Source organism: Salvia hispanica, chromosome 1 (assembly GCF_029641045.1).
Source record: "Salvia hispanica isolate PSC_SH4W2 chromosome 1, Shi_PSC_v1, whole genome shotgun sequence".
In the NCBI taxonomy this organism is placed as follows: domain Eukaryota; kingdom Viridiplantae; phylum Streptophyta; class Magnoliopsida; order Lamiales; family Lamiaceae; genus Salvia; species Salvia hispanica.
Genome location: NC_142692.1, coordinates 6,816,332 through 6,951,499, shown reverse-complemented (window position 1 = coordinate 6,951,499; position 135,168 = coordinate 6,816,332). Strand labels below are relative to the sequence as shown.

General features: G+C 37.1%; 16 protein-coding genes, 3 long non-coding RNA genes, 3 other non-coding genes and 2 pseudogenes across 26 annotated transcripts; 15 read left to right on the top strand and 9 right to left on the bottom strand.

The window, feature by feature from the left end:
- Positions 1 to 846: 846 nt before the first annotated feature.
- Positions 847 to 2,172, top strand: LOC125219015 (gamma-interferon-responsive lysosomal thiol protein). Its single transcript, XM_048120853.2, has 5 exons — positions 847 to 1,291; positions 1,368 to 1,433; positions 1,519 to 1,659; positions 1,759 to 1,851; positions 1,926 to 2,172. The coding sequence occupies exons 1-5, from the start codon at positions 1,019 to 1,021 to the stop codon at positions 1,998 to 2,000; spliced, it is 648 nt and encodes a 215-aa protein (XP_047976810.1). The 5' UTR covers positions 847 to 1,018; the 3' UTR covers positions 2,001 to 2,172.
- LOC125219016 (kinetochore protein SPC24 homolog) lies at positions 2,150 to 4,261 on the bottom strand. Its single transcript, XM_048120855.2, has 5 exons — positions 3,868 to 4,261; positions 3,296 to 3,437; positions 3,112 to 3,213; positions 2,565 to 2,638; positions 2,150 to 2,419 (listed from the first exon to the last, which is right to left on the bottom strand). Exons 1-5 carry the CDS (start codon positions 4,043 to 4,045, stop codon positions 2,310 to 2,312), a joined length of 606 nt encoding a protein of 201 aa, XP_047976812.1. The 5' UTR covers positions 4,046 to 4,261; the 3' UTR covers positions 2,150 to 2,309.
- An 84-nt stretch (positions 4,262 to 4,345) lies between these two features.
- TRNAS-CGA (transfer RNA serine (anticodon CGA)) lies at positions 4,346 to 4,427 on the top strand. The gene has a single exon. It is a non-coding gene; the product is annotated as a tRNA-Ser (tRNA).
- A 2,004-nt stretch (positions 4,428 to 6,431) lies between these two features.
- On the top strand, positions 6,432 to 6,513 carry TRNAS-CGA (transfer RNA serine (anticodon CGA)). The gene has a single exon. It is a non-coding gene; the product is annotated as a tRNA-Ser (tRNA).
- Positions 6,514 to 7,006: 493 nt separating this feature from the next.
- On the bottom strand, positions 7,007 to 8,497 carry LOC125221374 (protein NODULATION SIGNALING PATHWAY 2-like). The gene has a single exon (XM_048123493.2). It carries the CDS (start codon positions 8,495 to 8,497, stop codon positions 7,007 to 7,009), a length of 1,491 nt encoding a protein of 496 aa, XP_047979450.2.
- A 4,433-nt stretch (positions 8,498 to 12,930) lies between these two features.
- LOC125219847 (putative L-type lectin-domain containing receptor kinase VI.1) lies at positions 12,931 to 15,660 on the top strand. The gene is made up of 2 exons (XM_048121924.2): positions 12,931 to 14,428; positions 14,885 to 15,660. Exons 1-2 carry the CDS (start codon positions 13,052 to 13,054, stop codon positions 15,515 to 15,517), a joined length of 2,010 nt encoding a protein of 669 aa, XP_047977881.2. The 5' UTR covers positions 12,931 to 13,051; the 3' UTR covers positions 15,518 to 15,660.
- Positions 15,661 to 20,071: 4,411 nt separating this feature from the next.
- On the top strand, positions 20,072 to 22,276 carry LOC125219217 (putative L-type lectin-domain containing receptor kinase VI.1). Its single transcript, XM_048121129.2, has one exon. The coding sequence runs from the start codon at positions 20,107 to 20,109 to the stop codon at positions 22,162 to 22,164; it is 2,058 nt and encodes a 685-aa protein (XP_047977086.2). The 5' UTR covers positions 20,072 to 20,106; the 3' UTR covers positions 22,165 to 22,276.
- Positions 22,277 to 22,786: 510 nt separating this feature from the next.
- On the bottom strand, positions 22,787 to 26,691 carry LOC125219216 (importin subunit beta-1-like). The gene is made up of 3 exons (XM_048121128.2): positions 26,474 to 26,691; positions 23,432 to 25,856; positions 22,787 to 23,334 (listed from the first exon to the last, which is right to left on the bottom strand). The coding sequence occupies exons 2-3, from the start codon at positions 25,849 to 25,851 to the stop codon at positions 23,130 to 23,132; spliced, it is 2,625 nt and encodes an 874-aa protein (XP_047977085.2). The 5' UTR covers positions 25,852 to 25,856; positions 26,474 to 26,691; the 3' UTR covers positions 22,787 to 23,129.
- A 1,089-nt stretch (positions 26,692 to 27,780) lies between these two features.
- Positions 27,781 to 28,560, bottom strand: LOC148933182 (uncharacterized). The gene has a single exon (XM_089059382.1). It carries the CDS (start codon positions 28,558 to 28,560, stop codon positions 27,781 to 27,783), a length of 780 nt encoding a protein of 259 aa, XP_088915508.1.
- Positions 28,561 to 28,827: 267 nt separating this feature from the next.
- ETO1 (tetratricopeptide repeat (TPR)-containing protein) lies at positions 28,828 to 33,249 on the bottom strand. Of its 2 annotated transcripts, XM_048123931.2 has the most exons (5): positions 32,749 to 33,248; positions 30,602 to 32,637; positions 30,104 to 30,395; positions 29,719 to 30,028; positions 28,828 to 29,279 (listed from the first exon to the last, which is right to left on the bottom strand). In XM_048123931.2, exons 2-5 carry the CDS (start codon positions 32,617 to 32,619, stop codon positions 29,047 to 29,049), a joined length of 2,853 nt encoding a protein of 950 aa, XP_047979888.1. In that variant the 5' UTR covers positions 32,620 to 32,637; positions 32,749 to 33,248; the 3' UTR covers positions 28,828 to 29,046. The 2 variants fall into 2 exon arrangements, with proteins under 2 accessions (XP_047979888.1, XP_088918685.1); XM_089062559.1 differs by having other exon boundaries at positions 30,602 to 33,249.
- A 2,598-nt stretch (positions 33,250 to 35,847) lies between these two features.
- Positions 35,848 to 37,437, top strand: LOC125224476 (uncharacterized). Its single transcript, XM_048127879.2, has 5 exons — positions 35,848 to 36,204; positions 36,371 to 36,447; positions 36,527 to 36,566; positions 36,680 to 36,788; positions 36,881 to 37,437. Exons 1-5 carry the CDS (start codon positions 35,994 to 35,996, stop codon positions 37,188 to 37,190), a joined length of 747 nt encoding a protein of 248 aa, XP_047983836.1. The 5' UTR covers positions 35,848 to 35,993; the 3' UTR covers positions 37,191 to 37,437.
- A 5,035-nt stretch (positions 37,438 to 42,472) lies between these two features.
- Positions 42,473 to 44,840, top strand: AMT2 (ammonium transporter 2). The gene is made up of 5 exons (XM_048123862.2): positions 42,473 to 42,762; positions 42,844 to 43,189; positions 43,338 to 43,623; positions 44,066 to 44,169; positions 44,258 to 44,840. Exons 1-5 carry the CDS (start codon positions 42,473 to 42,475, stop codon positions 44,687 to 44,689), a joined length of 1,458 nt encoding a protein of 485 aa, XP_047979819.1. The 3' UTR covers positions 44,690 to 44,840.
- Positions 44,811 to 47,779, bottom strand: LOC125221670 (uncharacterized). The gene is made up of 4 exons (XM_048123863.2): positions 47,488 to 47,779; positions 46,349 to 46,602; positions 46,105 to 46,251; positions 44,811 to 45,732 (listed from the first exon to the last, which is right to left on the bottom strand). The coding sequence occupies exons 1-4, from the start codon at positions 47,639 to 47,641 to the stop codon at positions 44,974 to 44,976; spliced, it is 1,314 nt and encodes a 437-aa protein (XP_047979820.1). The 5' UTR covers positions 47,642 to 47,779; the 3' UTR covers positions 44,811 to 44,973.
- Positions 47,780 to 56,802: 9,023 nt separating this feature from the next.
- Positions 56,803 to 57,435, top strand: LOC125218445 (transcription factor LAX PANICLE 1). Its single transcript, XM_048120113.2, has one exon. It carries the CDS (start codon positions 56,821 to 56,823, stop codon positions 57,283 to 57,285), a length of 465 nt encoding a protein of 154 aa, XP_047976070.1. The 5' UTR covers positions 56,803 to 56,820; the 3' UTR covers positions 57,286 to 57,435.
- Positions 57,436 to 58,300: 865 nt separating this feature from the next.
- Positions 58,301 to 58,374, top strand: TRNAI-UAU (transfer RNA isoleucine (anticodon UAU)). The gene has a single exon. It is a non-coding gene; the product is annotated as a tRNA-Ile (tRNA).
- A 306-nt stretch (positions 58,375 to 58,680) lies between these two features.
- Positions 58,681 to 59,468, top strand: LOC125185673 (RING-H2 finger protein ATL66-like). The gene has a single exon (XM_048082250.2). The coding sequence runs from the start codon at positions 58,800 to 58,802 to the stop codon at positions 59,253 to 59,255; it is 456 nt and encodes a 151-aa protein (XP_047938207.1). The 5' UTR covers positions 58,681 to 58,799; the 3' UTR covers positions 59,256 to 59,468.
- Positions 59,469 to 61,188: 1,720 nt separating this feature from the next.
- On the bottom strand, positions 61,189 to 65,003 carry LOC125223163 (receptor-like protein 7). 2 transcript variants are annotated; one of them, XM_048126175.2, is made up of 2 exons: positions 64,029 to 65,003; positions 61,189 to 63,941 (listed from the first exon to the last, which is right to left on the bottom strand). In XM_048126175.2, the coding sequence occupies exons 1-2, from the start codon at positions 64,747 to 64,749 to the stop codon at positions 61,348 to 61,350; spliced, it is 3,315 nt and encodes a 1,104-aa protein (XP_047982132.2). In that variant the 5' UTR covers positions 64,750 to 65,003; the 3' UTR covers positions 61,189 to 61,347. The 2 variants fall into 2 exon arrangements, with proteins under 2 accessions (XP_047982132.2, XP_047982131.2); XM_048126174.2 differs by having other exon boundaries at positions 61,189 to 65,003.
- Positions 65,004 to 72,282: 7,279 nt separating this feature from the next.
- LOC125221375 (protein NLP6-like) lies at positions 72,283 to 76,544 on the top strand (annotated as a pseudogene). Its single transcript, XR_016130613.1, has 6 exons — positions 72,283 to 72,967; positions 73,255 to 73,314; positions 73,396 to 74,598; positions 74,675 to 74,740; positions 74,830 to 75,761; positions 75,848 to 76,544. The product of XR_016130613.1 is annotated as a protein NLP6-like (transcript).
- Positions 76,545 to 88,547: 12,003 nt separating this feature from the next.
- Positions 88,548 to 89,289, top strand: LOC148933181 (uncharacterized). Its single transcript, XR_016136713.1, has 2 exons — positions 88,548 to 88,752; positions 89,089 to 89,289. It is a non-coding gene; the product is annotated as an uncharacterized LOC148933181 (long non-coding RNA).
- Positions 89,290 to 95,358: 6,069 nt separating this feature from the next.
- On the top strand, positions 95,359 to 96,178 carry LOC125221376 (uncharacterized). Its single transcript, XR_016135566.1, has 3 exons — positions 95,359 to 95,646; positions 95,824 to 95,883; positions 95,967 to 96,178. It is a non-coding gene; the product is annotated as an uncharacterized LOC125221376 (long non-coding RNA).
- Positions 96,179 to 96,913: 735 nt separating this feature from the next.
- Positions 96,914 to 99,070, top strand: LOC148933180 (protein NLP6-like; annotated as a pseudogene). The gene is made up of 4 exons (XR_016135564.1): positions 96,914 to 97,432; positions 97,506 to 97,571; positions 97,647 to 98,550; positions 98,637 to 99,070. The product of XR_016135564.1 is annotated as a protein NLP6-like (transcript).
- On the bottom strand, positions 98,739 to 100,237 carry LOC125218480 (uncharacterized). Its single transcript, XR_016135565.1, has 3 exons — positions 100,099 to 100,237; positions 98,988 to 100,013; positions 98,739 to 98,793 (listed from the first exon to the last, which is right to left on the bottom strand). It is a non-coding gene; the product is annotated as an uncharacterized LOC125218480 (long non-coding RNA).
- A 5,781-nt stretch (positions 100,238 to 106,018) lies between these two features.
- On the bottom strand, positions 106,019 to 106,471 carry LOC148933179 (uncharacterized). Its single transcript, XM_089059377.1, has one exon. The coding sequence runs from the start codon at positions 106,469 to 106,471 to the stop codon at positions 106,019 to 106,021; it is 453 nt and encodes a 150-aa protein (XP_088915503.1).
- A 4,613-nt stretch (positions 106,472 to 111,084) lies between these two features.
- On the top strand, positions 111,085 to 114,689 carry LOC125224119 (receptor-like protein 39). Its single transcript, XM_048127470.2, has 2 exons — positions 111,085 to 114,290; positions 114,364 to 114,689. Exons 1-2 carry the CDS (start codon positions 111,157 to 111,159, stop codon positions 114,413 to 114,415), a joined length of 3,186 nt encoding a protein of 1,061 aa, XP_047983427.2. The 5' UTR covers positions 111,085 to 111,156; the 3' UTR covers positions 114,416 to 114,689.
- The last annotated feature ends 20,479 nt before the right edge of the window (positions 114,690 to 135,168 follow it).

Below are 135,168 nucleotides of genomic sequence, written 5' to 3'. Positions count from 1 at the left end.
TAATAGTAGTATATTACATGATAATTAAAATTGATAAGCATTTTAACCTATGAATTTAACTAAACTTTAAAGTATTTGAAATTTTTAAATAATAAAAAAATATTACATAATATATATATATAAACTTATTAAACAAGAAAAATAAAAAATTTAATTGGATGTGCATATTAATCTAATATAAATAACATATAGATTTAAAATAAATTCTCTGTATATTATAAATACTAAAATACGTCAGATAATAAAACCATGCTTATAGAGATAGAATAAAAGGTAAGCTTAATTAAAGATTTGATAAGTAAACGTATCATATAAAAATATAAAAGGACACGCAATATTTAATTTAGTTGAATCCTAAAATATAGGTGGATATGGAAAGTTTTTGAGGTAATCAAGGAAATGGAGTAGCAAAATGGGAGGGAAAAACTGAAAAACAAGCGTAATTTTGGGTGGAGAACAAAATTAGGCGGCAGTTTTAATTAGGGATAAAAAAGTAAATATAGTTTCTATTGAACCGGAAATTTGAAGTAAACCGGTTTTTTTTACTATTAAACCAGTTTATGGCTGGCCATAATGTGGCCACATAGCATTATTGTTTACAATAATATAATGCCCTGCAATAATTTTAAAGACCAATACAGCATCTTTACTATGAATTTATGGATTAGTTAGGATCCAAAATACTAGGAGTAAAATACTGACATTTATATTTGGCATTAAAAGGCACTTGAGATAATCATAATTATCAGCAATGAATTCTTTGCCATTCTGATAGGTTCGATTTTGACCCACAGCCATTAATGTCCATTATATTACTTACCTACTCAACAGGCCCTCGTAATTATAGTAATCAAGAGAGAGAGAGAGAGGATCTGGAAAAGAAAAAAGTGACAAAGTAGAGTTCATAGGAACAAGCAATTCTTGTTTGATGCATTCTTGGTGATGAAGGAAGAATCATAACTGCATAATAACCCACTTCTCAGCAGCTCATTGTTTCAGTTACTGAGACGAAGGCAAAATGGGTTGTGAGAAACTATTAGTTCTCACATTTTTGGTAGCAGTAGCTCATGCAGCAGCAGACAGCATGCAAATGCAACCAGTAATGGCTTCTTCATCAGACAACAAAGTGAACTTGTCTGTCTACTACGAATCACTGTGCCCCTACTGTGCCAATTTCATGGTCAATCATCTCCTCAAGATTTTTCAGACAGATCTCATCAACATAGTCAATCTCAGACTCATCCCTTGGGGCAACACTCAGATTCAATCCAATGATACTTGGATTTGCCAGGTCCCTCTCTCTCTCTCTCTCTCTCTCTCTCTCTATGGAGAACTGGTTTTCTAACCTCGGTGTTATTGCTCTGCAGCATGGTGTAGACGAATGTCGGTTGGATGTGATAGAGGCTTGCGCCATCAATTCCTGGCCTAAAGTGGTACTATAACATTGACATTGACATTGATCTATGCACTGTAAATATTTATGTAGATTGTTGCTCTACAACGATTAATCTATTGCAGGAGAAGCATTTCAAGTTTATATACTGTGTGGAGCGACTGCATTTGATGGACAAACACACACAGTGGCAATCATGCTATGGTGCAAATAATTTGGATCAAACACCCGTAAACAATTGCTATAATAATGGCCTTGGTTTTCAGGTTAGTTTACATGCTTCACTATTGTGGGAAACTAAGTTATACAGTATTTTTTATCCCAACAACGGTAGCATAATGCTTCTTGTTTTCTACACTATCCAGCTTGAGATGGCATATGCTGATGAAACGACTAAGCTCAATCCTCGTCACAGATTCGTGCCATGGGTTGTTGTCAACAATATTCCTCTTCAAGAAGTAAGTCTCTCTCACTCTCTCTATACTTAGATATAAGTACAAGAATGAGCCATACCTTGTTTTCATGGATGCAGGATTTTGAGAACTTCATAGGATATGTTTGCAGAGCTTACAGAGGAAACAAGGTGCCCAAAGCTTGTGCTCGTTAACAGAAAGTTTAAAAGAATCTGAAGTAATCTGAAGATTCAAGAAAACTTTAAAATAACTTCAGTTTTCCATATGTAATAGTTTCTGTATCTCGACAGCTTCGCTGTAGAAACATGTTGTAATAATAGGTACCTGTTTTGAACCTCAAATGTACAAGTAAATTTTGCTGCTTAATTTTCAATAAGCAATCTCCAAGTCATCCTCAGTTAAGAACAAACAAGTTATCACCATAAATCGTTGCGATTCCTGCTTAGCAAAAGACTAAATAATTGCATATATGCACTACAAGCAAATACATTGCATACTCAGTATCATGCCAAGTTTATCATCTTCCAGATACTATTGCAAGTATCGAAGGTTGTGGCCGTTGATGGATCAAACTCGAACTTCTCAACCACTTTTCTGTCTCTCTCCACGATATCTACAATATTTGAGGTGAAGGAAAAATCCATGGAATGATAAGGGATGTTGAGCACATAAACAAATGTGTAAAATAAATCAAAATGCTTAAGAACTATCAATAGTGGTTATTCTAGAAATTGCACTACTCAAAGTAAGAAGGATACGGCCTGATATTCTGGAGGGATTGTCCAGGTATGGTATAGTATTTGTGACAGAAGCATACATTGAAAGCTTCATCCTGTATGATCAAAGGAAATTGTATAGGTTGTCAAATCAGAGCATCCATGATTAGCTCTTCCTCCAATATAAAACCAAGAAAGATTTGAAACCAACAGCACAAAACAAATAAATAGAAGAAATGCATTCACAAAATACGTAGTTGCTCAATTCATCAAGTTGCAGTAAAGTTCTCTATGAAGTTTTCAGAATATAAGCAACGGAAACAAGGTGCCCAAAGTTTGTTCAGGAGATGCGTCTGTTTTTGGATCTATGAGATCCGCTGTTTTCTTTGGATGTGAATATTATCGTGTTTCTTCGATGAATAAAACAATTTTGTAAGTTCAGAATATGAGCAATGAATACAAATGTCGATCAAAACGACCCACTGATCTCCAGCACCCAAACCAAGGTTAAACACACATCAATCTTAATAGCATGAGATAGACACCAATTATGGCACATATGCAAAATGCTCAGGTGTTTGTGACTTACTGATCTCTCACTTGATCTTGATCAAGCTTCTTTATGGTTTGTCTTTGTTCTTCCACAGTCTCCCTCTTATGCTCTAAATCATCAATTTCATTAACTATTTCTGTGTATATTGAATAGGAATTGTTAGCCAATGCAATATGAGAGTAAGTATAGATTTGAATGTATAAATTTATAAAATACATATCTAAGCTCCTCTCTGAGCTGGCGTTCTAGATCTTGCTCCTCTTCCAACTCTTTCTGGAGTGAGTCAAGTTCCGCATCAGCAATGCTCTCAGCTGCTGCTGCTGCTGCTTTCTGCTTGCAAGTATGAATCTTCTGTTCATAATCTAAAGAACAAGAACCAAATATCAGAGGCAGGCTTGACAAGTTCCAAAATAATTTTGACGGAAACACTATGCATTTGAAGCAAGGTCACATAATTTTGCATCTCAGGATCACATTGAGAGGCAAGCATAATGAAATTTAAAAGAGATTAGTGTACAAAATAACAGAGGCATCCGGTCTCAATCCAAAATAACAACCTTTAAAGTCATACACCAATGTTTCTAATTGTAAAAAAATAAAAACATCAATGATTTTTTTCACTTATGAAGCTAATCAACCGAAAATACTGCAAACATCCATATGGAAGAGCGACAGACTGAACAAAGTTCGTAATTATTAAATGAGACATTGCATATCCCAATAAAACCATCGATTAAAGGATTAAATCGAATGTAAAAATATGTGTATCATCGCGAGCGACAGAATTTAAACCTTCGATGGTTTTCTGAACTTCATTGAAGTCTTTGTCACATTGGGATTGAAGGGCACTGGCTTGGCGGAGAAATTGCCTGAGATTTGCAACGTCCTTCTCTTCTTTCAGCACTTCTATCAAGTTGTTGCTGTAGTTCATCAAGTCCTCCATTTTCATTGTTGTTGATACCTCCCCCATTGTCGGAGAACTAGGGTTCCAGATTATCAATTGTTGGTGACACCAGAACGTTTGATATAAATTGAGCGAATTTACTAAGATCTGGGCAAGTTATCGTGAAGTGAATCGAGATCTGGTTGGGGAAGTATTTGAGAATTAGATTGACAGAGGAGGAGCGGGAAAATTCTTCAAGGATTTCGAAATTAGGGCCAGACAGAAAATTTTCTAGATTTGTGATTTGAATTCCAGTGATTCATACGCTCCATACAATCATCAAATATGTATATATTTTTATATTTACATTGCAGGTATAAGCAGTCAGTCAATATGTCCGAGTGGTTAAGGAGACAGACTCGAAATCTGTTGGGCTTTGCCTACGCAGGTTCGAATCCTGCTGTTGACGATTATTTTTTTTAATAAAACATTTAATACTTATAATGTTCATAAGTAATCTTTTTATTGCTAGTATATCGTAAAAAATTAAGACTATAATATTTGTCATGAATTAAGAGAAAATAGCTTATCCTTACAAGAAACTTTTTCCAAGAAAATGATTCACTATCAGGTAAAATTAGAGTGGAAAGTAGTGAAAAAAATATATAGTATGCGTTTTTGTAATATACTACTATGCAAAACTTATTACTAGTGCCGAACTGTCAAACTAACAAATACTAGTTTATTATTAGATCGTTACGAGATCTCCATATAAATGAATTCAAATGGACTAAAAATATTCTGAAATGAACTAAAAATGAAGGGTTCGTAAATTAGTTTGACATTGATCATAAAATCATAAACCTTCCACACCGATTAACCATAAAATGCATTATTTTAAGACCATCGCCAAGGGTACACTAAAACTTAAAATGGGACAGGTATTTAGCTCCAATAGTCCTCAAAAACCAATCCCATTTTTAGTTTTTGAGAAAAAAATACTCCGTACCTATCTTTAGGTTTACATTAAACTCAAAACCATTTTTTTTTGAAATTTTGTGAATAAAAAAAGTATAATAGAGTAAATATTATTTTAAGTTTGAGTTTAGTGTAAATGGTTGGAGTAAAATTATATTTGATGTGACATTTACGCTAAAATATGTTTGAGTTTAGTGTAAATGGTCGGAGATGCTCTGAGGAGAAATATTCTAATAGGGTTACCATTTAATACAGGTTTGGGAGTAAGGTCGGAAATTTACTTTAGTCTAATTTTCATTTGCATTCTTTTATGATTGTTCATAAGTTCTAGATCCAAATAAAAACATTAGTTGAATCTTGAGAGAAATTAGACTCAGAAGAAATTAAATTATGCATTAAAATATCTCATAATTATAATTATCATCATATATACAAAACTAATGCTCTTAATAGAAGATAAAAGATGGATATATTAGCACACTTACCTGCAAAGTTTGGGAGCGAAGTCATGCAAATAAGTTCAACATAGACAACCAATGTGATGCTAGCAACCCTTTTCGACTCCATATTCTAAAATATTTTTATTTTGAACCTGATTGATAAAATTTGTCATTGGGTTTGCTTTTTATAGCACATTTTTTGGGTATAATTATAAATGTTGGAAATGATTATTGGCATAAATGCAATTTGTTGTTATATTCGTTTGGTATTTTGATAATATTTGCTGTTTAGTTTTGATGGGTTCAAGTAGTATGCCCGATCTATTCGATTGATTTGCACACCTAATATTAGCAACCAAACTTACAAAAGATTGCACTTTAAATGAGATATAAAGAAAATAGTTATAATTAATAGGCAAAAATTTCCATTGACGCGCGCTGCCATAACTAGTACTCCTTCCGTCCCAACTAAGTTGAATTGTATTCCCTTTTGAGATGTCCCAACAAAGTTGAGTCATTTCTTCTTTTTTTTAATTTTTGCCAAAAACCAAAACATCAATCACTTTTACTCCCTCCGTCCCAAGGAAGATGACCCCTTTCTTGGGCGGCACGAGATTTTATACAAATTTATTTTTGTGTGTTGAGAGGAGAGAGTAAAGTAAGAGAGAGGGAATAAAGTAGAAATAAATGTGTTTCCATTTTAAGTAATGAGTCATCTTAGTTGGGACAAACTAAAAAGGAAAGTGGGTCATCTTCAATGGGACGGAGGGAACACTTTATTTCATCATTTATTTTGCTCTCTCTTTATCTCTCCTACTTTTTATCTTGCCTACTTTATTATACTTTCATTTAATGTATTCAACAAAATTTCTTAATTTTCATACTCAAAAGTTTTGTATCAACTTAGTTGAGACGGGGGAAGTACTAGTATTAAACTTATGGATTAGTAAATGAATTATAATAATTAAGCTTTAATTAAGGTAAGTAAATGTTAATTAGTGTGATTAACAGTGTTAACTATAACAATATATATAAACTGGATAGAAACAACAAATGTCAATATGTCCGAGTGGTTAAGGAGACAGACTCGAAATCTGTTGGGCTTTGCCTGCGCAGGTTCGAATCCTGCTGTTGACGATAATATTTTTTAATAAATCCTCTTTTGCATTTCCTTGGTCTCTGTTTGATTATGAGCTGTTATTTTATTTTTCAACAGTTAGCAGTTGTATTGGGTGGGAAGGGATGGAAAGACAAAAAGTCAAAAACATAAATTTCCATTTATCCACTAAATAATCACGATAATTTTTATTAATAAATCCTCTTTTGCATTTCCTTGGTTGGTTTGATTTTGAGTGGTTATTTTATTTTTCAACAGTTAGCGGTTGTATTGGGTGGGAAGTGAAGGAAAGACAAAAAGTCAAAAACATAAATTTCCATTTATCCACTAAATAATCTAGAATATCAAACGATTCACTTATTTTTTCATCTTGTGCTATATTATGATCCTTACCGAATTAGACTAGTACATATTTCTCTCTTATACTGAAATAAATATTTACCGCATAGCTTGCAATAGTACTCTTTTATGTCCAACATCTACACCCTTTACATGATCAACCAACACAATTCTTCACCTCTTACTACAAAACGTCGATACTCTCACAAGCACTGTCTCCTTCCATCTCAACACCATCTCATTCTCTCTCAAACCCTCAATCCTCACACTATACCAACTCTCTCTCTCCCCCACCATCACCCGAGCTTCGCCCAAGCTCTCCCCGCTCGCCCTCCGCCCCTCCAAACCACACTCGAACTCGAGACCTCTGGCCTTCTCCTTCCACTCGTCAAACCACGCAAACGGGCACATAAAAGGCGCCAAAAATAGACACTCCACCGCCGCTCTCCCCTCTCCCAAATAAGGCAATTTACACTCCAACGCCTCGAACAGAGCCTCATAGTGCTCAACAAGTTTCCCATAATAACACTCAAAACTAACTTGATTTCCCAATTTTACCCCTGCCTCCCCATCTCCAACCGTCAGAATTCCATCAAATTTCGCCAACAACTCCTCCGCCGCCTTAACGAACTCCGCCACGCCGCTCCTCCGCCCCATATGCGGCAGGGCCGCCATGCAATTGAACACTAGCCAATCTCTACCGCCGCCGTCCTTCCTTCCCTTCATCTCATCCTTGAAATCTTGAATGGATTTTTCCTCAATCTGCAGCTCTACGCCAAACTGCCTCGCCTGATTAATCAACAGTTTCTTAGTCTCCTCGAACTCCCAGCATGAAGGCGAAGACATCATGTCTTCGCCTTCATGCTTTATGGCCGTGAGCCTCACCGGCTTCCGGCAACGGCTCAGGGCCTCGATCAATGCAGGCCACTGGATCCCTTCCCCGATGTCAAAATCGACGATGTGCAGCGTCTCCGCGTCAACGGGTATGGATTCGAGAATAGCCGCGTTGACCGCGTTGTGAGCGAACCTCCCGCTGATAAGGGTTTGGTACAACACATTGAACGCCGCTGCAAAGTTTTTGATTGATTCTTGCCTTAAATATTCGTCGTATTTGGATTCGAACATGTTGTACGCCACCCGTTCGACAGAAGTCCCCTGAGGGTTGCTCTTCTCATTTATGGACTCAATTATCACTTGAGCTAGTGATCCATTGTTTCCATCATGCATGGCTTCACCAAAAGCTTTAATGAGATGAGTTAGCCTCAACTCGTTTTCTAGCTTTGTATCCTCCATTGGCATGTTTAGAGGCACCTCTGGGACTGGGAGGATCTGTGCGTTCTGGCTCGACTCCAAGGAAGGGGCAGGACTCCATACGTCTGCTGCAAAGGCAGCAGACAGAGAAGTCATGTCTTCACTGTGACTGGATTCACTAGAATGAATCCAGTCACAGATGTCATCAATGTCGCTTCTCGAGATCTCCACAAGACTTTCGCCATGACCAAAAAGGTCATTGGGAAACGTATCTAGGAAGAATGAGTCTGAAGAAACCATAGAAGAATCTTCAGACGAGGCGAATGATGGAGAAAAGAACACTCCATCTATGATCATATCTTGATCATCATGAGAGGTGGGGAAGGTGGGAAAAAATAGCTCTGATTGCATCATTTTGAGGGGGGTGATTTGCAAAGAAGAGGGGAGTTTTGAACTTGGGAGATGGGTGCAATTTATACAAAAAAAAAATGTTGTGGATGTTGAAAGAAAATAAATTTAAAATGCTAGAGAAAGACCACACCATTGTCCATATACCAATAATTTTTTAATGTTGAATGTTCCCTTAAAATTCATCTTTCCTTCACTTGTATTTACTGAAGAAAAATTCTTGATCCAGCTAGCATATCATCAAAAGATTATTAAATAAATATAGGTAGGTATTAGCAGTCCAAATGTCTTCTTCATATTGAATGAGAATCATGGAATTTATATCATAAGCTTATTTCTTCTTTGTGAAAGATTATTTAAGAAGACAAACACATCAATTTAACTTTCAACTGTTTGTTTTTCATATAGGTCCCTTGGAATATGACACCATGAATAGGTACAATTTTGTTAGCAACTTTTGCAACTTTTGGTGCTTTTACAAATTTTATTGTACTTTAGGAAGTGGAATCTTTGGTGTAAAAGTTTTCTAAGTACATGGTTGGATATAGTTGCCGATACTCCATATTTCCTATGATACTTGAGTTATAGATATTCAATTTTGAATTATTTCATAGAGTAAAGGTCGAAACTGTTCATGAATATATGTCCATTTTATGATTTTGGTCATATACTTTATTTTTTGAATTTTTGCATCCTGAACATTTCAACTCGGATCACAATTAGTCCTACACTAACAATTACGTCAATTTTTAAACGGTTTAAACCCGATTTTGATGGTTTTAATAGTCCCATTCGAGTTATAACCGTTTAAAAATCGGTCAAAATCGGATTAAAACCGTTTAAAATTGACGGAATTGTTAGTGTAGGACCGATTGTGATCCGAGTTGAAATGTTCAGGATGCAAAAATTAAAAAAAATAAAGTATAGGACCAAAATCATAAAATGGTCGTATGTTCAAGACCAGTTTTGGCCTTAACTCTATTTCATATTACTTGAATCTTATGAGAATATGTATGAATTGTGGATGATCTTATGGCAAAAAACAAATATTTAAATTCTCCTACTTATTTTTTTCATCCATTTAACTTATTAAATATAACTCGTAAATTTTGTGTTAAAAGAAATTATTTTAAGGAACATGGAATAGAGGGAGTATAATTATATGATAAAATTGTGTTATACCAAAACATTTCCGAAATTTATGTACATACGAGAAGAGACAAAGGAAGTAAATTAAGGGGGAAAAGTACTCCATTAGAGTCCAAACATTGATGCAACAAATGAAGGAAAATATAACAAAAGAAGTAAATTAAGGGGGAAAAGTACTCCATTAGAGTCCAAAAATAGATGTAACAAATGAAGGAAATCATAGTTTTGTTCCATCTCATCCACATCTGCAAATTGTCTTAGCTAGTAAATTCAAAAGAAGCGACAGTGTATGCTCTTTAATTATCTTTTAATTGATTGTTAATATTGTCTCTTCCTCACTGATTCCTTTCTTAAACGCCAGCACAGAGCATCTCCCTAATATCAGGTAATATTATTCAGCAATCAAGTAATATAATTACTGCAATAACAGTCTTCAAATCTTTCTTAGCCACTAGAGAAGAGTTCAATATGCTAAAAATTGACCGATTTATAATTTACGACGTTCAATATCCTAATATATTAGACATAATTATGTTCGTGGATGAGATTAATTTGGCTCTTAACCTAAAGTCAATTTCCTGATTAATTTGCTAACGAAAAATTATGCTTTTGAACACCTTTTACGTCAATCTTGTCCTAGATGCATGTGGTTTCAGTATAATTTGTGGCTTGTTCTATTTCGTTGTAAATTTATCATAAGAAAATGAGAGATAAAAAGATGGAAATAATTTCTATACTATTTTTTTTTTATCATGCGTTCTCTAGAATAGAAAATATAGGACAATATCACAAGAAAATGAGAGATAAAAAGACAGTAGAAATTTTTTTTATCGATACCACATGATGATATTTTAATAAATCGGAGTGACAAAGAGGCGAATGATGTTGTCCGAATTTTTTTCGATGTTGCATAGTGAGAATTATGAACCTTACAATACATGTGAAAAAGAAAAAAGATATATACTCCATCCGTCCCGTAAGAGTATACACTTTTGATTGAGCACAAATTTAAATGCACAATTGGTAAACTAAGATAGATGTAGAAAACAAAAGTAATTAAAGTATTATTAGTGGAGAATGAGTCCTGTCCCATTAGAAATAAATGAGTTTCTAAAATTAAAAATTGCATATTCTTGTAAGACGGACTAAAAAGAAAGAGTGCATACTCTTGTGGGACGGATGGAGTACATTTTTTTCAATATTTTTTAACAAAAAGAGCAAACATTTGCTATTTACATTGCACAAGAAAGATTTTCTCATCACTAATTTATCCTTAACCAAAGGTCGAAGAATTGCATAAATAATTGGGTTAACTACTAATCTATGAGGTACGAAGTACTATAACTTTTCGATGGGAGGTGGATACTCTCTTCTTGAACTTAAAAATGTGAAGAATTGGACAGCTTGGTCAATTTCTAGTAAAAATGTTGTCAATTTTTTCAATTATCTCATTGCCAAAAAAATCCAGCATTCATTTTTTGATGAATGGTATTTAACAAAAATTTTTTACCTTGTAAGTCTACTTTTAGGTACTGTGGTAGAAAAATTATCCAAATACAGTATATCTCAAAAAATGAAGATATATAGGATCCTAGATTTTTGGCTATGAGATAATTGAGGAAACTATGAAAGTTATGGTATAATTGACTATTTTAAAATTACATAACTGACCAAAAATAGACTAAATTTAATGATTTTTCAGGGAACTTTGGAAAAAAAATAAATTACTACTACCAACGGACTTAGCTAGTATAGGGAGAGTCAATTTTGCTCTCTTTTCTTATGCAGTATTTATAGAGTCAAGCTGTCCAGGCACAAATTTTCAGCCCAGCCCATACCTAAACTTGCGTCACAAAAAGCCCATATATTGGGGGTTGACTCAAAAGTCCTACTAAGAATTTTTATTTAAATCATTCCATTTGAAATTTCTACGTAATTAACTTAAACAGATCGCTAATATTCTATTTAGTTAAATCCCTATCAGTTAATCATTTCCTAGCTTTACGCTATATTTTAATAATTTTTTGAAACATCGCGTTGAAATAGCAATGATTGATATTTTGATGCATTCGAAGACTTCATTTCTTTAGCTATATAGGAGTAGTATTTTTTTCTTGAGTAAGAATACATTGTGGTTGTAATTGAGTAGGTCAAACGGGACCACTTATAGAAATTAAACTAATTCAGAAAACTTGTTCAACACAAAAACTGATATTCAACACGTATCTATCTCCATTATTTTGTCACGAAATTAAATTTCATTTGACTAATTATTCAATAGGAGTAATATTTTCTCAAACAAAAAAATTGCACGGGTGAAATCTATCCTAGTAATTAGATTTAGCTCATAAAATTCAACATTTTCACTTAATTCATGAATTTCACACATGACACATCAACTTGTACATTCACATGATGCTTGTGAATGGATGGTGGGTTACATCGGGCAAGTGGGTGCACGACAATTGTGGGCAATTTATGATCGCTCTAAATTAATAATTCCTCCGTCCGCCATTAAATATCCCAAATTTAAGCGGCACGTGTTTTAAGAAATTATTTGACTTATGAAGTAAAGTGGGTAGAAAAGTCGGTGGAATATGGAATATACTTTTTATATATTGATTTTATAATAAAATGTGACTGAGTTAGTGAAATGTATGGTCCATTCACCTAATATGGTAAAGTGAAATGAGATATTTATTGACAGACGAACGAAAAAGAAAAAATGAGACATTTAATAGCGGACGGAGTAAGTATGATAACTAGAGTTTCGAGTTTATTTGTTGAGAATGCTAATTTAGTTTATTTGAGTTACTGTATGTTGTAATTTTAGTGGATTTTGGCAACTTCTTTGCAAGGTATAGTGCACAATCGATGTTTAGCAGTCTAGGATAATATTTATGGATGAGCGGTGAGCCTCTAATAAGGGAGTAAGAAGGGAGTTTTCAATCGCGTTTATTATTCTTTTTTTTTTTAATTGCGATTGGTCGAATCACCGCGCAATAGTTCCATTGTATTACTAATAATTTACTTCCAATGAATATCGTTTATATATTATTGTATAACCAACTAGAGGATACTTATGGCCGGATGTGCGAAGCTGAGTTTGAACCCAGAGGGCGTTACCAACTTTTCTTATATGTCAAAATAAAACACTATTGGTATATACTTATCATAATACAAAATAACACGTTGCAATTAATTAAAATTTCTTTTTCTCTAGAATCCCAAACTATTCAAACTTGAGGCATGAAATTGCACCTCACAAGTATTTTCTCGTTAGAAATTTGTGCACTAACGACTGTGACACAAACAAGTTCCCACTACTTATGTCCAAAAAATTGTCATCTTAAAATCACGACAACACCTTCATCAATCCCATTTCTCACTTTTCACTATCATCCCTCCAAAATGGCTCGTTCCAGCCTCTTCTCAATTCAAACAATCACCCTCCTCCTCTCCACATTTTTCTTCACACCAGAATCCATCAATTTCACCTTCCATGGATTCAACCAAGATGACCTTTACATCGATGAAGCAACCGTGATAAACCCTTCTAACAACAGCCCGGCAATGCTAACCGACAGCGATCCCAATGCCATCGGCCACGCATTCTTCCCCCATCCAATCCCCATCTTCAACTCCACCCTCACTCGCTTCAACTCATTCAGCACACAATTCGTCTTCCAGATCAACCCCTCCAACGAAGGCGGCTACGGCCTCGCCTTCACCCTCTCCGCCTCCCGGGGCTTCCCTGGCGCCCGCCCCGGCCACCTCATGGGAGTATTCAACGACTCCAACAGGAACACCTCCTCCACAAACCACATCTTCATGGTCGAATTCGACACCGTGAAAGGCTTCGACGAGGACATCGATTCCGACGGAAATCACGTCGGAATCAACCTCAACGGAATGAATTCCAGTTATTACAAAGTAACCGAGATTTATTTGCAGAAGGCTAAGCCTATTAGAGCGTGGATCGACTATGAAGCAATCAGCAAACAAATTAATGTCACCATTGCTCGTGTCAATGATCCCAAACCAGAGCCGTTGATGTCTGTAACTCATGATCTGTCAGATGTTTTGTCGGAGAATATGTATGCCGGATTCTCCGCTGCAACGGGTGGAGACAAATGGAGCTCTCATTACATCCTAGGATGGAGCTTCCGCCTCAACGGCCCCGCCGATCATCTCGATTCGTCTCGGCTCCCCACCGTCGCTGCAAATTCCGGCAGCAGTAGCGAACTGAGGAACGCGCTCCTCGCTGCAATTTCTGCTGTTTTGATAATCTCTGTAGCGTCGTTGATCGGCATAGTAATGTACCGGAGATCGAGCCGGTTCGAGGATTTGGAGAAATGGGAGCTGGATTGCCCCCATAGATTCCGGTACCGGGAGCTCCACGCGGCGACGAAAGGGTTTAGAGAGAGTGAGATGATCGGAAGGGGAGGGTTTGGAGCAGTTTACAGAGGGGTTTTGGCGAGCAGCGGCGTTGAGGTTGCGGTGAAGAGGATCACAACCAATAATCCGCTGCAAGGGATGAGGGAATTTGCGGCGGAGATTGAGAGTTTGGGGAAGTTGAGGCACAAGAACTTAGTCCATCTTCAAGGTTGGTGCAAGCGCAAAAATGATCTACTTTTGGTATACGACTATCTCCCCAATGGAAGCCTCGATTCTCTGCTCTACAATCCTGACCCCGGTTTCCCGGTCGTGTTGAGCTGGGAGCAGAGGTTCAGCATCGTCAAAGGCATCGCGTCCGGCCTGCTATACCTACATGAGGACTGGGACCAGGTATGTTAGGAATTCATGTCTATCATCTAATGATACGAATGTATGTACATATCTAGATTCACGAACATGTCATGTCATTAGTTTCCTTGATTTGATTGAATACATGCATATGCACTACTTCTTGCAAATCCCCATACAGTTCAACAGTGCACCCTTCATTCCCAAAAAATATTCTTGTTTACTTATTTTGGACTGTTCATCAAATTTAGTCCACTTCTAATTAATTTTGAAAACATTTGCACTACTAGTGATGTGTCTTAGTATTCACTGACACTGCTTGAATTTTTTTTTTTTTTTTTTTTCTCTTTTTCTTTCATATAGTGTTTTATTTTATCAATCAAAACTCATATAGTACTATATACCAGCAGTATTAACGACATAGTAGGAACTTGTAACCTTTTGCATTGATTAATTAAAGCTGAATATCCTAATCTAATTATCCATGTATCTTTCAAGGTTGTCATACACCGCGACGTGAAGTCGAGCAACGTGTTGCTAGACGCCGACATGAGCCCCCGGCTCGGCGACTTCGGGCTCGCGAGGCTATACGACCACGGGAAGAATTCACACACGACGCACGTGGTGGGCACGATAGGCTACATTGCCCCCGAGCTGACCCACACGGGAAAGGCCTCAACAAGCACGGACGTCTTCGCGTATGGGATCCTCCTCCTCGAGATCGCCTGCGGCCGGGCAGCGGTGGCCTACGAGGCCCACCGCAACGCGATCTTGGTGGACTGGGTGGTGGAGTGCATGCAGATGGGGAACGTGTTCGACGCCGTGGACGCGAGGATGGAGTATGTGGTGGAGGAGATGGAGATGGTGCTGGGATTAGGGCTCCTGTGCTCGCACCCGAGGAAGGAGATGAGGCCGACGATGAGGCAGGTGGTGAGGTATTTGAATGGGGATGAGGTTATGCCGTTGCTTGAGAGCTTGAGCTTGGAAGGTTCTAGAAGAGTTGATGAGATTACGGCGAGGCTGCTGCAGTTGGGATTGGTGGATAGGGTTTTGAGGTATAGTTCGGATTCCGTTAATTTGGGGGTTTCTGTAGGGGTTATGTCTACTACTTCTTTTGATGGAGGGAGATGATATTTAGTTTTATTTTATTTTATTTTTTTTATGATAGATTCTTTACGATTCACACAACGTAACTATAATACTCAGTTAGGAGGAATTGATAGAGTGTAATTATATATAATAGAAAATTAAATACTAGAATGTTATTCTTGTCATAGTATGTATACTTCAATTTGAGTTTTGATGATTATCATCACGCAAATGATTCAAGATCATGAGTACTAATTAAATTAATGATTGTACTTAAGTTTTCCATAAATGAATCTAACTGATTGTAATTAAGTTTCCAATAATATATATAGTCTTTTCTTCCGCTAATTAATAAAATTTTCATTTTGTCATTTTATTATTTTCGCTCATCGAAATCTTATTTACTAATTTTACTTTAAGTGGTAAATAGGTCACACATTTCATTTATGCATTTCGCTCATATTTTACTAATTTTTTTAACTCATATTATTTCATACTCGTATTTCTTTACAATTTTCTTGCTAAATGGAGAAAATATTTATTATACATAGGAATATATTGTTCAATAACTCGTCGTAAGATGTGATTATATTGTTTTGGTCGACATCAATACGACAATACCCACTACTCGCGCGTAAAGCTTAGTTTGGATTTTTCAATATTGAATAACCTTTTTAATGATTATTCTTCCCTTTCTCGAAGGCAAAAATCAATAGGGTTTGACATACAATGAATAGGGACTATAATCAAATGTATATCTGGACTTTTGTAAAGTAATTTTGAAAGGGATATTTGCATGTAAATTCCTAAACTTTCATAAAATTCAATTTTTTAATATTAATTTCGAAATCTGCTTATAAATTAATGAACTATTGATTTGGTTTAATTTTTAAACTAATCAAGATTTTGCACATAAGATGGTTTAGTATAAATCATAATTTAATAAGTAAAATTATTTAATTTACTAATGTTGTTTGCCTGCCTAAAACGTGACGTCATTTTAATTGACATGTGATAGTGTCATATAAGTCATCAAACTATGTTTCCATTGATCGTAAAATCAAAACAAATCAACAATTTAAAATTGATATGTACAATCAGAATTTGGCAAAAATTTAGAAACTTGCAGGTAAATTATCCATTTTTAAATTTAAAATTGATATATACAGTCACAATTTGACAAAAATTTAGAAACTTGCAGGTAAATTATCCCTTTTTTAAATTTAAAATTGATATGTACAGCCAGAATTTGACAAGAATTTAGAAACTTGGAGGTAGATTATCCATTTTCAAAATGCATGTTAGGAATCATTATGATATTTCATAATTAAAAGTACAACTTGCAATTAAAATAATCTATATATATTTTATCTATCCAAGTTCAAAGGCATAATATATGGATCAGAAATTTGATTTCAAATTATCTTTATTGTATATAATTAATTAGGTGATCCATAGTTTAATTATATATCTATAAAATCATGTGTGCACGTCAAGATTATTTATTTAGTTTTTCAAATTTAGCAAAATATGGAGAATTTAACTAGTGGAGTTTTTGGGTTGACTAGAACGCGTGGGCGCTCAATTTCGACTTTTCGACGCTTCAAATTATAAACACATATATAAGTCATAATCACATAAAAAGAAATTTAAGTTACATACATCAATTTACGCCACTAAATATTCTTATGTGGTCCATACTTAACGTGACCGACCCAATCTTCTATTCGTTTGAAGAAAAAAAATGCGGACTTATTATTAGTTTTGTATACTGAGATGAGAACTAATAAATTGTACTCCATGTGAACCAAGACACGTAAGTACTTCATAATATATAATACTCCTAGTAATCTTTTTTTAGCAAGTCAACGTTAGTTTGACTAAGCTTGATCATAACAGAAGTAATAAAAAGTCATAAATCAATTTGGATGGATATAAGTATTAAGTACTATTACTATATATGCCAATGAAGTAAGATTGCAAAAGCTCAATTGGGTGGCTAGTTTACTTGATTTAGATTAATCCTTAGATTGAGTTATTAATTAAGTTATTATATTCACAATTTTGTGTGAGTATTAATCCAGTTTATAGCATCATGTTCCAAATTGAGCCAAAAATATGGACCATATAGTCATTGAATTAAATATAATTATAACATAGTATAACAAAGTTTAAGAATTGAATTGAGTCAATTATTACTACATATTGTGAATTAACGTATGTACTAACATGGAAAATACAAAATCCAACATCATGGAAAATGTGTACATGCTTTTTGTGAGCTTCATTTATAGCACTATTCATGTTAAGTCCACATTAGCATTTTTTATTTTATATTGCTTTGATCCTATTACTTTCAGTAGTGACTATTAATTAATGTATTAAGTTTATCAATTTCATATAATAAAAGTTCAATTTTCTCTTTAATATATTCATTTATGTGATGATAGTAAAAACAAACCAATCGAGCTACAACGTACTTTTATGTAATTTGTAAAATCAGTAATGCCAATATTAAATTTTATGGTATAAATTTTTATCTTAAATAAAGATGTACAGTACAACATATTTACACTCATATATGCACCAACTGCATATATGCACTTCGGTAATTTTAAGTTGTACTCCCTCCGTTACATAATAATAGAGTCATTTTGCCATTTTGGTACGTTCCATAGTAATAGAGTCATTAATCTTTTTAGTAAAAGTCAACACATTTTTCCACACCTATTTTACTCTCTTTTACTTTTTTCTCTCTTCATCTCTCTAGCTTTTTCATTTTCTAATTTATTCTCTCTTTACTTAACTCACCTAACACAATTTTTCTTAATTTTCGTGTCGAAAAGAAACGCCTTCATTACTATGGAACGGAGAGAGTAGTATAGTATTAATGTTGTACAGGAGTAGTACTTATTTTCACATTACATTCACTTTGTAGTTTGTACACGTCTACATGTAAATACTCCTATATTTCATACGCGTTCTCACAATAAACATATTTTTTTTTATCATAATCAATGTACATATATACATACACTACAAATATAATTTTCTTACAATTGACTAGGTTATGGGGTGCATGGATGCAGAATGAATGATTGGATAGTGCACAGAAACTTCTTCATTGGGAAGTTGGGATCTCTTCTTGACCTAGAACTTTTGCCCTCAAAATTTCCGAATAAAGAAATAATCAAATAACACTTGAAAATAAGTTTCAAAGATACACGAAATTAAAATGGTTTTCATTTTTTTAATGAAGTTATGGAAAATGTCTATGGTTGACTTACTCGACCAAAATCAGACGATTTAGTCTTGTTCGTTTGTTTTTTCATTAAATAACGAATTCGTGAGTAATTAGACTACGCAGGAAATATTGGCGGCTGCTGGTTTTTCTAATTTATTGAACTATTAATTTGTTTAATTTTTTACTAGTAACATATTTTAATTTTGCAATCAATTATTGTTCATTCTAATTTTGCAATTAATAAAACTTAACGCTAATATAATTTGGTACGTACTTATGTGATACTATTGGACGTCAATGATAACAGGACACATTTTAGATAGCAAAACGTCGTTGTATTATACTCTCTCTTTCCCATAAAATAAAAATATTTTCCATTTTGGAATGTCCCATAAAAATATCCTCTTATATTTTTGATAACTTCCTTCTCTCTAATAAGGTGAGTCTCATTCTCTACTAACAATACTATAATTACTTTTTCTTTTTATCTCTCTAACTTTACTAATTATGCATTAATTATCGTGCCGTCCTAAATGTCCATATTTTTATGGGACGAAAAAAGTACTAAATTAATTTATTCAATAATTTGTTAAATTAAAGTTTATAGAAGAAAGAATGAAATGCTCGAGAGAAAATGATAAACGAAAAATGAGAAACGGGACGGAAAAGCAGCACACCAAATGAAATTATTAATTTACAATAGTAAAACGTGGTTACAGTACAGTGTATACAATGTAATGTCATTTTGATCGACGAACAACGGAATAGTTAATTAACTCCAAATATTAAATGTCCAATAGAGAATCTTAAAAATAAAATTTGTAAAATCAGTTATACTGAATGCTTTAAAACACTCCCTCCATCCCATAGAAATAGGTCAAATTTTCATTTTTCGTTTGTCTCATAGAAATAGTCTATATCCATTTATAGTAACTTTTTTCTCCTTTTCTTTTACTTTATCATTTATAAGGTCCACCATCCATTACACAAATTTCAATTACTTTTTCGCATTCTCTCTTACTTTACCAATTATAGGAATATACACTAAAACTTGTGTCAAGCACAAATGACTTCTTTCCTTTCTGTGAGATCAAACGAAAGTGAAAAATGAACTCCAGTTTCAAAGAGTCGAGACAGAACTCCTGCATCGTGGGGTGGGGACGAGACAACTACCCCCAAATCACAACCTTACCCGAGTCTGCCCTTGGAGATGCCCTAATACTTGCGCTACTACCCGCGTTGACCTTCAACCTTGACTTTTCCACATTTGGTTTACATCCACTCATTACTCAACTCACCCACTTCTTAGGAAGAACCTTTATATATAGATATAGACATATACTAGTATTAAGTTTTGCAGCTCATTTTTATATTCATTCTCATCGAAATGTCCACACTCAATTCTCTAATTCAAATCCTCATCTTCTCCAGCATCTTCTCCTTATCTCACTCCACAGGCCTCAACTTCACCTACCATGGATTCAACGACACCATTCTCAGTCGCGAAGGAGCCACCGTCACCAAACCAAACGGCGCATTACGTCTCACCAACACCTCAAAATCCGTCATAGGCCACGCCTTCTATCCATCTCCAATCCGCATCGCCAACTCCTCCTTCACCACGCATTTCGTCTTCCAAATCAACCCCGCCGCCGGCGCCGGCCGCGGCGGCTACGGCCTCGCCTTCACTCTCTCGCCGGCGCCGGCCTTCCCCGGCGCGGCGGCAGGGCACTACATGGGCGTTTTCAGCGATTCAAACAACGGAAAAGCCTCAAACCATGTTTTAATGGTCGAATTCGACACCGTCAACGGCTACAACGAGAAGACGGATGCCGAGGGGAATCACGTCTCAATCAACGTTAACGGGATGGATTCCGAACTCGAAGTTTCGAAACCCGCCGCCTTCCTCCCAGAAGGTTCTAGAGGGAAGGAGGAGGAGGTTTACTTGGAGAATCAGGGTCCTGTTCAAGCATGGATTGACTACGATGGAACTGGAATCAGCAAACGTTTTAATGTAACAGTAGCTCCTTTTGGAGTTAGCAAACCGATTCGGCCTTTGATGAATTTGGATTTGGATGAGAAAAATTCGGATGTTTTGTTGGAAGACATGTATATAGGATTCTCTGCTGCAACGGGGGAGAAATCGAGCTCTCATTACATCTTAGGATGGAGTTTTTGTCTCAATGGGATTGCTTCTCAGCTCAATCAATCTCTGCTTCCGGTAGTTGAGGTTGCGGAAGCATCATCTTCGAGTGGTGGTAGTAGAGTCAGGACTATACTTATTGCTACGTTTAGTGTGGCGTTGTTCGTGTTGGTAGTGTTCTTGATCGCCATGGTGTTCTACCGGAGAGTGATGAGGTTCGAGGTTTTGGAGGATTGGGAGGTCGATGCACCTCATAGGTTCCGGTATAGGGAGCTTTACGTCGCGACTAAAGGGTTTCGAGGGAGTGAGAAGATCGGAGAAGGGGGTTTTGGTGCTGTTTATAGAGGTGTTTTGCCAACTACGGGAGGTGAGGTTGCGGTGAAGAAGATCATGGCGAATAACTCGTTGCAAGGCATGAGAGAATTCGCAGCAGAAATCGAGAGTTTGGGGAAGTTAAGGCATAAGAACTTGGTCAATCTTCAAGGCTGGTGCAAGCACAAGAATGAGCTTGTTATAGTCTATGACTATGTACCAAATGGAAGCCTTGATTCTCTCCTTTACAATAGTAGCTCTGTTTTGAGCTGGGAGCAGAGGTTCAACATCATCAAAGGCGTCGCGTCCGGGCTGCTCTACCTGCACGAGGAGTGGGAGCAGGTCGTGATCCATCGTGATGTGAAGTCGAGCAACGTGTTGATAGACCGCGATATGAATCCAAGATTAGGTGACTTTGGGCTTGCGAGGCTGTATGATCATGGGAAGAACTCACACAGGACGACGAACGTTGTGGGCACCATAGGCTACATTGCTCCCGAGCTGACCAGGACGGGGCAGGCCTCGACGAGCACGGATGTGTTTGCTTATGGGATTCTGCTACTTGAGGTCGCGTGTGGGCGGGCTGCGGTCGTGTGTGAGGCTCACCGGAACGTGATCTTGGTGGACTGGGTGGTGGAGTGTATGCAGAAGGGGAACATGTTTGAGGCAGTTGATGGTAAGCTTAATTCAGCTTATGTGGTTCAGGAGATGGAGTTGGTGTTGGGGTTAGGGCTTCTCTGCTCACACCCGAAGGCAGAGTCGCGGCCGACGATGAGGCAGGTGGTGAAGTACTTGAATGGAGATGAGCTTCTGCCATTGTTTGAGAGATTGAGCTCAGCTGGTTCAAGAAGAGCCGATGAAGTTACAGCAAGATTGTTGGAATTAGGGTTGAGTGATAGGATTGGTTTTACTGGTACAACATCTTATTACTCCTATTATTCAAGTTCCATAGGGGCTATGTCTACCACTTCTTTTGGCTCTGGTAGATGAAGACACAATTTCTCAAGTATAGGTTGTCATATCTGATCATATTGGTGTATTTTTTCCAAGTGTAATTTATATTCTTGACCATTATAGAATGATGCATTGATTTGATTCGCTACTTTGTACTTCTTGCTTACTTCAGTGAGAAAGAAATTAATAACGGCAGAATTTGAATCCCACTCACCAATGAAGTCAACCACTCAACCCCAGAAAATATGTGCCAATCTGAGTTTTACTTGGGTTAATTTTTTAAAAAGAAAAACAAAAAAAAAAAAAAAAAAAAAAACAAATACACCACACAAGATCTCAAAGACTTGAGGATATCAAGTTTGCTTTTACCCAAATATGAGGAATTTTAAAGATAAATTACCAAGAAAATACATGGGAAATACAGCTCCAATCTTCTGACTATAAGAAATCATTATCAATATCAATCTCTCCAATCTCACAGCATGTGAATGAACAATTTTATACGCATTATATAAAGTCATATTAGCAAAACTAGAAAATGAAATCTAGTCGCTCTTGGAAAATGTTGCAGCATGATTTCAAGCCACATGCACAGAGAGAGGGAGAGAGAGAGAGAGTTGTGATTTATATGGCACTAATCAAAGTCAAGACAAGAACATGAAAGATGCACAACACATTTCCTTGAAAGTTTATAAGGAAAACTTAAAATTACAAACTTATAATCCACTCCATGCACAGGATAGCAAAATACGAACTCTTAAAATGACCTTTGACCTTTCATAAAAATAGTAACTGGAATACAAAATGCATATCAGACTCAAAAATTTGTCATAACCAGCCGATGAATGTAAGAATTTCAATGTTTTAGTCCCTTCATCCACCATAGACAAGACTCGATTAAACATGACTCAATCTTATGAGGACACTGAAAATATGGCCTTGCCAAAACAGACAAAAAGAGAGCACATTTGCATGAGAAACAGTGCAGTGGAGGAAAAGGCTTAGCTACTATCTGAAAATGCTCGCCTTATCATCTCCTGGGCCCATATAGCTGTTGATTTCAGTTGTTCGTCATCCGTCTCGAGGCACTCAGATAACAGATTTGAGCAAAATTTGGTATCTTTGAACAGCATTTTTATGTTCGAACCAAGTGCATCTGCTAGATCACCCTGAACTGCCACTGCTGCCTTAGTCACATTTGTATCCCTGAGCAGAAGAGTCACAGAAGAACACATCATAAGAATATATAGAATGGGAGAATAAGCAGACAATTAACAAAGTGTATGTAAACTGATCAAAATACCTCTGTTCATCTTGTGCAACCAATTCAATAAACTGCAGGAGATGAGGGGCATGAGGGAGCATGAGTTCAGCTTTGGCATTTTTGAATCCTTGAAGAATTCCAGAATAAGCCTCGAAAATACTGCGCCTAAGCTGGTTGCCATAGTCTATCATCTCCTCATCGTTATAGTCCATCTGCGCACATACTTCTGATGCACTTTGCATCATGGGCAAAGCAAAATTGATATACTTCTCAAAGTGTTCACCAATTGCAAGAGCAATGTCACCAAAGCAGGAGAATATGGGAGGTTTAACCGAACGGTTGAGTTCAGCGCTAGACAAATCCTTGAGGAGGTGTGTCATGATCCCATCACAATATGGTAAGATCTTGTCATCCAAAGCACGACAAATGTCACCAACCACCCCAACTGAAATAGCACACACCTGATGCTCCTCAAAATTTTGTAAACCCATCTCTAGGTACTTGTAGAATTCTTTCATATACACTTCAAAACGTGGTCCAGTGGCATAGGCAAGAGCACCAATAGCCAACATTGCTTCTTCATGCACAGTAGTACTACGACAAGCAAAAACACTTAGGAAAAGTACCATGATCTGGTCAGCTGCCTGCATAATTATAGGCTTAGTTTCCTCAGCACTGCTTAGTGTTTGAATAATAACCTGAAGAACACCACAAAGAGAGGCTTGTAAATCTCCTTGCTGTTCTCTGTCATCAGATGACACAATCTGAAGACGTAAAGTTTGTTCCAACTTTGTCATGATAGCAGGGAGAAGTTTGACAATTATCTCAGATGTCTCTGAAAGGTTTGAACACCGAACAACCTCATTCAAGGTTTCATAAGCAGAAGATCTGAGTTTAGAGTCACTGCCATCTGTTCGCTCAGCAGTGGCAATTAAACTGCTCAAGATATCTGGAAGGAAAGGTGTGAGCATTGAAGAGCTTGGCCCTGCATCCTCGTATCCCTGAGCAAGGAAATAGAGAGCTCCACAAACCTTTTCTGAGACATGAGGAGCATCTTTTAAACTAGCCAATAAGACTGCCAAAATCTTCTGGAGGTTTGCCGGAGTAATGACAGAGAAACCAGTAGCTGGTGAATGTAGCAATTCAAAGATACGACCAAGGGTCCATGCAGTGGTATCTTTTACATGGCTATTCTCATCATTCATTGAATTGAGCAGAAAATCCAAACCAGCATTAACCATTGGAGATAGCTTCTCAATGCTTGGCCCTTCAAGGATTGAGCCAAATGCATATGTAGCTGCCTCACGGGACCGCCAATCAGGCTTGGATATGTTGGCCTCTACGAAAGGCATCACCAGAGTAACAACAGCATCCCCAACAGTCTTAGCAACAAGACCAAGACATGTGCCACCAGCCATAGCTAGATTCCAAGTTCCATCTTCCTGATCTTGGTCCTCATCCTGCTTAAGTAGGGTTTCAAGCAGCAGAGGAACTAAAGTCTGAAGAGCCTTTTCAATAAAGCGTGAGTGCTCCACACTTGAATCCCCAATTTCAGGGACCTCATAGTCTTGAAGCTCCATTTCTTCATCACAAATAGAGCTCCAAAACTCAACTGCTTGAAGGGCAATGGCCTCCTCATCTCCTTTGACTGCATTAGATGTAAGCTCAAAGATCCTTTGCATGTAAGGTTCAAGCACCTCGTAGTATGTAGACGCAATGGAAACAAGACACTCAAAAGCAGCCTGTCGGATCTCTGCCTCTTTAGCCAAGGCAGCATCACAGATAACCTTCATTATATAGTTCCTCTCCATTTCATTGTTAAAATTTGTGCGAGCAAATTCAAGGGCATTATACAGAGCTTTAGTGGCAGCCAGTCGAACTTCAGGGTTCGGCTCAGTTGTATTCATTCCTTGAACAACGGCTGTCAGAATAGCATTCACTTCATCTTGCACAAGATTTTCATCAGAAATAACCTCACATACATAACCAAGTGTTTCGAGAGTAGCTTGTCTCAAAGATGGGGATCCATCTTGTCTAGTCATGTTGGCAAGTAGTGAACCAACAAGTTCGGGCCACTCCTTTCGGGGTATTTCAATTGAAGCCACCTCAGCAACAACCTGCGCAGCAGTATGACTGGCCTCACGAAAAGTGGACCCGAGGGTGCTCAAGAGAGAGTTCTTTATCTGGGCTCTAAAAGAAATATCAATCTGAACCCATAGTTGCACAGGCTGTTCCTTTGTTGAAGAATCTTTAGCACCCAAGTCGTTCTTAAGGACAATACCAGCAAGTCTACGAGACTCGATAGGCTTTCCCTCATTAGAGAGCTCAACGGACAATGACAATAGATATTGTGGCAAGTTTTCCTCCCGAAACTTACAGAGTATAGCCTCTGCATCCTTCCGCACTTTGGCATCTGGCGATTGTGCAGCCAAGAGATACTGGGTAATATCAAATGACATTTTTCCTAGGAAAGAAAAGAAATATTCTGGGTAAACATTCAATAATTTTGTGAATAAATGTGAGAATCAATATCCTACAGTGTAGAAGACACAAGTATGCACATTTTAAATGAACAGATCATAACAAACAAAGTTAGAGATCATTAAGATGATATAGAGTAAAAAAAGGCCATCACTACACAATAAGCATATAATATTTCCAGACTCAACAGACCGCCTCAGCAACTCTATTTACCCAAAATCAAATTAATCAACGATTTTAACTATTTAACTACTAACATCACACACCAAAAATCACCAAACAACGATGTCTCATTCAATAATCAGAAAATACACTGTAGCTTTCTGAATTTTTGCTAACAATTCATATGTTCAACCACAGCTTAAAACCTTTCACCATAACTTCAAACACATCAACAAACAGATCCTAAGCCTAGATTCCACTGGAAAACCTCTAAAGCATAAAACCACAATTTAAATCGAAAAAAATAACAAAATGACAGAGAAACAAACTACGAAGATACATTCTTCAGATCCTACAGCCTATTACCTAAGCGACAAATCAACTCAACGGGAAAAATATAAATTAAAATAAAAGGAAACAAAGGAGAAGATAAATTACCTTAATTATAATATGAGTTGCAGTGGCAGCAGCTAGGTTTTTCCCTTCTGAACTGAAATCCGCGGAGTTTATCTCTATACTTCTTCCCTTACGCTTCCACAGTTGTATTGATGGAAACAAGTATACAGATTACAGTGAGGGAAACACCAAAGGTATGTAATTGAGTATGAGAGAGAAAGAGGGAGCTGATTTCGAATGGAATATATAAGCGGGAGCAAGGGTTAGGGAGGGGAATAGGAGTTGAATATAAGTGAGTTAACGGGCAGCAACTCGGAGCTGCCCGTGCTGCCCGCACGGCTCACATCCAAAACCCTAAAATCTTTTTTTTTTTCTTTCTACTTTTCTTTATCGATTTAAAATATCCCATTAGTTTTTTTTGGGGACTTTAATAAAGCTAATTGGTGTCAGGAAATGGCTTGCAGAGTCGCACATAGTTATTGTGTAAATAATTGAATCTATTTTTTTTATATGTGTATCCAAATTTATTATGTACAGTATAACAAATTTTACTGGTTGGGCCAATCTTAAATTATTAATAGAATAAAGGCGGGCGTATTTATTTGTTTGCTGGCCCATTGGGCCCATTAAATTTTATATTTTATATATGAGATCATCTTTTTATTAGATACAGTTGAGAAGAGATTGAGAATATTAGATAGAGTTGAGAAGAGATTATTATAATTTTCTTAAGTATAATAGTCAATAAAGTATGAATTTGGTTTAAATTCGAGCCAGTTTCACGAATTTTGGAAATATAATACTATTAAATTATAGTAACCTTTTATATTTTTTATATTGTTCAATTCATGTACAAGACGACGTATGTGGTGAGCATCATCAAAATACATTGTTTTGTATTATGATTGGACAATTGAAAATATCAAATTTCGTGATTTAATGTTCTATTTCCAAATTTATGAGATTTGACTAAATTTTGATTAAATTTCGTAATTCAATTAACTATATTTTCTATGTGCATTTTATCGAGTCTATTGACTATCATCCTTGTTTTCTAGTTGGTGTATTTTCTCCATCTAATATCTCACGTTACGAATTGACTGTGGAAAACATCATTTTTTGTTTCATGATGAGGCCTAGCTTGTAAATATCATTAGAATGCAAAGTTACAGTTCAAAAATAGATAGTAAAATAATAGAGTACTACGAAACAAATGATCTCTTATGCCAATTTACAAATCATCTTTGTACCTCATTGTACATACGAATTTATATACAACGTACTTCTTTTATACAAAAACAGTCTTCATAGCTAAAATAAACAAACAGAAGAGGAGTAATCTGATATGATCACGACCGTTTATGCTTCAAATTAGCGCCAATTATAGTGTCACAAACCGGACTTTTAATTTTGCAAGATTTTGGTTGCATTTTCCACGGCAAGAAACTAGCTAAGCCACACCCCTTCATCGACTGGTGCGATCTCCCTATGCTAACGGCTCGAGAAAACGACGAATCCGAGTACGGAGACCCCGAAAACGGAAGTTTCTTGTCCATAACGGATTCCTCGGCTAGGGCTTGCGCGTCCGGCAAAAATCTCTCTATGATAAAATTCGGCGAACACCAATCGTCTCCTTCTGCCAACAGCAACGACGAGCTTCTGTCCTCGGTCGCTTTGCAGTACCCTTCCACGTCATCCACCGACTCCGCTAACGAAAATATGTCGATAGCATCGTTGTTTTCTTCACCATCACCACCGCCGCCACTCCCATCAAGATCGAGATCATCAACCCTAACCGAGGGCCGCCACCGGGCGGGCGGTGGTTTCGGGGGCGGCGGCACGTCATCGCCGCTCGAGTTCCCCCAGTCCTTGGGCTCGCCCGGGATCCGTTCCCACGAGAAGGGCACCATGTTGGCCGGGTCAAGCCTCGAACCGTAGATAGCGGTGGAACCGGAGACGCGCCTGGTCAGCAGAGGCGGCACGTTCAAGTTCAGCTTCCCGTGCACGATCTGATTCTTGGCTTCCTTCATGAATGCAGGAGAACCCAATTTGTGCACCAAATGCTTTAAAAGATGCTGTAAAAGCCATAAATACTTGGGCAGTTGGAGCTGCGGGTGTCTCGTGTGCATCTAATAAAAGTTTTCACTTTAGATAGAAACAAGGGGAGAAACGACAGCCATCGACGCCGTTTTGTTGGTGCTGTTAGAATCCCACAATTCATAAATGTACACAAATTTGACACTAGGCATGTAATATTAGAGATTCTATAAAGTAAACAACTTTTTTTTTCTTTCAGCCAATTTCATTGAGACAGAAACTTGGTAAGTAATAAAGTAGGAACAGTTCTGCTGAATCCTACAAAAAATGGATGAAAAGAAAACAGAAGAGGAAAAAGATGAAAACAACTTCTTTTTCTATTTCCTTCTCTTCTGTGGCTTTTTCTGCTTTTCAATATACAATTTGCTCCTATTTTTGGCAAGATTAAGTCATGACGATACAAGCATAATCACTCTACCGAAAAAAAGGCTCAAAGGAGAGAGAACAAACAGATTCCCCCAAGAGTTTAGAGTTGTGATATGGAAACCATATTGGCATAGTTGCTGTCTTTCCATCTTTTACTCTTTTTGCTCCTCAGCCCGTTTTTGTGCTTTCCGATACAGCTCAAGTGTGTCTGAATGGTTGGGGTCGAGACAGAGGGCGGCCTCACAGTCTCGGATTGTGGAGACATAATCGCCAATTGAGTCGAGGAATGCTGAACGGAGATGAAGCAGCTGAAGGTCGGGCTTAAAAGCTAGGGCTCTCGTGAGCTCGTTTATGGCCTCAGCTTCCTTGTGGTCATCCATCAAAACTGGAGGCATATAATTAAAAGATCGATAATATAAGTCCCTATGAAATCATTATAGTCAAAAGTTCAGCATAGAGAATTTCTATACTCCTATTTAGAGAGCCTCAATCAAGAAACTACATCACATTCCAGTTTCAATCTAAAAAGTTTTGCTTAATCATAATCCTCACGTGAGTCCTACAAACATAGGATCCGGCATCAAGTAGTGAAAACGAGTAACGTTCAAAATTAAACCACAGTACCACACCTTCGGAAATTGTTTGAAAAAAGTGGCAAAACGAACACCTTCTATTTAGAACAGTCAATTCTGTCAATCTAATCATGGTTGTTCAAATTTTCATGATCATAATAACAATAACATGATATCAACAGGACTATATAGTTTCCAATCAAAAACAGTTATTGCAGGAATAATAAAAGTTGATGGGAAGCTAAAACTCACCAGCAGCCCGATATCGATATGGATATGTCCTCAGAGGGTCCAGTCGGGTTGCCATGCTCAGATCACTTTTGGCCATTTCACGGTCACAGTATTCTGAGCGTTTCTCGTAAGCTGATGCATTATCTCTAGCCTTCTCAATCAACTTCGTCATCTCATCATATGCAGTTTTCCGAAGATTTTTTAGATGATATACGCGGGCCAGGCCCTGATGTGCTCTTGTATGCTTAATGGTCAGGGCATTCGTGTAGTTGTCAACTGCATGGTCTAGTTTATCCACGTCTACATAGATACTTGCTAGATTACTCAAGGCCTGCATAACAACAAGGTCAGACCTATTTTTCAGGATGCAAATGGGAAATAACATCTAGTAGAAGAATTGACTCACCTGTCCTTTCCTAAGGCCATCGGAAGGGCACCTGAGAGCTTCCTCAAGAAGCTTGATAACATAGAACGAAGATTCATGATCTGTTGTTGTTTCAGAAAGAACATAGGCTTTCAGAAAAAAGGCTTCGAATGATCTCTGAAGTGAAATGGATTTTTCAGCTTTGGCTATAGCAGCTTCACGATAGCCAGTATCATATAAAATCCAGCCCTCGTAGATAAGCCTTTCATGATCAGAGGCAGCATGGTTTCGAGCCATTCTCAGGCTTCTCATCGCAGCCTTGTGGCAATTTAATCTGCAATAATGAAAATAGTTGAGACTCCTGGAAAAGCATTAAATCCCAAATACAGAACACTAAGAGAACATATATAATACAAACAGCAAATTTCACATTCCCCTCGACCGAAAATATATAAAAAACATAAGAACATATTAGCATGATCATATACACTCTGCAAAATACGTGTCTATAGTCAGGGACATAGGTATTTGCCTACTTACCGCAGTAGGAGGAGAGACTGCCTAAACCGTAACAGGCTTTTCCCGGGATCAATAGCCAGCATATGGTGTACAACAGCTAGAGAGCCAATATCATCTACTGAGGACCACCTATCATAGAGTTGCATCCAGCAATCCGCTTGATCACGCTGTTCGACAAGATTACATAGAAGCTCTACCAACTGCTCCCCGGGCATCTGGCCATGAAACATCATATAATGAGGGTCTAAAGTTAGGAGTGCACGGACATCTGTTAGGGCTCCTTCATAGTCCCCCAGGGAAATCAAGAACCAAGCACGGAGCTCAAGACAGTCGGGGGAAACCTTGAAACCAATTATCTTGTTGACTTCAGATATGGCAACACCAATTTTGTCCTCCTCCATCATGGAGACAGCTCTGTACTTGTACGGATAGGAAAGAGTTGGGTCCATTTCAGTAGCTGTATTCAAATCCATCATTTTTTCTCTACCACTGCTATATAGAGCTCGTTCTTGATACATCCAACCACAGGGATTGTAGTCAGAAAAGAGGGAGTTTGTCAACTTGAATGCCTTATACTTGTGCCCACGCTTGTCTTTTCCTCTTGCAACACCAATTAAGGAATACACATGACCAGCTTCAAAAGCTGCCTCGAACCATTTCTGAGCATCCTTATATTCTCTTCTTTCAAGCATCACACAACCCAACTGGTGGAATGCTAGCTGCTTCTGCCAGCTCTTGGTAGCACAATCTCCCATTCTCTCCAAAAGCATTACTGTTGCATTTGATTTCATGTTTTGTTCCATGGCTATCAGGCTCAAAAAATTGTAAAGCAAAAAGGACGCATGCCCAACTGCTGCTAGCCGTTGCAAAGCTTCTGAAGTACAGAAGTGTCTCAACACGTTTGGCTGCACTGAACACGACGGTTCCCTCAGAATCACCTGCAAGCAAGCCGCCACCAGCAGGTGTGCAGTCTCCTCTAACCCATAATCAATGAGTTGAAGAGCCATTTCAATATCACCAACAAGAGATGCTAGAAATACATCGCAAGCAGATTTTAGTTCATCACAGCAGAACCTATTAGCAAATGACAAGAGTTCAAGAACAACATTTGGATCAAAAGAATCCACACTCTTTATCCTACTGAAAACCTCAGCAGCTTTGATTGCCTTGGCAGAGATCCCATTCTGAGCGAAATATATTCTCTCCTTCTTCGCCTCAACAAAGTTACCATACAACATTGATTTAAACGGTCTAGAGAGCGAAGCAATCTTAAACCTATTGCATCTGACCTCATCCCCCCCAACGCAAAACCACATATCATAATCATCGTCATCAACAACATCATCAACCTCACCACCATAGCTAAGTGAGGTGGAGCACTCCTCATCGGATTCCAGATCTCCCTCCTCATCTCCGCCACGAAAACACAAACAATTATCATTTACAGACTCAGGGTTGTACCCTGATACCAAAGAACCCTTTGGGCACTCCATACTCCGACCACTACAATCCATTGCAGAAACCCCCAACAGCTCATCCTCCCGCCTCTCGTATCTCAACCAAGCCGAGAGTACAACCTTCGAATGCACATCCACAGCATGCTGCCTAGCAGAACGAAGACTTCTCCTAAACAATTTTGGATCAGGCAAACCCCTGAAGATCGCACATTGCTCCATATACATCTCTGATCTCTCTAATTCAGGGCAATTCTCAAGTCTCCTATACACATCAGCTAAAACCCCCACAAAATCAACAAATTTGAGAAACGGATCGATTTGGGGCTCGATCAGATCCGCCTTCGGAAGCCCATAGGCTGCAAGAGCCTCGGCCACAGTAGTAGAATTCCCATTGCTACTCTGAGAAACGTTCTGACAACGCTGATGAGGTCTGGACCTCACTGAATTAACCCTCAGATGTTCTTGCAATTGCTGCAGGAAACCCTCTTTTCCGCCGCCGCCGGCCGCTCCACCGCCGGCCATCTGATTAAGGGAATAAACCTGGGCACTTTTGCACCCATCAATCATATTCAAACCACGCATTGCGTTGAATATGTGTTGCTGCATCTTCCCTCAATCAAATTACCATCCTATAAATTATTGAAAAATAAAAATGCAACGGGCTTCACCTATATTTTTTTTTTTTGCAAGAAAAGGAGATCAAATCATTACCTGCAAACACCACCGTTGACCGAGAAAGCCGAAAACTTTCCGAATCAAGCAACGTTGCCGCCAGGAATCCCTCTCTTTCCCGGCGAAATAATTTAAGAATTAAAGCAATCAACAAGCCCCTTCCACAGTCTTGGCTTCGGAAAATCTTAAAATTTGGTTGAGGTAGGAAGTGAGAGGTGGTGGCCGTTAATCCGCACGGCCACTCTCTCTCTATATCTCTCTCTCTCTCTCTCTCTGTTTCTCTCTAAATATAGATTATATATCTACAATCTTCCATACGCAGATCAACCGATTCATTTCTGTAATTGCCTTTATTTTTTTATTTGGTATTTTTCTGACATACAAAATGTGCCCAGAATTTTTTTTAATCAAAAATGGGGGAAAAAGGAAAAAACTGCAATACCCGTTAGAAATGGATAGCCGCAGAAATTAATAAAAATAAAAGAAAATTATGGAAATCGAGCTCTAGGTTCTGCAATTCCACGGAGAAGAGACTGAAGTCACGCGCTACAATATGCGCGTGCGCGTGATCCGCTTCATGGATAATGTTGATTGGTGACTATGTGGGGTTTTGTTTTATGAAAAAAGCAACCTCAAATGATGAAATGGATAACTACTTGTCAATGGGCTTCTTTTACTATTAGCATTATTAATTGTGGATCAGGCTTTAGTAATGGGCCTGAGCCCATTTTTGGTTTCTCCCAATTGTTGATATTTTAATAAGCAAAAGTAATCAAAACCAACAAAGAAATCGAAAATTTTAAACCAAATGTCGGTTGGAATGATTGTTCATAGAACTTCAAAATTAATAGAATGAGTAATGAATCAATTAATTTCAAACTTCTTTTTATCTAAGTGTAAAATTTACATTAAAAATGAGATAATTACCTTTTAAATTACTACATAATTTTTCGTTGATTTATGATCAATCCTATAGCTTTTAAAATTGGAATGCACACCTTTTAATTTTTAAAATTTTCCACAATAATTAAAATTATAATTTGTAGATAAATTGTGATTAAAAATATTAGAATTTGTATTACAAAACGACAGACATACTTATTCTAAAATGATGCTATAGAATCTAGATCCGGATTAATAGGCAGGCAGTGCACGTATAACTATGGATCCTTGATTGAATCACAGCTGACTAATTAATTCAGACGATGGTCGTTTATTTAATTCATCTTAAATTAAGACAAATATCATAACGGTGCATGGGCTCACTCTTATTGTTGTTTGTTCTTATTCATCATTATCGATTAACTTTAGGAAAAAAATAAAGTTAAAAAATTCTTCATAGTACATAGTAATACTCTTAAATTTTTAATCAGACTAATCCGGTTTTATTTAAACCAATTTTATTACTTACTAAGTTACCCCTATTATATTTTAAATCCTAAACGAAAATTTAATCTTGATATATAAATATCTCATTAATAAATTTACACAACTTCAGTAGTATATATATGAATCAAATCACAGATTTACTAAATTGTGAAATCTATATATCGTGATTTAGTAAATCAGTAATTATAATCTTGTAAGAAAATCTTGAAGCAATGGAATTACAGTAAGGGACATATCCTCTAATTAATAAAATATAAAAATCTTTAGTTATGTATAGTGCATGTGCATTAAAAAAGACTCATCCTACATTTAGCCAAAAAAAGAAGTATAGCTAGAGTTTAAGGGATGAATGTAAATAATGGGATATGGAGGTACATATAGAGGGTTTAAAAATATTTTTGTAAAAAAAATTAAATATCCCGATAAGGCAGATGATGGGCCCTATCGCCGCAATGATGGGCCAATCATGGCCCATGAAGATCGACCATGGCCGTTGGAACGGCCATTTGGGGGAGGCGAAAGAGGGCCTTTCATAGGCTCATTCTCCACAGTGGAGGCCAATCGTGGCCCCGGGAGATCGGCCACCCATTGCTAATGCTCTAAAGACTATTTTTAGTAGAAGATCGGCCACCCATTGCTAATGCTCTAAAGACTATTTTTAGTAGAATGAGGTAGTAGTGCAATTTAGCTACATTCATTCACATTTGAGCCATTTGACAGTCATCCGCATCCTAGATCCAACGCTCCAAATCTAGTTGATGTTAGTATATACTGTATACACGGAGACGGTTCAATAATGTCTTTTGATTGTATATGTATAGCAATTATGGCATGCATAATTTTTTAACAAATTTTATTATTAAAATATAGTACGTATCAAAATTATTACAAATCTATAAGTGGAATCATTATCGAAACATCTTAAAATTTCAGTTGGAATTGTAAACATGCGTCCAATACTTTTTCAATAGGTCCAGTTTTTTTTAACTGCTTCAATTCTTTCATTAGTGCCAGTGTATGCAATCCGAAAAAAGGACTAAACATATATAAATTAAAATAAAAATACGAACTTAAATCTTGATCATAGTTTCTGAAGTAAAAGAATCTCTCTCGGTATTGAAGGGATTCCATTTCATAAACTGTGCAAAATTTGGATGGTCCAAAAAAACTGGGCTAGTTCGAGTAACAAAGAGACAAGAACATATAGATTTCAAAAGTTTAACTTCAAACGCATTTCAACTTCGATTTCTGAGCTTAATTTGCCCTTATCTAATTCAAAACAAAACATTTCTGAATACATTTTGGAGTCTGTGAAAACTGCAAATTTGAAGGTATAATTTCCACACATATATTATTAAGAACAACCACGAGCCAGTGTCTTGTTAGGGGCCACATGCTGCATGAGAGGGTTCGATTTTTGTTTCAGTATAGATTGAAAATATTTGATTTCATGCACAATATACCTATAAAGTATAAACAATGAATTTTTATCCACCTAAATATTTTATGATATATCTCCACATAAGTTTACGGTGTAACAGTCAAGAATGACTATTATAAACATGTAAATGGAAGAAATTTTTTTGACCTTTTTGGCAAGTGGGACATTGTGATCTGGATTCACATGAGTGCTAGTCACAATTATAAATTTATAATTGTCAAAACTTGATTAATACATGCAATATATACATATATAATATTATGAGGCCTAATGATTTCCATTAAAATATGAGAGAGAGAATACTTCATCTCCCTCTTAGGGTTTCATTCTATGTAGAAACATACACAAAAATTTTCAACTCTAAGAGACCTACAACTTTTCACTCTTGTGCTTCTAGGGTTTGTTTGATGATCATCCCATCTTCCTTTGCAATTTTAATCAGGTGATTAACACTATGGAAGGAAGTGGTGTGACAGAATGTTCTAGAACAAGCCCTTCTTCCGAGGAAAACGCCGACGAAGAGGAGGTGGAGACTCATGAAGAGACAGAGAAGAAGCCGCCGATTATTAGGCCTTACAACCGATCAAAGACGCCACGGCTGCGCTGGACTCCCGATCTTCATCGCCGCTTTGTTCAAGCTGTTGAAAGACTTGGAGGACTAGAGAGTGAGATTCAGATTTTTTTTTTTCTTGCAAGAAATTAAATCCTCATTTTTAAAACTTTATTTTTAGATTTTGGAATAAATTAAAGATTTTGATAAGGGGGTTTGAGTTTTTTGAGACTTTATTTTTGCTTTATAAAATAATTAAATTAAAAAGGTTGTGTTTGCAGGAGCTACACCAAAATTAGTGCTTCAATTGATGAATATGAGAGGGCTAAATATTGCTCATGTCAAGAGCCATTTACAGGTTAGACAAAGATCAATATCAATCATATAATTATTTACTCTTTTATAAATTGGAGTTTTGTTTTCTGGTGGTTTCACAGATGTACAGAAGCAAGCAGATTGATGAGCACAATTATCAAGGTCTAGATATAATTATTTCTAACAATAAAAAAAAATTGACTATAAATTTATAGGGTTACAAATATGGTGATCAATTTTTATTTTTTTTAAAGTAATTATTTTCTCCATTACAGGGATGTCTGGTAATGGCTTCTTTATAGGAGCAGTGGAACACCAGAATCTGTTCAATCTAAGACAGCTCCCACTTCTTCCTAGTTTTCACCAAAGACATTCCCACTTTAGGTACTATATTGTTTCAAATCCAAATCTTTATAACTTGGATTGTTCATTTTGAACATCTTATGCATAAATCTATCTTCTTTCTTGGGATGCAGCCAAAACCAAAGGTCACCAATTAATCAAGTTTTTCGCCCTATGCGAAAAGAAGCCGATATGATGAAAAATGAATTTGGGTTATTGCATAAGCAAAACTATAGTAATTATGATGATCATGTTTATTTCATGACATCTTCAAAAGGAGAGGGTGGTGGGATCAAAAGGAAGGCCTCAATGGTGGAGCTAGATTTGAGTCTATCCCTTGGCCAAGAATCAAGAATTGATGTGAAGAAAAATAGTGTTTCATCTGTGTTGATTTATAAGAAGATGAATGCAAGAGGAGAGAGTACTCTTGATCTGACTCTATGAATTGGATTTTGGCAATTCTAAGTGAGATTTTGAGGTACTTATTTCTATGTATTCACAGTGTAATTTGTCATTGTCATGTACCACACTAAGATAAGGCAAATAAGAGTTTTTTGTGGCTTCATTAATTTGGATGGCCTTGTTGTACTCTTCTTTTTTTGGGATGCTGAAAAGATATAGATATGTCGTTGGCTTAATCGTGCTATGATTCATTTTAAATTTTCAATAGTATATGTCACATTTATTTACTGTGACACCGACAGCATTCGCTTGGTTAGCTAAATGTATATTTCTATATTTTGGAAAACATGAATACCCTACCTTCCTGCCCCTTGCTCTGAATCTTTTGTGTTTATAAGTACTCCATATTTTAGAGGAGTACCATTCAATTTTTATACTTTGTAGGATCTATGGACATTCACTACCATTTCAAAAAACGAGATTTACAGACAGATTTTTTCGTGGGTAAACCCCGAAAATCAGTCGGTAATTATGATTACAAACGGATCAACAGCGTTGGTAAAAAGCATGTCGGTAAAAAATATAGACAAAAATGTTCGTTGATAAATTTTACCAACAAATGGCTTTCTTCAGAAAATTTACGACGTCCGGTGCATGAAAATTAATGACGGAATTTCCCGTCTTGGTAAACTTCATCCCTTTATTCAAGTTAGATCCAATTGCATAAATTAAAACTCAAAGTTGCAAAATATCCAATTCATCCCTGTATTCCATTTTTTTTCCTTCTTCTACTTTGACGATATTAATGAACAAATTTGGTTCGATAATTTATATATGAATGCTATCAGAAGTTCAGAACTCAGATTACTGCATGAAGATATATGATAAGCTCAATGGAAAAAAGAGAAAAAAGAAAGAACGAAAAAAAGAGTTAAATGTGTAATTTAACCTGCATATATAAGTTATTGAGATTTTAAGATTCGAGAAGGAGTTAATTGGTTAAAAAAATAATAACTGAAATCTTTGTAGGGAGTCAATTAGCTCTAAATTGTAAGTTACACTAATTACTATGTGCCATGTTAATAATGTTATAGTGATTTTTCAAAAAAATACAATAATTTTCGAAAACAATAATATCTGTCCCATAAAAATATGGGCATTTCCATTTATGGAATGTTAACCCAAATTTTTACTAATATATATCAAGTTATTTACAATTCTACTATCATTAAAAAACTAATAATAATGAGAGTCTCATTATCCATTAACACTACTTTACCAATTTTGTCTTAATTCTTGTGTAATATCATATGCTCGTATTTTTTATGGGCAGAGAGAGTAGTATTTACTTTCCGTAATATTGAAAACTTCATTTCGTTGGGTAGATCCAATACATCCTTTTCGTTGTTTTTTTTTTATGTATAATAAATTCCCGTATAGTACAAATATAATAAAAATGGGCAGACAGAGAGTATTGACAGTTGTTGTCATATATCTTGGTAAAATATCAAATCAGCATAAGGTATTAATTCTAAATAAACCTGAACTTAATAATAACCACAATAAATCAAATAGTAATCAATATAGAAACGACGCAATATCGTCTCTAGATTATCTTAATCTTACCCAAAATACAGCAATTAATAAACGGGCACATTTTTTTCCCATTTCCTTTCTTCTACTTCCAGCTTAGTTAATTTGTATACTATTTCGAAACAGCAAAAACCACTCTAAATAAAAAATAAGAAATTCGAATAATGAAGATTCTTTCACTGGTAAAACAACAGTTGTTATGAATATTGTACCAATTGTGAAATAAGGAATATTTAGCGACAAATGAACTAAACAAACATACGCTTCTCCGGCGGCGGCGCTTCTTGCTTGGGCGAGCAGAAACGACGGCGTATGCACTGAAAGAAGAGGGCGACGACGAGAAAGGCGGCCAAAAGCGTGATTAGCACAAACATCGTAATTTTACCACCCGCTGCAAAGTCGCTCCTTTCCTTTGCCGACAACAACGGTATTTCCGGCGACAGCGACGGCGCCTCCGACAACGAAACACTCATGCTAGTAAATTAACGGCAAGAGACCTCTCTCTCACTCTCCGTCGTATTTATGGGACATTTTTAACTATGCATATCAACTTGCACCGCATCGGTACAATAGTGTTTGTCTATATATATAAGTGTATAATTATTTGATTTAAATGCCCCACGAATCCTATTTTTACACGTGAAAATATGTATTCAATAGAAAATGATAAATACTCTCATTTTCTATAATACTTATTCAGGAAAAAGCTAAAATTTCATTAATATAATCTTGTTACATTAATCGAATTCTTTCGTTATAAAATTATATAATTTCCTTAATTATATTCGAAGTCCCCTATTATAAAAAGAATGATAGTGCTATATTGGATATAGTTGCACGCTGGTTCATGCCTTGGTTTTATTTTAAGTGAAGATTTATTAATCATTGTTTGTGAAGAAACAGAGCCACAAATACAAGACCAAGTGAACCCAATGAACACGGCACCTAACTTGGAGTAGGAGAGATACAGACGGGTTAAATTAGGTGAAGATAAAAATGGAATATTGGCCCATAAATATGTTGTTTGTATTCGTGTTTTGCTTTATCGAAATTAGGGACATCAAAAATTGATATCTAGCGTGTATGTCACAACAAAAATATTCTACTAGTACATTATATACTTCGGAAAAATGGTTTGAATTTTAATATATACGTACTATTTTTTTTTATAGCATATAACTGAAACATAATTATATGGAGTACGTAATTAGATCTAAGTTTATTTATTCATAGTTGTACAAACATTTTCTTGATTCAAATTTAAATACTCCTATATTTTAGCTGAGCTAGGCGATTTATGGGCCGGCCCATTTATATTGGGCACAGTGTTTGCGGTAACCTAATGAAGTCAATTTTCACTGTAATATCCAGCAATTATTGAAAATCGATCTCTTCATTTCTTTCTAAGTTCATGTTGTTTATAAAATTGAGACAATTTGGTTTTAAATACAACTTATTTCCGAATTTAATTATATTTCATCACGAGTTGATAGATTGATTAAAAAAATATTAAACTCACAAAATTAATATTACCTCCGTCCAAAAAAAAATGTTTTATTATTTTGGACCGTCCTCCAAAATTAGACCAATTTCTAAATATAGCAAGTTTTAAACATTTAAAATATGGAGTATTAATAATGTGGACCCAAAATCCACTAACACTATTTCTCTTTTAATTTATCAGTTACACATTAAAACTCATATTATAATACTATATAATTATGTCTATTTTTAATGGACAGTAGTAATATTATAAATAAATAGTTCAAGCAAAGTGGCTTGTTTGACTAAAAGAGATGGAATTAGAGAATTATTATTAACGACAAAAGAAGCTTCATAGTTGTCTTGAATGACTTAATTTAGACGTAGAAAGAAATTATGGGTGGCTATTTTGATAGTATAATAACCTAGTAACCTATCATTTTATAGATAAAATATATTATTTTTGCTAAAATATTATTTTATATAAGCTTAATCTCATTTATATTGATACATGGAGTACAAAATATTATTTTATAGAACATAATCATTTTATACAAACATAATATCATTTTATTGATTACAAACATAATTTTATTCTGAAAAAATATTACTTTATTGAATATAAACATCATTTGTAACAAAAATAATATATTTCATCTATAAAATAATAAATTATTAGGTTATCATCAAAAATAGTAGTATGTGTTATCATATGATTACATCCTTTAATGGTGAATTATATTTAGAGACAGGATTGTCAAATAAACTGTATAGAAACTGTCATAACTCCTATATCAAAAATACTCCCTCCGTCCACGATTAAGAGTCCCATTTCTAAATGGCACGGGTTTTAAGAAATGTTAAGAAAAGTGGATGAAAGAAAGTTAGTGGAATAGAGGTCTCACTTGTATATATTAGTTTTAAATGATGTGTGAGTGGAATGAGTTAGTGGAATGTGGGGTCTCTTTACCATTTATGGTAATTATGAACCGGGACTCTTATTCGTGGACGGACCAAAATGGAAAAACGGGACTCTTATTCGTAGACGGAGGGAGTATTTAAGTAGTAAATAAATCACACATCTATATCTTATCGATATTTTCATTAGTACTACTAAGATTAATATTAATACCCTGCCGAAAATTACAGCATACCAAAAATTGAATATTTTTTCTACTTGTCCATATTTATATTACCTTCTCAAAAAAATCATAGTACTAATTTGTAACTTGTGAATTTGATACAACAAGCGATAAAGGGCCGTATGCTTCTAGATGACATGTAGCAGTTGAATGAAAAAAAAACGAAAAGGTTGTTATTACAACTAATATAAGAATTTACCTTTCTTCCTCGAACATTCCATATATTTTCGTCCGACATTATCTTAGCCTTTTTTAATTAATATCTAGTACACATCACATTATAGTACGAACAAAATTCTAAGAATAATTTTTCTAAGTTCTAATAATGTCTAGTAGTTGTTTTCAGTTACGTACATATCGAATTATCCACGGTTTTTTTTTATTTATACGTAATATTTTTTGTCTTTGTAGATTTCTAAGAATATTAATTGGTCAAGACAATAAATCATGACCAGCAGCCACAAATCATAAGATTCCACGCGAAGCTTCATCCAATGTTCGAAACATTACAAAAAGACTTTGACTCTTACTTCCTTACCAAACTTTCTTCAGAGTTGGAATAATTTTCTCAATTATAATTAAGAACTTCATGGGTTTTTTCGGTTTGGATTAAATTGGTCTTGATAGCAAAAAGTATCATGATAAAGTTAGCTGTAATTAATAGTAGTACTCATACCATCTAATTTCACTATTTCAGATTATGAATTGATCAATTCTAACAATAAAATCATTAATAGAGGACCCCAAGTGATTTTGAAGAGTTGATGACCTTCATAGTAAACTTATACTCATAGTCATATTATGATTTTAATATGTTAAAGCATTAATCATCACTATAAAAAAACAATAATTAATTATTAGATGCTAATCAAGATTTGCCACCTCATCTTTTAATGTTGAACTTCTATTAGTATTCAAACTCCACCATCATTATTATTACTAACACCTACACTTCGTTTATTTTTCTTACTCAGTCAAAATAACGACCTTCTTTTCTTCTCTCCACACATTTCCCCCTAGCTCAATAAATAAATAATCAAAAGCAATAGAGAGATCCGATCACAAAAAAAAAACCGCAATTTCATTCAATCCAACACGACAATAACCATGACCGAAGCCTACCGGACCGTCAGCACGGCCGTGCCGGATTGGCTGAACAAAGGCGACAACGCGTGGCAGATGACGGCCGCGACGCTGGTGGGCCTCCAGTCGATGCCGGGCCTCGTGGTCCTCTACGCCAGCATCGTGAAGAAGAAGTGGGCCGTCAACTCCGCGTTCATGGCCCTCTACGCCTTCGCCGCCGTCCTAATCTGCTGGGTCGTCGTGGCCTTCCGCCTCGCCTTCGGTAAAGAGCTCCTCCCCTTCTGGGGTAAAGGCGGCCCTGCCCTCGACCAACAGTAATTACTCCTCCAACATATATCTCTTAGCTCACCACTAAAAAAACACTTTTAATTCTCACACTTTTGATATCGGCGCAGGTTCCTAACCGGACGCGCTGCCGTGCGTGAGAGCGAGCACTACTACGCTGACGGAAGCGTGGAGACGGTGATGAACCAGCCCCTTTTCCCGATGGCGGCGCTGGTTTACTTCCAGTTCACGTTTGCGGCGATCACGACGATCTTGCTGGCCGGATCGGTGCTGGGGCGGATGAACATCAAGGCGTGGATGGCGTTCGTGCCGCTCTGGCTCGTCTTCTGCTACACCGTCGGCGCCTACAGCCTCTGGGGCGGCGGCTTCCTCTTCCACTGGGGCGTCATCGACTACTCCGGCGGCTACGTCATCCACCTCGCCTCCGGCATCTCCGGCTTCACCGCTGCTTATTGGGTACTCCATAAATATCTTAATATACAAATTCATTTTATCTTAAAATTAGTTGATGATAAAAGGAGTGGACCCATGATAATGAGACTTTAGTAATTCCAATGATAAATGTGAAATATTTGTTTAATTTTTATTTGTCAATAATATATAGGTAGGGCCGCGATTGAAGGCGGACCGGGAGAGGTACGTGCCGAATAACATACTGCTGATGATCGCCGGAGCAGGGCTGGTGTGGATGGGGTGGTCGGGGTTCAACGGCGGCGCTCCATACGCGGCTAATATAGTGTCGTCGGTGGCGATTTTGAATACGAATATATCGGCGGCAACGAGCCTCCTAGTATGGACATCCCTTGATGTTCTCTATTTCGGGAAACCTTCGGTCATCGGAGCTGTGCAGGGAATGATCACCGGCCTTGCCTGCATTACACCTGGTGCAGGTAATTTTTTCCCACCACTCATTTGTTTTCGTACATTAATATATTATGGAGTAATTATGTGTGGGAACTATTGGGTTGGGATTAGACTTCAGTTACATAGATATTATGGGAAATTTTTAATTCTGTAGTCTTTTGTTTTAGGGTTAATTGTCCAAAAAAAATCATCAAGTTTAATTACTGGTTGTTAGATCAAGCGGGATTAGTTAGATCAAGCCGGATTAGTTAGATTCCACCAATTGCGGGTTCAGTACACCTGTAATCAAATAAAAAAAAAAAGTAATAAAACAAACTTGGTCAGATATATGCGCCCACTTAGCGTCACATTTCTTTATAATGTTATAAGCAATTGATCCTTTTTCTGTAATTCGTGTAACATGAGATGGTAAAATTATGTTCATTGGTGTGTAACGTTGAAAAGTAAGAAGAATTTTGTAATGAACAGGAGTTGTGCAATCGTGGGCGGCTATTGTTTATGGAATGCTTTCTGGTAGCATACCATGGTTTTCAATGATGATTCTTCACAAAAAGTCCACTTTGCTACAAAAGGTTCGATTTTTAAATGTATATGTCACTCAATTTTCAAAGCTACTTGGCCTCTGAGAATATTAATTTAAATAAATACCATGTGATACAGGTGGATGACACACTAGCCGTGTTCTACACCCATGCGGTGGCCGGAATCCTCGGTGGCCTGCTGACAGGGCTGTTTGCGCACCCGACCCTCTGCGGCATGATTTTGCCGGTGAAGGGCACGAAAGGCGCCTTCTACGGCGGTGGAGCCTTATTTGGGAAGCAATTGGTGGCAGCACTGTTTATCATAGGGTGGAACTTCGTGGCGACGACCGTGATTCTTCTACTGATCCGACTGGTGATTCCGCTGCGGATGCCGGAGGAGCATCTCATGATCGGAGATGATGCCGTGCACGGTGAGGAAGCCTATGCTCTGTGGGGCGATGGGGAGAAATACGACTCCGCAAAACACGGCTGGCACCACCCGGGCCATCCGGAGGAGATGGCTCAAACTGGGCACTTTAGTGGAGCCAGGGGAGTTACTATAGAGTTATGAGTGATTTTCATTCTTTTTTCTCAGCATACTTGTAGATATGATTTGCTTTGTACACATTAGATTTGTGTGGTACATACATATCTTGATTGTATCGATATCCTACAACTGCATACAAGTCATATTCATAGAAAGCAATTTTTATTGTTCTAAATGGCATTGATCAGGAAGCTAGATCAAGAATTTTGGTACAAGGATAAACCTATGGGGTTAATTCAAGAATGTAGCTCAAATATCACTACACCAAATGATGAATGCACATGATGTAATTAAAATCCAACCATGGCTTAGCCGAAGCGTTCCCAGTTCTCAGTTACCCTGGTAGAAGATGGCATGGAGAAAGGATTAGTAGGTGGCGCATTGGGCTGGGCATGATAGGGAGCAGGGGCAGCCGCAGACGGGGCAGAAGGGGGTAAATATGTCATTTGAGAAGGGTCATAATATTGGGAAGGATCATAATATTGGGAAGGGCCATAATGTTGGGAAGGGTCATAATGTTGATAAGGGTAAGGTTGAGGGTGAGGGTAAGGGTAATGATAAGGTGCAGCATATGGCATGGTGGAAGGGGCTGAATATTGCATTGGAGAAGGGACGGCATAAGGATTGCCCGAATAGTTGTGGGATGGAAAAGTAGAAGGGGTCAAATGTGGGCCGATGGCAAAGTTAGGAGACGCCATGTTGGAAGGTGTAGGATATGGCTCTGGGTACATGGAAGGACTTGGCATAGGGGAAGGGGGATATGGTTGCATGACGGGAAGGGCAGAAGACAGGGTGGGGGTGGGGGTGGGGGTAGGGGAAGTTGATGGCACAACGGATGGGGCCAGAGATGCTGAAGGAGTGGGGGACGAGGAAGTTGCCACAACAGGTGGAGCTGAAGGGGTGGGGGAAGAGGAAGTTGCCACAACAGGTGGGGCTGAAGATGACGAAGAATCAAAGGCTGTCCACTCAGTGGACACGGTCACATTTTCTTGAGTATGGTTAGAGGAATTCGAGTTTCTTGACTTCAAGGCATCTAGTGTCTCTACGATGTTCTGGACCCGACGTACCTGAAGATTAACACGTTCAAGTCAACAAAACAACAAAAACCTAGGGCTGAGAAATGAAAATTATAAATTATAAATTTAGTGAAAGCTACACTCTTTCTTAGGACTGTAGGAGTAAATAGGGAAGAACAACAAGAAACAATCATTGAGCGCATAAGGTCCCTAAGTTTTCAGTAGAGAGTGATGCTAGTTATAGTCATAATTAAATCTTCGAGAGAAGAGATATGCATGTGCAGAATAACACGAGCATGAGCAGCCAAGCCAGATAACTGGAGGTTTGTGCATTTTCATCATTTAAAATGCCAAGATTGAAGGTTGGGATCAATTATAACCTAACTTACTTTTTCGAAGTAAAACCTAACAAAGAAAACTGACCTCGGCCTTCCTCTGGACTCTTCCTTCCCCTTCAGCATCGATGCCATCCAGTTTAAGCAACTGCCTCATGAGCATCTCAGTCAAATACGTAATCTCCTTATCATCAACCTCCTTCCCACTGTCAATAACAGCTTGCAATGCAGAAACCTAGATTCAGACGATGAAAAGCCACTTCATATAGCCAAGGATGAATAAAAAGAATAAAGCAGACATGTGAAATAGTACAGAAGTAGATCAAATCAACCTGCTGCTCAAGATTGTTGATCTCTTTCCTGGCTTCGGCAACAGCTTCCTCCCCTTTTGAAGCCACCGGGGTCTCTTGAACTTCTTCGGAGACTGGCTGCGCACATACCGATTCCACAAGCAGCACTTCAGAGTTGTCCTTCAAACCAGCTTGTTGAAGACTCTCTCCATCTTGTTTTTCTATATCTCCAAAATATAGTTTGCAAGTCTCGGGATTCAAACCGAGGCTTTGAGAAATGACACTTTTGAGATAACCTGAATACCGAAAAAAAAAAAATAACCAAAACAACCTTCAGTATGTACATTGAATTTTTAGAAAACACTGTATAGTCATCTCCACAAAATCAGATGATTCAACATCCCACGCCATTTCTATTTCACGACATGCAGATACTAGCAAACATCGCAATATTTCTTCCTGTAAACACGACAAAACCAAGATCAGGGGAAGTTTCATCAAGTTCAGTTTTTAGAACACATCACAATCAAATTCAACTGTTCAAAAAACTTAAAATCCTCAACGACTAATGGTAAACACATAATCACATCCAATAGTGAGAAATGCACGGACAAGATATACTAAGACAGTAAGGCTCATTTTTACTTTCATAGCATCAGTAAGCCTGGGCATACTAAACTAATCCCACTTGATCCAACATATATATGTAAAATGAGACTATCCTCAAAATTAGTAACCCAAAGTAATAAAATCTTCTAATCCTACTATAAAAAAGGACACGCATAGGGGGTGTTTGGTTTGCAAGATTGTATCTCGAGATTAAATGTGTGGTGGGTTACTATTTTATCTAGAAAACCGAACACTATATACAGTACATGATTTCACCAAATCTAAAAATATAGCAAAAAACAAACTTTATTCAATCAAATAAATTAGTCACGCAATACTGCAGCTTAGAACCATTTCCACCCAAATTTCCAATAGCTGAAAAATACTTTGAAGTCTGAACTCAACAAATTAAAAACAAAACTTCTAAATAACACAACAAAGAAAATAACAGCTCCACCGATAAAGCAATCAAAAACGGATTCACAAACAAAATTGAAACTAAATTGTTAGGCACAGCGTAAGAACTAAACAAATCCAATTGATCACAGAGTGCAAAATAAAAAATTGAGTACCAAAATTGGAGTTTGACGGCACGGCAACTTCATATTGGTTGTGCCCATGAGAGACCTTTAAGCTGGTAACAGCGGACCCATGCCCTGGGATCAAACCCAGCCCGATTACTCCACTCCTCCTGGAGTTTTCCGGGCTTGGATTCAAACTCTTCATCGGCGAAATCAGCGGAGAATTTCGCGACAAAATTGTTTCTGACTTTCTCCACCGGTTGCAAAATCTTCAGACAATAAGATCCCGACCAGCGCTCTCTCCCGTTACAATCACGCAATTTCCTACGGTTCTTGCGTAAAATCGTGGGGTCCCTCTTTGGTTTTTATGAAATCGACAGTCCGCCCGCTTTTCAACCCAAATTAAAAGGCTATTTGGGCCTTGTGCTGGGCTGAAGCCCAATGAAAATTTGAAGTTTAAAATGCGTAATTGCTTGAGCTGGATCCAGAGGACTTACTAGATTTACCCTAAATCATAATTCGAGTATCATCAATAGTACCTCTGTTCATAATAAATGTCACGCTTTTCTTTTTAGCTATTCCAAAAAGATGTCACATTTTCTTTTTTAGAAAAAGTTTTATCTCACATTAATATAAATATATTTTCTCTTTCCACTTAATACACAAAACAACACCTCCTAAAATCTCATGTCATCCCCAAATGTGACAGCAACTATGGAACGAAGGTAGTACTTTATAAATCGAGTTGTGTACATGTTTACGAGTAGAGGATATGATTGGAGATCGTCTACTCTACTATAGTAAGTAGTTGCCTAAATACTCCTTCCGACCCATTTTAGGAGTTCCGGTTGATCATTTTTTTGATGTCCCACTTTAGAGTCCCGATTGAAATATTCCATAAATGGTAATAGGCACATATTCTACTGATCTTTTTCCACTTACATTTTTATTATAAAACTACTCTGTAATATATAAAATTAGGACTCACATTCCACTATTTTTTTCATCAATTTTCCTTTATATTTCTTAAAATTCGTGTCGAACTCAAACGAAACTTTCAAAGTGGGACAAAGGGGATAATATGCAAGAACAATAGTATTAGTAGTTGTTATTCGGAGGATTTGTAAGACATGAATATGTGATACGCTCGGATTTTGCACTATTTTAAGGCCATTATTTGGTCCGTTTTTGATGTCAAAGTCACTCTACACGTCCATTATTTGCATATTTTTTCTGTTTTGGTATTTTGACGTGTTTTGTGAGAAACGTGCATAATTGAGCCGAAAAAGGGAGCCAAAACGCAAAGTCTGGAAATCTGGAATCAGACGGCGACCGCGGGTGCCCGGCGGGCAGATCAATGCAGCGGTCCGCCTCGGAAATATACGCTTGGAAGAGAAGTCTCGTCCGGCGACCGCCGGAAGTCGTGCGGCGGTCCTCCGCCGAGGAAACAGACTCTTTGGACTCCAACGCGGCGACCGCCGGCCAAGGTGCAGCGGTCTGCCGAAGAAAGGCGGTGAATCCGAGATGCCCTAGATTTGCTCCAAGATTGACCATATTTTGGAGATCGTTTCCTTCTACAACAAGGATTGGCTTTCCCCTATAAATAAGACCTCAAGCTTCATCAAATTAGAGAGCTGCTACTTGCAAAATAATTCATAGAGATCAAGAGTTAGAGTACTTCATTTGTGCAAGGAGTTGGAGAAGGATTTCAAGAACATCAAGAACGACAAGGATTCAACCTACGGGTTTTATTTGCTTTAGTTTTATGTTCAAATTGTCTTCCCTTCAATCTATGTGTTTAGCTTATTTCATTATGTGTAACTAAACTCATAGGATTCTAGGGATGTGTTAGTAACGACTTTGGTTATACAATTCCAATTTTCTATTTAATATTCGTTTTGTTTTTACTTTGTTTCTTCCCTAAGTTAATCTTGATGCTGCATGATTGAGTGACACAATTGTGTATGATTTAATATAACTTGCTTCATAACTGTGACAGAGTTCTAGCGAGTTAGATCCACTTAGTAGACGCTACAGTTAGCTTCCCTTAAAACGGCATTGTTAATTGAGAGTGAGGATTTTTCAAGGGTCTTAGGAGCTTTTTGGAGTTACGTGTTAGGATTGACAACCCTAATTTTGTAATCAACGTTTGTATCGCATGAGCATAAGCTAGGTGACTCGTTCTATCAAAGTAATAATTGTGCTAGGGTATTGTAGTTTGGAACTTGTATAACCATAACTGTGAACGCACATCCCTGGATTCCCTTATCTCTATCGATTATCTTCGTGTTTTATTTGCATTTAGTTGTTATATGCTTTTTATTGTTTTTAGTTTTCAAAAGTTTTCCAAAACCTACTGCTTTTCCAGATAGTAATTGAGTCATAGTAGAGGATAGACACTTTGTGTTTACCTTCCCCGTGTTCGATATCTGGTACTGACCTTTGGCTATACTATATATACTTTGTATACTTGCAGGTTTATTTAGTGCTAAAAAATAATGCATCATTATGCATGAGTAAGTATTAAGATATGTACAAATTCAAATGATATTTAATTGCAAAAAATTAATATTTAAAATTCCCTCCGCTTCATAATAGATGTCACACTTTTCTTTTTAGTTTGTCCCAGAAAAGATGTCATATTTCTTTTTTGGAAAAAACTTTCTCACGTTAATATAAATATACTGGGAGAATTTTTTTCTCTCCACCTAACACACAAAACAACATCTCATAAAATCTCGTGTAATTTCCAAGTATGTCATTAATTATGGGACAGAGGGAGTACTCTATCTTTATATATTCTACATTTATGTGATTTCAAATTTCATACTCTATCAGTCCACGAAATAATGTTCACATTTGCCACTTTGATTCGTTCTAGAAAATAATGTCCACATTTACTTTTCATATTTTTGGTAAGTAGACTCCACTTTTCACTAACTCATAACACTGACATTGTAATATAAAATAATATATAAAGTGAAACTTGCATTTCACTAATTTTTCAATCAATTTTTCTTTCACATTTATTAAAACTCGCATCAGATCGAAATCATACTTTAAATTATGGACGGAGGTAGTACTTTTTATGGAGTATACATGTGTTTATAGAGATTTTTACAATGTCTATAAGAATCTAAAGTCATAATATTTATTAAGTACTCCACCTTTTTTATTTTACCCCATATTAACCTTTGTTTTTCCAGAACAAACCATAGTCACGTTATATTTATACTGTTTTTTTCAAGTAGTTGAGTAATGGTCAATTTTTTAAGTATTTAAATGTTTCATTTAAATTCAACAAAAACAAACTAAATTAATACTCCTTCTGACTTTTTTTAGTAGAGACATTTCTGTTGGACATAAGATTTGAGAAAAATTGTTTTAAATGAGTTAAGTAAAAGAAGAATAAAGTTGAAAGGATTAAGGTACAAAAATAAAGAGAGAGTAAAAATACTTTTAGCCAAAAAAGGAAATAACTCATGAGGTATAATGAAACAATACAAAAAGAACATGATTCAACTATAAAGAGACGGAAGGAAGGAGTATTCAATTAAGCGGGATTTATGAGAAACTGAATAATCATAATCAAAATCAGGTCCATCAATGCCAACCAACTTCTTTCACCGTCAAGCAAAATGAAATGATTTATGTGAACGCAGATATCAAGAACTCTGTGAATCACTGTTTGTTTGTCATAGTTTTATCTTCTTTTGATATGTGTTTAATTAAACTGTCTAATCATACAAATTAATTCACACAAACATCATCATCATGTTTTTCCAACTATCCATCCAATCGCATGTTATAAATTTCACGTATTTACAGAATTACAGTCACAGGAGAACAACAACTCCATTCAAATAAGATAAAACAAAATTAAAAAAAAAAAACAGTTTTTGTTTCATTTATTAATTTTGCTGCCATAAGGGAATTATACCTTTTATTATAAAATAAATCGATTAATTTAATTAGCTCCTTTGATATTTTTCATGCATAAATTATGCAGTTCAAAAGAAAAGAATAATGAAAGACCTAGTGTGTGAATTGATTGGATGGTAATTTTCGGAGTTAGGATTGGTGATTGGACAGTTAAATTAAAGCAGGTAAAGAAATTGCATAGAACAAGTTACAATAATTAGGGTTTCACCAACTCCCTCAACTACTCATTATGCTGCTATTTCACTCCCACATCTTTTTTCCAATTTTTAATTCTCAAATTATGTTGAATTCTTTTGTTTTCTAATCGTGTATACAAATATTTGAATGCATTATGTGACATACTTTGTATATTTAGTGGAAAAATAGAATCACAAATACAAAAAATAGACCAATCACTCAACTCAATGAACTGGAAATAAACTAATTATAGTAAAGTGAGTATTATTTTTCGCACACGATGAGATTCAAGTTAAGAGATGCATCCATTTTTTTTTCATTGTATTGTTGTTATAGAGATTGATACACTCCAAAAATTGCTTTTCTGAAAGTAGGTTAGAAATTTATAATTCATGATGTAAAAACGATTTGACAGCCTAAGATGTCGAACTTTAAAAGGGGATATACTATTAAAATAAGTACTATAATGACTAAAATATTTTTACATTATTTGACTGCATCCACTGTTTCTGATGTTGTTTGATGCTGCGAATTTATAAATTAATTAATTTCATTTGGTAAGAGATCATTTAACAAGTCGAGATTTTTTACTATAAAGCTACTACGTACAATAGGCATTCATTGACGTGGGGTCGATATATTTTTATATATATAAGCAAGCATAGTCCCGTTATATGCAAATTCACTCCTTATTGTCGAACCACAGAATTAGACCATATTAGGGTTTTTAGATTTAATAATTTATGGATGAGATGTGCAAATGTATAAATTATTTTCCGCCTTCATCACGAGCCTCTTTTACTTCAGCCCAGGGCAAATAAGTCATAAAATATTATGAGGATTTAACTTCATTCCAGAATATATTAAATACTTCATTTCAGTAGGTTTTTACTTCATTAAAATATGATTATTACTTCATTCCAATACATACATGCTGTTTCGCGGTCTGAGACATCAAGACTCTCTCGTCGATGTTGTGATAATCCCGAAATTCCAGTTATGACAACAAAATGAAGTAATAGCCTAATTGAATGGTGTAATAAGCACATTGAATTATATAATAAACTATTTGAATGAAGTGTGTGTAGAAACATTTGAAGTATGAAGTAAATACTTGTCCAATGAAGTAATAACGTTTTTGAATGAAATAATAAACCTATTGGAATGAATTGTATTTTTTAAAGTGAAAAAAAGTAAAAACTCAGTTCAATGAATTCGAATGAAGCATGCATTGAGTCATTTCAAAACCTACTGGAAGTAAGTAAAAACATACTGTAATTTTTAGGTATTACGTACCAGAATGAAGTAATAAACATGCTAGAATGAAGTAAATTGGGCTTGTAATGAAGACCGAAATAATTTTTACATCAGCGAATTTCATCAAAAAAAAACAAAATCTAATGGCTCTAATTTGGTCTCTAGTTCGATCTTCAAAATTAGTTCAACATTTATCACAACTCTAAACGCTTATATACATTCATATAAATCCGAGTTAATTAATTACAGTAATTAATTTTAGTCGAGTAGTGTGATATAAAAATCACATTCGAGTTTTCACATGTATATAGTTAGTAAATAAAGTACTAATAATTTAAAATTTAAGTGACTACTGACTAGTAGATTTAATTTCTTCCATGACTATGCACAGATAGTATAGAAATGTAAGTATTTATTTACATAAATTTATATTTTCGTTGAAGTGGGACATTTCTACATTAATTACATAATAGAGATCTATCTGCGTCTGCAGATGCCGGGAGGCGGAGCTATAAATGCACAATAACAAACTCTAGATGAAACGACAAGATTTTTTTTTTTTGAAAATGAAAAAGAAAATACCGGGTCCAACAATAATCAAGATGGAAAAATGTTAAAAATTAATAGTAATTTTTTTAAAACTCTATTGATTTAGTATTTTAAAACTCGATGATTAAGTTGAACTTCATACTATGATCATATTCATATGATTCATAGTATTTTTTTAGTATATGAATTGAATTGGATCTTAGTTATTCGACTTTTATATAAGGGAAACAAATGAATAATTAATGAAGAAAACTATAGTTAATGCTAGTCCATAAATGAGCACATTTGTTTTACGAGAGAGTCATCGACTATGATGTAACGGTAACATGCATTGGACCCAAATTTCAACCTTATAAGTACAAAACACATGGGAGTGTTGGAAATTATTAACTATATCTATGTGAATATGTGTGTGTGTATAAGATGCTTGTTTGTTTGTTAATTAGATGACGCGTTATAGATTACATTTTCATAAATATTTTATGGTCCAATAAAAAATAGTGAATAACCAATTTGTGAGTTTATCACATTTTGGTTAAGTGTTTGTCTTATTACTTTAGCATTATATAGTGTGACAAGAGCCGTGTTAAAAATACAAAATACAGTGTTATAAATTTATATTTTCATTAACATTTGAGAGCAATAATTTTACATTGGCCTATTTATCTTTTACTTGATTCATTTTATTCTCTATGTCAAAATCGAAATGTTTCACTCTTTTTTGAGTGGTTTTATTTGAAGAGATCCATTTTATTTTAGAAAATTTTAAGAACTTCTAGTCATATAGTTAGTTTTGTAGTAATTCTCTTTATATAACTTCTTTTAAAAATATATACACATGAGTGATGAGTCCATACTCCTTATGCTCTGATCTCATTTTCCTTATAGTGTCTATCCAAAAGGAGAGATATTTCGAATGAAACGTAGAGAGTGTTTTATAATTTACTTATGTAGTTATATACTTGTCCAAAGCCTACAAGTACTTGTTTTTTTTGGCAAAACCGACAAGCTATTAAACTAATTTTTTGCTCAACTTTCTTTCCTATTATCCTTTGCTCAATAGCATCGAAAAATATAATTGAAGGCGATAATAAATCTTTGTTTCTACCTTTTACAAAAAACTGTAGTAAAAAAATTTACTAAAAGGACATAACCTAACCTAATACTACTATATAGTAGGTTTAAATTAACAAATAAAACAATACTTCTATAATTAGACACGACAACCTTGTATTAACATTAATTACAGCCGCAAAACCACTCAATTTAAGGATAAACAGTTCCAAGATATCGAAATCTCCCAAAAGTTTGAAAAGGAAAGACAAAAAAATTCAAAGTTCTTTAAAAGAAGCGATATTCGGGTTTCACTTTCCTCTTTAGTCTTTAGCGAGAAAGCAACTAATTATTTATTAAGTGAGAATGAAGAAAAAGGCTCTTAATCACTCCAATGTTACTATATGACTATTTCCTTAGAAACGCAATTGAAATTTTATACTTAGAAGAATCAAACCGATCAAATCTATCATTAAAATCAAAATGTTTTGTTGTTTTCGTTCTATTTAGCTTTTTGGCAATTTTCGAAAATTATAGTTTGATATTTAACCATTAATATTACCATGAACCATAACTATAGTGTATGTAGTTCATGACCAAATGCACCCATCGTCCCCTTTCGTCGTTACCATTTGATTTTGCTCAAAATTACATTCAAATTACGACAAATCAATCCAATCTCAAAAATTGATCCCTCAAAATGTGTACATTAAAATTTAAAAAGAGGAGAGAGAGGGACAGCATGGATCCTAGGGATCTAAAGACAAAGACGAAACAATATGGCGATCGTCAAATGTCCTATTTTGAAAGCACAAGATGTCTCGAGGCCCCCCTCTCTTTTCTCTTTGTGATCATTATAATTTCATTGGGATTTGATCCTTTTCTATTCTAATCAAACACTGAAGTAGTACACCAGCAATCCTCCTAATCTTTCCCTTCTGCTCAGCTACAATCTACTTGCAAATAAATATATAGACAAAGAGTGTACTTATAGATATAACTATAATCCAAATTGAAAAATAACATCATACATTTAATTTGACATTTCACTTGCATCAAGTACGTTTTGTCAAATAGCCACTCCCACACACACAACTTGACTTCAACAATGATTGCTAAAAAACCACTTGTACTCGTGTACCACTCACTACTAAAAAGTTTTTTTTTTTTTTTTTGTTTAAAATTAAACTGTGGAGTATATAACTCATAAGAAGTGAATTCTAGCTAGTTAATCAATAAAATTGTCAGCCGCATCACTTTTTTTAGCACAACAAACTATTAGAAATAACTTTTTATTTCCCTTTTAATTTTGTTTAGAATATTATTTGATAGTACTTCATTTAGAACAAAATGTGGAGCACTCTTGGTATAAAATATACATATATAGGGCTTTGACTACTTTTACTGTCTTAGGCCCTAGCTAGATATAGGTGATCACACAAATCCGAGCCACAGATTGGTTGCCTTTCAATGAAATGTGTCACTGTGCACATATATGAATATACAGTGCCACTTATTAATTAATTGTAATTTTTTTTTACTAATACTAAGTTTATTTTTTGTTATAAATATAATAGTTACAAAAAAATATAATTAAATATTTTAGTTATATATATCTATGTATTTATTCTGTTTGAAAATAAAAAATCTCTTATGGAGTAATAAATATTGCATTATTTTTGAATATGTCATGAGGTATAAAAAGATACAGTTGTGTTACTAAATCAACAACTAAAGCAAACACGCCACAAAAATTAACGAACTGTAAAGATATCAGAAAAACTATGGTTTCATGAAATTGAAATATATAAACAATATTAAAAAAATGACTTCAGAACAATGACACTTTTCATAAGTACTCCCTCTGTCCACGAGTAGGAGTCCCATTTCTATACGGCACAGATTTTAAGAAATGTTAAGAAAAGTGGGTGGAAGAAAGTGAGTGGAATAGAGGTCCCACTTGTATATATTAGTTTTAAATGATATGCGAGTGGAATGAGTTAGTGGAATGTGGGGTTTCTTTACCATTTATGGTAATTATGACCGGGACTCTTATTCGTAGACGGACCAAAATGGAAAAACGAGACTCCTATTCGTGGACGGAAGGAGTAGTTTGGAAACTCTATGTAGTTACTGTAATTATAATAAAACCCTAAACACAATAAACTGATGCTTTCGCCATATTTTGCAAGAGCAGTGCAAATTTAAAGTTTTAAAGTAATTCCAACACCATTAACATTTTAGTGCATCAACCATAGTCGAGCACGTGAGGGTCATTCAATAGATATATATACCCTAAACCCTACTCTGCGGTGTATACTATATATATGATGACAATCACATTTTCAAACATTCACAACATCATAAATCCCAACTTTCCATCCATCAAACACTCTAGCAACATACATGGATCACTCCTCCTTTTCAAACCCTAGTTCGTGCGGCTCCACTTCCGCGGCGAAGAATAAGAAGAAGAGGGCCGCCCCCGCCGCCGCCGTGAAGCTCTCGACCGACCCCCAGAGCGTGGCAGCGAGGCAGCGGCGGCACCGCATCAGCGACAGGTTCAAGATTCTGCAGAGCCTTGTCCCGGGCGGGTCGAGGATGGACACGGTGTCGATGCTTGAGCAAGCGATCCAGTATGTCAAGTTTCTCAAGAATCAGATTTGGCTGCACCAGGCCATGATCGACTTGGTTGATGCTGCTCCCGCTGTTTCCGCCTTTCAACCGAATCATTCCGCGCTTAATTATGATGGTGGGGCGTGCGATGATTGCTACGCCGTGGATCGGATGCTTGCGGAGGGCGGGGAGTTGCCGGAGTCTTGGTTTTCCGGTGAACATATTTGGGGTTCTGATGCCTCTATGCAGAACTGATTTCCTCTCTATCTCTCTCTAGCTAGGTTAATTGGAAACAAGATTTGCTGAATATGTGCTTTTAAGTTATATGCTAGCTATATGGATATGTGCTTGATTTTTGTAGTGTTTCCTATGCTTGTAAAAATTATGATGTGAAGGGAAATGCAATGATTATTATGATTGTGATTATAGTTCATTTATTAGTACTACTAGCTTAAATATAGTCATGATTAAAAAAAAAAAAGTAGAGATTGTTGAGCTTAATATAGTCAAAATGAAGTATTGGTTGTGGCATTGATCAAATTCATTGATAAAAAAAAGTGGGAGTAGTTGAAAGCCATAATTATATAAAGAAATTAAGATAAACTAGACCATGCATATTATATATATTCACAAATTACAACTCATGTATTTAGCTAGGTAGATGGATCGAACCATGACCAGCTCGTCATTAAATCATTAAGAAGTGTCTCTTTTTCCATTTTAATTAGGCTAGGCATCATCGACAAATTGAATAAATTAAGTCTCTGTGAAGTGATTAATGGGGTACATAACATCAGCAGGTGTGGAAATTAGTACAATTATTTCAAAAGTATACATCATTTTTTTATATAACATAAGCTCTTACATTATCTCCTTAATTAATTAATGCTACTTTCAGCACTCTCGGACCTCCCCCCCCTGAACTTGTCAATCCCAATATAATCCTGCACTAGCAAAATATAACTAATTAACTAAACAAGTATAAACACACCAGTATAAAAGTAAAAATATAGGACCTCTTGTTGAAAGGGGAGGATTAATTAAAATCGAATAACTAAAGTTAACCTTTTAACATGCAATTAATGAGGTGCAACCGTGAAAGAACTTAATTATCAAATCAAGTCAATTTTCTCTTCAGTTGTTGAGCTATATTATAATCCTGTTGATGTATTCTCCATAAGGAACACGATTTTTGACGAATGTTTCTGAAAGGAATTGTTGATATCTAACTATTCTTTATATAAATAAATAGATTTATCAAATTATCATCGGTCCCGTAGCTCAGTTGGTTAGAGCGTTGGTCTTATGAGCCGAAGGTCGCGGGTTCGAGCCCCGCCGGGACCAATTGAAACGGTTGCTAAATAGTTGTTGTTTTTTGCTTAATTTGAAGTGTTTTCCAATAATTGTTCATTGTTTTATTAATAGTATTGTTTAAATTTTAAACGGCTTCGTTAAATATCATCTGGTCCAGAGTTTGAATATGACATATGAATGTTTTTTGATGTGTGGAAAAGAGAGTATTTATTTGTGGATACTGAGGGTGTAACTTTACACGATGATGACTTTATTTGATGTTGTATACTAAATCTAAACTATATAAAACGTTTCCTTAAACTTGACATATATCAACAACAAACTACATAAAATGCAAAAGTACTATGCCAAGTAGTAAAGTAGGATATCTAACACCCATATTTACACTCATCTTTACATAGATTTTCCACCTCCACTTTACACAACACACACACTACACTAGTTGATCTTGATGCATGGCTTCCCAAAACTTCGAGCCGATCCATTTCCCCGACTTCAAAGACAACAACAAGATCAACGCCAAAAACCCCCTCCTCGGCTCCCTCTGCCTCTTCTTCGTCTTCTTCACCACCTTCCTCTTCCTCTACTTCATCTACGCCTGCGCCCGCCGCCGCCACCACGCCGCCTCCACCGCGCTGCCGGAGGCGGGGCTCGACCCCGCCTCCATCAGCTCCCTCCCCGTCTCCTCCTTCGCCATGAAGCCCAGCCACGGCGGCGCCGAGTGCGCCATTTGCCTGAGCATTTTCCAGGAGGGGGAGAGGGTGAAGGTCCTGCCGCTCTGCCGCCACGGCTTCCACTCGGACTGCGTCGACGAGTGGCTCAGGACTCGCTCGAGTTGCCCGCTATGCAGAGGCTGCGTGCACCGGGTTGACTCGCTCGAGGCGGGGATGTGGGTGGTGCCTTTGCCTTGAATTGATGTGGCTGTTTGCGCCAGCGCGGAATAGCACTATTCTTCTTTTCATATAAAGCAATCAGGCTTTGCTGAATTTTAATTTTGGTGAATTATTATTAGTTTAGTCGCACAATTATTGGAGCTTTTGCATCCGTGTGAATTTTTAAGTGTGTGGTGTAATCGATATCGAACACATATTGATATAAATTATTTGGTTTTGGCAATTATTTAATCGATCGAATCATTCACTTCTAAAGTGTCTTCATTGATTTGATAATTTTAAAACTTTAAAGATCAATCTGGGGATTGCAATGAGTTTTGTAATAAGTGGTGATTCGACTAAATAGTAGTCCTAGTAAGCGCTACAAATGAGAATAAAACTGACATATGACATTCAAAATTTTCAAACATTTTAAGATCTAACTAGCAAGCGCTATAATAACACATATAAAGCTGACATTCAAGATTAATATTATCGATCTATAAAAATTATTACTCATTTTACTAGAGAAAATACTTTGAATTTAGTTTATCTATGTTGACATTAATCAATCTTTTAGATTTGCATAATACACTCACCGACTCAGACACATACTTTTTAGGTGATTCAAATTATTGACTTCTAAATAAAAAAACATTACTAATCAAAATTTATATTAAAAAATTGTAATAGAAAGTGACCTAAAAAAATAGTAAATTATATAGTATTAATTTTATAATAAAATGTGAGTGATAATAGATTAGTAGAATATGGGTCCACTGAAAAAAAAAAAATGTAAAACTAAAAGATAACAATTTTTTCGGTCGGAGGAAAATGAAAATAGGCAACAAATTTTAGGGATGGGGGAATATATTTTTCGGTAATAATGTATATAGTAGTAGTAATAGTATATTTATTGAAATAATGTACTCTATCACATTAAAGTAGGGGTGGGTAGGTAAGGTATACCTTACCGAAACTACCATACCGTATACTTTACCGTAAATACAGTATGCGAAAAAGTCATACCTTTATCTTACCAAAGTTTTCGGTATACCGAACTTCGGTATACCTTATTTTCGCTATGACAAATTTCCATACCGATACCGTACCTTATTTTCGGTATACCGTACCGAAGTTCGGTATATCTTACTTTTGCGGTATACCTGACTTTCAACATCAATTAAAATAGAAAATTAGAGTTTTTATAATATTATTTATAATTTATAATTTTAAAAATAAAATAAATATAATTTATTCATAATTATATTTATATTTCACAATAGATTTTATAATTTAAAAATATATAAAATATATTTTATATATAATTTTGTTTATATTTTTGTGGTATATACCTTAATTTACAGTACATACCTTAATTACGATATATACCGAATTTCGGTATGCAGCGGTATACCGCGGTATTTGAAAATTCATACCGTTACCTTACCGGAATCTTTCGGTAAGGTATCATACCATACCGAAAGTCACGGTATACCGAAAATTCGGTATTTTCGATATTTTTTCGGTACAATAAGACCGGTATTTCGGTATTTCAGTATTTTTCCCAAGCCCTACATTAGAGAATACGGATTGGGGATGGTGGGCTGGAAAATGGACCGTAACAGACCCAATAAAAGAGCAAATTTATATGCCCAAAATTATATGCAAGTAAAATGGTGTAAGCCCCAAAGTAAATTGTGTTATGCATCTACGGATCACTCCCTCCTTTATTTGGACAGTTAAGAAATTTCCTGCTCATATAACGTTCGAAAACAAAATTCCACCTCGTGCGCTATCAATTCAGTTGTGCCTGCTGGATAATGTCTCCAACGAGGTTCACTTCTTCACTTTGTTCTGCCAAATTTATGTTCATGTTATGTTCATGTTTATATACTTCGAAATCTCAATATTTTTCTTTTGTAAATTGGGGTTAAGCACATAATATATTCGACGAAATTACTCTGTGATGTCAAATAAACTGACAAAAGGTTTCTTTTCTTCTGAATGACAGAGTGAGTAACAATTGCTTCATAAACAAATTCTCCAAAAATTGCTGAGAAAATGCACCTACCTATCTATGTATCTATACAGAATGAAGAACCAAGCAAAAAAAGGAAGAAGAGAAGATTCAAAAGCTTGAGCGATATATGACTAGTAAGCTAGATGATGATGATGATGTGGGTGTGGAAGAGATTCTGGGAGGCGAGAAATGACATGTACAATTGGGATTATGCATCACTATTTTGATCTGAGTGTCGAGTTTCGTGCAAAAAATGCAGAATCTTCCGCTTTGTATTATGCTTCCCGCGTCTTCATCATCTTCATCATCATCGTCTTCATCATCATCTGTCATCTCATGATCTTCATACTTTTTTATCACCTCAACCTTGTCATCATATCTGATGTAACTGAATCCATATCTCGGATAGAGCAGCTTCAAAAATTGATCCATTTGCTCTTCACACTTTTCCCTCCACTCCTTGGAGAATGCAAGAGGTGCAAGAATCAATGACACTCCAACTCCATATCCCAAGCCGATAAATATGAATTGCCAGTTGAAATCTATGTTTTTCCATCTCGGTGTTGGCAATGCTTTAACAGATGAACAACTTTTGTCCAAAGGAAATCCGCACAGCCCAGAATTTCCTTCGAAGTTTTCTGCTGAAAAGGTTTGAAATTGGCTACCTGTTGGGATCATTCCATACAAGTTATTGTAAGATAAGTTCAGGAACGAGAGAAAGTTCAGTTTTGCAAGCTCTTGTGGTATTTTCCCTGTCAGCTGATTGTCTGAGAGATCCAGTGATCCAAGCTGACTCAGATTTCCAATGGAGCTTGGAATTGCACCTGAGAATGAATTGTGTGATAAGTTGAGAACATAAAGTGAGCTGAGATCTCCAACTGTATGGGGTATGTCCCCGCTGAAATTATTGCAAGAGACATCGATAGCAGTGAAGACTGTCAAAATCTTGACAAGCTCCAGCTCTAGGCCTTTGATAGTAACTGTTACTGCATCCTGGTAGTACAAGTTAATCAGAAAATCAAAGCGTATGTGGCGTCCCCTCAACTCTGTGCCATTCTCTAGCATCATTCCTTTCCAACTTTTTATATACTTCGGATTTATTGGACCACTGAAGTTATTGGAAGCTATATCAATGATTTGAAGATTTGGCCAGCTCCCGTTGACCTCAGAACAACTGATATTCCCATAAAATTTGTTGTTGCGCAGAACAAGAACGCGCAAGCCAGAAGAATCTTTCAGCTTGCATGGGAATGTATCTTCAATCTTGTTGCTTCCAACATTCAAGACTTCTAAAGATGTGCAGTTGGCCATGGACAGTGGGAGTTTTCCTCCTAGGTTATTTCCACTGAGGTCCAATGTTTTTAAACCACAGGTGGAAGAAAACAAATCTGGTATCTCACCACTGATTTTATTTCTCCTCAGATTCAGCACTCCAAGAGTAGAACTCTTTACTAGGCAATTTGGTATATGACCCCTCAAGTTGTTGTCAGACAAATCTAGAACTTGAAGGTAAGATGCATTGCAAAGATATTCAGGAATTGTTCCACTAAGGCTATTGTTTGCTAGAGAGAAGAACAGTGCAAACAAAGTAAAGCCACTTATGTTAACGGGAATGGCCTGCTGAAAGTTATTGGTCGAGTAGTCTACATAGGTAGCTGATGCTGGCGGCAGTGGGAACTCACCTCTAAGTTTGTTTGAGTGTAAGTCTAGAACTGCAAGAAAAAGAGGGATTTCGAAAGGCCTTTGGAGATCTACCAGGAAATTACTAGAAAGATTCAAATGAATGAGAGATCCATTTCCAAGGTTCCAAATCCAACTAGGTACTTCTCCCTTGATATTATTCTTTGAGAGGTCCAGAAATATAAGTTTGGATTGATTTCTGAGATCAGGGAAGTTGGACAAGTTGCAGGAAGCTAGATTTAACCGGCTTAGCTGGGGATACTCGGATGAACTTGAATTGCTGCTGCTTGTATCAACAGACAAGTTGTTGTATCCAAGCTCCAGTCTTGTGAGGTTTGGAAACCTTTGAACCTTTTCCAGCTTTAAGGTGCCATTGAAGAGGTTTGAAGAAAGTGATAGTACACTCAACCCCTCAAGTTTGAAGAAGGACTCTGGAATGGACCCTTCAAGCTGGTTCCCACTTAAATCTACTGTATCCAGATTAGAGGGATTCGGAATTTGAAATTCCTCAATCTGGCCATTAAATGTGTTGTTGGAAAGAAGAAGCCTCTGAAGTGAAGGGAGACCAAACAGAGAAGAAGGAATGCTCCCATTCAAAGAATTGGAACCTAAGTTTATATACTCAAGACTTGAGAGGCCTTCAAAATGGTTGGAAGAAAGTGAACCGGTTAGAGAATTGCGACTGAGATCTAGGTATGCCAATTTACTGGACATCCTAAAAGGGGGTATTGAACCAATGAAAGAGTTGAGAGAAAAATCCACATTGACTAGCTCTGTTAGATTGGAGATGGCAGTCGGAATCGACCCAGTGAAGTTGCAACTAGAAATCTCTATCTTAGATAACATTTTCAGATTGCCAATGGAGTCCGGCAACCGACCTGACATATTAGTGTAGCTAAGCACCATAGTCCTTAAAGAACTGTTCGCTGGAAGATTCGAAATGGTTCCACTGATATTCTCATTGGTGGAAAAATCAAGAATCTGTAGAGTGGGTACCTGAAAGATGGCGTTTGGAAAGATACCTTGCAGAAAGCAATTTCCCAGAGTCAAGATTGTCAAATTTGAAAATTTTGCAATGAACTCCGGTACAGTTGTTGATAGATTGTTACCATCAAGGCGTAGAACTGACAGAGAATGAAGCCCTGCAAGTGAAGGATCAAGAGGGCCTGATAGACCACAGCTGCGTAAGCTCAGCGTCATTAAGTTGGGTAGAGAAGAAGACAATGCTTGGCACCAGTCACTTTTCTGAGCAGAAATGTTGACATTGTCAAGATAAAGTTCTCTCAGCCTTGGAAGATTCTGAACAAGCCCCCGCAGATTTGGATTCTCAAGTACTAGAGCTCCTCCAAACAAGGTGGACAGATCAAGAGTAACAAGGCTTCTCATCTCTGCAAGTTCAATCGGAACCTGTCCGCCAAAACCAGCATTTGACAAATTAAGGTATGACAAATTGGTCAGATTTTGAAGCCCCTTTGGAATCTGCGCACGCTTGAACATGTTGAAAGCCAGATTTAGGCTTTCAAGAGATTGAAGACTGAAAAGAGCAGTCGAATTGTCGATCCCTCCAGAAATGGCCTCGTTCTCCAAGTTCAAGCTGATCACACGGCCTGCACGATCACAGCCTACTCCTCCCCATATGCAGCAGTCATCACTTTGGTTCCATGTCACCAACTTGGTGGAATAAGTGGAATTATACTCAAGGGTGCTCCTTAGCTGCAGCAACGTCGATCTTTGATCGTCGCTGCATTGGCCGGAAACAAGAAGTGGAATTAAGATTTGGATGAGGGATAAGAAAAGAAGGCATGGAAGAAAGTGTGGAGTTCTCATCATTGGTTTGAGTAGGAAGAAGCTCCCATAAACATGTCTAGTGATGGAGTTGTATGGATATAGTCCATCGGCTACACCTTTCAATGAAATCAAAGCAAATAACTTTCGGTTTTGGCGTGGCGAAGACTTGTTTGAGAGAGAAGCAAAGGAGAAAAGGGTTGGCAGAAATGTTTGAGGAAGGGATAGATTGATTGAATGGTCAGCGATGGAGTTTCCATTTTTTCAAGGTAAAAAATGGTTAACTACGTGTTTTCTGTTTTGTGTGTGTTTTGTGTTTGATTGTACATCTTTTATTCAACGCGTTTAATGTCGGCCCCTCCATTAGTTTATTGGTTTGGTCTGACTTTGGATCCTTCTTATTAAGTGAGGTTTTACCAAAACGAAGACTTAGCCATAGTCACAAGTGGAATATTATTTACGAGGAATGCTATTCTATACATTTAGGACTAGTAGTATTCTTATTATTTGCTCATGACTAGACGCAATGTTTATTTTTATATTTTGTTCTATTGCCCTTTCTATAAAAAACTTAGCCTGTTACGTGGCCCCCAAGCCTTGACAAAGTTTATTTTGGCTTATTTCATAGGGTTAATAGCCAAAAAATCATCGAACTCTTGGCCGATTCAGATTTTTATCACGAACTTTAAATGTGATTAAAATATACACATGTGAATAAAAGTTTGTGTTTTTATAAGTTCGTCCTACAAACTACGTCTTTTACAAAATCGGCGGTCCGATGACGTGAACATCCTGGTGCGCCACATAGGATTAAATTTGGGCGAAAGTGAATTTTATGGGAAATTTACTATACTACAAATTAAAAATAATGTATTTTTTCACTTTATTTCACTTTTTTGGAGTATATCTTAGTATTACCTCGTGTAAAATATCTAAAGCCGTCTTAAGAAAACAAGTTCTTTTTTTGTTCGATAGTGCTAAGTGGGTTTGGCCCATTTTCTCTTACTCTTCAATCCCATCGACCAAACTGTCCATGGTTTCGTTTAAAAGATTAAAAGGAGACGAAAGTTCAACGTTTCCAATTGTGTTTTTTGAATTCATTTATTTGTCTTATTGATTGATATGATATGTTCTTTGTTTAAATAAAGGTAAGGTTTGTAGTGGTCAAGCTTTCCATGGAGATTCCAATTAAATCAAGAGAACACTTGTAGTGATTAATTAACTGATTAAAATAAACATGACAGCTCCGTCCGCATTGTATTGGGTGGCTAATAACTTAATACAATTATGTAGATTTGATCAAATTACCTAACATAGAGGTTGACTTCATGTATAAGTATTATTTAATCATAGCTCAGAGCAATTATATATGCAGTACTCACGTTTAGAAGCATAAGGAAACTTCATTTACTTTTAATTGAGACAAATTATTGTCTCGAATTATGACAAATTTAATTCGCGATTCATGTGTAATATATGCATTTTTATCGTATTTAATTCGCTTTGTTTTATTAGCTTCAGAGTTCAGACTAAATACATAGGCTGAAAGTTGAAACAACTTTAGGTTCATAATCTTCTAATATACACTAACATTAAAAATAGTTAGTGCTATTCATTTACAATATATTCTATGTCAATAGTCATCTGTGGTGGTGGGATTTGAATTTAAAATTTTTAATGGCAAATAAAATAGTGAATACAAATAGGAAACAAATTATTTGAGTAGAAAGAAAGTGACGAGAGTGAATAAAAACGAGTTGGTAGCTCAACATTTTAGACTTTTAAGATTCTTTTTCTATTGACAGTGAATTTATACCCACCAGTCTTAATTTCCTACTTAACCTTTGCAAATTTCCCTTAGTTTTGTACTCCATCCGCCGTAATAGATGTCACACTTTCTTTTTTTAGTTTGTTTCATAAAAGATGTTACATTTTCTCTTTTGAAAAAAGTTCACTTTCACATTAATTATAAAATTTATATTTTCTCCCACTACTTAACCCACAAAATAATACTCCCTCCATCCCAGAAAGATTGTCTCAGTTCATTTTTTTACACTTATTTTATAAAAATAATAATAAATAGGTAAAGTTGATAGAAAGTAAAATAAGAGAAAGAATAATGTAGTACTCTACATTATTCTCTCTTTTACTTTACTTTCTCTCTACTTTAACTATTTATTATTATTTTTGCAAAATGAGTGCAAAAAATAAACTGAGACAATCTTTATGGGACGGAGGGAGTACTTATCTCCTAAAATCTTGTACCACCTCCCAAGTATGACATATATCTACCTTGGGACGGAGGGAGTAATTTATTTGGCATATTGATGTTATCTTTGTTGAGTGATTTAATGAGGTGCAAAAGTAGGGGTTGTTTGGTTGCTATAATTACTTGTGATTGAAGGGCGTGTCTAGTTTTATTTATTGTTATGTTGTTTTTTTAATGTATCTTAATTCATTCATAAAATATTAAGATTACATTGTATCTCATGATTATCCATTTTACATTCATTCATATATATGACTAATTTAAGTTAGACATGTCTTATTTTGGATTATCTCATATTGTATTTCACAATATATTATCTTGTCTAACGAACTGAACGAAATCGTAATAGTATATTAATATATTAAATTTTACATATTAAGAAATTTTAATAATGATAAAAGAAGTTTATTAGTTAAATAATCAAATCACGGGGTATATATAACGTATTCTCAGTTTTATTTTAGTAGTACTATGTTTTCACACCAACATACTACACGAGCAACAAATCCAAAAAAAATACTACATCGGCAATTTAACTAATTCCATTTGTACATAACTAGTGGAATTAGATGAGAGGAAATGCCAGAGTAATTAACTTAAATGTATATATTCGACGAGGTTAAAAGAAGACAATTCAAATCATAAAAATCTACTTGTATCTTTAAATAACCTAATTTCTGCTGCTCAGCAAATAATAGTAACCCAAAGTCGCATGCCCTGTTTTGTGACTTTTGACCTGACCGTACATTGATATTTTGTGGAAATTTACCAATTCTCACCAATCTTTTTCTCCTTTTTACCAGTTATTTCCATTCTAATTAAAGCGTTTTATCCCCTATGCATGAGGTGATTGGAGTTTGTTTTTTTAGCATGCTTTCTCCTTGGAGGCTTGGACACTGAGTTATCACATGACCATGAGCATCCGCAATGGTCGGCTAGCGACCGGCTAGCCGAACCATTGCAGTCGGCGAGAGAGAAATTGGTTAGCGCTTCGGCGTGGGTTGGCCGATCGCTCGTCGCTGGCCGATCGGCTAGCCGCCATTGTGGCGGCCCGATCGGCCAGCGCCGATTTTTGATTTTTTTTTTAAAAAACCTATATAAACGCGATTTTCCTTTCATTTTCATTTGCACCACTTGTTTTAACGAGTTTTCTCTCTCTCTAACTTTCTGTACAAGAGCATCATCGAGCGATGGATCACAACAACGAGTCCAGTCCAGCGACGAGTGGATCTCAGACTCCCACGGTACCTGTGGGATTTGGATGATGGCCGGTGCGCCGGGGGGGGGGGGGGGCGCAGGGGGGTATGCCGTGGGGGATGCCGGGCGGCGGGCAGTCAGCGCCCGGGTGGGGGGGTATGCCCCAGACGCAGTAGCAGATGATGCTGCAGCAGATGATGGGGATGATGTGGCAGGGCGGGATGCAGGGGGGGATGCAGCACGGTATGCATCCCGGGATGCAGGGGGGGGGGGGTGCAGGGGTCACCGGGAGGGGACACGGTATATCGGCCCTCGCTTGATTTTTTGACGGCTTCGTCTCACACGTCGACCCCAGTGGAGACGCAGTTCACTGGCGATGACCTTCTGTCATTGCATGATATGAGGATCGATCTCGGGGAAGATGATACTCCCGTTCCAGCGACGCGGGCCGCGCCGAAGAAGAAGACGAGGGGGAAGGGGAAGGGCAAGGCGGTCGGCGAGTCATCGCAGCCCGCTGCCCCTGGCCGGAGGAAGTGGACGGAGGATGAGTACGCCGGGGTGGCCAAGGGGTGGTTGGAGGTGTGCGACGATCCGCTGGTTGCGAACAACCAGCGGGTCGTCAACATGTGGTCGAAGATCAGAGCTGCCTATAGGAGGCACTGTCCGCACGGGAAGGATTTCAGCAACGAGGAGGTCCGGAAGGGGTGGGAGCGCACCAGGGCCGCGGTGGGCCGTTTTGCGAATTTGTACGCCAACGCCCTCCGTCAGCTTAGAAGTGGGCAGAATGAGGACGACGCCCGGAGGATAGCCGCGAGTCAGTTTCCCTTGGAGGGGAAGTATAAGGAGTTCACCTTCTGGGAGTGCTTCTTGTTGTTGAAGGACTCCGAGAAGTTCCGGGCGGGGTGCGACGCTGGGTGGCCGAAGAAGCAGCGACTGAACTATAGCGGCGACTACAGCGGCAGCAGCGGCGGATCCCACGACCTCCCCCCGGATGCTGAGGAGTTTCCATCCCCTCCTTCATTTACTGGTCGCCCCTGCCCGGTTGGACAGAAGCGGGCGCAGCGGGCTGCGAGGGGCGGATCCCCCCTATCGCCCCGCGAGGTCCAGTCCTCCGCCCTCCCACCCGCCCCACTCGAGTACACTCTCCATTCGCATAACCATACGCGGGATCAGATGTACAAGGTCTTCCAAGAGTGGAAGAACGCCACGGACCCTACGGAGAAGATGTTTCTTCACGAGATGCTCGAGAGCATGCGTGTTGATTTGGAGATCGCGAGGGCACGGCTAGCGAGTTCCGACGTGGGCTCAGATACCACGGGCGGCGGCGGCGACGGCGATGGCGACGGCGAGGACGACGGCGACGACGATGAGGAGTAGAGAGTGGCGGGGCTCGTGTGTTGAAGCTCTTTTTTTTTTTAAAAAAAATCATGTACTTTTTTTTAAAAATCTTTTTACTTTTTTTAATGGAATGGATTAATTTTCCTGTATATGTGTCGTAAATTTAATTCCGTATTTTAATCGTAATTTTAATTCCTTAAATGTAGTATATTTTGAATTATTTTTATTGCGGCTGGCCTATGGCTGGCCTAAATCTGATGTGGCAGGTGGATTTTTTAGTGTTGCTGACGTGGCAGGGGAGAGAATGGCTGACCTATTGCTGGCCTATGACTAGTTTAAGCACCATTGCGGATGCTCTAAGCTAAATAAAGAATAATTTTTTATCATCATTTTTAACGAAAGCTATACATAAGAGCAATCGCCTAAAAAATGTTGTTTTACAAAATTTTGAATTTTTTGAATAATTATTGAATTGCGTGAAAATGGTTTATTTATAGATCAATAAACCTATAAAAACATAGAGTTCTGAAAAAAATTCATCACTTTTCTTCTCTACTCTATTATTTTAATCCCCTGTTTTCTATTTTTCTTTATTATATTTTATCAGTTCTATAGTATTATTTAAAATTCATGTCTTCCACAAATAAGACTATATTTTCGTGAAGATGGTATACGAGTATTTATTATGAATTTAACTTGAAGATGTATAGGGATTTTTATCGAAATTTTAATAATATTTTTAAGTTGAAGATCTATAGTGAAAAGTTACAAATAAAACTAACTCATAGTATGAAAAACTATAGGATGCATATAGTACTATGAAATTGGGGTTTAGAATAAAATTTAGAGTATGCAATCTCAAATTCACTGCTCGGTATCACAAAATTGTTTGATCATTTCAATTTTATAATTTGAAGTTATAGCTAAAATAAATATTAAAAATTTCAAAATGTTGTAAAATTGATTACTCAACATACATAGAAAACATACATACTACACGTATATAACACGCGCAAGTTCCAATAAACAAATACATACTTCTTACACAGACTGTACACACACAACACATACACTTGTATAAACAACTCAAAATATATATAAAAAAAGAATAATGTCAAGTTACATCGTGTGTATAAATAAAAAAAATATTTAATTTAATATCATTGTTGAATTTGATTAATTATTTAACTTACTGAATAAGAATTCTAAATTATAAGTACTACAATTTTATGTCATACTAGTTAATTCTATCACAGGAATTAACACAAAAAGTTTATAATTAAATTAAAATAAAATTTCTTTAAATTTAGGGAAAAGTTCTAAATTAGGAAAAAGTTTCTAATTTCATTATACTACTACTTATAATTTTCTATTAAAAGAATATTAACCAATTTAACTTGTTGATGGCCCATTATCTTTATTTATGGGGTTGGTCTATTAACATCAAGCCCAATACCAAAACGCCTAACATGATTCCAAATTTTAAATATAAACCATTTTGCTTACCAAAACCAATTTTTAAATGATTACTAAGTTTTAACTGTTTTAACCAAACCATTCAATCTAAGTTTGGAGGTTTCATGCTTACTGGCTGCCGCTGCTAAAGTTTTCATTCTGCTTGACAAAATGCCTAGCTGAAGTAATAAAACATTCTCACGATTATTTATTTATTTTTAATATCCAGAACCCAAATTTAACCGCTAAATATTAGTATGAATATTGAATAAAATGCTCCTGACCATGTTTCAGTGAATCCACATCTAGGACTAGGAAAGAAGCAGGATGAAGAAGAGCTTGCTACCATTCCTTGTAAATCATCTGATTTTAATGTTATCTTCTGTATTAGTGTATATCTCTAAGTCATCAGTGTGTGTTCTTCATAAATTTCAATCTCTATCACTCACGTCTGCTGTCGTGGGAGAATCCCCGATTGGCATCTCTTCCGGAGACTGATCGGAGATGCTCTTGATCACGAGTTGCAGATACAAGAAGATGAGATTGATAGACACATTAAACTTCAGGCAAGAATCGTGCTTTCTTGAAAAAAAACTCCCCCCTCTTATCTCTTGTTAGTGTTCAGTTGCTTGGTTGATTTGACATGGATTGACATAGCTGTGTGTGATTTATTCTTCAGTTTTGTAAATTGCTTGTCTTTATAGTTATACTATGATATCATATTTGATTGTGTATTGAATTGATTATAGAATGAACAATTTGGCCTTTGTTATACACTTAAGTGATGATTTGTCTATAACGCACCCTCTATGTTGATTGAGATCGTTGCAAGAGATATGATGATGTTGTAAAGAAATTTTTGAATGGACTAAAATATCCTCAAGTCAAAAAAGTGTAGAAAGAGAGTCAAAATGTCTAAAAAGTCTTGTTTCTGGATTCTATCCAAGCTAATAATTTCAGTAATATGCCAACGCAATTGATCAATGACTATAGTTCACTCAAGATATGTCTGAGATACTCAAAGAATTTATAAATAGTAAATGTTTCAGGCATCTCCTCTGTATTTTGTCTCTGCATTTTTAGTTCCACTCGTGCTGCACTGCCAGTTTTAGTTCCTTAATTTGGGAATTAATCGAAAAAGGATTGCATAATGGAGAAAATGAAATAGTTTGTCTTGTTTTTTTAATTTGCACAATATTTATTACTAGTATTGTTACAACTTACAACGCCATATGGGTCCCTGATATTGATAACAAGTTCTAAGTCTTCGTCTGGCTGCTACTAATACAATCATATATTTCTTCATAGGTGCAGGAATTTTTGGCTTACATTCACATTATATTTGAGTTTTGATTTGCGATGGATCAGGAGTATGAGGAACGTGAACGTGTGTTGTCGATCATAAGAGGAGGAGAGGAGTCGTTGGAATCGTATTCTTCAATAACAGATTTCAAGCAGAATTTGGGTGAAGAAGTTTTGGCACATGAGAAATTGGAAAAAGGATGGGTGTTGTATGAGGAATTATTAGGCCAACACAAAATCAAAGCGCTGCTCAAACACACTGCATCGCAAAGTTGGTTTCTCGTCCATTCTCTGATTCAATTTTGGGGAGTGGTGAAGGTGGAGGGGAGCCGTCACTACCTCTCTTCCTCACACCACCCTTTTTGTGTTAGCAGTCTCCACAAGGGGTTATGTTGGTGCAGGAAGCTATGTAGAGATCATGAGTATGTTGTTGATGTCAGAGATGACGAGCAGCAGCTTGGAGGCGTGGGAAGGGTGTACCGGAACAAGCTACCCGAATCCACACCTGATCTGAGACTATACTCCACCCATGAATTTCCAATGCGGGATGAAGCTGCTCGCTGCGGTTTCAGAGCTTACATGGCACTGCCTCTATTTGATTCCCATACCTATCAATGCTACGGTGTGTTGGAGCTCATTGAAAGCCATTATTCTCATTATGCAAGGGAACAATTACTATCTCTGCTGGATCCAGCACTACAGGTTCTTATCTTATTAAGCAATAACATGCTAGTTCATACTCATTAGTCATCACATAGCGTTTATGTTTGGATTGATTGATTGATTGTGGTGTAAAATGTAAATTGAACGATTATGATTAAATTTTTAGAAAAAAAATGAATCCATGAATAATAATTTTAGTGATGGTATTTTAGAATTTTACATTATGGGTTGAATTATTGAAGTGTGACTCGTTATGCAAATCAAATATTAGGCCGAATTAAATTATTTTATTCAATCACGCAATATTATAATATATTCTTATTCAGATTGCAGGGTTGAGGTCCAATCACAATCCCATTGCTATTAGAGGCCCGACAAATGAAAGGGTAAACCGTAAACATAACATCCCTCTAAAATAAACTATTTAGTGACTTCACCTTCTTATTTTGTCCAATCAATATAAGCAGATGCAGCAACCTGAAGCTAACATAGCAGAGGTACTTGAATTGGCTATGGCGACAATCCCACGACTATATCTAGCACAGGTTTGGACCCCGTGTAATAACCAATGTGTTAACATCTCCACCAACTTATGCTTCATGGAGATGGTATCTTTCATAGATTCTCAAAGTAAGATATTCAATTCTTGGGACAATATTGATGGTGATATGCATGCCTATCCTCAAGCTTGTAAATTTCACAAGCTTCGAATAGATGTTCACAGTTACCATTCAAATTTATGTGATTTTACTATATCTGAGAATTCATTGGCCCACTACGTCCAGAGAGCTAGGATGTCCCATAGCATTACAGTTTCTCATCATAACATTGGCAACCATTTGTACGTCATTCAATTTTTTCTTCGTCTGAAGTTTATACGAGATGCTTATGGTGATCATTCTCTACACTTGCTCTTAAGGATACTGGAGATCAATCTCAAGAGTGTAAGTGTAATATTTGTATCTGGGAAGCAACTTGTAGAAGAATATGTAAGGCGTGATGCAATAGAATGCAAGTTAATTGATAGTTTCAGCTTGATGGAGTCTTACAAGCAAAACCTTTCGGAGCTGAACATTACGACATACTTGAAAACAGTTGACCCGTGCCTAAAACCTTCTTCCATGGGTGAGTACAAAGGATGGATTTTTTGCTTGCCAGCTACACAAAGCGTATGTGGAAAACAGGTTAAAAGTAACTCAACATTGATCAAGGAGAAGATGGAAGGTTTCATGAAGAATATAGCAGCGAAATATTGGAACCACAATAAATGGATAGTCCAATTTTGGGCGCCCAAAATGACGAATAATAGAGGTTATCTAGAAACTTCAAATCAACCTTATGCCGTTGGTTGTCTTGCAAAGGGTATAGCTTCCTTTAGGAAACGATGCAAGGAAAATTACTATTTTGTTGACGACCAAGCCAAACAAGATGAACTCGGACCCCCCGGACGTGTCTACAGATTCAAACACCCCGAAATCAGCCCTGATCTCTTCTTCTACACTAGACAAGAATTTCCAATGAGAAACTTTGCTATGCTTTGTTGTAATCGTGGATACTTAGCAATACCTGTATTTGATGATAAAGGCATAGGCAGCCATCAACTTGTGGGTGTGCTAGAGTTCCTAGGATTTTATTATTGTGACCTTCCAATCATCGGAGAACTAATGGAGGTAGCATCTCTTGCCAGTTTTGACTTGTTATTATATAAAATCGTTTTGAAAACAAAGTCCACTTAATTCCATGCAGGAAGCATTACTCTCCTCAACTCACATAGACTTTCACCCAAGATTCTCGGCAAATGAACCAGTTAATGTATGCTTTAACACAATTTTAGATTGGTAATTATGTCACCAACATATTTGTATGTCTTCATTCGAATTAATTAGTACTATTTGAATCAGATTGTCAATCGCAGGAAAAAAGCTTTGACAGAAATCCGCAATACCCTTAGCATTATTGATAAGGATCTTCCCCAACTCCATATGACAAATGTTTGGGGCCCCATCGCAGAATGTGTTAGTAATACCTATGATAATAGGAGCTGCATTGAGCTGGCATTCTCTACTAATGATATCTTGGAATTTATGCCCACAGATTCAGTTCACTGCATTCATGTCCAAGCCAGAAAAGGGATTGTTGGAATGGTATTGACATCTGAAAACAAATCATGTTTTTGTCCAAATTTAAGTGAATTTAGCATAGTCGACCAACCCCTGTCACACTATGAATATGAGTGATCGACGTGATGCTTGTTTTGCAATTTGTTTGCAAAGTTCATACACTGGTAACCTTCTTTATGTCATGGAGTTCTTTCTCTACCAAGGTCCCGCGACACGTAAGTATGTTGGGTCCTTGAGCCTTCTATTGCCAATAATGAAGCATGAATTAAAATCATTTAAAATGGCATGTGGGAAGCAACTAGGAGAGGAATTGGTGGTTGAAGTTAATGAATTTTTTGATGCAAACAAACTTGATTGCTCTGAATTAGAACTTGCATCTGTGTATCCAGTCGTATTTAAAAGAGTGCAGTACAATCAAAAGGAGTACCATCAGACTGAAGAACATCAACAAAATGAGTATCATCATATTGAAGAACAACAAAATGAGTATCATCATGCCGAAGAAGAATACGCAGAAGAATGCATTGAAGAAGAACAACAAAACGAGTACCATCATGCCCAAGAAGAACAACACGCAAAAGAATATACTGTTGTTGCTTCACATTCCAATACACAAGATAGAGGTAAGAGAAAAAAGTCCCTCCATCTGAGTGCTGGGGTTCTAATATCACATTTTGGGATGGACCTAAATGCTGCTGCGGAAAAGCTCTGTGGTAGGTATAAACTATGGTTCAATCTTCTTTGAAAGTAAATGTATAGTACGTACTGACATGAATATGAATTTACTTGTTTTTTACAGTTGCAAGATCAACATTAAAGCGTGCGTGCAGGAAACATGGCATTCTTAGGTGGCCAAACAGAAAACAACACAAGAAAAATCCATCCCTTTTCGAAGAAGAAAGTGCTGCGAATTCAGAGCAAGACTTGTTGCCATCAACCAGCAACGTTCATCCATTGGAGAATGTGACACAAAGAAACACAGGAAGCGCAGACAAGGTGATTGTAAAGGTGAAGTATAACGAGGATTTCATCAAATTTGATTTGTCTCAACCATTATTAGGATTGGCAAAGCTTACTGAAGAAGTTGCGACGAGTCTAAATTTGGAGATGGGTAGTTTCAAGTTGAACTACGTGGATGAAGATGGTGATGAGATATTATTAACCAGAGAAGCTGATCTGCAACTTTGTCCAAAGACTCGAACAGCAACAGGCGAGCCACTCATCCGACTGTTGGTTCGATGACAAGATTAGCTCCACTTTTTTCGTTCAGTTCATTTCTAAACAAACGCCTTTGCAATTGGTTAAAATTCTGGAATGAAAGTTGGCTTACTGCCCTTGATGGTGGCTCTGTCAAGACTTTGTTTGTATCTTTGTCTTTATCTTGGATTTTGGTGTAAAAGCTTCTTTATTGTGTTGGCGTAGCAAAAGACTGTGTGTGGTCAGCTTTAATTTGTATGTTGGAATCAACTTCTACTTGAGTTCATTTATAAATAGTGGTATCATTTTAATTAAGGAGCTGAGGTGAAATCTTCGAACAGAAACAGTTTCAGCTTTCAACAATATCATATAATGGCATTATCCAAATTTCTGAAATTGTATGGAGTTTAAACTTTAAATACAGAGTATATGGTGTTAAAGAGCGCTATATAAGTGAAATAATCAATTATTAATATATATAGTGGCGGACACAGGAATAAAATTTGGCAGGGGCTTTACTAAAATTTTTCATACTAACTTTCGTCTATGAAGATAGTCTCGTTTTGTCATTTTTGGATATCCGCTAGTCCTATTTCTAAAACTGGAAAGTTTCTTTCTTATATTTTTATCTACTTTTCTTTCTATCTTTTTTTATTTTACCTACTTTTTCTCTTTTTCTCTTAATTTATTAATTTCTCACTAAAACCCGCGCTGTCCACAAACGAGACTATTGTTTTGTGTCGTCATCTCTTATACCTTACTTTCTTCATCTATCTTACTTTATTCCCTCTCTTATTTTACTTTCGCCACTTTAATCTTTAACACATCAATTTCTTAAATCATGTGCCCAACAAAATACTACAACCACTTTGAGACGAATGGAGTAAAAATTATAAAAATACATAAATATCTAATATATAAAATTAATCCAGTTTAACAAAAAGAATAATACGGATTCATGTTCTATTTGTGTTTATTTTGCTAAAGCAATAAATATTTAATACATAAAAATGCATAATTATCTAATACATTGTAATTTTGTAAACTACTCCCTTCATTTCCTAAAAATAAAAAATATTTCTTTTTAGTTTGTTTCTGAAAAATAAAAACTCTATATTTAAGAAATGGACTCCACAATCCTTTAATTTTATTATCATTAATCTTATCTTCTTCTTTTTTACTAGACTAATTATATATTAAAATTTATATTATTTTTAAAGATTTTATTTTTAAAAAATGGAGAGAATGATAAAAGAAGAGGAAAATTTTGACATCACCTCTCCAGTTACAAGTTGGAATTCTCGTTTGAATAAAAACATTAGCGTCAAATTTAGGAAACAATTTAATAGGGAGTAGGGAAATTTAATAGGGAGTAGGGATTGATTTTTTCAATTATTATTATATTCCTTGAAGTTTAAAAGGTTTTATTATTTCATCTTCTTCCTCATCCTAAATAACTTTATGCGGCGGCCATTGTTCCAATAAGTTTTCTCTGTAATTTTATATTTCAGCCCCTCCTTCCACTAAATCTATTTCCCATTAAACCCCAAAGATATTAATTTGGAAAGGGCTGAAGGATAGTTTTTAATAATTTCGAAAAATTTTATAATAGAAATTTATTAAAAAAAAAAGGTTTGGGAAGGGCTTAAGCCCTCACCTCCTCCACCTGTGTCCGTCACTGAATACATGTATTACTGTTATTTTGTGAAATGGTTATAGTGAGTAAAAGGATACTCCCTCCGTCCCAAGATATTAGACCAACTTTCTCTTTTGGGATGTCCCAACATATTAGACTCATTTCCTTTTTTTAGTAAAAAGCATCTATCTTATTTTATTCTCCACCTACTTTTATCTCTCTTCTCTCCCCTACTTTTTCCCTCTCTCATACTTTACTCTCTACACTTTAACTATTTAAATATCAATTCCTTAAATCATGTGCCCAAAAGAAGTGAGTCTAATACTCCGGGACGGAGGGAGTACTATGTTTAGAATTGCAATCTTCTTTATACTGATTACTCCCTCCGTCCCACATAATTTTACACATTTTGACCCGGCACGGATTTTAAGAAATGTAATGAAAAAGTGAGTTGAAATAGTTGGTGGGATGTGGGTCATACTTTTAAAGTATTAGTTTTATAATAAAATGTGAGTATGAATGAGTTAGTGGAATATGTGGTCCACTATCAAAAATGGTAAAAGTGAAATGAGTAAAATTATGTGGGACGACCCAAAATGAAATATTGGATAAAATTACGTGGGACGGAGGGAGTATATTTCAAAACCTAATATCAGAAAGCAAATGTTGAGATTTTGAAGTAAATTACAAGCAGAAAATCAATTTTTCACTACAAATACAAATTTGTCACCAATCCTCAATTGAGGTTGCTCTAATTAACCCAAAATGATAAAATTGAAACCTAAAAGTAAAACAGCATTAGTGTTCATTTGATCGAAAAAGTATTTATAATTTGATCTTTTCAAAATATATATTAGTAGCAATATTGATCTTGTCTTTGTGATTTACATCACATGCTTCCCGTATTAATTTATTTTTCATTCTAATTTAACTTGATTAATCCATTCTTACGAATATTTTTATTAAAAGTTAGTATTATATTGAAATATAAATAAATATAATAATTTTAAATTTAATTTCATAAAATAACGATTACAACAAATTAAAATCTCAATTTCATTATACCTAGATAGTATTTTTTATAGCACATACACCCTTAATAAGTACTACTCTGTAAGTAATTTTTTTTTGTTTGATCACAAATGTACCTAACCCACTTTTGCTGTAATCTGACTAATCCTGCTCGATCGAATTTGCGGACTAAGGCCGAACACGTGAACTCAATGTCACTTTACAGGCTATCGCACTGGGTTGTTTATAATGGCACATTATCTTTTTTATGGGTTTGGGCTTTAAGATTAAGCCTAATTACCGAAACAAAAAACATAGACCATATTTCTTTGATGCTGTTGGTTCGGGATGTGCAATCAATTGACTTTTCCCTTAATAATTGATTAATCTTTAGTTAGAGTTTATTTTGCACAAGTCAAATGTTTTTGATTTTGTGTTCCATCACGCTGCACCAATCGGTGGAAAAAATTGAACCAAGCCTTCCGTCCCATAATAGGAGACACATTTAGTGTAGATATAAATTTTAAGAAATGTAAAGAATAATGAGTTAGAAAAGTTAGTAGAATATGTGGTCCACTTTTTTATATTAATTTGGGATATTGACATCTAATATTACGAAACTTTCAAAAAGTTGGGTTTTTCCCACGAACTTTAAAATTGACAAATAATATCACGAACTTTACCCCGGGTTTGTTTTTTCCCACGAATGAAAAAATTCATGTTATTTTAATAGATTGAAGAACAATTTTGGAGGGTGTGCTTCAAGAAAAACTATCTTCAAAGATTGAAAAACTTGAAACTTTCAAAATTGTTGTCGAGAAATTACGAAGAAAAATCGGTACCATAATATTATTTGTGGGAATTTTTTCATTCGTGGGAAAAACAAACACGGGGTAAAGTTCGTGATATTATTTGTCAATTTTAAAGTTCGTGGGAAAAATCCAACTTTTTGAAAGTTTCGTGATATTAGATGCCAATATCCCTATTAATTTTTATAATAGAATGTGAGTGAAGTGAGTTAGTGGAATGTGAGGCCTACTTATCAATTATAGTTAAAGTGAAATGTGCCTCTTGGTGTGGTATGGACCGAAATGTCAAAATGTGACTCTTATTGTAGGACGAAGGAAGTACTAATTTAGAGCATCCACATCCATGCTCTTGCCAAGAGCATGGATGTGGGCCTGAACCACTTTTATTCATTTTTTACTCCCTGCTCATCCGCAAGAGCATGATCAAGGGTCTCACCATTCCAATATTCAATTTAAATACTTTAATTATTAAAAATATTTCCAAAATATTAAAATGCATTAAAATACCTGAACTACTGTTACAAATTACTAAAAAAAATAAAGAGTTATATAATTAAAATCCTAAAAATTAAAAATTACATAGTTAAAATCCTAAAAATTAAAAATTACATAATTAAATCCTAAAAATTAAAAAATACATCCGTGGAAGACTAGTCTGATGGCGGTATCCCCAATTGCCGCCAGAGGGCTGCTATCATTGCATGATGTGCGTCTAATTGCTGGGGAGTCATTCGAGACGCATCGGCGTTAGTGGCGTTATGCAAATGGCCCACAACGAGTTGGTGGTGGGTGGAGGCGGCAAAAAGGGAGCGAGAGCGGGAGCCGGCGGTTAGGCTGGAGTCGCGGCGCGATTGCGGCTGGCCGTCGCCTTTTTTCTTCCCTGCGGATAAGGATTTGATGCCTCCCTCATTTGAAAAAAGATCCTACATTTGCTATCTAAGACAATTAAACACTACTAATAATATGGACCCCACATTCCACTAACACTACTTCTCTATTACTTTTTTTCCTTCTCTGTTACTTTACCAATTCCACATTAAACACGTGTCATTCACAACGTGGTCTATTTTTCGTGGACGGAGGGAGTATAAAATTACAGTGTATGTTAAAACTCTTAAATTTTGTCCCACATCGACTTGGTGATGATCCTAACTTCTCTATATAAGTGTGGATAACCCTCCCCCTTATAAGGCCTTTTAAGGGTGAGTGAAACATTTCTATGGTATTGTAACACCCCGAATTTTCGAACCCTAATTTTAGAGCCCTAAAATTTATTATTGATGACGTGGGAGATGTGAATTATTTGATAAATGAATTTATTGCATGAGTTTCTTTGACCGGGAAGTTTGAAAAGTCAAAATTGTTGACTATGTGATGTGGCATGTGACTTATTAAATTATGAGATTATGTGGTAAATTATTTGTTTAAGGGTGAGTGAGAATATTAGGGATAATTTCCATAAATATTATGACCTTATTTTTCCTTGTTCAAATTTTTGAACCTTTCAACCTTTGAAGAGGAAATTCTATCTTTTCGGATTTAATTTAGTCCTTGGGATATTTATCCAAATTAAATCCAAGACCCAATTATTCCTTATTTTAAGGAGGGAAAAATCGACACCCCCTTTGTTCCTAGTGATTTTCGATAATCACCAATATAAGGAAGAGAGTATTAGTTTTATTATTTAATTGATCCCTTATTTGATTTTCCTTCCATACATATGATTTGAATATTCTACCAAATCTTTCCATACTTCAAGAGATCTTGCCATACCCTATTTTAGTTAATAATCAAAAATCCATGCCTTATTTAAAAGGCATAGAGACGCCTCTTTCCTTGCTCCAATGGGAGGATCTTTATTTTTATTTTACTCCATGATATTTTATTCTACTCCAGAAAAATACCAAAACAAAATCTTGGCTAATTAAAAAGCCTAATTTTCTAAACCTACATGCCTTGGAACCCTAGAGCTTATTTTTGGTATTTCTTCTTCCCTACTCCATAATATTGATTATTTAATTGTGGAGAATAAAATCTTACGAAATATTCTAAAGATCTTTTTGAGCTCTATAAATAAGAGGAACTCCTAAACCTAGCCATCAAATTTTCGCCCCCCACCCCAAGTACACGCCCCTCCGTCTTCTCCTTACTCTCTCAATTTTCTTCTACTTTACTCCATTAATCCTTCATCCTTTGAGAAGAAATTGAAGTTTGATCCAAGCATTTTCGAAGAACCAAGTCTTTACTTACTTTCTACCGATCGTTTTTCTCAAAAAGGTATTCTTATATTAATCTTCTTCTTTCTACTTGATTCCTCTTCTTTCTAACCGATTAATCGGTATTCTTGAACCCTCATGCATATTATTTGAGTGAAAGTGGGATAAAAGGGATATGGAAAATATGTATGCATGTTGTGTGTGTGTGTGTGTGTGCGTTGTGTCTTGGCAAAATACTCATGTGCGATATATGTTGATGTTAGATCTAGAGTCGAGATGCGAATGAATTATATATTTAGTGAGCATGATCTTGATTGATTAGTAATGTTAAGTTAAGTCGATGAGAAAAGGGAAAGCGTCGAGACATGCATGTATTAGGAGTTGAGTTAAGAATCTGATTTGTGATATGTGCCTATGTGATTAAAAAGGTGAAACCTCGGTTGCGAAGACAGATAAAGGAAAGAGAAACTTACTTGAAACCTAAGCAGTCGAGGTGGGCTTTACTCTTGAACACTCTTTTATTTTATCAAAAATATTGATTGGTGTTATAAGGGTGGTTTAACTGTTATACCATGCCTATATCTGTTTTATTGTGATATTGTGCGTCTGATACCTAGTTTGTGAGTTCGCTCCATTGGGCTATTGGGCTGTGGATATGTCTATACGAATTCGGGTCTGAGTATGGGCCGCAAACCCTACCAGGCTGTGTACACGAGGGGATCGGGAGCCGTCCTTGCTAGTCGGCCGGTCTTGTGGGCGAAAAGTGTGGCACACTTTCGTCGCACCATGGAATGATTGTGATTGTTGATTTTGTTGAGGAAAATGGGGAGTTATTTTGACTGGCCAGTCTATGGAAACATACTTTTGTGATACTCGTGATATTTCTCTTTTAACTGCTTAAAACTCGAGTTCACCTGGTAAGGGTGACATAACTTATAAAATGTTTTGGCAATGAGCTCACTGAGTATTTCAAAATACTCAGCCCTGCATGTGTTTTCCTTATGTGCAGGTTGAATGATGACGAGCGGTGGCAGGTGTTGAGCATGATAATTAATTAAGATGGTTGTTTGAACTTCGAGCGTAGTCGTGTCTTCATACATAGTTGCGTTTTCTCTTGGTCGCTTTCCGCTGAGTTTTTGATACACTTATGTCTATTTTGAATATTTTGCACTCTCCTTTCGGGTTAGAGGCTTTGGACTATCTTGTGGTTTTTATCTTGGAAACTATGTCATACTCTTGAGATTTTTGAACGACATTTATGATACATTCCTTTTTCTTATTCGAGTTTCTAGGTTAAGTTGTTGCTTTAAATGCTCTGATAGTTCCTTCTAATCTTTTGGTCAACACTCTTTAAATGAAACCCTAGCCTTTGTTTATTTCTTCGAGTCTGTTTGGTAGCAGTTGCCGCATTTATTGTACCCTAGGAAAGCGGGCTGTTACAATAGCGGTTCCAAGTCGATGATAGATTTTATCTCTTTATCTCTTCTCTTGCCTACCCACGTGATGGAAGTCTGATGTGTCATTCCGGCCCACACGTGAGCGTGTTAAAACTCTTAAATCTTGTCCTACATCGATTTGATGATGATTCTAGTTTCTTTATATATGTGTTTTTAAGGGGTGGGTGGCTCATTTCTAATTGTGTATATAAATATTATTGAATTAAAATAAAATTCTACTACTTATAATTTTATTTCAATTACAATTGGCATCTCTAAATATATAAAGCTACAGTTTTTGCAACCCAATTTTGGCGCCCAACTTCATAAAATGTTGCCAAAAGTTTATTTCTACGTATTGTAAGCTAGGTTTTAATATCGTAACACTAACTTTTGTTTATGATATATATTGATATGCACCGAATAAGATAGATGAAACAACTACTCAGGGTGTCTCCACTGGCCGCCGTCCCGTTCGCCCGTCGGCGACGTCCGACCGGACGTCCGCCGTAGTGAGCGGGACGTCCGCCCACGCCCGCCCCGAGTGCCCCTGCCATGAGCACGCCCCTCGCGTCGATGTCCGATCGGACGTCCGCCACTGTGGCGAAGGTCGGACGTCCCGGTCGGACGTCCGACATTTTTAACTTTTTAATTTTATTTTTTTAATAAACTCTATAAATAGGGCTCCCTCAACTTCATTTCATTCACACCATGACAAGTTTCTCTCTCTAAATCTACAAATTTCATTTCTACTACAATAGAGTACAATAGAAACTCCCCCACCACGAGCGGAGGGAACACACCCTCGATTTCCATCGGATCAGAGGGAAATGGGCGGTATGTCGGCGATGACTCCCTAAATGTTCTACAATATGTACACCTGGATGAGTCAGATGATGCCAGGGGCAGCGGGTATGCCGGCAAATATGTCGGGGATGGGTGGGACTATGTCAGGGGTAGCGTGGATGGGCGGTATGCCGCCAAATATGGCAGGGGTGGGAGGGATGATGCCTGGGGCAGTGGGGATGGGCGGTACGCCACCAAATATGTCGGTGGGTGGGTCGATGCAGCACAGGAGCCCGAGGATGCCTAGGGAATCTGTCTTTCGGCCATATATAGATTTGTTGGCCAATGATTCCCCTATTTCTGTTCCGGAGACTCAGTACGCCGGCATCGAAACTTTCTCCTTTGAGCAGCTGGGAGCGGAATTGGGGCTATCGCCGATCCGTGAGACTCCCGATGAGGCGAGGCCTGCTGCAGGGGGCAGGAGCAAAGACAAGGCCAAGGCCAGGATCGGGGGTAGGGGCAAGGGCAAAGTCCCGAGCTCTTCCTCGCACATGGGGGCAGAGGAGGAGGAGGAGGGTGAGGATGAGACTAAGAGGAGGACGATCTGGTCCGTGTGGGAAAATGTCGCGCTTGCGAAGGCATGGATCGGTGTTGTAGAGGATCCCTACACCGAAGCGAACCAGTTTGTTGGCCGAATGTGGCATCGCATTAGTGCCGCCTACCGCGGCATCAAACCGTCTGGGGCGAAGCCTCGCACACCCGAGCAATGCCGGAAACAGTGGCTTCGGTTGAGGCCTAAGCTCAGTCGTTTTGCCGCCCTCTACCAAAACAACATGCGCATGGTAACCAGTGGCATGTCTGAGGATGATGTGAAGAAACAAACCTTGGCCCAGTACCCCAGCCGAGAGTTGAGGATCAAAGAGTTTGACCAGTGGGAGGCCTTTCTCGTGGTCAAGGATTCACAAAAGTTTGCGATTGGTGTCGAATCGGGCTGGAAGCGGACGAAGATCAACTCTTCCGGTGAGTACAACAGCAGTGCTGGTTCGCACGAGCTCCCCGAAGCCGAGGAAGTGGCCCCGCTACCACGAACAGACTCTCGCCGTCGTCGTCGCCCGATGGGGCAACAGGTTGCGCAGCGGATGGAGAGGGGAAGCGGCAGCGGGTCCTACGAGGTCGAATCGGAGGCCCCAGGAGGCCCAGAGGACGACATCCTCGCCCACGCGCAGCTAACGAAGACCCTGATGCAGAGCACTATGAAGTGGTATAACGCGCAGGATCTAGTGTTGAAAAGGTTGTGCAAGGAGGTGGTCGACCAATGTCGGCGCGATTTAAGGATGCCACCCATTGATGATTATGGCGTCGAGATCGGGGGGCGGGGACGTCGGAGGCGGCAGAGGCATGGGCGATGGGGGACGAGGACGAGGAGTGAGAGCCGAGGGTATTATGTAATTTTATTTTTAAACTATGTTTTTTTTTTAAATTATGTAATTTTTTTTAATTATGTAATTTTTTTAATGAAGTTTTCGAATTTTCCCGTATTCCGTTTCGACGTATTAATTCTGTAAATTTTTAGTCCGTAAATTGAATAATTGTGGGAAGGGCTAGTGGAAGTCCTAGTGGGAAGTCCTGGTGCATGGGAAGGGCTAGTAATGTGGCAGTGAAATGGGAAGGGCTAATGCTGACGTGGCAGACAGTTTTTATGAGAAGGGCTATTGGAGATTCTAGTGGGAGGGGCACCATCAGTGAATGAAGCTTTACACATTAGACAACATCAAATATCGTGCATTGTGATGTAAAATAAATTTACAATATGTTTTGGCAATGACAGGTAGTGGCAGACATGACTTGACAAGTAGAATGTAAAGGAGATATAAGTGTTTATTTTGCATGTAATGACCAATATAAATTACAGTGCATTGATTTAATGAACTCCATCCGTCCTATAAAAGTTGAGTCGTATTTCTTTTTAGTCTGTCCCAATAAAGTTGAGTCATTTCCTTTTTTACTTAAAGACAAAACATCTAATCACTCTTATTTTATTCCATCATTTACTTTACTCTCTCTTATCTTTCCTACTTTTTTCATCTCTCCTATTTATTTAATATAAATTCTTAATCTCCGTGCCCAAAAGTTTTGTCTCAACTTTTATGGGACGGAGGGAGTACAAATCAAGTTTTGAACCTCTATAAATACCACAATAAATAAATCGTGTGAACAAATTTACTACTCCTACTACCAATATTTTAAAAATCGGACTGGCCAGCAAACCGGTGAAGCTACTGGTTCATGGTTCAATCGGTCCGACCGGTTTAACTACTGGTCGAACCGTTATACTATTATAAATATATTAAATTAAATATATAATGCACAAAAAATATAATAAATAATAAAATATAATTCATAACTAAACCATATAAATAATTAGTTATAGATATAATATAAATAAAAAAATAGTATTCAAATATTAAAATAGAATAATTTTTTATTAGTAAATACTCCCTCCATCCCACATTTGTAGTAACATTTAGTTATGGCACGGGTTTTAAGGAATTGGTGGAGTGTGTAATTAATGAAGTGAGAGGTGGAGTGTGTAATAAATGAAGAATGTTGGTGGAGTGAGATGATGGAGTGTGTAATAAATGAAGTGAGATGATGGAGTGTGTAATAAATTAAGTGAGTTGGTGGGTTCCTTTTTGACTTTTTGATTTGTTATTTTTGTTTTGATTTATTTTAATGTAGATAATGGCATTTGGGTGTAATTTTAGTGAATAATGAGGTAAAATTTTATGTGCAAATATGGTAAATTCTAAATGTTACTTCAAATGTGGGACGGACTTTTATGGCAAAATGTTACTACAAATCTGGGACGGAGGGAGTATAATTAAATACATAAATTATTAATTAGTGTAGATGAAAATATATATTATATGTATAAAAGTAGATAAAGTTCATGTTATTTAAAAAATGTGTGTGTGACGAAGTAATATTATAAAATTATTTAAAAAGAATATTAGGTAGTTTAAATAAAATATACGAATAATAATATTTAATAAATAGTGAACTATAACTAATAAGTAATATGTAAAAAAATATGAATGATAACTTGATAACTAACGATAAAATTTAGTTATTAGTAAGTATGAATAGAAGTTAAGATATAATAATTATAATTTAATATATACTACAGGGGATGTAATCAATTGCTAACTAATTACCAATTCCAAATTGAGACCAATTTTTAACCATTAAATTAGAAGATCTTGTGGTTAATATAATGCCAAGTGTAATATATTTTAAATTTAAATAATTATTAATTAAATTAAAAGGTATTAATGTCAAATCCTATATGTAGTAATTATAACTAACTACTTTCTCTATCCTCAAAATCATCTCAAATCTTTAAATTTACGTACTCAATTTAAATTATTTTTTCGCAAAAAATATATCAAATTAAAGATAATTTAATAAGGATTCCAGCGAGATCTCAATTGCATATGTTCCGACGATATTCGGGTGATGAAATTTGATAAATTATATTTCAATTTTCGTACATGTTGATAAGCAGCTTTTATCAACAAATGTAACAAAAAATCTCAATATATTGTAGGCAAAATGTCAATATTATGCATGTCCAATCTCAATAAAAATGTGTTGATATTTTCTTGTCCTTGTATTCATATTCTAATGTCATATCGTTGATATTTGTAATACACAATGTTGATATTAAAAAAACACTCACGAAAATTGTCATATGATAACATAATGACGATATTACCCTTTTGTTGATATTTTGTCTACTATTTATTGAGATTTGTGAGCTTTAATCTCATCCACTCATTTTAAAATCCAAGGGTGGAGATTTAGTCTTGATTTTGGATTAGGGTACTATAAGCATTAGAATAAGACCCTATACTATAATTACAAATTATTTATAGAATATATAATTAAGATGAATTATTTCATTAGCATGGGTAATTGGGTGTATAAAATTTAATGTATGTATATAATCAATGTTCATTATATTTCATCAAGGCCTTGTGGTGGAGTGGAGGAGGTGCTGATATTGGGAGGCGAGGTCATGGGTTCGACTCTATGCAAGATCAAATTTTGAAAAGATATTTTGAAATTGAAGAAAACCAGTTCCCGGTTACTGGTCCGACCGGTTCGGCCGGCCGGTTTCACTGGTTCAAAGTGGGTGAACTTGATGGCGGTTTTTATGGCTTAACCAGACCGGATTGCCTGCCGATTTGTGGTTGGACCGGTCGAACCGGCCGGTCCGGTCCGGTTTTTAAAACATAGCCTACTACTATACCGTAAAACTTTTATCTCAAATCGAAAAGTAATATACATGGTATGTTCTTTAGCATGTTATTTTGCTTCAATTTTTATCTTTCAAAGTTGTTTTTCGTTTAGATATTATATTTTACAACATGTTTTTTACTTTTTGCAGTGATCTGAAATAAGTAGAGAAAAGGAGAACATGTGAGAAGCAATGAAGTGAAACAAACACCAATAGATCATCCATGCAGGTCTGATTTTTCAAGTTGGCAAAAAGAGAATGGGTGGATTAAAAGAATGGAAGAGTAGAAGAATACAGAAAGAAGAGAAGAACAGTAAGCAATACTTACTTTTTTTTTTTTACTTTCTGAAATATATTTGTGGATAAAAAAAATTGAAATTTAATTTTTTCAAAAAAAAAAATTGAGTGAATCCCCACTCATAAAAATGGCAAGAAAGCAAAGGATGAGGAAGTCGAAAAAAAAATGAAAAATTCAAAGGAAAAATGAATTCAATTATGTCATACCTTTACCTTCTCCATATATATATATATATGTAGATTTGACGGATAATGAGGAAGCAAAAATAAATTTTCAACAGCGAAAACTACATGAAGATAAGAGTCTAATATTACGATGAAGGATAATCGGATAACCTTGGATCAATTAAAGTTGCAGGAGTTGGATATTGGAGGGGAGTTGGAACGGTTGACGATCACGTGTAGAACAAAGAAGAGGCGCTGCTATGAAGAATTAGCTGTAGAACCCTGGATGGGTTATTAATGACTTATATAATAATGTTGGGCCTAACATTGGGTGTAACTGTAAAATGTTGGTTTAAGTATAAAGAATGACCAAAAGATTATGCATTTATCTTTTGCATAAGGCCCGTAGGATTTTTGATATTAGGATTTAGTGATTTACAAATTCATGTTCAAATATATGTTGGAGACATTAGTTATAACTAGACTAACTAATAACAATTTAATTATATGGATGAAGACTCTAATCGGATACTGCTGCTTCAATACTTATATAATTAAACTAATAAAAAACAATTTGATTATATGGATGAAGGATTCTAACCGCATGATACATAAGGTTGTTGAATACTTATAATTTAAGTAATATTTTGTTATATTATGTACATTTTCTTAATTAGTTAGTAGATTATTTTAAATAAATAAATTATAATTTAATATTAATAAAATATTAAAGTTATCAAAATAATATAATTGTTCTTATAACGATGCATGATAATGTATCTTTCATCTATAATGAAAGTATATAGTTTAGTGTTTAAATTAAAATATAAAATTTACGATCTTGATATGTTTATAAACATGAGAAAGTAAAGTTGCGTATTATATTCCCAAGATTTATTCAGTGTGATAGTGTAATATTTTCCAAAAATAAATTACGTATAATATAAGATATGTAAACCAATTTGTAAAGAAATGTGCAAAGTGTAAATCGGAAGATTTTAAAAGAGTAAAATCTATAGACCAAGGGTTAATGTAACAATACAAGAGTAAAATCTATTGACCAAGGGTTAATATAACAATACAATCTATTGAAGATCAATAAAAAAATACTCTCTTCATCCCATAATAGATGACATATTTGAAAAAGGGAAATGCTACGTGGCCGCATTATGGCTGGCCACACAAGGGTATAATAGTAATTATAATTTCTAAAATATTAAATATACTAAGTTCAATTTTGAGTGCTTTGGTGGTTTTACTTAATTGTCCTTTGGAATATTTTAAAGAGTACTAATGTTCTTTATGCATTTACTTACCCAATCACTAATCACTGTTGAATAACTTTAATGCATTTATTCATCCTACTTCGCCGGTGAATAAAAAAGAATGGCTTCCCACCTTTCTATTCCTTTTCTCATTTCTTATAAATTTTAGTTTATCTAACCTATCTCAATTAAATAAAGTGAATATTTCATCACTATATAGTATCAAGTAAAATAAACTTTTAAAAAAAGTATTCTATTTATTAAAATCAGTCAAAAGAGAAATATAAGTATAAAATAATAGTAATACTATTATTTCATTAACATAATACGCTCTTTTTTGTTCTTATAATGTGATAAGTATATTGGTATATATAGTACATTATATTCTATTTCATATTTTAACACAATTAAATTATTAATCTATACTGTACATTATAAAATACATTAACACATGCATACTATTAATCGATTGATTTCCACTTATATTCGATCTCCCCGATTAAATTAATTTCGATTGAACGATTATATTGTTAAATTTCTGTCTTAATATATCATAGTAGAATTTAACGAACAATTTTGAATACGGTGGATCATATATTTAATAAAACAACTTAACAATATAAGCTAATGACACTCATCATTAATTATATAATTATATAACAATCATAATTCGTATAATTTTTAATGCAGTGTCATTAATGAAAGTTAAAAAATTAAGCATTAAACCGTCAATGAATAAAAAATAAAAGAGGTTTTGATTTTATGAATTTTGTAGAAATGAAAATATGAATAATATTTTTAATATATTAAAATTAAATTAAATATATAAAATAAAACAAATAATACTAAATGTGCATTAAACGATGAAGATATTCATATAAGATTCTTACACAAGGTATGTAGCGTATTTCCTGCATCATATCTCAATAGTTAGTATAAATAGATTTATTTGAATAATTGATTGTTTCAATTAATTTTGGACCAAATTGAACAATTAAAGGTGCCGATTGATTCGTTGTTATTATTATTGGTATAGTAATCATTGTTATTATTTTATAATATAGTCATCTAGTTTAATATGATTTCTAACTATATTAAATATGGTATCATAATAACTATATGTATTATTAGATAAATATTGAAATAATTATATAATAATAATAATAATAATAATAATAATAATTCATTCATTCAGTACTTCAAAAACAACCCAAGTTAAAATAGTAACATCCTTCCAATCTCATGTTGCCACGCGACACATATAATGCAAAATAATAACGTTGTTATGCAAAAACATTAGAAGGCATTGTTGGTGAATTTTCCATAGATTGCATTGTATACTGTGTATTTTGTATTATAAGATTTATTTTTACATTATAGATATAGACGGTTTATAATGCAAAATGAAATATCAGTAAAGAGATATACTATCTATAATATAAATTGTAAGCCAATTTCCACGGATTGCGCATTATAAACTTTATAATTTGCATTGTACACTATTTATTTGCATTATAGTGTTGTTATTTTGTATTATACGTGTCATGTTGTAGAACAAAGTTGGGACAATGTTATGATTGTAACGGTGGAAGGACACTAGTGCACACATATATATTAATTATCATTTAATAAAAATTAGTCAGTCACTAATTAGTCTCATGATTTAAATTTATACTATTAATTTAAATTGATTATTGTTTCATTTGAATAATTAAGGATTTGAATTGACTACTGATTAATTTCACAAATGATAATCCCAATTGATCTTCAATTCCAATGATTTTCGGTTGAAGTTTACAAATCACAAATAAGAATTTTAATTGTGGTTTAGTTCAACTTATCACTTGGATATTTCAATTGATATTATATAGTTGATAATTAAATTTCTTTTTCAATTTATTTGAACAATTGAGAATTCTCATTGATATATTAATGTGAGATATAGTTTTATTTTTATTTTTAATGTGATATTTGTTTAGGACAAACTAAAATATAAAATGTGACATCTATCTATTATGAGATGAAGGGAGTAGCAACTAACAACCTATTGAAGAGGTACAGCGTATGTAGGCATGTAGATCAACAAGATCTACAATGTTTGACCTCCATTAAATTACTCCACATGAAAACAAGGAGATAAGAAGTATCTACAATAAGATTATGACATATTTGTCTAATCTAACTCTTTGTGTAGAATAACAAACAAAATTAAATAAATTAAATAGATATAAAAATGTTAACAAAAGTATAGTAATTAAAAAATTACTACATATTATATCACACATTAAGAATGAAGTTTAATTTTTTTAGAAATTTGGTATTACAATATTCAAAAAAATTTGAAATTTTGAATTTGATTTCAAGTTTTATAATATTCAAAGTAAAAAAAAACTAAAAACAATAATATTTACTGATATATTAAGAAGATTTATAAAAACATGATCATAACAAAAATTATACTAATACAAAATGCTCAATATATAATTAATTTTAAATAAAAATATTTGTAAATGCTAAAATCTTAATACACTAACCAATTAAATTAGTACTCCAATCATTCGAATATAGTTAAGTTCTACGTATTCCTTTCGGACTGTGCCAAGTAGTTGAGTCATTTAATTTTTTGGCAAAATATTTTATTCTCTTTCTTATTTTACCCTCTCTTTATCCCTCATATTTTATAATATACTTACTATAATTTAAACTTTTAAGGTATGTTTTTAATTTATTGATTTGTAATCAAATTTATTGTGTGTAATTAAATTGTCATAATGAATATTTATAGATATAATTATTTGTACAGTAAAACTATTAATCATATTTGTAATACATTTCCTTTTTTTTTAAGGGTATATAATGATATTACTTTCTTAATTCCTTTTAATTATTTCAAATTTGTATTGAATGAATGAAAATCGTATGGCCGTGCATAGTACGGGTGGTAATACTAGTTTCCCAAAATAACCGATTAATCATAAATTAGAGTTTATTTTTGCGATTTTGTTCCTGCACCTGCACCTATCAGTTGAAAAAAATGAATTACCAATTTAGTGTGACGTCGAATCGCCGAGAATGATGGAACATATGGTCAGGAAAACGAAACCAACAAATAACTGAAATTAAATTCAAAAACTAGAAAACAATTAAACGACAAACTGCATGTTGTTCAATATTGAACACGGTTTGTCGTTCCAAATATTGAACAATAGTGGAACATGTTATTTGAATTGTGAACATGTTCATTAATGAACATGTTATTCAAGGCATTTTTTTGGGTTTTGACGAGAACTTAGAATTTTTTTTTACTTGCATTATTACAATTCTCACTTTTATTTCTTTCCATTTTACCAAACTACTTTTTTGTCATTTTTTACGGGATGCAATCAAATAAGTTAATTCTAATTATAGAAATTATTAAGGATTTTGAATACATATAAAATTCTAATCCATCTTACTAGTAATAATTTTACCCATTATCCTTTAAAAAGTTAAAATAACTCGGAGTAGTAAAAATAATTACTCTCTCAGTCCGTCATTTATAGTCTCATTTTGACTCGTTAAGAATTTTAAAAAATTGTTTGACTTTATGAAGAAAAATGGAGAAATGAATTAGTCATTTGTGTACCCCATTTTTATATATTGATTTTATAATAAAATGTGAGTGTAATGAGTTACGTAACGGTGAATCCCCTAATCTAAAAAATGGAAAATAACAAATGGGATTTTAATTTGTCGAATATCTAAAAATAGCAAAATAAGACATTGTTTCACGAACCTAGAGGGTATATATTGAAAGGCCGGATATAGGAGCCACAATCATGGGACATGGCTCACTACAAGTCTTTGTAGACTTTTGCCTACATACTATTAACAAAAAGAATTTATACCAAAACTATCTTTCATTTTGTTATTGAAATTACAATTTATGTGATGGAAAACAATAAAAAAAAGGATATAATGAGAGGAGAGTTAATGATAGCAACTTTGGTAGTAGAAGTAGTATTAAATTCCAGTATTACTTTATTCGATGAAAAAAAAAGACTTTAAATGGATAGGTTCATAGGACTATAGGAGGGAGTAGCTGTCAGACGTTTATAAAAGTATACGGAGTATTATTTTATTGGACATACAAGTTGTCATTAGCGTGTGATAGGTTGGCATGGGGCTTTTAAAAAGTAGTCGAGGAACTATGTACTCCCTGTGTCCCATAAAAGTTGAGTCGTATTCTTTTTTAGTCCGTCCCAATAAAGTTGAGTCATTTCCTTTTTTAACAAAAGACAAAACATCTAATCACCCTTACTTTATTCCATCATTTACTTTACTCTCTCTTATCTTTCCTACTTTTTTCATCTCTCCTATTTATTTAATATAAATTCTTAATCTCCGTGCCCAAAAATTTTGTCTCAACTTTTATGGGACGGAGGGAGTACTGTTCTTATATGATTAAATCTAATACAAAATGATGCGATAATGGTATGTAATGTAGACAACAAGTTGAAATACCTAATACTCCCTCCGTTTCATTGTAGTTGAGGCGAAACTTTTCAGCACGGATTTTAAGAAATGTAGACAACAAGTTGAAATACCTAATACTCCCTCCGTTTCATCGTAGTTGAGGCGGAACTTTTCAGCACGGAGTTTAAGAAATGAATGTTGAGTGTGTTAAATAAATAGATAAAAAAGTAAGAAAGAGAAAAAAGGTAGAGAGAATAAAGTAAGAAAGAGGAAAAAGTTACTATAAATGGAAATAACTCAACTATGAGGGAACTTCCCGAAATGGAAAAATGACTCAATTATGAAGGAACGGAGGGAGTATTATAGACTGCATTATTGATGTTGCATAGAGTAATAATCCCCAAAGTCAGCTTTCTTTGGTTATAGAAGTTAACGCAGCAAAACACATTATTGAGTGTGTGATGGATCAAGAGAATGAGGAACATGAACGAATGCTGTCATTCCTAAGAGGAAGAGAGGGATGCTTTCACTTGTATTCTTCAATAACTGATTTCAAGCAGGATTTGGGTGAAGAAGCTTTGGCACATATGGAATTAGAAAGCGGATGGGTTTTGTATGAAGAATTATTAGACCAATACAAAATCATAGCTCTGCTCAAACACCTTGCATCGACAACCGATTGGATGTATTCGAATACTCTGATACAATTTTGGAGAGTGGTGAAAGTGGAGGGGAGCCATCACTACCTCTCTTCCTCACACCACCCTTTTTTTGTTAGCAGTCTCAAAAAGGGGTTATGTTGGTACAGGAAGCTATGTAGAGATCATGAGTACGTCGTCGACGTCACTGATGACGAGCAGCTTGGAAGCGTGGGACGGTGTACCGGAACAAGCTACCCGAATCCACACCTGATCTGAGACTATACTCCACCTATGAATTTCTGATGCGGGATGAAGCTGCTCGCTGCGGTCTCAAAGCTTACACGGCACTGCCTCTATTTGATTCACATACCTATCAATACAACGGTATGTTGGAGCTCTTTCAAAGCTACTTTTCTTCAAATAACAGTGATCGTTTACTATCTCTGCTGGATCAAGCACTACAGGTTATTCTTATGCCCGATTAATTAATTACGAGACTAATCATGTAGATCAAATTATTTTATAGCTCAATCTTAATGTTGCCATATATCACTATATCAGATTGCAGGGTTGAGTTCCAATCACAATTACATTGCTATTAGCTGCCCAACAAAAGAAATGGTAAACTTAGCATTCCTAATCATGTTTAAAACGAACCATTTCAATTACTGCAGTTTCTTATTTCGTCTCCTCAATATGAACAGCAACAACCTGAAAGTGGAATAATAGAGGTACTTGAATTGGCTGTGGCGATAGTCCCCCGACTATATCTAGCACAAAGTTTGGATCCCTTGTAACAAGCAGTGTGTTAACATCTCCACCAACTTATGCTGCATGGAGATGATAGCTTTCATAGATTCTCAAAGTAAGACATTTAACTCGTTGGGTGATATTGATGAAATTGATGATAAAATGCATGACTATCTTCAATCTTGTAAATTTCACAAGCTTCACATAGATCTTCACAGTTGCCATTCAAATTTATGTGGTCTCACTATATCTGAGAATCCGTTAGCCCACTATGCCCAGAGAGCAAAAATGTCCCATTGCATTACACTTTCTCATCAAAGCAATAGCAATCACTTGTACGTCATCCAATTTTTTCTTCGGCCAAATTATATACAAAATGATCATTCTGTACACTTGCTCTTAAGGATGCTGGAGATCAATCTCAAAAGTGTAATATTTTTATCTGGGAAACAACTTCTAGAGGATTATCTAAGGTGTGATGCAATAGACTGTGAGTCAACTAATAGTTTCAGTTTGATGAAGTCTTACAAGCAAAACTTTTTGGACTTGAACATGACAACATACTTGAAGATGGTAGACTTGTGCTGCCTAAAAGTTTTCTCTGCGGGTAGGAATAAAGGATGGGTTTTTCGCTTGCCAGCTAGACAAAGCGTATGTGAAAACCATGTTAAAAGTAACACTTCATTGATCAAGAAGATGGAAGGTTTAATGAAGAAAATAGCAATGAATTCTTGGCAACACAATAAATGGATAGTCCAATTCTGGGCGCCCAAAATGGTGAAGAATAGGTGCTATCTAGAAACTTCAGATCAGCCTTATGCTGTTGGTTGTCTTGCAAAGGGTATAGCTGCTTTTAGGAAACAATGTACAAAAAATTACTCCCTCCGTCCCGCTTAAGATGACACGTTTTCCTTTTTAGTTTGTCCCAACTAAGATGACACATTTCCTTTTTTGGTAACTTTCTCTCTCCAATTAATACACTCAACCACTTTTTCTCACTCCTATTAAAATATTCATCTTCCTTTATCTCTCTACTTTAATACTTACACCCACCTTCTCTCTCTCCAATTAAACACTTTAACCAATAACTCCTAAAATCTCGTGCCGGCTAAGCAATGTGTCATCTTAGCCGGGACGGAGGGAGTACTATTTTGTGGACAACCAAGCCAATCAAGATGAACTCGGACCCCCTGGACGTGTCTTTAGATTCGAACTCCCTGAAATCAGCCCTGACCTCTTCTACTATACGAGAGAAGAATTTCCAGTAAGAAACTCTGCAATGCTTTGTTGTAATCGTGGATACATGGTTTTACCTGTTTTTGATGATGAAGAAGACATAGCAAATCAGAAGCTCGTTGGTGTGCTAGAGTTCCTAGGATTTTATTATTCTGACCTTCAAAGTATTGGAAAACAACTAGAGGTACTACCTCTTCCCACTTTTGACTTATCGCTATAAAAAATATTTTGTGAAAACAATGTCAACTTCCATGTAGGTAGCAAAACTGAGCTCGACTCACATAGACTTCTGCCCAAGATTCTTATCAAATGAACCTATCAATGTATGCTTTCACAAGATTTCACATTTATAACTCTATCACAAATAGTCTTTATACTAATATGTTCTATTTGATCAGATTGTCAATAGCAGGAGAAAAGCTTTGGAAGAACTCCGCTGTGCCCTTCACGGAATCATGGACCTTCCCCAACTCCATATGGCAAATGTTTGGGTCCCTAATAAAGAATGTGCTAGCGCTAGCAATAGTAATAGGTTCTGCATGGAGTTGACATTATCTACTAAATCTTACTTAAAGTGTATGCCTACTGATTCAGTTCACTGGAATCATGTCCATGCTAGCAAAGGGATCGTTGGAATGGTGTTGGCATCCGAAAACAAATCATGCTTTTGTCCAAATTTAAGTGGATTAAGTATAGTCGACCAGCCCTTGTCACACTATGACATGAGTGCTCAACGTGATGTTTGTTTTGCAATTTGCTTGCAAAGTTCACACACGGGCTACCTTTTGTATGTTGTGGAGTTCTTTCTCTACCAAGGTCCTGCAACGTATAAGTATGTTGGGTCCTTTTTGAGCCTTCTATTGCCAATGATAAAACATAAATTCGGATCATTTAAGATGGCATGTGGGAATCAACTAGGAGAAGAATTGGTGGTTGAAGTTATTGAATTTTCAGATGCAAACACACTTGATTCCTCTGAATTAGAGTCTGCATGTGTGTATCCAGTCATATTTAAAAGTGTGCAGTACAATCAAGAGAAGTACCATCACACTGAAGAACAACGACAAAAGGAGTACCATCATATTGAAGAAGAACAACATGTAGTAGAATGCAATGAAGAAGAACAACAAAATAAATACCTTCAATATTCTATAGAACAACACAAAGAAGAATGCATCGTTGCTGCTTCAGGTTCAGATACAAGAGAGAGAGAGAAGAGAAAAAACTCCCCCGATCTTAGTATTGAGGTTCTCACATCATATTTCGGAATGAAGTTAAATGATGTTGCAGAAGAGCTCGGTAGTGAGTATAAACTATTATTCAATCTTGTATGAAACTAAATGTTTTATTATGTACTGACATTAGCGAGAATTTACTTGTTCTTACAGTTGGAAGATCAACAGTAAAGCGTGCATGCAGGCGAAACAACATTCGAAGATGGCCAAATAGAAAACAACACAAGAAAAATCCACCTCTTTTTGCAGAAGGAAGTGTTGCAGATTCAGAGCAAGAGATATTGCCATCAACCTTCATCCATTAGAGAATCTGACACAAATAAACACAGCAAGTGCAGACAAGGTGATTGTAAAGGTGAAGTAGAGAAGATAAAATAAAATTTGAATTGTCTCTATCATTATTAGGATTAGCAAAGCTTAGTGAAGAAGTGGCAACAAGGCTAAATCTGGAAATGGGAACATTCAAGCTGAAATATGAGGGTGAAGATAGTGATGAGATCTTACTAAGCAGAGATGTTGATTTGCAGCTTTGTCCAAAGACTCAATCAGCGACAGGCAATAAAATCATCGAACTGTTGGTTCGATGACAAGCAAAGTTTGTATTTTACTGCTTATCTTTGATTTTGGTGTAAAACCTAATTTATACTGCTGCATAGAGCAAAATAATTACTAATTCTCATCTATTAATGACCTAGAAACAGAATTGTGATTTGTACTTTATGGGTAAAAGCTACTTTATCGTACTTGATTACTCTGAATTAGAGCCAGCATATGAGTTGCAAATTCTAAATCATTACTAGGGTTGAACATAAAACTTTTTTATCTTGAACAACATTAGGGACAAGAGATCGTTTTGGTGTCTCAGTTTTTCTCTTAGATATGGAATACTAAATGAACATTGCCAAAGGTTTTTAAACGGATCTCAAACTATTTTCAAACAGTAATGGTTAAGCTTTCATTAAACACGAAATAGAATAAATTTAAGACAAGATAGTATAAATTTAGGATTAACCGAATACTACCATTTAGCTTTACTAATTGAGAAAATAGCCACTCGTCACATATGAAAGTCAAAAATAGATCAATAGTTACAGCAAAGAAAGGATGAATGGGTATATAGCAATGTATACCATAATAAGGAAAGGAATAATGGGTATAGCAATGTATTGCAAGAACGGATTAATGGGTACAGTTAACATTGCTTTGTCAACTAAAATTTGATCCAGATCTCATAAAATTTATCACAAATGCCATTTGCATGAAAGATATAGTACCATATTACATATAAACAGATTATAAACAAAAATAACACTGATTTTAACGAAAATCACAAATGGATTAAATAGTAGATCCAAAAACATGTAGTTCAAAATCGTCATAAGACTAAAACATAAGAAAATTCGAGAAGCAATTAACGTAAACGAAATTGAAACCCTAGAAACGACGCGCTGCGAATTCGATAGGCTACTTAGATCTCTGCCTCATCTTTCGGCGCTTCCTTTTCAACCTCCTCATGCGCTTCTTCTTCCACTGTTAAACATAATTAAACCAGAGGCAAATTCTATGATAAGAATATTATTTATATTGAATGGACAATTTGAAGCTAAATATTTACCTTAGCTCTCATGGTTGAAGGAGAAACTCTAGTTGAGAAATCGCCTCTTCGAACGCAAGGTGGAAATTGGATGTGGCAGTGGAAATAAACCCTAGGGTTTGAGTTGTATATATAGCAGCCTTGTCTGGATTTAAAAGGGCCTTGCACTGGTTTGGGCTTTATGGTTTTGTAAATGGCAGCCCATGATATAATTCTTTTCATAACGCTGTTGGGATTTACTAATTTTAAAATGCATTTATAGTGTTGTTATTAAGCTGTTATTTGTTCAATCAATAAAAGTAAAATTGTTTTATTCTAAAAATTCAAGGAAAGAAAAGGAACTAACACACGAGAAAATTAGAAATCATGCAATGGTACGATTTTTTATTAAGAGCATCCGCAATGGTGCTTAGGCCAGCAATAGGCCAGTCATTCTCTTCCATGCCACGTCAGCAACACTAAAAAATCTACATGCCACATCAGATTTAGGCCAGCCATAGGCTAGCCATAGGCCAGCCGCAATAAAAATAATTCAAAATATACTACATTTATGGAATTAAAATTACGATTAAAATACGGAATTAAATTTACGAGACATATACGGGAAAATTCATTAATTTTATTTAAATAAAAAAAGTACATTAACTAAAAATCATAAAAATAACATAATAAAAAAAATCCGGGCTTCCACATACGAGCCACCTTGAATCTGTTATAGTTTGCCGCTAGCCGAACGGGGGTAAAGTGGAGAAATGGTAAAGTAAGAGAGAGAATAATGTTGACAAGAGTCTTCTCAACATTATTCTCATTTTTACTTTACCATTTCTCCACTTTAACTATTTTTTATCATTTTTATAAAATAGGTGCGCAAAAGTGACCGGGACTCTTAATCGCGGACGGAGGGAGTACTAGTAAACGTTTTTTGCTTAATTTAATAAAATTAAAGTTTTCCTCTACTTATAACACATAAAATGGAAAAATAACGAAACGAATATGAAAACAATAAGAAGTTATAAAATGGAAAAATAACGAAACGAATATGAAAATAATAAGAACAATGGATATAAATGTAACATTCCCTTAAATTTTTGAAGAGTTAATCAAATGTATAAATTATTAAGTTAGAACCCTTCTCAAACCACTATAGATAAAGAAATTGGAAAACCATTAAAACTATTATTCCTATTTTTTTATTCTTTTGATTTATGAAATGGAAGGGGTAGAATTCCTTGCTTAACATACCATTTGAACGTTTGTGAAGCAGTAAGAAAACCTCACGTTACCTACTCACCCTTTCTATCATTTTAACAATTATTTTGTCATTTTAAATTATCCACGATTTTTAGAGTCATTTATTTTATTCTATCTTTAGTATAAGAACCCCACATTCCACCAATCTTTTACACTCACAATCCAATATAAAATTACGTAATACTTTAAAACCATGTTTGGTTGGCGGGAAAGTAAAGTTGGCAAGGAAAATGATTCCTGGGAAAATGAATCACGGGAATATGATTCCTAGTAACTTTACTTTCCTGTGTTTGGAAAATATTAAGATTTTAAATTTATATTTAATCTAAACACCAAACTAAAAATATACTTATTACTTTTTTAATTATAAAAAAGAATAATATTGTAAATTTTTTTAATAAATTATTAATTATAAATAATAATTATTATATTATTATACTTATTATTAGGATGGATAGTTTAAATAATAATTGTAATTATAGTTACATGCAGTATTATACTCATTTATTATAATAATAAATATAATAATTATTATATTATAATTATAATATTTACGGATATTATAATTGAATCAAATTTTATAAATTAAAATTGCAATATGGCTTTATTGATTAATTATTAATTTATAAAATATAATAATTATTATTTATTATACAATTTATATTATATAATTATATTTTATTTATTGATTATTAATTACTATTATGAATTATTATAAAATATAGTTATAATTATGATCATTTTAACTATAGTTATTTATTATAGTGAACTTAAGTATGATTTATAATTTTAAATTATTTTTAAAACATTGTAATTAATAATAATAATAATAATAATAATAATAATAATAATAATAATAATAATAATAAAACTACACTATATTGCTTAAATATGTAAGAATCCTAAAACTGGAAAAAGAATAACTAAGAAAAGTTATGATTCAGAATCCTGGAAAGTTGTACTAACTTTCCTTGTTCTCGGATTGTAATTACTTTCCCAATTTGATTAAAAACCGAAATAAACACATGAATTTAAAATTTAAGGAATCGGATTACTTTTCCAGACAGGCAACCAAACATGGCCTAAATGAATCTCACATTCCACTCACTTTCTACCTTTAATTTTCTTAATAAAGTCAAACAATTTCTAAAACTAGTGGGATTCAAAAAGAGGTCTTTAAATGGTGGAAGGAAGAAATAATAAATATCACGGGTTGATTGCAATTTCAAACAGAGGAAGTTGTAGGTTTCTTTTCCCATTACTATGATCATAAGAGCATCCCCATCCGTGCTCTTATTTAAGAGCACGAAAGTGGGCCCGGACCCACTTTTACTCCTTATCCTTAGGTAAGAGCAAAACACTCACATCCGTGCTCTTCCGTAAGGACAAGCTCAAGGGTCCCACCATTCTATTATTAAATTTAAATACTTCAATTACTAAAAACATTTCTACTATATAAAAATATGTTAAAATATAAAAATTACATAATTAAATCCTAAAAAATAAAAATTACATAATTAAAATCCTAAAAAATAAAAATACATAATTAAAATCCTAGAAAATAAAAATTACATAATTAAAGACAAAAAAATTACCCCATATAAGACTAGTCCTCTATCCCCGTGTAAGACTAAAAATTACCCTGGTTTCAACTCCAAGCTTTAGTAGGGTCGCCAAGGCGGTACTGATTATGTCGAGCTCGCTCTTACCGCTTCCCGCCGCTCGCTCTTCTTGTTGGTAATACCCCTGGAACTTACCGATTGTCTCGTTGGCTCTGAAGATGCAATTGCACACCATACTATCATTGCTAGGGATGTCAATGTAGCCCGCAATCCGTGGGTTGGCCCGAATAGGCCGCTAAATTTATAGGGTTAGGGTCGGAAATTTCTAGCCGACAAAAATAAAACCCGATAAGCCCGCACCCGATTAAACCGCAACCCGTTAGGGCCAGACTCGAAAACCCGATGGGCTGGCCCGATAACCCAGTAAAATTTATATTTTTCAATTTTTTACTCCTAATTCGACACTTCGTTGACTAATTTTATGACTTAGATAACCAAAAAAAGATGACTTTCAATTTTATGATAAAATATAAATTATATATTGAATTTTTATTAATATAATAATTGTTAAATAAATTAATCTCACTAAAAGAATATTTAAATTTTTCACATGCATTAAAATTTCACGAAATATCACAAATATTAGTATTTTATGATTGAGTTTAAGCATATATATCAAATTTATCATAATTAAATATTTTATATTTTATAAATATAACTAATTTTCATTATGATTTATTGGATTGTTCGAGCCTTAACCTTATCGATAGCAACCCCATTAACCCGTCGGGCTAGCCCGAAATCCGAGCTTTTAGGGTTAGGGCCGAACTTTTACAACCCGAAAGAAATCACAACTAGCAAGCCCGCACCCGATTGACCCGCAACCCGAGTAGGGTTGGCCCGAAACCCGATGAGCCGGCCCGATTGACATCCATATCATTGCGATAGATGGTTCCCCTCGTCCGGGTTTCATTGTTAAGACGAGTGATGCGCCATCAATACCTTTCCCCGGTTTGGTTCGTGCCAACTTCCGGATCTCGGAGACTGCCAAGTAGGCTTTGAACATCTTCATCATCTCATCCGGAGTGTACGGGGTGCGGGTACCACGAGTAGGAGGAGTAGGAGTAGAGTTGCCGCTGCCTCCCGATCCGGGTTTGAGTGCCCACCCGTATCGCCCATCAGGGGCATCTTGGGCGTCCACCGGGGTAAGGCCGGTAGCCACCCGGAACTTGAGAACCTTGGGTTTGAGGAGGGGCCAAAAATTGTGTTTTCGGACTAGAGAATGGCTCGTAGCCGAACTATTTGTGGTTCCAACCGAAGGAGCCGGATATTGTGTAGTGTGGTGGAAATTTAGATGAGAGAATATGAGAAAAAAAGATGAGAGAATAGATGAGAATTGATGAAAGAATAGATGAGAATTGTGTAGTGTTAGAGCATTCACAATGGATGCCCTAGTGAGAGCCCTAGTGGTTGCCAGGTCAGCATGCCCTATCTTTCTGCAATGGTGGAGACCTAGTGCATGCCCTATCTATTATCCATTTCTCATTTCAATTTTAATTTTAATTTTTTTTATGTTTACTGAAAATTGCTGATATTTTAAACTGCGTGCATAATAAGGCATATCAAGCTTCCTGGTTCCAGAGAATCCACTAGATCACAAGGTCTAGGAATTCACGGAACGCTGAAAGATCTCGGTCGTTGGACACACAGAATATCACTTCAAAACCCTCAACCCGTGTATACTAAAATTAGTATAGGGAAGTAGGGATCGATCCCACAAGGACAGATGCGAAATCTTGCATTTAAAGGGCTTTTTGGGTGGTATGGCTGCTGCCACGCAAATTTGGGTTGAGGAAATTATACTAGACAAAGGAAAAGAAATTTAACTATATCTAGATCTAAGAACAGGAAAACAACCACGTAACATAAATTGGCATTATATCATCACTATCTCAAACAAACTTCCTAGATCTAGTAATATCACTACCTAATCTAGCTAGACAGACTCGATGCATGCAGTGGGGACCATTTTCCCGAAAATAGAAGCGTACGACCAAAAAGCTGCAAAATAACCAACTCTAAGCATAGAAAACATGATGAAAACAGAACAACACTAACAACTCAACGGCGACCAACAAATCGGACGTCAGAAAAACGCCGAGAAACCCAACAAAAAACTCAGATCTCTATCTCCTGGATGAAGTAACGCAAAAACGAAAGCAGAAATTCAAAATCCATGCACAATTTCAGTTCCCTGTTCAGATCCACACTTCGGATGCTAAATCCACTTTGGATCCAAGCATCCGAGACAAACTCCGATAAAAATCATCTCCATAACTACAGATTCGCCGATTCTTCACAGATCAACAACAACAACCACAGATCAACAACATATTTCCCAGATCAAGTACACAAAACATCCAACACAGAGAATAACAATCAATCTCTGAAACAAAACTCCTCAAAACATAGAATCAACGTAAACCAACACAGAATCAACACCATCATGACATAAAATAAAATTCATAGATAAACGATAAGTAGCAAAACGAGCAAATCGACTTCGAAACGACGAAGTTCGACAGAAATCAAAACACAAGTGTTGAAACGTAAACGATTGTATCTTCGCCCTCCTTGAGGACGGTGTTGCACAGAATTTCCCGAAGATAGGACCTCTATACCACCCCAGAATTCCCATTTCCCAAGTGTGCGTGTGTGTGTGTGAGCTAAATCGTGTATATCATGTGTGTTGTATGCTCATCCTTATATAGGCATGGAAGTGGGTCCAGCAGAGGCTCTTTTGTGTGAATAGTCCTCTTTGCCCTCAGCTTCGGACTTCCTTCGTCTAGCCATTTTCTTCCTTGATTCTGCTCACTTTTCGCCTCCTTCCTTCGCTGGTCCACTGCCTTCAGTTCTTCCTAGACCTGACGAATTCCTTCACACACCTGGCTTAAACAATGTGTTACACCCAGTAAATGGTGATTTTTCATCATATAACCGATGCATGAAATTAGCCTTATCATTTACTAATTATAAATAGCAAAATTAGACTTCTAAATTAAAGAACTAGCAAAAAACATACATTACTTAATTTTTTTTAAAAAAAGTTACAATAAAGAGGTACAATTTCAACGACCACTACGTATCCAAACTTGTTCAATCATGTCGTTCATGAGATCAAGATGAGCTTGTTGGTTGCGCATGCTCTCCTGGGCTTGTAATCTCTCGCTGAGTCCATAGGGTAAACCTCGAACGACCGGCGGGGCTGCATGACCTGCGCTCGGAGCGGCTTCATCGTCGGACCACTGGCTAGCTGCACGACCTTCATCATGAATAATCATGTTGTGCAAGATGATGCACGCGTACATGACATTGGCGATATGATGCCTGTACCAGGAACGAGCCGGGCCTTTCACTATTCCCCAACGCGCTTGAAGCACACTGAATCCTCGCTCCACGTCCTTCCGTGCAGCCTCCTGCTTTGCTGCAAAAAACTCTCTCCTCGCACCCGTTGGGCAGGAGATCGTCTTCAATAAAACTGGCCATCTCGAATAAATGTCGTCGGCTAAGTAGTACCACATATGATGCTGATAAGGCTCGTTTCATGCATTGGTTTAGGGTTGAAATTCTGTACATTTGGGGCGCTAATGTGCGTTTATGAGTTCAAGTGTGTAGTAAATCTGCTGGGCCTAGGAGTTGCTATTACCTGACCTGGCAGATGCAAAAGAGATGAAATTGAAGCAAAAATTAGAAGTCGTCGTTCGGACCTGGGAGAATCAAAAGTTGGCGACAGGAGCAGAATGGAGCTAGAGCAGATTATTTTAAAGAGTCTTACTCAAGGGCAAGAGCGTAAAATCACCAGAGGGATACCCTAGGGATCAGAGCCTCACATATATAAGGAGCTCAACCTTGAAGAACACGACAACCACTTCTACACTTTCTTAGCTCTAGCTTTCATTCCATGCTTTAGTTCCATACTTCAAATTTCTCATTTCGTCTGCTGCGCACTTGGAAATGGAGGATTCTGGCCACCGTGGTTCTCATCATTGTTATTTTGCTGCTGTGTAACACCGCCTTGTGTATGGAACTCTAGTTTAGTACTTGTTGGTTTTAAATTTCGCAACTCTAGTTTCTGACTTTGATCCACTGGATTCGAACCTAATTCTCTTTATTATGAAAGTTTATGTTGGTTTCTGTTGCATATCGCTGAGTTGATGTATATTTCTTGCTTTTAGCTTTCGTTATTGTTGATTGTTGGATGTTTGGAGCTGAGATCTGTTGCTTTGTTGTTGGAGGTTGTGGATTTGTGTATGAAGATGTCTGGAATTGTTGAATCGTGGTGTATTTGAGTTGGAGTTTCGCGTATTTGGAGTTTGCTGTTTACGTTGTGCATGATTATGGCTGTTCACTTTCTGTTTCTGCATCCTTTAGGTCCAGTAGCGTAGATCTGTTAGTTTAGGCTTTAATTTCTCATTTAAGTTTAGATCTAAAGTTTGCTCTGTTTTCATGGTGTTTAATACTCTGTTTTATCTGCTATTCTCGTTTGATTCCCGAAGAAGATGAAGTTGTTGGTAGTTAGAACCAGATATGCTTTATGTCAGCGCTTTTCAGCATGTACTTTACTTTTCTGCATTGTCCCCTAGACCCTGTCAGTACGATCTGCTTTGTCTTTTTACTTTTCTGCATGCTTTTCCAGACCCTGGTAGTTTAAGGAAATTTGTCTTTACTTTTCGCTTTATGCTTGTCTGTCCAAATTAGGAAAGTCCGTCTAGTTAAGTTTACTCCAGCTGTTTTAGAATTTTAAAATATCTCAGTTTCTCTAAGTCATGCAAGTTCCGTACGTTCTCACTTCTTAGACCCAGTAGGTAGAGTAAAGTTTTTCTTATCTCTCAGACCCAGTAGTTTTAAGTTCTCAAGCCACAAAATTGCGTGGCAGCAGCCAGCCCCCTTTTCCCAAAGCATCCTCAAATGCAGTTTCGTGACACCTTCGTCCTCGTGGGATCGATCCTTTACTTCCCTGTGCTAAGTTGTAGTATAGTGGGTTGAGGTTTTTGAAGGAATAGAGTGTTGGGACTACCGCAGCGGAAGACACGAAAAACAAACAGGTCCTAGACGGATCTATTTAGGTGATTATGCATTCGACTCCAATTTCATGCAATAAACATAGATCTATAGATATAACATCAAATAAACACATAATCATGCATATTCGATGTAGATTCGATTGTTACCTTTTCTTGATCCATCATAGGATCGAAGTTGCTAGCTGCACCACCCGGAGATCCTTGGTTTATCGATCGTGAATCTTTCAACCTATTCCCTTGCCCTTTCATCCGTGTGGGCGGATCTCGAAGAACCAAATAAAAGTGATATGAGATCTAGGGAAAACCAACACCAACACGAAATTGTCTTGATCTAATCCTATGAATTAGGATAGAACAAGAACAAAAACCAAAACCCTAATCTCCCTCGTGCAAAGGCACACAAACCGAGGCAAGAAGGGAGAGAGAGAGCGCCGGTTATGGCGGCTAGGGTTAGGGTTTGTGATGTGTGTGGTGCTTGCTAGGGTTTCCCATCTCTACACTATTTGTAAGCATGGACTTGTTGGGCTAGGATGGGGATCCATGGAATGACTTAAGTGTTGGGCTCACCCATTAGATAAATTACTAATTAAATCAAATGACCCATGATTTAATATATTATCAATGGAATATTATTTTGTTCCACTAAAGAATAATATTGCACTCCCACTTAAATCACCAAATTACAAATAACTTGGGTCCATTTTATTTTATAATATTTCCCGCGTTTAAGATTATCTTGATCCGTCAATTTAATTCTTTTGTCTGCTATGTGACTAGAATTAAATTAATTCTCCAAAGAGTTTTTCTAGTTTGAAACTTTATTTATTATTCGTGGAATAAATTCCAACTGCGCAGTTTTCTGAATAATAAATTCTTTTTTAAACACCTCTTGGGGATCACCCCTTAGGGATTTAATCATACCACACTGAGCACGCGAATTCTATGAAATAATATTCCAATACCTTCATGTTATTCAATTACTACCACCCAAGATATCATGAACTTGAGTTACGTACAAACTCTCACATATTGATAAGTCAAAGTGGCGTTTGATTGAATAAACAATATTGATATTAATATCATAGACTAGAAAATACTAAACTTTCTGAAATATATTCTTTCAGTAGATAGCAATAAAGAATACATTTCGGATTAAATCCTTTCAGTGCTTTACCACACCGGTGTTACTAATCTCTTCTTAGGTAAGAGAGAATTATCACAAACACCGCAACCGTACCAATAGGTAGCCAAAGCCTATCTAGGTTGTAAATGTGTTTTTCTTCTTACTAGATATGGCAAGTCCCCTACTGGAAAACTCATGAGGAGATTCATCGAATTTCCCTACTTGACCTTCTTAGTAAAAAGCCTTAGACTTGTTTATCATATTTCAATAATGAACCATTATATTATATTATTTATTCTCATAATTAGGTAAACAAATGGACATGGCGTTTCTCGTATACATGCACAAGCTGACTGTACAAAGGCATGTACGCTCGAAGCATCTTTTAGTATACAAACCCCAACATAGAGTGCATCCAACGACCCCTTTCTGATAGTTTCATGATCTTCTAGCCTCTGAAGTCTAGTCGAATCCTCTGGACCTGTTAGATCGAGTGACATATATCACAAAACCACACTGCACGTTTCTAGCCCTTCAGATTTTTTTGCCCGTTGGCAGTGAAGCTGATAACCGGACCGTTGCCATTGCATTGCTCGGTGAATAGACTGGACGAGTTCATCACATTGATGTCGTTGTTGGACCCCGCCACGCCAAAGTGAGCATGCCAAATCCAAAGACTGTGGTCAACGATTGCTTCAAGGATCATCGTCGGGTGGGTACCCTTATACCCACTGGTGAATTGGCCTCTCCACGTTGCAGGATAATTCTTCCACTCCCAGTGCATACAATCAATACTCTCTAACATTTCAGGAAAGCCGTGCACCGTATCGTGCATCCGCAGCAGGTCCTGGCAGTCTTGGGCATTCGACTTGCGCAAATATGTGGCGCCGAAGGCGTCAATAACGGCCGCACAAAAATTTACCAGACACTCCCGGCCAGTTGTATCCCCGACGTGAAGATACTCGTCGAACATGTCCGCCGTAGTGCAGTATGCCAACTGACGAAGCGCAACCGTGCACTTCGTCAGCGGGGATGGACCCTTTCTGTGGGCCGTATCTTCCCGCCGCTGGAAGTACTCGTCGCGCGCCTCCAACGCGTGAACAATCTCGAGAAACAGCTCTCACCGCATCCTAAACCGTCGGTGAAAAACCAGCGTGCCCCACCGGGGATGTTCAGCGAAGTAGTCCTCGAACAGACGTTGATGAGCTAGGACATGCTCTCGACGGACGTATGTCCGTCGGCGGATGGCCTCGGGACCTACTCTTAGGCCTGCTATTCGGCTTGCTCTTGCTCTTGTATTGCACGAATCCCGGCGAGAATCTGGTTCCCGAAAGCAAACATTGCGCGTTCTCAATATCTGGTCCCAATATCCTGGCGAGAATCTGGTTCCCAATATCTTCTTCAGGGAACATTTTGGAAAAGTGAGTAAAAGTGACATTGCAATGGAGAGATATTTGAGAGAGATGTGTGGGAGTTGTGTGAAAAATGAGTGAAATTAAGGTATATTTAGAGAATTGAAAAAGAAAAAAAAAATCAAAAACGCGTTGATCGGGCAACGCGTGATCGGGCGCGCCCCTGCAATGGGCGACCGATCTCACACCCGATGGATCGGGAGAGAGATCGGTCGCGACCGAACACTCGGTCGTCCTCGGGCACGCCCGAGACCTGCAATGGAAGCCTGATCATGCCCGAGCCCGATCTCGGGCGATAGGGCGTGAGATCGGGCATCTATTGTGGATGCTCTTATGGGAATTTTTTTTTGTTGAAGTGAGGATATTTATAGATGAAAATTTGAATTTTGAGGAAAATAAATTAAAAATGTGTATAAAATGGTTATAATTTATTGGGACTTTAAAATAGTGAAAGGACTAAGAAACCTCCCCATTACATACCCCACTTATTAAGTCTTCCACTTATTGATATTTCCAAGTCAATATAACTGTCTATGGTCCACAATTGACAATAGTACAATACTTATGTAGAGTACCCAAGCTGAGAGTAATATCCATACAACTCCATCACTAGACATGTTTATGGGAGCTTCTTCCAACTCAAACCAATGATGAAAACTCCACACTTTCTTCCATGCCTTCTTTTCTTATCCCTGTTCCAAATCTTAGTTCCACTTCTTGTTTCCGGCCAATGCAACGACGATCAAAGATCGACGTTGCTGCATCTGAGGAGCACCCTTGAGTATAATTCCACTTATTCCACCAAGTTGGTGACATGGAACCAAAGTGATGACTGCTGCAGATGGAAAGGAGTAGGTTGTGATAGCGCAGGGCGTGTGACCAGCTTGAACTTGGAGAACGAGACGATTGCTGGAGGGATCGAAAACTCGACTGCTCTTTTCAGTCTTCAATCTCTTGAAAGCCTAAATCTGGCTTTCAACTTGTTCAAGCGTGCGCAGATTCCAAAGGGGCTTCAAAATCTGACCAATTTGTCAAACCTGAATTTGTCAAATGCAGGCTTTGGCGGACAGGTCCCAATTGAACTTTCAGAGTTGACAAGTCTGCTTACTCTTGATCTGTCCACCTTATTTGGAGGAGCTCTAGTACTTGAGAATCCAAATCTGCAGGGGCTTGTTCAGAAGCTTCCAAGGCTGAGAGAACTTTATCTTGACAATGTCAACATATCTGCTCAGAAAAGTGACTGGTGCCAAACATTATCTTCTTCTCTACCCAACTTAACGACGCTGAGCTTGCGCAGGTGTGGTCTATCAGGCCCTCTTGATGCTTCCCTTGCAGGGCTTCATTCTCTGTCAGTTCTACGCCTTGATGATAACAATCTATCAACAACGGTACCGGAGTTCATTGCAAAATTTTCAAATTTGACAACCTTGACTCTGGGATATTGCTTTCTGCAAGATGTCTTTCCAGACGCCATCTTTCAGGTACCCACTTTACAGATTCTTGATTTGTCCAGCAACGAGAATCTCGGTGGCACTATTCCCAAGCTTCCAGCGAATAGTTCTTTAAGGACTATGGTGCTTAGCCACACTAATATGTCAGGTGGGTTGCCAGACTCCATTGGCAATCTAAGAATGTTGTCAAAGATAGACCTTTTTAGTTGCAACTTTACCGGATTGATTCCGACCACCATCTCTAATCTAACAGAGCTAGTCTTCATAGATTTCTCCTTCAACTCTTTCATTGGCTCAATACCCCCTTTTAGGATGTCCAGTAAATTGACACACCTAGACCTCAGTCGCAATTCTCTAACCGGTTCACTTTCTTCCAATCATTTTGAAGGTCTCTCAAGTCTTGAATACTTAAACTTTGGTTCCAATTCATTGAATGGGAGCATTCCTTCTTCTCTGTTTGGTCTCCCTTCACTTCAGGGGCTTCTTCTTTCCAACAACACATTTAATGGCCAGATTGAGGAATTTCCCATTCCAAATCCCTCCAATCTGGGTACAGTAGATTTAAGTTGGAACCAGCTCAAAGGGCCCATTCCAGAGTCCTTATTCAAACTTCTTGAGGGGTTGAGTGAACTATCACTTTCTTCAAACCTCTTCAGTGGCACCTTAAAGCTGGAAAAGTTTCAAAGGTTTCCAAACCTCAAAAGACTGGAGCTTGGATACAACAACTTGTCTGTTGATATAAGCAGCATCAATTCAAGTCCATCCCAGTATCCCCAGCTAAGCCGGTTAAATCTAGCTTCCTGCAACTTGTACAACTTCCCTGATCTCAGAAACCAATCCAAACTGATATTTCTGGATCTCTCAAAGAATAGTATCACGGGAGAAGTACCTAGTTGGATTTGGAGCCTTGGAAATGGATCTCTAATTCATTTGAATCTTTCTAGTAATTTCCTGGAAGATCTCCAAAAGCCTTTCGAATTCCCTCCTTTTCTTGCAGTGCTAGACTTACACTCAAACAAACTTAGAGGTGAGTTCCCATTGCCGCCAGTATCAGCTACCTATGTAGACTATTCGACCAATAAGTTTCAGCAAGCCATTGCAGTTGACATAAGTGACTTTTCTTTGTTCACATTGTTCTTCTCTCTAGCAAACAATAACATTAGTGGGACAATTCCTGAATATCTTTGCAATGCAAATTACCTTCAAGTTCTTGATTTGTCTGACAACAACTTGAGTGGTAGTATACCAAATTGCCTAGTAAAGAGTTCTACTCTTGGAGTGCTGAATCTGAGGAGAAATAAAATCAGTGGTGAGATACCAGATATGTTTTCTTCCACCTGTGGTTTAAAAACATTAGACCTCAGTCAAAATAACCTAGGAGGAAAATTCCCACTGTCCATGGCTAATTGCACATCTTTAGAAGTCTTGAATGTTGGAAGCAACAATATTGAAGATACATTCCCATGCAACCTGAAACATTCTTCTGGCTTGCGCGTTCTTGTTCTGCGCAACAACAAATTTTATGGGAACATCAGTTGTTCTGAGGTCAACGGGAGCTGGCCAAATCTTCAAATCATTGATATAGCTTCCAATAACTTCAGTGGTGCAATAAATCCGAAGTATATAAAAAGTTGGAAAGGAATGATGCTAGAGAATGGCACAGAGTTGAGGGGAGGCCACATACGCTTTGATTTTCTGATTAACTTGTACTACATGGATGCAGTAACAGTTACTATGAAAGGCCTAGAGCTTGAGCTGGTTAAGATATTGACAATCTTTACATCTATCGACTTCTCCAGCAATAATTTCAGCGGAGACATACCCCATACAGTTGGTGATCTCCGCTCACTTTATGTTCTCAACTTATCACACAATTCATTCTCAGGTGCAATTCCAAGTTCCATTGGAAATCTGAAACAGCTTGGATCACTGGACCTTTCAGACAATCAGCTGACAGGGAAAATACCACAAGAGCTTTCGAGACTGAACTTTCTCTCGTTCTTGAACTTTTCTCACAATAACTTGTATGGAATGATCCCAACAGGTAGCCAACTTCAAACCTTTTCAGCGGAAAGCTTCGAAGGAAATTTTGGGCTGTGCGGATTTCCTTTGAACAAAAGCTGTTCATCTATTAAAGCATTGCCAACACCGAGATGGAAAAACATAGATTTCAACTGGCAATTCATATTTATCGGCTTGGGATATGGAGTTGGATTGGTATTAGTATTTGTTCCAGTTGCATTGTGCAAGAAATGGAGGGAATACTACAGCAAGCAACTCGATCAGCTCCTATCACTCATCTTTCCCACTCTCGGATTCACTAAATCAAGGTATTGTGCAGTTTTTTCATGATAAATTGTTACAAGTTCTCATTTACATTACGTTTCCAATTTTGCGTTGCAGTGCTGGAAAACGAGGACGAGGACGAGGACGAGGACAGAGACGAGGACGTTGAAAAATCAGATGCTAAGAAAGAGGCAGAGATCCAAGTAGTCTCTCATTTACTCAGTGTGCATTTATAGCTTTAACTTTTTCTACTTCTTTGCTCCTTAAACATTGCCATGCATTATCATTATTATTTGGGTCAATCTTGTTTTCGTTTGTGGGTGGGTGCGCACGGATCTTTCCGACCCGTATTTGACAGGTGTTCGGCCCATTTGACTGGTGTGTATACAAAAAATTGGACATGTTCACTACTTTACTCGTATCAAGCATATGTGTTCTCGTTATTATATGAGCTTTATTTAGCTGTCATTGCCACAACTTAAAAGCCTAACCCATAAATATCGCTAATAAAGTACTAGCAAGTTAATATATAAACCATAGGCCTCCAAAATATGCTCCTCTAAAACTCCCTGAACTTTGATGACTATATAGAAGAATACAAATCTCGTAAAAAAATTCATTTTTATGTAGGATAACTAAACCTTTTGCAATAGAACCAAGACTTGAGCTACAAATTCCAGTGTCTTATGGCATCCGCAATGGTGCGGACGATGCATCGGGCACGGACGATGTGCGGAGGATACCCATCGTCCATCGCATCGTCCGCCACTGTGGACGACGAGGACGATGGATTGGACGATGCTCACGCGTTTTGTTTTTTTTTTTCTTTTTTTCCAAAATTTTTTCTTATTTAAACACTACAATTCTCTACCATTTCACACACTCCGATTTCACATCTCTTCAATTTCTCTTCAATATTCTCTCTCAGCGTCTCAAAAATGAATCCCAACGACTACGATTTGAGTACATCGGATGGCTGCAGACGGACCTTGACTCGAGCCTTGTTCGATGTCGTTAATGAAGCCAAAGTGGAATGCTTGGCACAAATGCAGCAGGAGCAGGCGGCGACGGCAGCCGAGGCAGCGGAGTCGCGTGTCCCTCGCCCGATACGACGTCGGACGTATGTCCCCCGCGAGCACGACGTAGTGCACGAACGTCTGTTCGCAGACTATTTTGCCGAGAATCCAAGGTGGGGCCCGAATATTTTTCACCGACGTTTTAGAATGATCCGGGATCTTTTTCTCCGCATTGTGCATACGTTGGAGGGACGTGATGAGTACTTCCAGTATCGGGAAGACGGGATCGGTAGACTCGGACTTACGCCATTGCAGAAGTGCACGGTTGCGATCTGCCAGTTGGCCTACGGCACAACAGCGGATATGTTCGACGAGTACCTTCACCTCGGGGATACAACTGGCCGCGAATGTCTGAAGAAATTTTGTAAGTTAGTTGTGGAGGCTTTTGGCGACACATATTTGCGACGCCTGACTGCTGATGATTGCCAGAGCCTGATGCGGATGCACGAGACGGTGCACGGCTTCCCTGGGATGCTAGGGAGTATCGATTGTATGCACTGGCAGTGGAAGAACTGGCCGACGGCATGGAGAGGCCAATTTACTAGCGGCTACAAGGGCAGCCACCCAACGATGATCCTAGAAGCCGTCGCTGACCACCGGCTCTGGATCTGGCATGCCTACTTTGGTGTAGTCGGGTCGAACAACGACGTCAAAGTCCTCAACTCATCCACCTTATTCGCCGATCAGTGCAGGGGTCACGGTCCGGCCATCCAGTTCACTGCCAACGGCCGCTCACATCATATGGGATACTACTTGGCCGATGGCATATACCCAAGGTGGCCTGTTTTTTTGAAGACGATCAGCTGCCCAATTGGTGAGAGGAGAGTCTTGTTTGCGGCAAAGCAGGAGTCCGCGCGGAAGGATGTGGAGCGGGCTTTTGGGGTGCTCCAATCGCGGTGGGCAATCGTGAAAGGTCCGGCGCGTTTCTGGTACAAGGAAGTAACCGCCGACGTCATGTATGCGTGCATCATCATGCATAACATGATAGTCGAACAAGAACGTGGACATGTCACCGATTGGGTGGATGATGAAGGGATGTGAATCAAATGATACTAATTATACTCCAAGTTTTCTCCTATTTTGTATATTTAAATCATCTATCAATTGATCTTTAAGGTTTGATTATTATATATTAGTTGATAGATGTACATGTGGAGTAGGGTCTGATTGAAACTGTTCGTTGCCTATCAAGATGGTGTCCAAATTCTTTTATCTTACCACCATTATCTTCGTCTTTGAAATAGCTTCGCGTGGGTATATTACACGCCTCAATCGGAGCTCGGATGAAGAAGTTATGGCCATTTGACGAAGGTTGCGCGAAGCAGTCAAAACCGGCAAAAACGCCCGGGTCGGGCGTTTTCAGCATTAAAAACGCCCGGGGACAGTGGAAACGCCCGGGTTGGCACCATTTTGCCCGGTCGGGCGTTTTTCTCGAAAACTGCCGAATTTTAGATTTCAAATTGGTTTCCGGGGCGGTTTTGGAAGGGATTCAGACATATTCAGACACGAGAAAAGGGAGAGGAAAAGAGAGAAAGAGAGGAGGAAGAAGAAAAGGAAGAAATTCCGGCCAACATTCCGACGATCCGTCTCCAAATCCCAATTCCACTCAACGAGAGCATGTTTCCTATGGTTTTTATTGCAAATTCCACCATGTGTTTAGGCTAAACTCTCTATGTTGCTCCAAGTTGTAATCTAGGCTTTGCATGGATGTTTCTATACCTTTAATCTCATGTGTTTGTTACCAACAATGTGCTTAATGTTTATACACTATGTTTTTGGCTAATAATGTAGTGTTGTTCTTTCCTTTGCTATTGTCTCTTTAACGTAGTTTAGGAATGATTTGTTGTTGGTATGCTATCGAATTAGAATTGTTCAGAGGATAATTTGATAGTGGATTAAGTAGGTGATTATAGTAAAAGTTTATTTCTCTAGCGCTTCCGCAAGAGTTTATAGACATCGAAGATTGGTTCATAGGTTATGTGTTCAGCTAATTGTGAACTACTCATCGTGTACATGTTCAGTGTATGTGATTAGGTTAATGATTTAATCCCTTCATATGTTTCGTTGATAAAGGTGTAGAACAATACAAGCCTAGTGAGTAACTTGGAGTGACATATTTTCTCATTTGAATAGTCTTTCGTTTGTTAACTTGTAGTTTTACTTGTCATTAACTTTCAGAAATCAAAAAATCAAATCATTGTATGCTTTTATATGTTCTTAAGTGTAAACAAATCTTTATCTCCCTGTGGATCGACACTTGAAATACTACTACGACACTGTAATCTTGCAGTATTGTAGTATTATTAGAGTTAATTAATTAAACTTGATAGTTTGTGTGAACTGATATCGATACTCTAAAATACGCATCATGAAGCCGGATCTAGCTCCAGCACGGCGACCTCGCCAGTCACTCGAGGATTACCAACTGGCTTCGGTGCCGTTCTAGAGCGACATGCCTCAATGCGCAACCAACAAGACCATACTCAGCTTATGACCGACATGATTGAAGAAGTTTGGAACCGCAACCGCCGCCGTTGAGAAATTGTAGTTTTTTTTTTATTTCGTATTGTAATGTTTGAATTTTAATGAAATGAAGTTATTTTTCCAAATTTTGAAGTATTTAAATATTCAAATAATAGATAAAATGCTTAGGGCGTCGCTTAGGGCGGGCTATAGTCCCCCACTGCAGGTGGAATGGGAGGAGGATAAAATGCAGACGTGGCGGTGCATAGGACGTCGCTTAGGGCGTCACTCTGTGGATGCCCTTAGTAAGGTTCGACTCCGAGACCATGTTATTGTTTGCCACGTCATCTATGTCAAGGAATTCACTTTAGTTGAATTAGGCACGATCTAAAAGCTTTTGAGTTTCATAAGCATTATAGTTTAACAATTCCGCAAAATAATCACCAGATGCACCTTCAATTATTCATCTTATACCATTAATCTCTATTAAAAGCTTTTGGTAGTAGGAAGAGATCGATGAATAGTGATTAATTATCGCGTCCAAGCATGTTCAATTTCTCAACAAAACCCCGAAAAAATGCCTTCAAGAGTATGTTCATTCAACAAAATTAGGCCTAAATCTAACTCCTTTCAATAAACAACCAAATTATGATCTCTTCATACAACTATAAAGACAAGTATTTACATAATTAAAGAATAAATCAACCACACCAGCTATGTCAATCCATCATAGTCAAGCATAACCATCGATATCACGATACACAGTCGAATCAAGCAACCAACTTAACACTAATAAGGGGTGGAATTTATTTCAAGAAAGCAGCTTGCACCTGAAGTTCAATATACACATCCATCTCAGCTGCTTGTCTCTGACCAGCCCTAGCAAAGCTGATTTCTCTGGAAGATGTCCATCGGAGATTCTCCAATGACAACAGACGTGAGTGACAGAGATTGAAATCTGCATGAAGAACACCCACTGATGACAGAGATGTACACTAATATAGAAGATAAATCCAAGCTCTCACCAGAGATGATTCACTCACATTAAAAATCAGATGGTATAAAAGGAATGGTTACAAGCTCTTCTTCTTCCTGCTTCTTTCCTAGACACTGATTAACTGAAACATGATGATGAGCATTAAATTCAAAATATTAAGCGGTTAAATTTGGGTTCTGGATATTAAAAATAAATCATGAGAATGTTTTATTACTGCTGGGCAATTTGTCAAACAGGAAGAAGACAAGAGAATGGTGTTTATGTCGAATACTGAATCAAATTATGACGCTAAATTTTTAAATCGATAGTTCATTTTTTTTCCCCCGCCGATTGGTGCAGGAACATAAAATCCCGAACACTGACTGTCTGACTTGCACAAAATAAACTCTAACTAAAACTCAATCGGTAATTTTGGTGGAAATTCATTTGAAATGTATATCACGAATCTGTAGGAATATTAGCTCTCGCAAAATGATACTGAATCTGAGGGAATGAATAATTTATTTAAGTGCAAAGTGGCTATTTATAATAGCATTACAACGACTCAAATTGAAATAACAGTAGCTAAAAAGATGGTAACAATAAAATCAAATATGCTGACTATCCTAAAGAATAGGACTTTTGATAGGGGTTAAGTTCCCTATCGAGAGGTTTGTAGAGCACGCGATTATTGAACGGAGCAAAATAGATAATTCCCTAGTTGAAGTTCTAGGGGTTTCGGAACAAGAATGAGAATAGAAGTTTATTTCATATTTCTCAATGCTGAAAATACTATCGAATTCTATTATTTATAGAATTCTAAACCCTAAAACTTATCTCGCTAATCAAGATAGATTATTAAATAAAAGCTTATCAAATAAATAAAAATAACTAAAAGATATGCCACGTTGATTATTGAGGAGATATGGCTGAAGATATTTGGTGATGAATAAGGCAACGTGAGATCCCTATCAACTTTCCCCCAGTTGAAATCCACCTTGTCCTCAAGGTGGGAAAAAGAAGTAAGCACTGCAAAAGTGACACCAGATCTTGGCTTCAACGGCCCGTAGTTCCAGCTGTGTCTTCTCCATCATTGTTGACGCCAATGGAGAGGGCAACATTTAAGTCTTCCAACGTGCCGTAGCGGATCAGTTTGGACACATCAAAAGGTCCTGGATCAAATATGCTACCCCAATTCCATCACCAAATTGACGAGTTGAATGGCACCACGTAGCCTCTTTGAGCACAAAACTATAGTCCAAAATACAAGAACCTGCAAAAATCAATTCATCCTTCGAGAACCCCAGATGGGTCACATCCATGCGCGGAGGAATCGCGCGGCCATCCGAGGCCTGTGACACACAGAACAAGTCCTTCTCCACCCACTTGACGTCATTGGGCATAGCTTCGCCTCCATATGCCATTTCAACAGCTTCAGTTTGTGGCTTTGCCTCAACCTCTACCAACTCTTCAGCTACCACAATTTTTGCCTCAATATCAGCTGCTATAGTCAGTTCCTGGAATGGATATTCATTAACGGGTGCATGTAATGGATCTTCATTAATGGGTGCAGATGCAACCAACAATTGATCATACTCATTTGTGATGGCCATGGTGGGCAGGATAATAGGAGCAGCATCATGTCGATCAAGGAGCCCCGTTGCATCGCCGGGATGCCCTTGAATAGGCCGTGTCTCAACCTGCAATACGTCCTCTCCCATCTCAGAATTTGGAAGTTGGAACTCGATGTCCACATCCATCAAAAAGGCAATATCTGGTTGCTCCGATTTAAATCCCGTATTAACTATAACATCTCCGACATTAGCTACCTTCGTGCTAGTTGTTTCTAAATTCCCAGAACAATTCATCGTATCAAAACCAAGTACCTTAGAAACACTATTGCCGGTCGATTCCATATTCATGCTCATACTCCCATCGGCCACAAATGTCATAGGACCACACCCCTTAGCAAAATTTTGGCTAGAATCGACATGCAAAGGATCAGCACCAAATTGATTAACATCACTTACTTGTGTGTTCTCCTGATTTTTCTGCGGTGGCTGGCGATCGGGCTCCCGGTTCGTGACTGGGTACGGTGTTGCACAGTTGGGTTGCTGCTGGTGATACGCCCGGATTTTGCACTGTTTTAAGGCCATTATTTGGTCCGTTTTTGTCATCAAAATCACTCTACATGTCCATTATTTGCATATTCTATACATTTTGGTATTTTGACGTGTTTTGTGAGAAATGTGCATATTTGAGCCGAAAAGGGGAGTAAAAACGCATAGTCTGGAAATCTGGAGTCAGACGGCGACCAGCGACCGCCGCGAAGTTGTACGGCGACCGCCGGCGCCTGGTGGTCAGAGCTATATGGCGGCCCGCCTCGGAAATTTACGCTAGGAGAAGAGTCTCGCCCGGCGACCGCCGGAGGACATGTGGCGGTCCGCCACCAAAGGGTCAGAGTCTCTGGACTCCAACGCGGCGACCGCCGGCCAAGGTGCGGCGGCCCGCCGGAGAAAGGCGGCGAGTCCGACCAGCCCTAGATTTGCTCCAAGATTTACCAAATTTTGAAGATCTTTTCCTTCTATGATGAGGAATAATCTTCCCTTATAAATAGGACCTCAAGCTTCATCAAAAAGAGTTTTTTTTCACACAAGAAGAACACATTCATAGAGATCAAAAGCTAGAGTACTTCAATTGTGCAAGGAGTTGAAGAAGGATTTCAAGAACATCAAGAACGACAAGGATTCAACCTATGGGTTTTATTTGCTTTAGTTTTATGTTCAAATTGCTTTCCCTTCAATCTATGTTTTTAGTTTATTCAGTCATGTGTAACTAAACTCATAGGATTCTAGGGATGTGTTAGTAGCAACTTTGGTTATACAATTCCGTTTTCTATTTAATATCCGTTTTGTTTTTACTTTGTTTATTCCCTAAGTTAATCATGATGCTTCATAATTGAGTGACACAATTATGTATGATTCAATACAACTTGCTTCATAACTGTGACAGAGTTCTAGCGAGTTGATCCACTTAGTAGACACTACAGTTAGCTTCCTTTAAAACGGCACTGTTAATTGAGAGTGAGGACTTTTCAAGGGTCTTAGGAGCTTTTTGGAGTTACGTGTTAGGATTGACAACCCTAATGTTAGTAATCAATGTTTGTATCGCATGAGCATAAGCTAGGTGACTCGTCCTTTCAAAGTATTAACTGTGCTAGGGTATTGTAGTTTGGAATTTGTATAACCATAAAAGTGAACGCACATCCCTGGAATTCCCCTTATCTCTATACTTTTCTCTCCGTGATTTGCTTGTTTTTAGTTGTTTACTGTTTTTAATATTTACTGTTTTCAAAAAGTTTCCAAAAATTCTTGTTTCTCCAGATAGTAATTGAGTTCTAGTAGAAGATAGACACTTTGTGTACATCTTCCCCGTGTTCGATACCCGGTACTAACCTTTTGCTATACTATACCTACTCTGTATACTTGCAGGTATTTATAGTGCAAATAAAAAGTGCATCAGCTGGTAAGCTTGTAATCGCAGTCATCACATAAATCAGGATTGAATCGTTGCTTTACGGCCAACAAGAAGTCATCCCAGCCCTTTCCTTTGTTATTTTCCACCCAATATTCTCTCCAATCTAATGCTAGGTGATCGAATAGACATTGTGTAAGATAAAGACGATCATCAAGCGGTCTGTAGTGGTGATTATAGTACTTCTGGATCCTAGAGATCCAATCTGGGGCATTCTCTCCGTTAAAACGTGGTGGCTCGAGGCGGAGACGTGGCACGGCCCAAGGTTTGATACCCAGTGGTGATTTTGTGACCGACGCGGAAGAGACCAGCTCCGCTGAGGTGTTGCGACTGGCTGCTGGTCCGGCGGCCGAGTATGCCATGGCAGATGTGGAGGTGAATGCTCATCAAGGCTGTTCGGAGCCTCATCGGTCTGTGTTTGCTGACCAAACTTGGCTAGAAATTCGCCGTGAGCAGCGACTAGACAGTGTAAGTCCATGAGCATCTCACTAATTTGTTGTGATTCCATAGTTTATAGAGAATCAGTTGTGATGGAGGTTGACTGGAGAGGAATTGAGAGATTGGAGTGTTATAGTAGTGGCGTGAGAACTTGAGGATTGTGGCGTGAGTTTTATAGAAGTGGTGTGAGTTAGAGGGATTTTGAGAGGATCTATTTGATGGAGGAAGAGTAAACAATGGAAGCACCAATTGATAGGGGTTAAGATCCCTATCGAGAGGTTTGTAGAGCACGCGATGATTAAACGGAGCAAAAGAGATAATTCCCTAGTTGAAGTTCTGGGGTTTTCGGAACAAGAATGAGAATAAAAGTTTATTTCATATTTCTCAATGCTGAAAATACTATCGAATTCTATTATTTATAGAATTCTAAACCCTAAAACTTATCTTGCTAATCAAGATAAATAATTAAATAAAAGCTTATCAAATAAATAAAAATAACTAAAAGATATGCTACGTTGATTATTGAGGAGATATGGCTGAAGATATTTGGTGATGAATAAGGCAACGTGAGACCTATCAACTTTTTTAATTAACTGAATAACAAATCCTAACGTTCCCTCCCTTAAACTAGATTGTCGAAGCAACTAGTTTACCGGTGCATTGCACACTCCCAGCTGATCCCTCAACCTTTGAAAGATTCTAACTTCAGTGGCTTAGTTAACACATCAGCCATATGCTCTTGTGTTCCATAATGCTTCAACTGCACGACTCCTTCTCTAGCCAACTCTCGCAGAAAGTGAAAGCGAACATCTATGCGTTTGCTTCTACCATGCATCACCGGGTTCTTGGACAACTTAATCGTTGAGCTATTATCGCAGAAAATGGTAGTTTCTTCACTGCCTTCCTAGCCAAGTTCCTTCAATATTCTCTTCATCCACACAGCTTAACATGAACACGCCGCAACAGCTACAAATTCAGCCTCTATCGTGCTAAGAGTAACAATTGGCTGCTTACGCGAAGACCAAGCAACAGCTCCTGAGCTAAGAACAAAGGCATAACCCGACGTGCTCTTTCTATCCTCCAAACAACCTGCATAATCACTGTCAGTAAAGCCAATTAGCTCCTTATTCCCTTCCTTCCTGTAAAGGATCCCGAATGCAGTTGTTTCTTGTATATATCGCAAGATCCTCTTGGCTGCCATGAGATGAAGTTCCGTTGGCTTTGATATGTACCTACTGATCAGGCTGACAACAAACATTATGTTTGGTCTAGTGGCTGTTAGATACATCAAACTTCCCACCAGCTGCTTATAATAGGTGCCATCAATCTCCACACCATTTTCATCTTTAAATATCTTGGACCCTGGAGTGATAGGATTTTGAACTTCATTGCTGCTCTCCATCCTAAGTCTTTTCAAAATCTCCAGAGCATACTTCATTTGGCTTATAAATATCCCCTCACCAAACTGCACCACTTCAATACCGAGAAAATACCTCATTTTTCCCAAATCTGACATATCGAACTCATTCATCGTCGAATCTTTGAACTCACTGATCATAGCCTCATCATCTCCAGTATAAATTAAATCATCAACATACAAGCTAAATCAAACGTTTACCTTGCTTGTTAGTTTTGATGAAAAGTGTCTGCTCGCTGTCACATTTTCTGAAACCTTCTCTTAGGAAATAAGACTCAATCCGGCTGAACCAAGCTCTAGGTGCTTGTTTGTGCCCGTACAACGCCTTGTTGAGCTTATAAACCTTATGAATTTCATCTTTCACTTCATAGCCCCTTGGTTGTTCAACATAGACATCCTCCGTCAACTCTCCGTGGAGGAATGCTGACTTAACATCAAATTGATAAATATTCCAGCCCTTTTGTGCAGCAAAGGCAAGAATCATAAGGACCATATCCATTTTAGCAACTAGTGCAAACACCTCCTCATAGTCAACTCCATATTCTTGTGCATAACGCTTTGCAACTAAGCGAGCTTTATACTTCTCAATCTCTCCAATCTCATTCAACTTCGTTTTGTATATCCATTTAAGCCCAATGCTTTTAGCTCCTCTTGGTAGTTCTGTTAGAGACCACGTTCCATTCTTCTTAATTGGTTCCATCTCTGAATCCATGGCTTCCCTCCATTTATCAGCCTTTACTGCTTCTTCATAAATGATTGGATCTGCACTAACAAAGAAAGCCATATTGACATTAATGTCTTCATCAGAGAGACCAAGATTATCACCACTTTTCATAGTCCTTCATCCATGCCGGAACTCTTCGATTTCTGTCTGCTTCTAAGCTATCAGATTCTGGATAAGCTTCCACACATGCTTCTGGCGAACTTTCTGCACTTGGAAGTTGATAGGCTAGTTTTCGTCACTCGGATTTGATCACTTTTCGCACTTATTAGGTGAATATTTGCATGAAAAAGATGTTTTTTGGCAGGGAATGGATCATTAAGTTTGGAAGCTGCTTGATTAAGGCACGAAGAGGAAAACATGCAAGAAAGAGGGCAAAATGACAGAGAATGGAAGAAAGTGAAGGAAGAAGGCAAAGAAGACCCAAACTGACCAAGTTGTTGGACTGACCAGTTTGAACCTGATGGGAAAATGACTAAAGCCACTTCGACACACTTGTCAAGGACAATTCTCACTTGCTACACATGCCCATATCAGCCCTTGGAGAGTAAAAAAGAAGGGAAATATCTTTTATTGGATATATGTATTAAAAAGACTTAGTCACCAACCACTTAGTCACTTTATCACTTTAGCTTTAGTTTAGTTTAGTTTATTCTCTCTCTAGGAAACTTTCTCTCTTCCTTAAGAAGAGAGATTTCAACTTCAAGGATGCCAAGATCTTTGTTCACCATGGGTTGAAGTAGTAGTAATTTAGTAGTAGTGTTTGTTTTCTCTAGTTGCTTGTTCCTAGCTTTTGGAGTTCTTTTGCACCAATCTCACTCTTAGTTATTGTTGTTGGACTTGTTTTAAAAGCTTATGTCAAGTAGGAATTTCTCAAAGTGTTTTTTTATTTAACGTGCTTTGAATTTAGATCTTGTTTATTTTCGGTTTTAGCTTGTTGTTTAGTTCTAGTGTTGCTTATGTTCTTGTTTAGTTAAAAATCATTTCAAGCTTTTAAAATCAGTTTCTAAAGCATTTTCTTAGTTAGTTTATGGTTAAAAAAACGTGGAGAATGAGTTAGAAAAGTCTCAAAAAAATCAGCCATGGTTATTGTGAGTTTTCGGCACCTCGTCGGGTGTGATTTTCATATGATTTTGATGAGCTCGGTTCTTGAGTGTTCTTCCACCATGTTTAAGTGTTCTTAAGCTTTCTTTATCTTCTTCAATGAGTCTTTATGTTTCAGCTTTTAGTTTAGTGTTTTCAATGCATATTTAGGTAGTTTAATTGTTGATCTTGTGTTTGTCTAGCATTTTTAATTATGTAGCAGCCATCTACTCTCTTTATCCTCCTTAATTTATGTGCCTTTAGTGTAGGATTAGTAGTTAAAATCAGCTTTTAGAAGTAAGTGAAAGAACCATTAGTTGTAATCTTTTATCCATTGGTTTTACACCTTGGGTAATAGGGTTTAGGAGACAACAAGTACATGCTTTCTTTTCACTTTTGGCAGCACTTTAGCTTAGTTAATTTCTGCACTCTACCTTCAATTTACATGTGATTTAGTTTAGCTTTTAGGATTAAATTAGTTTAGCTATTTTTAAGGGTCACAATCCTAGTTTCTAGACTTTGTGTAGTAGCTAACACTTAGTATATATTGTCCTTAGCTTTTAACTTAGTCTCTTTTGATTTCTAATCTTAGGAATGTTCATGCATGTTGCTGCTCTGTTTTTATTTTCGTTGTGTTGTAATTTTCTCGCCACTGCTTTTATTTCTCTGCTAAGTTTTCCAGTTTATCAGATTGCCCAGTTTATCAGATTGCGCAGTCTGCGTTCCAGTTTGAATGCTCTCTTCTAATTGCATTTTATTTGCACTTTTAGTTCCCACCTTAGCTTAAATGCTATTTACATTTCGTAGTTCAGTTCCCACCCCCAATTTAGAGCGTGGCGGCATCGCCAAACCCTTCTTAAGTGTGGAAATACATAACGAATACTACCGTTCCTCGTGGGTTCGACACCCTAACTTACCGTATGCTAAATAATAGTATTTTGGAAAGTGGGAACTTATAAATCTTGTTGAATAGGAAGGGACACGCGCCTGCGACACGCGTGCAAAAACCCCGACCTTTCAGAAGTACTTCATCATCAGAATCTGCATCTTCTCTTCCAGACCCAAAAGATACATTTTGCTCCTCTTCATTTCCACATTCCAAGTCTGGCAGAATTTGATCTTCATAACTCTTATCCCAATCCCACTTCTTCTCCTCCTCGAATACAACATCACGGCTTATCACAACCTTTTTTGATATCGGATCATAAAGCTTATACCCTTTTGATTCATCACTTACTCCCAATAGAACACAGCTGTAGCTCTTGTCTTCAAGTTTGGTCCTTCGAGCATCAGGAACATGGGCATGTGCAATACTTCCAAAAATCCTGAAATGCTCTACAGATGGTTTAACTCCACTCCAAGCTTCCTCTGGAGTCACATCTTTCACTGATCGTGTGGGGCTCCTGTTCAACACATAGATGGTCCAATTCACAGCCTCGGGCCAGAAGGTCTTTGGAATACCTTTTTCAGATAATAAACATCTCACCATGTTCATTACTGTCCGATTTTTCCTCTCCGCAACGCTATTTTGTTGTGGGGTATAGGCATTGGTTAATTGCCTCTTTATCACATTCATTTTGCAATAGTCATTGAATTCTCTTGAAGTGAATTCACCACCACGATCTGTCCTAAAGCACTTAATGCCCAAACCAGTTTCTTTCTCCACAGAATTTTTAAAGAATTTGAAAGCAGCAAATGCATCTGACTTTTCAACTAAGAAATTCACCCATGTTTTTCTACTGAAATCATCGATAAAGCAGATCAGATACCTTTTATGGCTGTTGGAGATCAGAGATATGTTGGGACTACCGCGGCGGAAGACACAGAAACCAAATAGGTCCTCGACCGGATCTATTTAGATGATCATGCATTCGACTGCAGTTTCATGCAATTTACATAGATCTATAGATATAACATCAAATAAACACATAATCATGCAATTTTATGTAGATTCGATTGTTACCTCATAATCCATCATTGGATTGACGTTGCTAGCTGCACCACCCGGAGATCCTTGGTTTATCGACCACGAATCTTCCGTACTATTCCATTGTCCTTGATTCTCCATCCGTGTGGGCGGATCTTAGATAATCAATTAAATAACTTTGAATGGATCTAGGGAAAATCCAATACAAACACCAAATTGTCTAGATCTAATCCTATGAATTAGGATAGATCAAGAACAATAATCAAAACCCTAATTCTCCCACGTGCTAGGCACGAAAATCGAGATAAGTGAGAGAGAAGAGGGAGACACCGACTTTGCCTCCTAGGGTTAGGGTTTGAGGTGTCTTGGATTGTATGCTAGGGTTTCCCTTTCATTCATTATTTATAGTGGACCTTATTGGGCTAGTAAGGGGATCCATGGAATGACTTAAGTGTTGGGCTCACCCATTAGATAAATTACTAATTAAATCAAATGACCCATGATTTAATATATTATCAATGGAATATTATTTTATTCCACTAAAGAATAATATTGCACTCCCACTTAAATCACCAAATTACAAATAACTTGGGTCCATTTTATTTTATAATATTTTCCGCGTTTAAGATTATCTTGATCCATCAATTTAACTCTTTTGTCTGCTATGTGACTAGAATTAAATTAATTCTCCAAAGAGTTTTTCTAGTTTGAAACTTTATTTATTATTCGTGGAATAAATTCCAACTGCGCAGTTTTCTGACTAATAAATTCCTTTTCCAAACACCTCTTGGGGATCGCCCCTTAGGGATTTAATCATATCACACTGGGCACGCGAATTCTATGAAATAATATTCCAATACCTTCATGTTATTCAATTACTACCACCCAAGATATCATGAACTTGAGTTACGTACAAACTCTCACATATTGATAAGTCAAAGTGGCGTTTGATTGAATAAACAATATTGATATTAATATCATAGACTAGAAAATACTAAACTTTCTGAAATATATTCTTTCAATAGATAACAATAAAGAATACATTTCGGATTAGATCCTTTCACTGCTTTACCACACCGGTGTTACTAATCTCTTCTTAGGTAAGAGAGAATTATCACAAACACCGCAACCGTACCAATAGGTAGCCAAAACCTATCTAGGTTGTGAATACGTTTTTCTTCTTACTAGATCTGGCCAAGTCCCCTACTGGAAAATTCATGAAGAGATTCATCGAATTTCCCTACTTGACCTTCTTAGTAAAAAGCCTTAGACTTGTTTATCATATTTCAATAATAAACCATTATATTATATTATTTATTCTCATAATTAGGTAAACAAGTGGACGTGGCGTTTCTCGTATACATGCACAAGCTGACTGTACAAAGGCATGTACGCTCGAAGCATCTTTTAGTATACAAACCCCAACAAGATATTGGTCCACACAAGTCAGCATGAGCAAGTTCCAGATTCTGGGATGCTCTCCATGTGCTCCTTTTGGGAATTGAGTCTCGATGTTGTTTTCCCTTCAAGCAATCAGTACATATATCGCTGGACACGGAGAACTTAGGCAAACCCCTCACCATTTCTTTGAGCTGCAAAGTCTTGAGGCCTTTATAGCTGAGATGACCATATCTATGATGCCATAACTGAGCTAGATCATTTGTTGTTGCTTGAAGATACACTTCCTCTATCATTTGCTTATTAGTAACTTCAGATAGCAAAACAAACATTCTATTTGCAGTCATTTTGGTTTGAATGATCAAACCTCTTGATGGATGGTATATTTTGCATTCATTTGACTGAATTAGAATGGCTAACCCTTTCTCCTGCAGCTGCCTGAAGATACCGGTTTTCGCTTGTGTGCACAGAAAAGAATAACAAGTTTCCTAGGTCCAGCAAATCCACTAGATCACAAGGTCTAGGAACTCACTGGTCGTTGGAAAACCTCGGTCGTCGGACACACATAGCACTTCTTCAAAAACCCTCGACCACTTATACTAAAACTTAGCACAGGGAAGTAGAGATCGATCCCACAGAGATGGATGCGTAATGATCATGCTCAAGGATTTGGAAATTATTTTTGGGTTGGCTGCTGCCACACATTTTTTTGGGTTGAGGAAATTAGACTAAGCTTGTAATTGAGATCTGCTACGCTAACAGCTAGATCTAGGCAAAACAGAAATCATGCACGTAAATTGAAATCACGAAAAGTCACTAGATCTAAGAAACTATTCTAAATTACCTAGACCTAGGAAATAAACTGACGGTGGGGACCATGGCTGAAAAAGCAGAGTACTGACGAAAAGTTGATAAAACAACTAACTAAAGTACTAACTAACAGCGACATCATCCTCTCCAAATCAAATTTCACAACAACTCAGAAGAAACAGGTATGAAAACGTAATCGAAAAACAGAGCAGACTCTTAAGACTCTAGACAGACTCCTAGACTTAGACACAACTTGAAACTAAACACTTAAAGAAAAACACATAAACACATATGCATGAGCTAGCTTCAACTTTTAGGCAACCGTCCCCACAAGATTAAGGTCAATCCAACAGGCTGCACTCCTCCAAATAGGCCCTTTCCCTTCCTCTACCTAGCCAATCTGCCAGTTCGTCAAGATAGCCTCTACTTACCCAATTATTGGATTCACTCGATCACTCATTCCTCACCAGGGATGTTAGGATCGATTCTCTCTTAAGTTATTGCCACACTACTGAAGCGTCGGGTTATAAGAGTTTCCTCCTATTTTCCTGGGTCAGGTTATTATTGTTCCTGCCCTTTAAACAACTTCCCCCTGGCCTTCGTCCAACTTATACCTCCTTCTTTTTATTATTTTTTTTCTATTTTCTCCTTTTCCCTCCCCCCCTTTTTTTTTCTTTCCCTTTTTTTTTTCTCTGGACTTCGTCCAGCTTATTCCTCCATTTTCATCTTCTTTCCTCTGGACTTCGTCCAGCTTATAACTCCTTACCCTGGACTTCGTCCAGCTTATACCTTCATAACCCAATTCCCCTAGTAGGGCTTCACAACTAAGTAAGTAAAGGCATCCTCTATCGTTCTTGCTTCATTCAGATTGACTTGACTTATTAAAAGAAAAGGCATCTAAGTTGAAATACCTCCTATTTTCAATTACTTTCACTAAAGAGTTCATGTTGTATTATATTAACTGGCTCATGCGACACAAACAAAAAACTAGACCTAAAGACTCTTATCATGCTGACACATACATGCATTGACTCCTCTTCCCCTCCCACTTCACTCAAGCTTGACCCCAAGCCATCGTCGTGAAGGGGGGAAACAGAGAGATCAATGCAACACACAACAACAGTTAATGAAATGAAAAACTTCTCACACTTAGACCGAACAATGGGCTAAGTGGGAGAAGACACAACAAAACAGAAAATACAAACTTCTCACACTTAGACCAAACATTAGGCTAAGTGGGAGGAAACATAAGCAAACCGTAGTTAACAAATAGACAACAAAAACAAAAACAGATAACTGAAATCAAAAATTAAAAGTTACTTGGTCATGGGGGTAATTCACTTCTGGGGCTGGCTCCCTCGAGAGCCAGACTGGGGTGGGATTCCGGGTCGGGTCATCTTCACTTTCTTTTTTGCCGGCTGCTCCGGCTCTTCTTCTTCCTGTTCTGGCTGGTCGGATACTGGCTTCTTCATCAGAGACTTTGATTTCGTAGGGATTGACACTTGCTTGGGGACGGGTGGGGAGACCATCTGCTTGAGCGATTGCGGTGGTCGCTGGACGGAGGGGCTGCTCTGGACGGGTTGCTTGACTTCACTGCTGGACCCAGGAGTTACCTTCGACTGGGTTAAGGGGAGCGTCTTCTGCAACCATTTCATCATCTTCATTACAAGGTCCACCGCCTCCGTCATGCGCTCATTCTGTTTGGCAGACTTCACCGCCAAATCTGCAATATTGCCCCTCAGGGTCTTCACCTCCTCTCGGCTCCCGTTCAATTCTTTTCTAATCCCCCCAAGTTCCTTCACCATTTCCTTTCTCATCATCTGCATCTCCTTTCTCACGTCGTGAATATCCTTCTGTAGCTCTTCAATTTCTTCACTCGGCTTGGCCTCCGCAACCTCCTCTGTCTCCGCCTTCACCTTTTCTCCTACCGTGTAGAAGAATGTCTGCTTTTCGTGCGCTTGAAGCAACCCCTTATTGAAAAAGTATTCAACACTGAAAACCTCAGGGGGTTCGCACATTACGACTAAAGGTGCGGCCTTGGCTATCTTCATTTCAACGTTCCGCTGGAGGTAGGCGCCTAGGAGGTGGCAGGTATACATATGTCGAGCAGGGTTGCTGGTCATTGGTCATTTGATGACATGCTTGAGCTAGCCAATAACCCAGATGTACCTTAACGCCCTTTGCCATGCACCAAGTGAAGTAAAGGTCGGTAGTTGTAAGAGCTGAATTAGCGGTTCCCATTAAGTTGTAGCTGATAAACGTCTGAACAAAATGGAGGATTCTGTCCTCGATGTGAGAAGCTTTGGAGTAGCTTGACTTGAATGTCCCTGCCTTGGATTGGGTGATCAGTTCCCATGCTGCTTGCACTTTAAAACTCGGCGTATTCTTTGGCACACCGAACATTCTTTCGTTCCATATTCCTTCGTCATCCTCAGCCTTGGTGAACAGCCCCATCCTCAAGGACCATTCCCGGATGCCCATCTCGTGTTCCTCATTAAAAAGCCTAAAAGTTATGGAGTCTGCATCAAGGTCAGAGGTGTTCTTCAGTCGGAATATGGAGAAAAATTCCCTTGCTAGGTCCACCGGCACCCTCTCCTGGCTGTGCTTTAGCAACCACTCGAACCCTATTGAATAGATGCATGCGCAGAAATCTTCATCACATGCGATCATCCGAAGTTCTTTGGAGCTGTACTGCTTCCCAGACTTAGCCATTTTCCCTGCACTGCATCGTTCCTTGTACACTGTGGTCCTTTTCTGATCGTCGAACTGCCTCATCGACTCTAGCAGCTCCTTAGTCAGCCACACTTCCGGGCGTCCGGGAATAAACTCTTCTTCAGCTTCCTCAGATTCATAGTCGGATTCATGGGTAGGCTTGTCTTGTTCCTCGGCAGAGGGATCTTCGGTCACTGGGGAAAGGGTCTCCTCAACCTCCTGGACAGAGGGAGCTTTCCTTGACCGTGTAGACGTGGTTGCTGCCGCCTTTCCTTTTCTCGCTCTCTCCTTGACCAGGCTATGTTCCTTTGCCTCCTCATCATCTGGAACTAAGTCATCAACTTCGTCAAGCAGGCTCTTCCTTGCTCGTCTCCTCTCTGTTCTCTGGTCCACTTGGGGTTCATCCTCTTCCTGGTCATCCACAAGGTCCACGATCAAATTCAGCCCTTCCTCAACGGGCTCCGATACTCCAGTAACATGTAGATCTGTTTTTTCCACCAATTTTTCCGGGGTTTCCCCCACATCATCCACCATCAGGGTTGCCCTGTCAATATAAACGGGGGTTTCCCCCCTGACATCAGTTGGGGTTGCCCCCTCTTCCATGGGTCAGGGGTCGCACCCCTAAAATCCGTAGGGGTTTCATCCCCCGTCTCCATAGGGGTTTCCCCCTCAGCCATCGATTTTTGAACAGGGGTTTCTCCTTCAGCCACTTCTACCACAACAGGGGTTTCCCCCTCAACAGTACTTTCCACAACAGGGGTTTCCCCCTTCGCAACGTCTTCTATAACAGGGGTTTTCCTCTCACCATCTTTCTTACCCTCAGAATTAGGGTTTCTGTCACCTTGTCGTTCGGTCTCCACCTCTGCTCCGCTGTTCGTCTGTCCACCATCCTCCGGCCGTTCGAGCACCGCCTCTTCTTTATCCGCCTCCCCTGAAGCGGTTTCTGCATGTCGAGATCTAGAGTCTCGAGGCCCTTCTTCATGGAGAACTGCCGGTTGCGCCGCCGAATCCGCTGGAATTGTCAGTGATGGTATGGCCGCCGCGGATGTCATTAGGCTAGCGGAGAACAGAGCGTATACTTCCTTCGCTTTCTCGACGCTCCCCAATTTCTTCGTCAACTCTGCTAACAGGGCTGCGTCATACACCGTTTGCTGCGAACTTCCGGTGGGTTGGGTTGAATCCATTACCGTAGATCTGAAATTAGAAAGAAACTTGGTCGAATTTGGTTAGGGTTTGTGTTCTAGAGAGAGAACGAAAGTAGAGAGAAGGGAGAGGAAATTCTGATGAAAAGATGGTGCGGTTGCAGGTGTGATGTAAGCAACCGTACACCTCCCATAAATATCAACCAGATTTTGAAATTCAAATTATCTCCATCCCTCCTTGACCTCTTCCTCCAAGCTCTCCTTGACTTCTTCCTCCAGGCTCTCCTTCCCTAGCAGACTTCCCTGACCATGACCATATATAAAGAAAATAATGAAGGCGCCAGACTCCTAAGTCAAGGTTAGAATATAAGGCATCGGTTCCCTTCGGAGTCTGGTGCTTCGAAAATATTTTTGGGAGATTTAAATTGTATATACATTTTTTTTGGATTTTCTTAGTTTAAAAAGCAGTTAAACTATTTACACATTCCTTTTGAGCAGGAATTCATCGAGAATACCTCCTAGTCTATCTAGGCGATAGTAGAGAGTACGCGTAGTAGAACTTCCTCCACTACGCACAGCTCAGAATTATCCCTATAGACTTTCACTCTATAACCATTAACAAGAAAAGAGACCGATAGAGGCACTTCCCTGGATTTCCACTGCTCCGTTTGCGCGGAGGCCGAAGATGGTATATGGACCCATCCACTTTGACTTCAACTTCCCTGGCATCAGCTTGAGCCGGGATTGGAAAAGGAGCACCTTCTGTCCCACATAGAGTTCTTTGACCCGGAGATTTTTATCATGCCACAACTTCGTCCTTTCCTTGTACCACATGGCAGACTCATACGACTCCAGCCTCAGCTCTTCCAGTTCTTGTAACTGTAATTTCCTTTCTTCTTCACACGCCGAAGGCTTCATGTTCAACTCTTTCACTGCCCAGAACGCCTTGTTCTCAATACCCACAGGTAAGTGGCACATCTTGCCAAACACAAGCCTGTAAGGCGACATCTCAATAGGCGTCTTAAAAGCGGTTTTGTAGGCCCACAATGCGTCACCGAGCCTCTTGCTCCAGTCCTTCCTTGACGGATTAACTGTCTTCTCTAATATTGCCTTGATTTCGCGGTTAGAAATTTCCGCTTGGCCATTAGACTGAGGGTGGTATGGGGTAGATACTCTATGGTGAGCACCATATTTCTTCATCAAAGCCTCGATGGTGCGATTACAG

Bases quoted from the DNA above. Each gene is read 5' to 3' on its own strand.
- LOC125219015 (XM_048120853.2), top strand. From the start codon at position 1,019: ATGGGTTGTGAGAAACTATTAGTTCTCACATTTTTGGTAGCAGTAGCT. The intron at 1,292-1,367 runs GTCCCTCTCTCT...ATTGCTCTGCAG, and splicing joins ATGATACTTGGATTTGCCAG to CATGGTGTAGACGAATGTCG. The intron at 1,660-1,758 runs GTTAGTTTACAT...TACACTATCCAG, and splicing joins ATAATGGCCTTGGTTTTCAG to CTTGAGATGGCATATGCTGA.
- LOC125219016 (XM_048120855.2), bottom strand. From the start codon at position 4,045: ATGGGGGAGGTATCAACAACAATGAAAATGGAGGACTTGATGAACTAC. The intron at 3,214-3,295 runs ATATGTATTTTA...TTCAATATACAC, and splicing joins CAGCTCAGAGAGGAGCTTAG to AGAAATAGTTAATGAAATTG. The intron at 2,420-2,564 runs GTATCCTTCTTA...CAAATATTGTAG, and splicing joins TCCCTCCAGAATATCAGGCC to ATATCGTGGAGAGAGACAGA.
- LOC125221374 (XM_048123493.2), bottom strand. From the start codon at position 8,497: ATGATGCAATCAGAGCTATTTTTTCCCACCTTCCCCACCTCTCATGAT.
- LOC125219847 (XM_048121924.2), top strand. From the start codon at position 13,052: ATGGCTCGTTCCAGCCTCTTCTCAATTCAAACAATCACCCTCCTCCTC. The intron at 14,429-14,884 runs GTATGTTAGGAA...GTATCTTTCAAG, and splicing joins TACATGAGGACTGGGACCAG to GTTGTCATACACCGCGACGT.
- LOC125219217 (XM_048121129.2), top strand. From the start codon at position 20,107: ATGTCCACACTCAATTCTCTAATTCAAATCCTCATCTTCTCCAGCATC.
- LOC125219216 (XM_048121128.2), bottom strand. From the start codon at position 25,851: ATGTCATTTGATATTACCCAGTATCTCTTGGCTGCACAATCGCCAGAT. The intron at 23,335-23,431 runs GTATTTTGATCA...TCTTCTGCTCAG, and splicing joins GTTGCACAAGATGAACAGAG to GGATACAAATGTGACTAAGG.
- LOC148933182 (XM_089059382.1), bottom strand. From the start codon at position 28,560: ATGCACACGAGACACCCGCAGCTCCAACTGCCCAAGTATTTATGGCTT.
- ETO1 (XM_089062559.1), bottom strand. From the start codon at position 32,643: ATGCAGCAACACATATTCAACGCAATGCGTGGTTTGAATATGATTGAT. The intron at 30,029-30,103 runs GTGAGTCAATTC...GTTGTTATGCAG, and splicing joins ATGGCCTTAGGAAAGGACAG to GCCTTGAGTAATCTAGCAAG. The intron at 29,280-29,718 runs GTGAGTTTTAGC...ATATGCCTCCAG, and splicing joins ATATCGATATCGGGCTGCTG to TTTTGATGGATGACCACAAG.
- LOC125224476 (XM_048127879.2), top strand. From the start codon at position 35,994: ATGGAAGGAAGTGGTGTGACAGAATGTTCTAGAACAAGCCCTTCTTCC. The intron at 36,205-36,370 runs GTGAGATTCAGA...TTGTGTTTGCAG, and splicing joins AAGACTTGGAGGACTAGAGA to GAGCTACACCAAAATTAGTG. The intron at 36,789-36,880 runs GTACTATATTGT...CTTGGGATGCAG, and splicing joins CAAAGACATTCCCACTTTAG to CCAAAACCAAAGGTCACCAA.
- AMT2 (XM_048123862.2), top strand. From the start codon at position 42,473: ATGACCGAAGCCTACCGGACCGTCAGCACGGCCGTGCCGGATTGGCTG. The intron at 43,624-44,065 runs GTAATTTTTTCC...TGTAATGAACAG, and splicing joins CTGCATTACACCTGGTGCAG to GAGTTGTGCAATCGTGGGCG. The intron at 44,170-44,257 runs GTTCGATTTTTA...CATGTGATACAG, and splicing joins AGTCCACTTTGCTACAAAAG to GTGGATGACACACTAGCCGT.
- LOC125221670 (XM_048123863.2), bottom strand. From the start codon at position 47,641: ATGAAGAGTTTGAATCCAAGCCCGGAAAACTCCAGGAGGAGTGGAGTA. The intron at 46,252-46,348 runs GTTGATTTGATC...GTCTGAATCTAG, and splicing joins TCAACAATCTTGAGCAGCAG to GTTTCTGCATTGCAAGCTGT. The intron at 45,733-46,104 runs GTCAGTTTTCTT...GTTAATCTTCAG, and splicing joins GAGTCCAGAGGAAGGCCGAG to GTACGTCGGGTCCAGAACAT.
- LOC125218445 (XM_048120113.2), top strand. From the start codon at position 56,821: ATGGATCACTCCTCCTTTTCAAACCCTAGTTCGTGCGGCTCCACTTCC.
- LOC125185673 (XM_048082250.2), top strand. From the start codon at position 58,800: ATGGCTTCCCAAAACTTCGAGCCGATCCATTTCCCCGACTTCAAAGAC.
- LOC125223163 (XM_048126174.2), bottom strand. From the start codon at position 64,749: ATGATGAGAACTCCACACTTTCTTCCATGCCTTCTTTTCTTATCCCTC.
- LOC148933179 (XM_089059377.1), bottom strand. From the start codon at position 106,471: ATGTGGTACTACTTAGCCGACGACATTTATTCGAGATGGCCAGTTTTA.
- LOC125224119 (XM_048127470.2), top strand. From the start codon at position 111,157: ATGATGAAAACTCCACACTTTCTTCCATGCCTTCTTTTCTTATCCCTG. The intron at 114,291-114,363 runs GTATTGTGCAGT...TTTGCGTTGCAG, and splicing joins CTCGGATTCACTAAATCAAG to TGCTGGAAAACGAGGACGAG.